The 121,896-nt window shown below is 43.3% G+C and overlaps 2 protein-coding genes across 2 annotated transcripts; both read left to right on the forward strand.

The window, feature by feature from the left end:
* The first annotated feature begins 5,908 nt into the window (after nucleotides 1–5,908).
* Nucleotides 5,909–108,002, forward strand: RASGEF1C (RasGEF domain family member 1C). The gene is made up of 14 exons (XM_067566503.1): nucleotides 5,909–6,011; nucleotides 54,400–54,582; nucleotides 57,167–57,289; nucleotides 60,008–60,145; nucleotides 72,000–72,212; nucleotides 76,253–76,327; nucleotides 81,327–81,422; nucleotides 84,128–84,230; nucleotides 84,337–84,416; nucleotides 85,539–85,634; nucleotides 93,679–93,774; nucleotides 96,364–96,487; nucleotides 98,166–98,238; nucleotides 98,710–108,002. The coding sequence occupies exons 2-14, from the start codon at nucleotides 54,406–54,408 to the stop codon at nucleotides 98,732–98,734; spliced, it is 1,419 nt and encodes a 472-aa protein (XP_067422604.1). The 5' UTR covers nucleotides 5,909–6,011; nucleotides 54,400–54,405; the 3' UTR covers nucleotides 98,735–108,002.
* A 4,774-nt stretch (nucleotides 108,003–112,776) lies between these two features.
* LOC137165315 (dual specificity protein kinase CLK4-like) lies at nucleotides 112,777–121,459 on the forward strand. The gene is given in 10 exon segments (XM_067566537.1): nucleotides 112,777–113,116; nucleotides 113,878–113,994; nucleotides 114,094–114,260; nucleotides 114,365–114,424; nucleotides 114,427–114,455; nucleotides 116,589–116,718; nucleotides 117,640–117,719; nucleotides 118,785–118,867; nucleotides 120,888–120,975; nucleotides 121,064–121,459. Coding segments are annotated over 10 exon segments (1,002 nt in total). The 5' UTR covers nucleotides 112,777–113,006; the 3' UTR covers nucleotides 121,202–121,459.
* Nucleotides 121,460–121,896: the final 437 nt, after the last annotated feature.

Genomic DNA, 121,896 nt, shown 5'->3' on the forward strand with positions numbered 1-121,896 from the left:
CATTGCAAGATGGTGGGGGTAAGCTACCCAGTATTTGCCATCTCGACACAAAAAAGAGGGGGAAAATAGACAAACAAATGCCAAACAGGACAAGGGTTTATACAGAGAAACTCACTTTGAATCCGACCACCTGCCTGCGTTTTACCTGTTCAAGCCCTGATTCTGCAAGCTGTTCCATGCAGGTGAGCTATCCCCCTTACACGCACGTGGAAGTCAACAGCGGCAGCAGAACAACCCTGCTGCCGTCATGTGGAATAGCTATCAGGCAGAGAAGCCTCCATGAGATGCTAAGAAGAGGGAAGTACAGTGGGGGCAAGAGGAACTGACGGAGGCAAGGGGCATAGGACTGATGGAATCGGGTATGAAATGACTAGGGTTTTTTGAGGGGGGAATGAGTATGGAGTTGGAGATGTCTTGTGGGAAGGAAGTATTTTACCCGGGGAATATTGTTTATCTGAATATGGCTTTAAATTTGTGCTGGATTCCTTTGTTAAAATTTTGGCAGCGCATCACCAGAGCTACCTACCTAATTAGTAAAGAATAGATCACACTCATTCATCAACGTCCAATGCCCTTGCTCTGGGTGCAACTCAAGGTGTTGAGTCTGACCTATCAATTCTCTTCATGGTTTGGTTAATGACTATTTGTGCTTTGAAGTCTCTTAGACCTGGACTCTGATAGTGGCTGACTGAGGGTTCTTGGGGAAAGGCCCTTGGGTGAAATTCACTCTTCCTGTTGGTCCAACAAAGCATGAGTTTATTGACCTTCAGGGCCAGTGTAAGGCTCATCAACTTCCTCAGGTTGTTGCCGAAGGAAGAGGGTGCATTGAGGTGATGTTCTAGGAGCTTTATTGACTAGCACTTGTCAAAATGTTCTTTCTGTTATATTTAATCGCAGGGCCAGAGATTTGGTAATGGGCCCAGTTTACAAGGCAATAAAATAAACTGATGTGCACAAAGTAAATCTAATTGGATAATTGCCCGGTCACTTTAATATTAAATCAAAAGCAGCAGGTGGAGTTCTCACAGGGTGAATATTGTTAACTGCTGCAAACTTGACTTTACAATCAAGAGAAATTTGGGGGGGTTGGGGAGGGTGCAGCTATGTCAGTCTGTTGATTTCTAGGTGCTAATTAGCAGAGAGTTTGTCAGCTTGTCACAGCACATATATGAGCTCAGGCTGGTTCAGAGGCTGATGATGACAATATTCCCTTTTGCCGGCTTTCTTTCTTTCCTTCCTTAATCGAGAGAGAACCATGTCCAGTTTTCAGATAACAGCAATGGGACAAATCCATGTTCTGGTGGCAGCAGAACAGATGTGACTCTGCTGAGCAAGGGGGGAAGGGCTGGATATGGGGACAGTCAAAAGGACAGGCAGTTTGTTCTGGTAGAATCCCTCCATGGTAGCTCATGGGGGGGGGCTGGAGGGAGGATGGAGAAGAGACAGGGCAATATGCTTTATTGCTGCATGTATTCTCCCATCTTCTTTTCATGGGGATGAGGGATGCTAGAACCACTGTCTGTCACAAAGCTGTGTGAAGCCTGCAGATTACCCTTTTCAATGCTAATATTGACAAGTGCTGCTTTTAAAAGGCAGAACTAAAAAGGGACTAAAATATTGGCTCTAGGATATTTCTCACTTCTGAAAATACTTCTTTTAGTCTTTTATGTTTTTGGCCAGTTAATATATGTATATGGTGTAGCTTTGCTGAACATCTCAATTTTACCACTTCGTTTCATAATTATTCTGCGGTTCATAATTGTTTTTCTTCTGTCTCACGGGTGTGTCTTGTTAAAAATGAGTAAAACTAGATGTTTTTGCTACTCCTTAGATTTATAATTATGTTGCATCAGATTACTCTGCCATACTTACTAGACAACAATCGTGTAATTGATACACATCTCTGATCTCTGTCACACGGACAATGGGCAGTGCAAGCGTTTTAACAAAAGATTCGGTTCCTGATTGAGAAGAAGAAATCAATGTTTAAACAACAAAATTATAAACAAGCCCACAACTTCCTACTAGCTGTTGACTGGCATTCTTTTTCCTGCTTCCTCAACATAGTTTTGTGCAAGACACTCTATTAGGAAGGACATAAAATGAATTTCCAGATGACTGAATAGGACAGCGTAAGAGTAATGGTCATTCCACATAGGTATAACTGTACAATACCAAAACTCACCCAGTGGGAGATATGCTGTCAAATTCCTAAGGGAAAAGTATGCTATTAAGACTCTCAGCTTCACAGTTTGATGTCTGCATTGCAGTTTAGAACACACAGTGTGTCACAAGGCTGAGGAACACAGATATGAGAGCTCTGTGCCCTTCCCAAGAACTGCAGCATGTGCCCACTTTATTCCCTCTCCTCCCAACTCTTGGTAGCAGTTCAACAACTGAGGGCTAAATCCTATCCCCAGCAGACAGCTAAAGTAACCAGGCTGTGTGCTCGGAAGGTATAGGGGAAAACTAAATCCAGGCCTACAATATCACCTGCAGTCATTGCACTTCCACTTTGCAAGGAAGAATGGATAGTGGATATCTTATCTCACCCCCAAATTCCCCCTTTGGCAGGGTATAAGGAGCACCCACAGAGCAGTGTTTTATAGTGCACAGCAGTTACAGACTCTGTAGGTTCCACCAATGCTGCCTTCTTGCTTCATCACCACCCCGGGAGCAGAACTGCATAGCTGCTGCTGCTTCATCCTGGACTCTTTGACTTTGAGTGGGAGGATTTCTCCTGGGCGGGGGAAGAGAAGAGAGGAGGGAGTGGGAAGGAAAGAGAAGATGAGGATGGAGGGAGAAAGGGAATCTGATGGCAAGAGAACTTTCTAACACTCCCAACAGATGGGGGGAAAAATAGAGGAATTTTTGTTAAAAATGTAACCATTCCCTTTTTTACAGCAATGCACTGTGTTTCTCATGGATGAATGTGTCATCTGAAAAGAATGTGCTCTATTTTACTTCTGAGATTCTATACAATTTGTGCTGTCATTGCACTGTGGTAGACTTAGCATTTCCAACTAGGAATTACTTTCCTGCATATGTCAATTTAAGGCAGGCTCTCCACTTTACCATACTGTAATTTTTGTATGTCAGATTAAGTTTAGTTATAATACTACTGGTAACAAACAGAAATAAAAGAGCAGATACAAATTAATATAAAAACAGAGGAGTCACATAAAATACTTAGAAGTAACGATGACATGTAACATGTTTCTTGTACGTATAAACTGTGGGTGCATAAGATCTCTCAATCACACAGTCACTGTCTGGAAGCATGCTAGATGTATTATGTGAGTTTTAACAGTGTTTTCTTTAGCAGTTCATAAAATACAATAGCTGTTATGAAGTGATCAGAATTCAGGACTGTGTGACCATTTTTTGGATGACTGGAGTAGTCAAAATCACCATTTGTCTTCTAGCAAGAAGGAATTAAAGTTCAAGCAGCTGAGGGTCTTTCAGCCTGGCGTGATGCTTGGTGCAACTAAGCAATGATTGTAAAACTTTTCTAACTTATGCAGTGAAAAACTTTTTGTTGTTTTTAATGATAGTAGAGGATCAATGGGGTGTGCTCGTTTGTGTTTTAAGACAGCAACATTTTAGCACAATGGAAATAGACCAATATAACTGCTACTGTGTCTGCCAGCATGGGAAGTTCTCCTGCCTGTCACTTCCAAGAGAAACCATTGTGATAGCACCTATTAAGGGGCAGCTAGAACATGGCTGAGTGTGGTATAAAGTTTAGCTAAGGTAGAATAGAAACCAGAGAAAAGTATTAATGGAAACTAGAGGTCCCTTGTCTCTGCCCTGCCTAATACTACGAACTTCTCTCTCTCTAATTGATATTAAAAAATAAAGGACAGGATCCTCTTATGGAAAAAAACAGGCTGGGGCTATGGTGGAAAGAAAGCGAGCTTGTGTGGGACCATCCATTATGATGGGATGTAGAGAGAATGGGCTGGAAATGCTAGAGGATCTTGGGGATCCCCCTCTGGGTGGAGTCACGAGTCATCTCCTTACTCAGCTGAGTGCTGCCTTTCCTCCCCTGCTCCCAAGCCAACAGTAGCAGCCATGGACAGTAGCCAGAAGGAAGGATACTTTCTGCCAGAAATCCAGGTGCAGAGGAAGGGAGCAGACTGTCGCTTGTACAGCTCTCCTCCCTCCCTTCAGCAGCTGCAGAGCACAGGCTGAATGTCACAGCCCTGGAGGGGCATGTGTACAGCCCAGCAGTAGCACTTCCCCTCCCTCCTGCAGCGAGATCCCTAAGCAGAGGGTTGCACATTAGTGTAGATCACCTAGAGATTCCCCAGGCCAGTTATATTTTCTGTCCCTCTACTACATGTATGGAATAATGATCCGAATGCCCATCTTCTCATTACATCCAGTGAGCACCTTGGGGCAGAGACTTACTGAGGGTCTGACTATGACGATATTCAGCCCCATTCTGTCTTCAATGCACGGTGCTCCAACAAAAAGTCTGAGTTCTGGGCTTCTCCAGGAGACACAGCTGAGTAGCCAGGAGCTGTTCTGCTTAAGGCAGCCTCACCTCTCAAGCCTACCTGGTGACAGCTCTGCAACCTCAACTGACCCCGAATCTCAGCAGTCATGTGCAGGATGAGAACTCCTCTCTCATGCACACCCTTGATGCTGGCGTTTGCAAAGGGGCCCTCAGTAGCCCTGGTCAAGACTTGTGGTGGGGAATTCTCCTTTGGTGGGCTAATGCCTTTTTTTGTTTTTAACAGTCTCATTCCAGCACGGCCTCAAAGGGTCAGAAAATGAGAAACAGGAGCCTACCCTCCCCCCTCTTGTTCCCAGGTGAAAGAAATCTGGTCCAGATCAGTACTGCCCAGGCATCATTACCCTCCCTTGGCTGCTTGGCCTATGTGAAATTAACTAGGGGGCTTGGCCCATTGCCTGATGTTTACCCCACTACCAATGGCCCATTCTTGTTGGCCTCTCTAAAGAGAGACCAGGGGCTGAATGGAAATGAGATGGAACTTACCCACCCAGCCCTGGAGCTCGACCCTCCTGCTCACTTGATGGAGCAGCATGGGGACCCCTGGCACGGGTGCCTCTGGTCCCTAGCTCCGGGTCAGGCTGCAGGGCTGACCCTCCGTCCCCAGCACTAAACTACCTCGCACCGTTCTTTACCAGGTTATTGCACGTGCTTAGGGAAGTTCAGGCCGCGCCTCTTCTCCCTGCATCTAGACTGTCAACTCTTTAAAATCCGCCTGCTCCTGGTTCTACCCCCTCGTGTGCCCAGTGTCAGGCAGGGGGGGCTTTTCAGCCCTCTTAGACCCCCCCGCCAGGCAAGGCTGGCAGAGAGAGGAAAGCTTCAGTGTCGTGTCCTGCCTCCCGCCCCCTTCCTGTGTGTCCGGCGCCTCCCCTCTGCGCAGAGAGTGGGAGTTTGAAGGTGGCCCCGGAGCGGCCAAAGCCCCGCTGCGATGAGCTCAGCGCCCAGCCCCAGCTCCCAGCAGACAGGGTCTCGTGGGGAACAGCTGGACTCCCTGGAGCCCCTCCAGGGCTGCCCCCTGCCCCCTTTAACCCTCCCGCGGGGCTGCCCGAGGAAAGCAGCAGCTGTTTCCTGCCCTAGCCCCCGCCCGGCCTGTAGCACAAGGGGCTGCCCCTGCTCCGCTCTGCCCGCTGGGGAGGCTGGGGCGGAGTGGCCCGCAGCTGGCCAAGGCGCACCTGTCCCCTGCCCCGGGGCCTGCTGCTTGGGAGCCACACGGCGCGGGCGAGGCGGGGAGGGAGCTCCGCCCCCCGGCCCCGATCCCCCGCGCGGCGGCCAGGCGGCGCTCTCTGCCCTGGCTGCTGCGCCCCGGGCTCCGAGGCTGGGCTGGGCAGGAGGCGCCGCCGCGCGGACCAGCAGCAGCAGCCGCAGCTGCTCGGAGCCGGCCGCCGCTCTCCAGTCTAGCGGCAGCGGGCGGAGGCGCGCGCGGGGCCGCCTCGTGGGGCGGTGGAGGAGCCGGGGCGCTACGCCCGGCGCGGCTGGAGCAGGAGCAGCTCCGGTAAGTAGCAGCCCGGGCCGGGCGCGCCAGCCGCTGGCTGGATGGTGCCGCTGCCCGGCGATGCGGTGACCCCCTGCCTCGGGCTGCGGCTTTAGCCAGCGCCGGCACCGTCCGCGCCCTGCCTCGGGCAGGTCCCCTTGGAGCCGGTCATTTATTATTTTAACCCCCCCCCCCCCCCAATAGAAAAGCGTCTGCAGACCTGGCCCACGTGCCCCCGCCCCCGGCCGGAGCAGCACGTTTGCCCGGCTGCAAAAATGGCTTGTCTGCTTTAAAAAAAAAATTGCAACCCCCCCCCCCCCCCGCCGCGCCTGTGGGAACGTGACCGAAATGTGCGGCGATGCACCTTGCCGGGTTCTGCCGGCCCGGAATGGCTCGTGGCGGACCGAGCGATGCACCGTGCGGGGGGGGCTGAGAACCGGCGGGCGGGCTGCACCGCCACCCCGTGCAGGGAGCTGCCCGGCGTGCCTCGGGTGGGGAAGGTAAACTTCGGGTCGAATAAAGGCTCCTCCATCCAGCGAGCGAGGACGGGAGCCCGGCGCGGGTTAGCAACGTGCTGCGTTGAATTGTGGTGTGTTGCTGGAGGACAGCTTGACGGGAGACTGGAGATGAATGAAGCCGGGGTGGTGAGAACCCCTTCGGGACCCTTTGTGAGTGGAGGATCTCCGGGGCTTAGTGCCCGACGATGGGACGTAGTTAAATCAGAGTGGGGGGCCGATCACTGAAGTTGTTGATGTAGGCTGGAGTGCGAGTGTGTGTACGTGATTTCTGCTTTCTGTGGGTCCCTAACACTTGATTCAAAGTGATCTATGGATCCCGTTTGTTGGATGCTTATATTGTCTTCTAACAAGGAAGCAGCTGGCATTTCACCAAAGTTTTTGTTTATTTCTGCTGCATGAACTCCAATGCAAAGAAGTTGACAATGAAATAGTATTTTGTTTATAGACAGTTACCTTTTTGCTCCTGTGCATACAAGTCCTTTAGTGAGGATTTGGGAGAGCAGTCAGTAGTCTTGATTTGGTGCGTCTCTTTACTTCCATTAGAAATCCTGGGCTAGCAGGAATGTATAATTCAGCAATAAACGTTTGTTTCAGGCTCAACCTTGACAGATAAAATCTCAAACTGAGCATAATTTTCTTTCAACCAAAATTTGATTTAAATTGACACCGCTGTGGTAGAGAAATGCTGGGAAAATGTCATTTCAGGGACTGTTTTCTCTGTTTCAGGTTTAAAGACATCTCTGTTCATATATTGAATAATGTTTTTCAGGAGATTAATTTATAATGTGGTTGGCTTGGTCCTATTATTTAAAACAAATCCTCAAAGTGGACAAATTGTTAGATTCTGAAAATCACCTTCTGGGCACATGCTTGTTTATAACAGCTGTAATCTGCACATTCTGATTAACAGTGAAATGGTTTCAGTTTCTGGATGTACGTTTATGCTGTATATCTCTGTGGCTCTGAAGAAATTGTCATGCTCTGTCATGTCAAGATTCATTTACACTATGAACATGTCCCTAGTACTAATTAACACTCCACAGGAGCAGCTGCAGTGGACCCTGCCAGTAATCAGTTTAATACTATGAGCTGAAGATGGACATGATATATCCAGTGATGTTATGATGCAGGGTGTGACAGATCTCTGTGCAGTCCTGCTTCAAAGAGATAGTGGCATAGTGTGAAGTTCAAGGCATGAGAGAGGAAAGAGAGATGCACAGGAACAATTTGTTCCTGGACTGTATTTCCTGAACTCTTTGTTGGTTTAAGCCACTCAACTTTAATATGGGTTTTGTGGTATAGCTATCTGTACTCGAGGAAAGATAATACCTACACGTGCATTTTCTCTGCAGCGTGCAGGTTTTTGTTTCTGTTTTGTAATTGAATCCTAGAATAGGAAAATCTACATCAGAGTGAAGAAAACTCTTGCTCAGGAGTTTTGTATATTTAAAATTTTCTTCACTGCAATCGCTTCATGGGATATGTGTTTTGGGACAATTTTACAATGATGGAAATCCAGAGTGACTCCACAGTTGTTGATTTAAGTGGATTCACTCTGGATTTACACTGGTGTAACTGAGAGAAAAATGTGATCTATTATTTGTTATGTTAAATCATATAATCTTACTTCTTCCGATCCCAGCACAACACAAAAGGCTCAATCCTGCAATTGTTACTCAAACGAAACTCCCACTAAGACAGACCTGCAATACCAGGTCCTAACAATGGGACAGTTCATGCTACCTAGATCGACGCACAGAGAAAACCCACTGCAGCTGCTTTTCCCTCTCCTGCACAGGAGGATGTATCATAAGCCCGCATGGTACTGTTCTCCCTCCTCTTTCTCCCCACTTTCCAAGACCTGTTGGAGGGAGCTTGTTTTGGGCGGGATCTGACTGTGGAAGCGGGTGAGGATTGGATTTGCTTTATGTTGGACAGGGGCAGGACCAAGGTTGGGTTGAGTGTGTGCAGATACACACATTTGTTTGCCCTGTGAATTCACAGAGGTTACACAGAAGGAATAATACAGCAAAGGGTGGGAACTGAGTAGAAGCTGGGGGCAGCCAGGGGTGGGGTGGGGGGTGCCTGGTAGTGCAGTTCCATTCAAGCCATACTGCTAGGGAGATGTGCTGCATGGTGTCATTGTGGAGGCATGGGGACTCTGCACAGATGGCCTTGGCCTTCTGCTGGCTCGTTGGGATGTGCCAAGATGCCTGGGGATCAGCCAGGTTTGGAAATGAGCCTTAACGTTTAATCCCATGGAGTCAAACCGCCTTTCCCTGTGGCATAATTGGGAGGAACACTGTGACTGTCTCCTCTTGGAGACTTCTTCTCTGAGCCCCCTCCTCAGGAAATCGCTGTTGGCGGCAGTGATCCAACTCAAAATAATGAGCACTCTAAAATTGCACTGTAGTGTTGTTAGTTTTACACTGGAAAAATTCTCTGGCCTGGGAGCGACACATTTCTTGCAAAGAAGATGGGAAAATTTAACATTCCACTTTGCTGCTGCATTAACCCGCCTTGAACATTTCGCAGTGCTTTTAAATGATCTAATTCCACCCCTCCTGCTTGACAGTTTAGAACAGTTGGAGATCTTAACCCTTCTCCCTTGGAGCCTGCCATCTTCCTTAAGCACAGAGTTTTAAATAGTCTTAAGATGATCAACAAAGAGGAGGGCCATATCCCTGTTGAACTCTATATCATCACTCCCCCAATTTAGCAAAGGAGAGCAGTGTGTAGTATTAAAATATAGCACACTTTACCAAAGAGCCATTAGTCAATGGGAAACAAAAAACATTTTTATTGCACTCTCAAGCCAGCTTTCTCTAATGATGTTCATTTGAAAGGATTTAGAGTGGTATTTAATCAAATTTTAGGGACAGTAATATTAAAAGTCCTTAGAAATAATTAGCAGGCTTATTTAGATTCTTGGGTAATTTAGCTGGGTAAGAATGTGATTCATGCTTTTCACATCACTGGCTGAGGGTGGTATCACTGTGTGTAATCTGGGTAATGTTTACACATCTCTTTCAGCAACCAGGCTCTGTGTAGTGGTCCTTGAATTGCTTAAGGCTTTGCTTTGCTTTGCTTTGCTTTATATATTGTTTAGCAGAGAATTTTCAAAATTATATCTGGAAGCCAGCTATTTGTTTATACTTAAGGACGCAGGACACTAATCAGCCAAGCAGAAGGCTGGTTTGATGCAACAGAAACACTGCTTCACACAATTAGCCCATGGACAATATTGCCACCATATATGATCAAAGCCAAGCGTTTAGCAGGATTCAAAAGGGACTAGACATTTATATGGCTCACAAGAACATCCAGAGTTAGCATAGCAAATATGAAAATAAAGAAGAGGTTTGAAAGGGATATAAACCTCTTGCTTTGGGGTTTAAGCCAGTCTCTAACTACTGGGAACTTCCCCAGGGAGCAGGTTATTATTTAGTTGTATTATTGTAGTGCCCAGGAGCTGCATCCAGACACTCTCTACTTTACTGCACGGGCTGTGCTGTACAAAGAGAGAACATAAAGATGGTCCCCGCCTGAAAGAGCTTACGGTTTAAGTGTAAGACAAGAGATAACAGATGGGTACAGACAGATCAATGGGGAGAGATTACAAGGAAACAAGAAGACGGCATTCGTCGCCATGATAGGCTGTGGCTTCAGCCCACCAGCAGCGTAGCCACTGGCAAGGTTTTCATAGACTTCACAGCAAAGGGGAGTTTTCAGGCGGTTGATGTATCAGTTTTGTGGGTGTTGAGTGGGAGCTCCTTCCAAGTGAACTATCCCATAACTATCTACAGCACCTCCTCTGAAGCATCTGGAATGTCCCCTGTTGGTGTCAAAATCATGGAGTAGGTGACCTGTGTTCATCTGATCCAGTGTGGCAATTCCCGTATTCCAAGAGGGTCTTTTAAATCTATCCCAGCACCACGGTATCTAAGGCCCAAACCAGGGACAGAACTCAGGAGTGCTTAGCTCCCAAACCTGTGCTACGAGCGTTCCTCCGTGACTGCTCTGAAATCAAGGGTGACGTTTAGTTAAACAGCAAAGTCCTTGCTATTACTGAAAGGGTCTCAAAGGGCCTGACCCATCAGCCACTGGAATCAATAGAAAGGCTCCCATTGACTTCAGGGTCCATTGGATCAGGCCCAAAACCAAAATACTCTCTGCCTGCAACGGCAGTCAACAAGCATGTTCAAATGAATACTATCAAACAATAAACTTCTATCAGCACTGGTCCCGAATCTTGCTCAGATGTCGTAATCAAGGAGTGATTGCAATCTCTGATTCAGGGCTCCCAGGTCCTGGTGCACATTAGAGAGGGAAGGGCTTTTCTTTTGTTTTCTGCCGCAGGTGTAAGGTTCCTAAGGTCAGCAGAAGATCAGGCATAGCAGAGCTCAACTTAGCCAAGCCCCTGATATGTTGCCTTTTCCCCCTTTACACAGGGGTGGGGGAGATATCTGGCACTAGTATAGATTTCTTCTGTACAAGGGAAATTCTCAGCTGGAATTTCTGGCTGGTTTAAGGCCACTTTATACTGCTTACAAAGAGGCCTTAGCAGACTGGAGAATCTGGGCCAGTGTGTATATACATATAAATAGGTGTGTGTGTGTTTGTGTTTTAAAGGTTGGTAAGCAAACCATAGTTGTTTCCAGTTCTGACATTTAACTAAAGTCATTTGTGGCTGTGAGTTGCCTCTCTGCATGGTTTTGTTTTGTTTTATTTCAGCACATTCCAGGAATACATGAAAAGAGAGTGGCTGAACTTTAAACACAAAAGAATTTGCTTTGAATTGCTCACACTTTAATGCTCATAGAGAGAGCATGGCAGGGTTGGGGGTCTGCCTCTGTCACCGAAGGGCTTTACCCACTCTTTGTCAATGAGGTTCACAGTCCTTAGATACTTCAGGATCCTCAGCTGCTGGAATGTGAAGATTTTGTCTAGAGCTGGTCGAAAATTTTCAGACAGAACAAAATATTGATTTGATTAAAATCAAAATATTTTTTGGCAACGTATTGATTTCATTGACATTTTAATGGGAAGTTATCGAAACATTTCATTTTGACTTTATCATTGTTACTTTTATGTTACCTTTATATTTACAGCCCTACCAAATTCACAGGTGTGAAAAATGCGTCATGGACCATGAAATCTGGTCTCCCCTGTGGAATCTGGCTATTGTAGGGAAGACCAGATTTCACAGAGGTGGGCAGCAAGAGGGCAGTGGTTGCTGGCTGGGAGCCCAGCTCTGAAGGCACTGCCGCCGCCAGCAGCAGCGCAGACGTGAAAGTGGTACGGTATGGTATTGCCACCCTTATTACTGCGCTGCTGTTGGCAGAAGCACTGCCTTTACAGCTGGGCACCCGGCCAGCAACTGCTCTCTGGCCGCCCAGCTCTGAAGGCAGCAGCGCAGAAGTAAGAGTGGCAATACCACGACCCTTCTGCAAAAGCTCGCAGTCCCCCGCCCCAGCACCTTTTGGGTCGGGACCCCCGTGGTTACAACACCGTGAAATTTCAGTTTTCAATATCTGAAACTGTGAAATTTACAGATTTTAAAATCCTATGACCAAAATGGACCGTGAATTTGATAGGGCCCTAATTATATCATACAAAAGAGATATTTTATAATGTTGTAAATTATAGAAGTATATATTTATTTATTTATATACAATATATACATTTATTTATAATGTTGTAAATTATATAACATACAAGTTGAAACGAAGGCAAAATAAAACACTTAGACCTTATTTAAAACAGAATACTTAGGAATATCGAGTTTCATGAAAAATTCTGAAATTTCTACAGTTTGGTACAAAACCAAATTTTGAAATCTCTCAGAATTTTCCGCAGGATGGAAAGTCTGTTCTTCACCCAACTCTAATTATGCCCATACTATAGTTATCAACTTTCATCAATGCACTCTAATGTTCACTGGAATTCTATACTGTAGACACATCTTCGTCTCTTTAGAGCATTTTCCCATCCAAATTAACCCTCTAGTTATGTGAATGACCCAACGGGCTTTCATTGGTGCCTGTTAGATCATAAACTCCATCAGTTAATAGTACTTCTAGTTGTTATACTCATTACTGCGACTCTGCACCTGGCATTTATGAACAGACACATTAGTAATTAATACTCTTATTTTTCACTTGTTGCTTCAAAAAAAGTCTTTTCATCTTTTACCTCATGTTCTTAGAAGCACGTGCCAGGTTATTTGGCTGAAGAGAGACTTCCCTTTGACCTCTGCCTCCTTCTTACAAGCTTCACCTCAATTTCCCCAGCTGATTTTGTCCTTTCCCATTTGGCAAACATTGATCGTGTTTCTCCTCACTGGATGCACATGAAATGTAACTGTTCTTTCTGTTTATATTCTTGGTTATGCCCCAGCAACTCAAAGATGGCAGCCGTGAGAACAGCATTTATCAGCTAATTGGTGTTGTGCAGTACATTTCAGGAGGAGCTCTAAGCTGATTTGAGGGTCTTATCATGGTTCTGAAAGGTCCAGGAAAGGATCTCTGTCCAGGGATGAATTTCACGTCCGACTGAATTCGACAGAACTTAAGAGTATGAGTGAAGTTAGGCACTGTGAGGGTTTGTTGGTCTCAAAGCTGGGCCCACTGGTCCCAGGCAGTGCTCAGACCACAACCACCACCCAACAGCTCAGAGGAGCAGCTGGAGAAGGGAGCCAGTGATTTGCTAGCTCACAAATGGCTCTGCCCCCAAAGCTCCTGATTGGGGGAAAACATCCAACACCCTTGATTGGCTGGGGAACTCAATTTAAACCAGGAGGCGGCACAGGAAGTTGTCTGAGCCAGGAGAGGAATCTCTGCCTGCCAGCCACGATGGACCTTTCCTGATTCCTGAGCCCTGCATTCCTGCTTGCTCCTGGTTCCTGTCCTCCTTATCCCAGACCCCCTCTGTTCCTGCTTTCCTGCCTCACTCCAGCTCCCTCCTATGCCTTGCCCCAGGTTGCTGTGGGTTGGCATCAGAATCTAAGCATCAGGCTTGACCGCTCACGCCCCATCACTACAGGCACATGCTTAAACACTTTACTGAATTGGGGCCCAAAATAATAGCAGCTGCTGCTGCCGATAATTAGTCTGTGGATTCTCTCTCTCTTTTTAAATCAAACTCAGATATCCAGCGATCTGTTTTAGCTCTAAAATTCATGCATTGAAATGTCTATTAACAGCAGTGACCGCAATCCCCACTGCTCGATTGCAGTATGCCTTCCATTTACCTCCAAAGTATAATTATTTCTAGCAGGTCAAGTTTGAGGCCGTGGCTACTTTGCAATCCCTTCCTTCCGGTTAGCTTCACATCTGCATAACCATAAGAAGACTCACTGCATATTTCCACTGGGGCAGTGCAAGACACAAGCTTTGGAGTGAGCTGTGCATTTTGTTATTAGTCAATTATAAAATCATGAAATGATTCTAAAATGTGTCAGTAGTTCATATCCATTCAGATCAAATTCCCCAGCTCCTGGCACTGATGTAGTATGCACAAGCATGTGATTATGATGTGTGATTACTGTATTTTTGATGTATTTAAAAGTCTTTGACTGAAATTCCAAAGATTCTAATTTAAACTTTAATATCAATTATTAACATGTTGTAGCTGTGTCGGTCCCAGGATCTTAGAGATACAGGGTAGGAGAAATAATATTGTCTCGCTCGCCAACAGAAGTTGGTCCAATAAAATATATTACCTCACCCACCTTGTCTCTCTATTAACCTGTTTTCATTAAGACACTTCATGGCTCATTTCCTGATTACAATAATTTAAATGGGAACATATACTCTCTCCATTTTAATGCATATGCAATCATATAAACATCATATGGCATGTGTGGTATGGACAGCATGTTCCATGGTAAACATTCATAGCAATTTATCTCATATGAATCAAATCAGGTTCAAGAGAAATCCAGACAAACAGGAAGATGCTTAGTTCTGCAGCGTTATAAAATAAAGGTCTGATGTTTCTTTGTGTCGAGATATCCCCATACAGGTTATAGAAACGATGAGTATGCACATAAAGAGTTTCCCTCTAATTCTTCTCTTGGGTGGCACATCCACCATAGACAAAGTGTACCTGCTCAGTGGACTACTGAAGGCTCCCTTCCCTTCTTTGTTCCCTGCGATCACTGGACAGCATGCTTCGTAAAGGAGTCATGCTGCCAGGGCTCCGCTATCCCATAGCTGCCTCTGGAATCTCTCTTGTTAAGGGGAAAATAAGTATAAGTTATTGATTTGAAAGGAGTGGGGAAGAATCTGCAGGCACCTCCTGACCCCAACTCTACCCCTCCCAACCTATAGAGTTGGAACTTGGCAGAACCTCGTTATGCATGTGTACAGAAGAGAGTGTGGGGGCTGAAGTTAGTTATATGGATCATTTATAGTTGGAATATTAGATTAATATTGCAAAAACAACGAGAGTACTGGGGCACTTTAAAGATTAACAAATTTAATTTTTGTAGCCATAAGCTTTCGTGAGACTCAGCTCACTTCGTCAGATGCAGAGGTACCTGAGTCTGAGTCGCACGAAAGCTTATGCCTGCAAAAATTAAATTTGTTAGTCTTTAAAGTGCCCCAGTACTCTCGTTGTTTTGCTGTGTACAGACTAACACGGCCACCCCTCTGGAACTAGATTAATATTGTATTAAATAATGTATCAAAGCTACACAGACAGCTGCAAATACCGAATCCCATGGCAAATCCACAGGTTACTAAAGATCAGGCCTGTGTGAAGATTGAAATGCATCTGTTCTGTGACCGGGTGGCTGAGTGATTCCGCAAAGCACTCAAGCACCTGCTTAACTTTAAGCATTTGTTCAGGTCCACTCCTGTTCAGCAAAGTTAAGCACATGCATAAATCACATTAACTTTAATATCCTAAATACATTCTTTGTAATATCAGATATGATGTAGGTTCCTTAGTTTTCGCATCTAGAATTAGTAACTGGCTATTAGATATGATTAGATAATACATGTATACAATTAGGAAGTCATTGTCTTCTTTTAATATTGTTATTTATCAATACTACATAAGAAATGACTAATGTATGTAATCATCTACACTATGTTTAGTTAGTACACTGCAGTATGACCATGTGTATTACTAAATACCTGGTTTTTTTTGAACGGTAAAGCTCCATTTAATGATATTAAGTACCTGTCAGCAATGGACTGATCACATGAAAAGCACACATCCATGAGTGATCTTTGCTAATGAAAATAACTTGGATTCTTTTCACATGGAAGATATTGTGTGATGCTGTTGCTATTGTTATTAGTTGTTGCTAGGTAATTTAAAGGTCATAGATTGCAAATCGATATGCTGTGGAGAGTTTAGCACACTGTCATGTAAACCAACGTGAATATTCAGGAATATAGGCTCTATTGTGTTTAAAAAACAAAAACATAAAACGTTTCAAAGAGGCGGTTGTGATAAAATGTCACTGATGGATTGTGTCAGTCAGATAGAAGTCTCTCTTGGGAGCTAACAGCTTTGTGTATTATAGCAAGGTATGTTCTGTAAATGGAACTGCATATGACAACTGTAATAAGACAAAGTATAGTCATAAAATTCAACTCTAAACATAAAATACAAATCTAGCAGCCTTTAGGGGAGTGTGCACATCTAATAAACAGTCTAGCCCACTCTATTATTATAAAATAGAAATAAAGCCTAAATGATGTGAGGTGTACCATAGCTCTGACTTTCTTCTCCCATCAGTTTTGCACTGTGGGAGCTCCACTGACTTCAGGAGAGTTACTCCTGATTTACGCCTGTGTGATCAAGAGGAGAATCAAGCCTTGTGTGTTAATTCTGAATTCTAAAACGTGAACATATTGGAAACTTTCTGTTGTAGATCTGGAGATTTTGTATTACGAAAAGTACGGATGGTAGGGGAGACAGCTCAGATTTTTTAATTTTCATGGCTAGATTGGAAGATCTACTCCTGAGCACCTACAGCTTCATCCAACTCACATGTTATAAATGGGAGTCTTTCCACTGCCATTAGTGAGATCAGGCCATTAAAAGAGAACTTTAGCAGAGATACTGAGGCAAGCACTAAGTGCCTGATTGAAACCTTGAGAGTCAATAAGTCAGTAATTATCAATAAAACAGGTCTAGCAGGGGCTGGAGTAGGAGTTCAAATGCCATATTGTGGCAGAGCATGTCATCAGGAGTATTTCTCTTGCGAAGCCTCTCAACTGAGTTAAGTTGATGCAAATCCAGAGTCGGTCCAGCAATTTATTTATTCATTGGCACTATTCCAGATTTATACTGGTGTAAGTGAGACTAGAATCTGGTCTTCTGTTCATTTGGTAAATGAAAGTAGGCATGTTTCCCCCACAAAGCATAAATACCCCTTCAGATAGTCGTGTTTTAAAAGAGAAAGTTATACTGCCTCTGCTGACCAAGTGATGTTTCTAAGATACTTTTAAAACTGTAACTACTTTCTAATAGTTCTTGTTAATAAGATACCTGGGCTTCATTTTTATAGACTTAATTGTGCATACGGGTTGCTCTACAATTCTGTTCATTGCACTTTGCATATGTCACATCTTTCACGCAAGCCTCAGCTTACAGGTACACCCATGGTTATTAATGGTATGTTGAAGGAAGAGTGACCTATCCTATACAGCCACATTCATAGGCGTTTAAAGAGCTAAAATGAGAAATCTGAGTTCTGTCACTAGAAAAGCTTTGGTTTTTGATGTTTTGATAGGGTTAATTTAAAAAAAAAAATATCCCTGTGGCAAGTGACTTATGAGCACATGGTGCGAGGAATGTGTAAAGGGTTTTACATGGTTGGGGTTGAGGAAATGCGTGACAACTGCACCCTGTAAAATGGTTTGCATTCTAAGGAGCAAATGTTATGCTTAAGATGACACATGTATCGGTGCGGGTACAGCTGCGGTATGCTAACTATTTTTGATAGTGAAACTCCCATTGAGCATCTTGATGTCAAGGTTCTGAAATGTTCGTGGTAGCAGAAATACATTTGTGCTCTCCAGCCAGTAAGGGATGAAGTTAAGTGAAGGAAAATGTAGGTGGCATAGTAGGAGAAACTGTCTAAAGGTGAGACCTGTTTCGCCTCCCAAGGGAAAGGTGGTTGGCTGGCAGCCCCATGATAAGGGTCACTCAGAGTGCCCTGGAGGAAGCCCCCAAGACTCTCCTGCACCGGCTGAGGGGGGTGGACGAGGACTATCCCCTTCCTGAGTCCTCCGAAAAGTGCAGGAGCTGTGAAAATTGATACTGCACTGAACTGCCTGAGTTGGGGGGGCCAGGAAGGAAGCACTTTGTCAGAGCACGGGTGCAAACTGAGGGCCAGTGGAGTTCCCCGGCGGTTTGAACAATTGGCTTTTACACATCACAAAACCACAGATTGTTTCTTCCCGTTCCACGAGGTTGAAGGGAACTGTACCAGGCCAGGGTCTGAGGCGTCCTGAGGTTTGTGGTTTAATGCCCCCTGTGTGACCCTGGCTACGGGGGCGACGCGCTATTTTTCGAAACAACAAGTTCGTAAAACAGCAAACAAGCGGCTTCATTGTCCTGCCAGAGAGGGGAATGTAAATCCATACGGAGAGATTGGTGCCTGGGTTTGTTGCCTGTTTATTACTCCTCTTTGGCTGCTGAACCTCCCGTTTCTGCACGTCAGCAGGTCAGGCACTTGTCCCTTCGTTAGCTGGTCATGTGGTCTGGTGGCATCAGATCTGGGAGCAATTACACGATCTGCACTGGGGAGAGGGATGAAGGTTTGATACCAATGCTGCTGCAGGATTTAGGACTGCTGAACTAGGCCAAGGAGCTCTTCCCGTTCTCTGAGGGGCTGTCTTCACCACAGAGTTAACCCGGGCTCTTATTTGGGTGTTGTCCCTCACCCAGCTATTGTCCATACGCAAAAGCCTCTGACCCATGCTTTAAACCAGGGCTGGCTGGCCTGGCGAGAGGTATAGGCTGGAACCCCAGCTCCACTATCACTCCGGCTGGTAATCTGACCACTTTGCAGTGTGGATGCAGGCGAATTAACTCAGGTGCTGATAGCCCTTCCGTGCCTTTCCCAAATTTCACCAGGCCACCAGTATATGTACACCAGCATTTAAACCCCCACGTTTGCCTGCTACATTTCTGCTGCACTTCCCCAGCACTTAAACAGGGATGGGAAAATCATCCTCCCAGGGTGCTGCCAGCTGGCCAAATACTGATGACAAGGTTCTGGCGGACCTCTGTTGTGAGGGGAGATATTAGCCGAAATCTGCAGTTCTATGAGGACGTCCCCAATAAGCTGGCAGACATGACCTCGGTGCAGGGAGAAAAATCAAAGCCCTCGAGAAAACGTACCAGATGATGGAAGGTCTCAACTCCCAGCCTTGGACAATACACTGCAAATCAGTTCCTAGAATGGTGCAGCTTGGTTCCGCGCTAAGAACCATGGGGTATGCCCCGGAAGTCCTAGCACCCCATGAGGCTGAGTGCAGCACCAGTGTGAACACAGTTACTTGGTATGGCTCAGGTGTGGATTTGCAGTGTAGATACTCACATCTGGACTAGGCTAGCCCAGGTGCTCAGCCCCAGGTTAACTTTGCAGTGAAGACATTGTGCTGTTTTGGTTTAGACTGTTCACAGGAAGGGAGATTGACACAGGACAGGGTCAACTAAACAGGCTTTCATTAAAATACACACTGTCCTCCAAAGCACAGCTCAGCACATATACATTCACAGAGAACTCGTGTATCAGTGTCACTTCCTGTGCCTCTCTTATAGTGACTGCACACTAGCTATCTAAGTGGGCATGAATACAATACAGACACGTTGTCACCCATGCAGCCGAAGTATTTTATTGAACCCACCACTAACTTAATCACAGAAAAATCAGTGCAACACTTCTACAAGTGACATTTAGTTATTTCACCTGCTGTAGGCAAACAATTCTCTGTTTCATACTAGACTTGGAGCAGCTATAAGTGGGTTCATAGGGTGCTATACTGAAGATAAAAAAAAGCATGTTAATAATCTAGTGGAAAAGCCTTACATTAAATATTAGCAACGAAGGATAGAACACTTTGGAACACTTTATTTACATCCTTAGCACGAGAACAAGCTGTTCCACAATAACAATGAGAGGTTCAGTCTAGTGAATATTTCCCATCTTCTTTCTCCTTTGTTAGACTATTTTATATTTGTCTGTGTATATTGGGGGGAGGGGGATGTTTAATTTTTTCAAAGATATTAGCTAGCACAGAATGATTTAGAAACACATACAGTACCTTAACCCAAACCATTATACAGAAAAGTAAAGCATGAGTGATTGTCAGTAGAGACCATTTAAGGAAAAGGGTAAAAAAAAGGCTGAGTTGTGCGTTTCACCTTGACTCAGCAAGCTGAGGATGTTCCTATTGATAATGGACCAGCATAAAAAGGGCCAAGGAATATTGAAAATATTGAGGTTCCAATATTTTATTATCTGCTGGGGCTAGAAACACTGAAATACTTCATTGGAATTGATAGGAATCCAGCGTTGGCGTATTGGTTTCTTGCCTTTCGAGCTCATGAGATTTTGTGCTTTTAGCATCCTATTCTACTGATTGTAGTTTTGCTCATTCCCACTTGAATTTGAACATGAATGTTGGCCATCTTGAACTAATCAGCTAGAAATTAACACTATGTACCATTAGTCTCTAATTGTAGTGGTTCATAACGAAACTTATGCAGAAAAAATAACAAAATAATCATCAGAAAGGTGTGACTCTAAGGTCTGAAATCTCACTACCTTAGAGAGCTAGAAGGTCTTTGCCATCTAAATATAAATGTTTTCAGGGCTGTTAATCTTTTTCAAACATTAGGTCTGCGCCAGTAAGCAGAAAAATTGCTTTTCAATTTAGAAGTGCCCAACTTAGAAATAAAAAAGTATTGCAAGAAATTAGCTTTCCAGTCCTCAGAACTACAGAAAAGTTGCATTTCAAGCAGGGTTGATAAAAAATATTTTTTTTTTTTTTAAATTAAAAAATGGATTTTTTAATTTAAATCAGATTTTTTTTAAAAAATCAATAAAATACTAAATTTCTCTCTCGTTTAAAAAATAACAGTTCCAATTAAATCTTATCACAAACATGCTAAACCTACACTTACAGTCTCATAAAAATGAATTAATGGCTCTAGTCTGTCCAGCTTAACTACCAGCTCTTGCTTCTTCAAAGTTCTGGGCGTTTAGTTTCTGTTTCAGTTTGTTTCTCAGCAGACTAAAGTCACATGTGCAAAGAAAGACACAGGCTGGATAGGATTGTTGTTGTTCTGTGCTTATGTGGTTGTGGAGCTGGGCCAAGCAAGGCAGAGGAGTTAGTTAAGACGCTGTCTTAAAGACAGAGACAAAGGAGGGAGGCAGAGTAGAAAGGAACAGTGGAGTGGACTGGAAAAAAAAGGGAAGACATTATTCAGCACACACACAGCTTCCTATATTCCCCCACACTTTTGCCACAGAAAAACTGGCATGGCTTCTGGGCATAAGAGAGACCCCCTCTGGGAATATTTTGAAGAACTTCCTTCCCTGGGTAAAAAAGGAAAACGTGTCAAGTGTAAGCAGTGGAAGAAGGAGATGCAGGGCCTAGTTGCAAGAATGAAACATCATAATGAAAACTGCTTATTGGGAGAAAATGATGTGGATGAAGAGGTGGATATATCTGAAGAACAATATGGATCAACTGATCAGTAACTTAAATAATTAACTTTGCCATGCATCATTCTTCAAGACTCTCTTTGCCTTTTAGTATAAGTTTGATTTAACAAGTAAATTCCCAAGCTGTTTGCTCTGTTGGATGTTGCTAGAAAAAATGTTTAGCTTAGCTAATCCTACGGCTTGTTTAATTAGTTAACTAGGTTTAGAATCTGTCACCCAAGTATATGGTACAGAAAACTGCAGTAAGAGAAAACTAGAGTTGCCAGTTGCCACTGGGTGTCATTTTCTTATTTTATATTACATAATATATGCCCCTTATTTTGGAACATCATGGCCACAGACCATAATGGTGATGCCGTAAGTCTATTCCCTATTTTACTTTATTTGATGGTGGAAATCATTAGCCAGGCACCTTGAACAGAGTTCCTTCGGTTGCTAAGCCAACTTTTCACAGCAGTAGCTTTCTCTGTAGGCACACAGAGAATATTTTCATCATTTGGTATTAGTCACTCAAAGCTAAGAAATCGACTGGGAGTTGAAAAAACAGGAAAACGCGTATTTCTGTGTCAGTCTATGAATAAAAAGGACAGTGGGAGTGGGGAAGATGAGAGCTAGTTGTAGAAGTTTTAAGGACAGCATACGTTTAGATGTCTGTTAGAGTTAATAAAATTTGAAAATTAAAAAAGTGTTTAAGGACAGCCGTCAACTCAGGAGACTGCTGCAATTGCAAATGTGAAACATTTATGTAACATTTAAGATTTAGTTTAATAAAATATAAGTGCTATTGTGTTTGTGTGTGAGATTTACCATTCCTAATGTACTGCTGTTTGACACAGGTAATGAGTGTTGTGTACTATTTCCTAAATTAATAAAAATCAAGTTATCTAAAAAATTACACAAAGTATACCCTCCTAGATGTTGTAAAATGCTGTACTGAGTTGTAAATTAACATGTTTTAGTGATCAGATTTGCACCATTGATTAAGAAATATGTGAAGAAGTATCAGTGGGAAACTTGATTTAAATCAATGATTTTCTCTTGGTGATTTAAATCAATCCACCCTGATTTCAAGGCTCAGAATATCTCTCTAATCAATGTGTATGTGATATGTACCATTTGGAAAATGAAATTTTATGTCAAATAACTGGTTTAGAAACATCAGTTTAAAAGGGGAATAGACAGAAATTCATTAAGAAAGAAACAAATCTTATCTCACCATTCTTCCTTGAAAACATCAGATAAGTCTGCTCACAGGTTAAGTTTGCCAATTCTCCGACCACTAATCGCTATTTCTTTTCTGAAAAGCAAAAGGAGACTGACCGTGTAAGTCATTCCAGTGTGAAGTTTACTGTTTATAAAAACAAAATTATGAAAAGCTGTAAATGTTCCCCATACCTCAGTATTGCATATAGCTGTGGTGAAATATGCTAACATTTGTCATGCAGACTGCCCCATGTTTTATGACACCACTTGAAAAATGTGGCCATTTCATAAGAATTATATAAAAACTGCAACAATGCCACATGTGATCAGGCAAACACTAGAGACAAATAAATATTCTCAAGTGTTTGCTGGCGCTGAAGTAGAAGCTTTAGGTCCACGTTTTGGTTAGGGGGCATTTACTTTTCAGTGCTTACTATACCTGTATTAGGACTGACTGCTTAGATTGACCCTGTGGATAGCTATGTAGATATACCAGCTGTTCCCCTCCCCCATGAAACTGGCAGCAGATTCTTGTGCTAATGCATTCTCAGGGCTTTGCCCCTGGGGAAAGGATTCCTTTCTCCAACCTCCCTTCTCCCATGGATGATTTGACTGCTCAGGTTGTTTCAGTAGTACCAGGATTTGATTCTGAGAGCAGAAAGGTGAGCTAAGCCTTCAGAAACAGGAGATCACAAGAGAGATCCTCCTGGGACCCAGTAGAGACTCAAGAGGGCTCAAGCCCTCCACTACACACTGCCTGCCTGAAGTTCGTGGGAGTGGATGTAAGGCAGTTTCGGTAGCTGGGGAAGGGAGAAAATAGTGTTCATACCATCCTGTCCCCCAAATGTGCCATTCTCTCCTGGTTCAAAATAAAAAGGGGCATATGTGACATTAAAGAGAAGTAAACAGCATCTACCCATCTGCTTCCCCTTTTATATTTTCAGCCAGTCCCAAACCCTTCACTGTATTTTCTCCTTAAATCTGTGTCCAGCGATTTTGTTGTAGCAAAATCAACCGCGTTAGCCTCAGCAGCTGGCAAAAGAAGAGCACTGTGCAGGGTTCCACCAGAGAATTGCCCAGGAGGATTTTGAGTAAGTCTAATTTTTACAATACATTTTCACCGGTCTGAAACCTGCTCATCCAAATGCTGTCCTTTCACTTCGCTCCTTTTTGAAGAGGACGCTCCAGGGAGTGAGTATGTGGAAGGACTGCATTCTGCAAATTTAGGAGACGAAACCCTATTTTTCTGACAATGACCTGCAAACCCCAAATTTAGACTTTCATTTCCTAAAAGCTGTTACAGTTTCCCAGCTTTGAAACCAGGGTATGCAAAGACCCTCCTCTTCAGGGCTAGTCCTGAAGTGTTCCCGGGCATCTCCCAATGCGGTGCTCTATGCAGCAGAGCAGTCACTGCTGCTGGTAGCAGTGTGAGGGGAATGGCTGGTTGTTAATAGATATTGAACTCCTCCTGTCTGTTGGCAAGTTATATCCTGCTCTGCAAATGAGCATCTTTGTGACTGGTGAAGCTGCAGATGACAGGACAGCTTGCTAATGCATTAATTCACATTCACATGCAGTGTTCTCTGAACTGCTCTCTGCTTGTCATTCAACAGATGGCGTCACTCACTGTGATTACTTTTTTCCCCCCAAACGTCTTCTGCTGAGTTCTGATTTTAAAAATAAAAAAATCTTAGTCTTTTATCACTGTTGGCAGCTTTGCTCCGACTGCACACATTGTATTTCTTACATGACAGCATTCTGCTATGCAACGAATTGATGTAATGAATTAATGCATGATACGGTCTTCAGATTCAACCTTATTTATTGCATGGATTCCAAAGGCTGTGCACTTCTTAGATGTGTCCTGACTGCTGTATGAAATGGTAATTCTAATGCAGAGAAGATCAGCCTCTGATTTATTTATATTGATGTAGATTTAAATGTTTTAGCCAGGGTATAAAATAAATATGCCCCATCTCATTGGGGGTATATTTGGGAATGGTAACTGTGAATTTTACATTTCCTGTCTTCCACAAACCATTATAAAATGTGTGTGTGTCTTTAAAGAGTCGGTTCACTATGACATTTAGATAGAAAGGATTCACTATACTCAGTTGGAAAAATGTGGGTTTTTTTAAATGGTGTATTGTGAAACATGAATGTTTCATACTATTTTAACAATATTCAGGGAAAAAGTCTTAATTTCTGGACAGATAGTAGAAACAGTCATTTCTCCTACTGCATAAAACAAAGACAGATTTTTCAGAAGAATGCCTTTCCAAACCTCTCCATCGGGTGGAGGAGAGACAGTAGGAGATTTCCATTTTAAAAACTACTGAGATCAAAAAACGTTAGCTTTCACAAAAAGTACCTGGGTAGGGGGATAAGAAATATTGAAGAAGACCGCTTTGGTTCTTGTCATCTTTCCTGTACCGATTGTAGATGGTGACACATTTATTTCCAAGCTACTGTGGGAGTCCAAAGAGCTTCCTACAATCATCATCATCATGGCAGATCCCAAAGGGACATTGCCCCCTTGCAGATTGTAGTGGTCCTTCAGGCTCAGAGGGAGGCCACTCTGTGTCCGGTAACAAACAGTCAATCAACAGTCTAGGGCTCCGGCGTTCTGGGCGGGGCAGAGCAGGGAGCAGTCTATAGACTCTGACCTGGGAGCAAGGCAGCTCCAGTTAGCAGTTCAGGGGCCCTGGTCTTGTAGCAGAGCAGAGCCAGTTATCAGGCCTCCTGGCCTAGCGTGAGATATCTGCCACCCCAGGGGTGATGTCGGCAGCAAGAGATAGGGTAGGGGGACCCGGGCCCACCCTACTGCAGCAGGTCCCAGCTCAGGGCCCTAACAGTAGCAGAGTGTTCTGCCACTGGGTCTGTGGGGATCAAGCCAAAACATTCTGATTCGTGCTCCCACAACCAAACTGGGTTACACTGGCTTCCAGCAAGGGAGCGAGGCCAGCCTGGGGGAGTGTTGTGGTCCCTCAGGCTCAGGCCACTCTGCCGCACTACACAGCGCCACCTGGATTGATGTCTGGCAAGGTCCTTACGGTGGTCTGGCCAAATATTCAATTTATGTCCATTACTGGCAGTCTCATCGAGCCACCAGAGCTTTTGGCGCACACATGGACGCTGGCCAGGTAGTGGCATTCCTTGATACACACACTTTGGAATTCATCGCTCTTCCATGCTAATAATGTATCTGTAATAAGAAAGCTGCCGAAACTGAGCCAGTGCTGATGGAGGTGGTTGCTAGATTTGGCTTCGAACATCCTTATTTCTGATTTCGTCCCGCCACTTGAAATGAAGCAGAAGATGGAGACAATGAGAAATGAAAACATCAATCTGACTTTCTTCCGCCTTCCTCAGTGCCTGCATTTCACTTCCATGCATATAGAGTTGGTTTAATTGTGGTTCTGTAGCTTTGCAGCAACCTTGATGTCACGATGAAGGGCCTGAAACATGGACGCAGCGGCTGTTATACGAGCATACACATCTTTCAATACTGCCTATGATGCTACCCAAATATTTGACAGTTGCTCCCTGTTTGATGTCCTGTCCAGACAGGTTAATACTGAGCTGGCTGTAACCTGGAGCTGGAGGCTGCTTGATGACAATGGCCAGGAGTTTAATTTTATCCAGATTTATAATCAGACCAATGCAGGCTGCTTCTTACCTGACCAAACTGGCCATCAGTTGTAGCAATTCATCACTAATGGAGCCAACAAGACAGTGGTGGTGGTGTAGTTGAGATCTCAGCAGAATAGTGTTCAGCTCAACGGCACCGACACTGCCTCCTCAAGCTTATCCATCAGCCAGTCAGTACCGATGGGTCCAACAACACCTCCCTGAACGTTCTTGCACATACCCCCAGGGAGGCATGCCCCACGGTTTGGGACCGTTTGCAGTAGAGACTCATGCAGTATGACCCAGAGGTTCTCAGGTTTGATTTACTTATTTAGTATGCGCCGAGCAGATTCCCGGGCAGCTGAAGAGGTGGTATCTGCTACTTAGCTTCTGGGTCCCTTGGACTCTCTAGGGAGATGACTGTTGAACCCGGGCAGCTGAGTAGCAGATACCACCTCCTCAGTTGCCCAGGAACCTGCATGGCGCATAATAAATAAGCTCGGCTCAAGGGAGGAGCAGAGAGCACGAGCAGCATGGGCCTCCAGGGAAGGGGGGTGTGGAGGAGAGGGCGATATATCTCTCTCTTCCTTTTCGCCCGGCCCTTCTAAATCGCTGGGCCCCTGGGCAATTGCCCCCCATCCTCTCCCCTCTGGTTGACGGCCTGAGTCTACATTCTCTAGCTCCACCCAGAATGCAAGCTGTGACAGTCTGGAAACATTTATTCAGGAGTGAACAAGTACTGCTTTAAACTGGCCTGTGCACAATGCAGCCTGCAACCTTCCTCCCATGGGTGCCAAGGGGACCAACGCAGCCTTGTATTCACACATGAGGGTCTTAAACCCACGTGAGGCAGTTCTGAATGCTGGCTTCAGAGCTGGCTCCGTATAACCCAACAGCCCCATCTCCTTCTGGATTTTTCTTTTGGGTACTTTAAAGTTTTTCTTTTACCGTGTGAATTCCAATACTAAGTACTGGTATATCCAAGGGTTTTTGTATCTAGGCTTCTGAACAGGAAGTGCAGTCATTTACCGTGCCTCATTAATTAACAGTTACTATTCCCTATAAAACAACTTCCAGCAATGAGACCTAGCACTGTGGACTTAGAATTGCTCTTTGATGTGACTGCTGACATTGCGTACTCCTATGAAGAGCTCTTTACCTTTGCGTTGACTTTCTGTTTCTTCCCAGTATAAAATAATGGCATGCAGCCCTAAGAATTGCAGTTTGAGCTGAGAAGAGTTACGTGCAGCAGATCTATGCGTTCTGCTGGGAAGCCTCTGCTGCACTCCGGACTCTGCATTTCTGTCGTTCGATGTAATATCCTACGTGATGAAAAACTCAAGTAGCTGGTTTTGCTGTGTTGCCCCCACCACTACTGGAGAGACGTGAGATTAATTTTCCAGCTGCCAATCTACAAAGCTGCTGCCCAAACCAAAGAGACTCCTAGCAAAGGCTGCGCTGCATGGAGTATATCAGACAAAACCAATCATCCGTCCTCAGTGAGCATTACCAATATAACTCTGCAAATCTTCATCTTATGCAGCCCCGTCTTCGCTCCTTGCCTTGTTTCAGTTTGTCATTTCCAGGTCACTTCCCTTCTCTTTGTCAGTGTGTTTAGCATTTTTCACATTGGCAATAACTATAACGGCCAGCCTCAGGAACACCCTTGTGCATACCAAAGACAGCTCTAGGACTGCGTTACATAGTGGCCCATTCGAAAGCGGAATCTGATCATCGTGCTGAATAGGCGAAACCGAGAGCTTACCAATCTTCCTAAAGTCGGTTTGCTAAACCTGTTATTTCTACTCACGTCAAGGTGCTTACAAGTTTTTGTACAGGCAGATGCATCTGCTTTGCCATTGCTGCCTGCTTCGGAGCTGTCTTTGCTGGGGTGGAGACTGGCAGTATTAGTAATACCATTCTGGTTGTGCCCACAAGGTCATAGGCCCTGTCCAACTTACTCACGGGAAGGGAGAGACCTGAAGAGAGATTCTGGATGACTTGGCTGCACTGATTCACGTTAGCTTGCAGAGGCCTCCTGCCCCTGGTGTTCTATGATAGATGTTACTGCATGGAGCATAACAGCTCAGGGGCACTGTAAATGTTGAGGCTTTCCCAACCTCTGTTCGCTGGAAATACCAGCACGGAGATGATTGTCCTTCCCGGTAAGAGTGTCACTAGCGTAGACGTGTTTCAAACATTTGTATAGCGTTTTCCATTACCTCCCTAAGGGCCAGATCCTCTGTCCAGTGTAGTCAGTGGGAGATCTGATTTACACAAACCAGTGTGTCCGTTCCCAGGGGATGGTAGTGGGTGACTGCCTCCTGAATTGCTTGGAGGTTTGGATTGTACTGAGTCTGCACCCCTAGCATTCATCTTGCCCCAGAATCCCATTCCACTACTGGTCTCGGTGAACTTTGTGCACAGCCCCAGTCACAGTAAGCTAAGCCCTTCCTGAACCTAGATTCCCTAAATAGATGGATTCAAATCCTGTCCAGTTTGGTTGTCCTTCCTTCTGTGTAAGGTAAATATATTAAGAATATCTTTCAGTAACTTTCAGATTTGAGGCTTTGGCCTGGGTTCTCAAATCCCTCATTTGGGAGCCCAAATACCCATTCATAAGCCAGTATTTGCCAGTAGCTGCCACACACTGTATCTGAGACCACAGTTTTTACCTATCATTTAAAATAAGAGAAAGTGCTGTAACTGTGTGAGATCTATTGGCAAATGTTAACTCCCTAATATGGTGACCACTGTACATGTCTACGGCCTCTGTTCAGCTAGGCCCTTAAGCGTGTGGGTAATCCCATCGTATTCAGCAGAGCACTTAATGGATTTTAAATTTGATGACATAAGTAGCCCCGTTGATTGTTGCATGCTGAAGCAAGTGCTTAAATGATTTGCTGAATTGGGGCCCAGGAGCAGCTAGATTAAAGAGGAGAGCTAGATTAGAGGAGTTGGGCAGCCAATTTAGACTTCAGAGTTGAGTTTTTTCAAAGCAGTCTCAGGATTTAAACAAACATCCTCCTATTAAAAAATTGACAACGATGAGGCCACCGGCTTGCTAATATCACTGCCAATCATGGTGACTCATATTGTCTCATTGTTTCCTGGCTGTCTGTATCCATCTGTGGTCTCTTGTCTTATGCTTAGATTGTAAGCTTTGTGGGACAGGGATCATCTTTTTGTTCTGTGTTTGTATAGTGCCTTGCACAAAAGGGTCTGTGACTAGGGTTCCTAGATGCTGTGGTGATAAAATAATAAATAAAAGTAGTAAGATTGATGGAAGGTATGTGTCTGAATTCCCCTAGATGTCTTTGAATACATCAATCGATCCGTATAGCGTGAAGTCTTAAATATTTGCATTTAAAAAAAAAATTTCCTGTCTACATGTTCAGCTTTCTTGTTCTCTGACACGTCTCCTCTTGATCCTGACTGACCATCGGCACCACAACAGGCTCGTTTAACAGTGTTGCCAACTCTCACAATTTTAGCACACACTTCATAATATTTGGTGTTTTTATCCTGAAGTCCTAACACCTGGAGTTGTATTATGATGTGAGAATCTCAGCTTGCTGGGGTTTTTTTAAGTACATTTCTAGCCCTCGTAGTTGTGGTGAAAAGCTTGGACACATGAACCCTGAAGGCTCAAAAACCCCAACGTGCAAATACAGAAAGCCCCAAATGTATTATTTTGGGGTTTTTAAAGCTCATGTTTTTTTAAGCCAATTTCGTGATTGGGTGGGGGGGGGGGTGAACACTTGGGGTTGGCAATACTAAGCATACACCCTAGAACATTATCTTTTGCGCATGCCTAGACTAAATGCACATATCAGACAACTGGATCGAGCATGCTGTATTTTACTAGGCACTGCAGTTAAACTGCATTCTTCTTCTTCTTCTTTTTTTTTAAAATTATTTCTGGAAAGTACTTACAATTCTTCTCCCAGCTTCTCACATCCCTTAATGCTGTAGCCTGTTTTTAATGGAGCCCCAGAGACCCCACAGATACATAGCACATAAAAATTATATTTACTGTCTGTAGAATGGCTCTGGTTTTGGAGGCAAAACCATGCTTTCCTTCAGCTCTGTTGTGTGTGCTCTGGTTTTAGCGCTGGAGGCAGAGCATTTCATTAAAGATTTATGTAAAGCAGAGGCGGCTGCTCTCTGAGGCAAGAAGAAAAAGTTGTGGCTTCAGAATGCTAATGCAAAGTGGAGCTAAAGGGTTTTGTTCAGCTTGCATAATGCAGCGCAGGTTTGCACAACCCAAGGTCTCATCTAGGAGAATGAAGCTTACGCCGCCCTTTTCCTTGGAACATCACCTCTAAATTCATTCACATGTAATCTTACAAGACCTGAGAAAATGTTGATAACAAAGTACTATTCTCACAAATATGAGGACTCCATGCTGGCCCAGTTGTACTAAAGAGGAACTCTGTATTGTACAATAATGCATGCAGTGTTGGCTTTGGGTCCTGGGATTATAGTCACCTGTCTAGAGCAGAGTGTGATAATATCAGGAGCTGGTGCTCAAAAGGGGGGAAAACACACAAGGGGTGCTTTTGTTCCCCTAACTATCTTTTCAGCTCTTATTCCTTTTTCAACTGCCATCAGTGAGACATGAACATCAAGTCCAACCTCCTATGTCTCCTTCTTTGAGACTCCTCCACCCTTTAAACCATTACAATAAACAATATTAGGGAACATTATCTTTTTCTATCTGTGATTTCTCTCTAGTACTTTTTATAAAAGGTTTGTGGTTTGGGAACCCATATAGCGACCTGTCAACTGTGGAAACACACACGAATCCATGAACATCAGTTGAGCGCATGGAACTTCATGTAATTTCATGTACATCATTTGAGGCTTTGGTACAAAGCGGAAGTTGGTGGGAAGAACTGACCTGTAAACATGCACTCACATCCAATATACAAGCAGGTAAAAATCATACTCTATCTCTTTCAAAATAGGTTGTGCAATGCCTGAGGAATCTCCACTGACTGGGTGATAAATAGAAATGAAATGACATATGGGGCTTCCCCTGAGTTTATTAATTGCTCATATTAATACTAACTTACTGCTTGAGAGTGTTTGCTGTTCATGCTCTTGGAAGATGTTGACAGAAAGAAAGATTGAAGCCCTCTGACAACACAACTGGTAAACCACATGCAATATCAAGGGAAGCTTCCACTACATGAGGGTGACATTGTGTTTCTATTGTGACCTGAAGGGACCATGTTGCATTCTCTTATTTGCAAGTGATGTTTCTCATCATTAGGGTTAGCATTCCAAGCTTCTGCACACAGTTATTTTGCACTGCCGTCATTCATACATACTGTTTAATTTATCACTGAACTACTTGTTTGAATATGGAGATGTCATAGGTGACATGGAACTCTTTTTGTATTAATGTAAATATATAAATCAGATGTTGTTTAAACTAGTTAGTAAAACTAATTTGGTACAATGCTTGAATCTGTAACAGGACAAGATTTGAATGTTGATTAACTGAGATAATGGTGGGTGTTGTTTACTTCCGGTTGTATACCAGTGCTTCCTACTAGATAGAGTCAAAACTGTTGATCTTTGTGTCATAGCCCATATAGTTCTAACAGCTAATGGAGATTCTCCTTCAGACCCATTTGTATGGGCCTGTGCTTTTGGAGTAGGAGGTTCTGCATTCTGTCACTGCTGTTGCATGAAGTTCCTGCAATCATGGTGTAAAGCAGTGGGACAACCATGAAGTCCTAGTTGGCAATGCATTTATTGCCATTTTAATTTATCTATTCAGTGCCTGGTATTCTAGTTGGATTCTATCTGGCTCCATTGGAACCATACATGAATAACCAAAATAACATGAAAACCTAGTTGGGATAACTACTTCTGCCCAGCTGCAGCACTCCACCCGGGCCTATAGGGTGAAGTGCTACCTTATACATGTATAATAAGGAAACCTTGTTCATGAAACACTCTGTGTGCACACCATGGCTGTAGGGAACCAATTGAATTACAGAGGAGTTAGCGTGATAGAGGTCAAGTGATAAAGTGAGTAGCAAGCCAAAGGGTCATAACCTCAAGTAGTCCCTAACAGAGTCTGAAATGTCATGTTTTATGGGAGTAAAGGAAAATAGTTAACACTATATCTGTATCAGTTTGAATCTGCCTGGGAAAAAAAACCTGATCGTATGGTTTGCACTGGAAGCTTGGAATCTTATGATTGTATTTATCTTGCTCTCTTCACCCGCAACAGTGAATTAACAGAGAAGACTGTGACTATCATAATATAGGATTTGTAAATACTTCTTAGGAGATTACACATTGGCAAAGTCAAAACCTTTATCCCTTTAACTTGAGTCAGTGCCCTGAAAATGTCAGTCAGTTTTTAAAAGGCATCTAAATGGAGGAATAGGGGACTTAGAATCATAAAATATTAGGGTTGGAAGGGTCCTCAAGAGGTCATCTAGCCCAACCCTCTGCTCAAAGCAGGACCAATTAAATCATTCCAGCCAGGGCTTTGTCAAGCTGGTCCTTAAAACCTCTAAGGATTCCTTAGTGGACTTCTTGCTCTGTGCTTTCCGGAGGCACTGTCAAAGCCAGGACTTTGTTCAGGAGATGGTGGTGAACAACTTCTGACGTAGGCTCAGGTACAAAGCAGGGGAAGGCCATTTCGATACGATGATCAAAGCTACAGAAAAGAGATCTTGATAAGAATAGAATCCTAAGGGGAAAATCTCTCTTTAGTCACACACTGGTTTTTTTGTTTGTTTGTTTGTTTTTTAAACCATGGGCTAGGATACAGAAAAATCTAAATCTGTCTTTACATATGGGTAAAGAAAAACCTTCCTCAAGCCAATTGCCTTTCATAGAAAATGTGGTGTAGGAAGACTAAGAACCGGTAGGTCTGTCTTTACCTCTTCAGTGATGAATGCAGGCAACAGTCAGCTTCCAGCAATTCATAGTGACTATGCAACAGACAATGAAAACCACTGATAGATGCTACAAACAACCCAGAGTCCAAAACTAACACTTTGGCAGTGATAAGTTGGTGCTTTCCGGCAGCTTCAGTGGACAGAGGATACTAGAAATAAATCTCTCAGGTATGGCTCCAAATTGGCCTGAGCCAGTAAGCCACGCTTTATCAAGCTTATTTATGCTGCTACATTGAGGCAATGAGACAGAGAATTGCTGAGTACTTTCAACGCAAGTCAGCACAATTTAATGCCCTACTTGCTTTGTAGGTCTTTTGGGGTTAATGCCAGAGGGATTATTATTAGAATAAAGTAAAAAAACATTATGGGTAACAGACGTTTTCCTCTAGACAATTAAAATTAAATGGGAGGTAAAATAAAATTCATACTCTTTTATTTCAGTCCCATAGGTCACAGCAGATTTTACATTTCCAGATATTTTTACACCAGATACAATGCTAACACAGACTTTTTAACCATTCGTAGACCCGTGGCCAAATCCAGAGGTGAGTTTTAGGGAGGCTAAGCCGAATCTGAAAACATCAGGGAAATGTATAAGAAAAAGCTAGAATGTATAGCACTGGTATAAGGAAGTACCTCTAGCCTTTCATCCTGTATTGTGCTCTGGGGCCTGATCCACAGCCCATGGCAGTGGACTCTTTCAAATGACTGCAATGGACTGTGCCTCAGGCCCTTACAGAAGATCTGTGCCTATGGATTGAGGAGGAAGGCCTTAAGAAAAACGAAGCTAACTGTAGCGTTACCATGTCAGTGTGAGCTGGCCCTTTAAGACATAAGGAGGCTCAGCTGCACTTGTAACACACCTAACTTGCCTCCCCAGGTGGAGGTAATGAATGACGGCATTTGACAAAAGGTCAGGTGACTTGGAGCAGGGAATGCTGGGAGAGAAAGGAACAGACCTGGGAGAGAGCGGGAGGCTAGCCAGGAAGGCTGGGAACATAGTAAGAAGTCCTGGGGAAAAGAGTGAGGTTTTGGCCATGGGAGCAGACAGCCCAACTCCTCAGGGGCCTCAGGGCCAGTCACACACACACGAGGATGGTTTGAGTTCTCCTATGCTGCCAGTTAGTGAGATGAAGTCAGTTTCTCACGCCTCCCCTTAGTATCAGGGAGCTCCTTGAGGGGCTAGAGGAGAGCCTAGGGGAAGAGTGGAAGTGTGTCAGAGTCACATAGACCCTTGGGAAGGAAGGCCGCTGCCCGGTGAGACTGGGGTGGAGTCTGTTTGTATGTACTTCCAGGCGCCGGCGCCCTGGAAGGGGTTGGACTTCTATGACTTATCCATAGAGCCAAGCTGCCTCAGCAACGTGACACGGAAGAGCTGAAAGTGTGTGAGGAAAACGGAGGCAGTGTTCTGATGAAAGGCCTCCCACGTCATTGTGATGGTTTTAAGCATAAAGCAAGTTAGTAACCATGGTAACGGTCTATAATACAGGCACCACAATAAATACAGGTCTGTGGATTCCAAATACTGTTAGAAATCAGAACTTTGATGGCTAACTCTGGTCTTGATTAGGGGTGCAAGGCAGTTCAAGCAGTTGTTAATGGACTTCAGAAACTTTCAGTTCAAGGCTGAGGTGTCAAATCCAGCTTAAGTTTCCAAAAACCAAAGGCGGTAACTTGTGACAACCGTTCAGTCACCTATGTGAAGTTAGTTTGTGGTCTCTCTCTGGTTCCTAGTGAAAAGGCATCTGCCTCACAAAAGTGACTACCACCATGACTAGCTTCCTCGTGCATCCGTGTCTGGAATCCTATGTCCTCAAGAAGTGGTGCTTCCAGGCCAGCTTTGAGGCACACCGACCAATGCTCCATATTACGTCCTAGAGTGAGAAGGAAGCCACAACGGCCATGTTGCACCTGTTGTGTGCTTAAGCACAGGGTTTTGGTATCTTAGGCTGTGAACTGGGCACCTTTCATGAATATGCATTCACTTTTTAATAATAGTTTTAAAAAAATAAAAGGCAGGGGTGCAATGGAAGCGATGAACATAAATAATGGACAAACTAATTCCTGGTGTACCCAATATACTCGGTAGAGATTGACTAAGGATGCGTGTGACTTAATGAAGGAACAAGCTTTCAGGGACTTGATGCCACTGCCCCGCACCTTGCTCCGTCATTTACAGCTGCATATTCCAAGCCCTTAGGAGGGACACCCTCTTTGCTGCTTCTGAGTTGCACATAATGGATGGATGATACAAAGCAGGCAGGGGAAAAGATAGTTTAATCCTAAATAGTGCTTATTGCTCAACATTCCTCCTAGGAAAGCATCCTGTATATAATGTAAGTTGTAGGTAGATTGTAATGAGCTAACAAGAGAATGAGTATCCAGTATCTTAATTGTTAAAGTAATGGAATAAATAATATTTCTAATTAGGATTTTTAGATATTCTCCTAGCAAGCTGTGTAATTCCTGTTAACGTTAATGGACTTAAGCATGCACATCTAGAGGAGAATGTATACCTCATGTGATTTACTCTTCACACACAGTTGCTATACTGTTGTGGCAGCTCTCTAGAATAGCTGAATGGCACCATGTCAGTTAACCAGGTATTAGAATTGCTATAGCCACGTTTACGGAAGAGATCTGATCCCGGTTAAGGTCTGGCATGGAAACGCTACGCTTTGCAAAGAGTCTCTACATAGGCATTTGCACAATAGGCTGGAATGGTTCACCTGGAACGTTACAAACATAACATTATTATTAGGGCAAATACTAATGTAATTTCACACCCACACCGTAAATAGCAAGGTGTTATGATACACAGCTTCACAATAAAGGGGTGCTATGGTATGATTGTGTATGGGATCTTAAGGTACAGCTACCCTGCAATTAAAAAACCCATGGCACTGAGTCTCAGAGCCCGGCTCAATTGACTTGAGCTTGCTGGCTGGAACTGCGGGGCTAAAAATAGCTGTGCAGCCCAGGCTTTGAGCCCCTCCCCCCACTCTAGCCAAAGGCCAAATGCCTACACTACAGTTTTATAGCCACACAGCCTGAGCCCTGCAAGCCTGAGTCAGCTGACCCAGGTCAGTCGTGGTCATGCTGCAGCTCTTTTATTGCAGTGTAGACATATCTTTAGAGAACTCTTTCAGGAAGTGCTTGATGAGAGAGCACGGAATAGGTGGAGGAAGGAATGACGCCTGATCTGTGCACCGTCTTTTTGTTCTCTTTATCTGTGTGCTCGGACACGGCACACAAAGGCTCTATGGAATCTGCACTCCATGGTGTCAACAATCTGCATACGGCAGAGGCACAGTGTTCGGATTGACAGGGACAGCGTGTGCTGAAAACATTGCCTTTATGCATGAGCTGGAAGACAGTGGAAATATTCACAATGACTTTAGTGGGTTTTGGATCAGGCCCTATAAGGGAGATTCCTTAGCACTAGAGTACAATCAGGACAAAAACAAAACATTCAAACTATTTTTCTCTAGGGTTAAGACACATCAGCAGCCTTAAAATTAGAAAGCTGCTGTCTTCTTGCTTGGGCCCTTGCTTGGGATCTTTAATGACCACAAATTGGGTAAAAACCTGGCTCTGTTGAAATCAATGGGAGTTTTGCAATTGACTTTGGTGGGACCAGGATTTTCCCTTTGGTTTCGATCTCAGTCAGATAGGCAGAACCTCCAGGAGCACAGCGCTCATTACTTCCAGGAAGGAAATGGGATAAGAACTGACTCCAAAGGAGAAGTGTCACCGTGAAACACCAACATGACTTCCTGAGTTTTCCTGGAAGGTTTCCCATCCAAGTAGTGACTGGGACAGGCTGACCCTGTGCAGCTTGTGAGATCCGATGAGATCACCCTTTAAGGTGATATGGCTGAGCCTACAGGCCTATCCAAGGCCATGGATGAGTTTTTGATGTCTAAACACAAATTCCAGTCAACCTTCTGATTCCCATAACCATGGCAACATTTCTCCCAAGCAGCTTCCATTTCTTTCTGTTAAACCTTTAAAATCTTTCCGACCCAACCACGCTGCATGAAAATATAAGTATTTAAAATTCTCTGATATTTAGAGTGGGGATTCCTATCTGGGTTCTCCCTTAGAACAAGTCGTTTCCCTGAGTCTCAGGAGAGTATCCAGAAAACAGAAAGGAACAGCTATAGGAAGTGATTTCACTGCACAAGCTGCCCAAAATAAACATATTGGTGTTATTTAGGATTTGACTGGGAAGTTGAGTGTTCGGAAGATTGTTTTCACATGTGAACAAATTATCAGCTTTACAGATAACCACATTTTCATAGGCTCATTTTGCTGTCAGACCGCCTACTGAATTCTCTTGATATGCAAACAAGTTCTAATAGATATACTATGGTTATGCCCTATAAGGTTATATCCCTGGAGAGCTGTTGATTATCCTGTCATCAGCTTTCATTTTTTTTTCTTTCCCTTCCCAATGGAGATAGCAAGTATTCTTTTCTCCATGCGTTTCTGGCTGGTCCCTTGATATTTCTGAGTGTCATCAAAGAAATATCATCACTGTTTAAAAATATAGCCGACGCTTTGAAAAGGAGCCTTGGAATTTAAAAGAATGAATGAGAAGCATCCCAGATCTTCAAGTGCCATCCCAAAGAATAAAACGAACTAGAACCAAACCCAAAATAGAATGACACTGCTCTTCAGTGTAGGAAAATTCATTGCTGATGGAGCAATGCCAGTTTACACGAGCTGAGGCTCTGGTCTTTTGGCTGGCATGCTTCCGACTGATGAAGGTTGAAATTTTCAAAAATGCCTAAGTCCCATTTTCAAAAGTGACTTGGGCACTTAAAAGTATAAGTCCCATTTCAATAGGACTTAGGCTCAGAAATTCCGAAGGATTTGTCTACATGGTGCTTTAGTTGGTGCCAGAGGGGTGTAAATTTTAGTCCGCAGCAGCATGTCATACATTAATTGGTCTGTGTGGACTCTGCTGGTGCAGATTGAAAGTTCTGTAGTGTGCGTTAACAGTAATAGTTAATAGTAGTGTCCTGTTTGAAACAGGACTACATTAATGCACACTAGAGAACTTTTAATGTGCACCAGCAGGTTCCATGTGGGCCAGTTTGTGTGCAACACACCAGCCCACACTAAAATTTACACCTCATCTGGTGCAGATTAAAGGACCATGTAGACAAACCCTAAGTCACTTTAAAAATGGGAGTTAGGCACTTTTGAAAATTTTACCCAAAGATTTTCATGAGTTTTCCAAACAATTAATATCACTTTATTATATTTGATTCAGAAAGCTAATATTTAGCCCTTATTACATCAGTAGTTTCAGGAACTCTTTTCTTCATAGTGATGTAGTATTTTTTCTTAATCAGATTCTAATGCTGCGTCAAGGGGATCAATTTATGAATTTGCCAGGGTGCCAGTTAAATTTTAAAGCTGAAATCTACTAAATTAGGTTCATTCATAAAATGACCCCCTTTCATGCTTGCAAGCCATTACTACAGTATCAGAGGACTTTCCAAATAAGTACAAAGCAATGTGATCTGCATTTGTCCAGTGGGGTTCCTTCTCCAATACTTTAGAAGGGGGAAAATTTGTGTGTGTGTGCGTGTGCGTGCCCGTGTGACTCACATATCTAATTACCTGATTTGCATGCGCAGATGCACAAATCCAAGATTTTGCAAGTACAAACTATTTGAAAACTCACATGTTTGAAAAGTTGTAGGTACCAGCGTTTTGTGGACAGGCTTAGATTCCTGATTCTGCAAATACTACAGATATTTACCAACGTGCATCATCTTCAGGTGTGCAAGCATTTCTATTGAAGTGAACCACTCACATGGTTAAAATGAAGCACAGGGCTGGAGCATTAACAGGCTGAGAGTTATACTCTACAGTTTTTAGTAAAGTTGTTTTATCTATGAGGTAATAACTTTGCTGTTCATTTGAGTTTCATATCAAGCTTTTTTAGTCCCAGTCAAAATTTCCTACTAAGGTAATATCAAGGAGTAATGTTTGTTGGTTATTTGTTTGATTTTTTAATATAGATTGTCCAAGAAATAACTAAAATGAACAATGCAGTATTTCATTTAGGTCCAAAGCTTTGCATGAGCACTATATTTTCGGATGTGTTGGAGTGGCTGAGATTGGAGGATTAATAATTTATGATTAATTTAAATGATTAATTTATGGGAATTGATCAAGCTATTTCTTCTACAGAATGGGAAGGAAGAAAGAGAAAGTGAGAGATTATTTGTATTTTTAAGTAATTGACATTTACTCAGATGTTACTGGGTCTGGGTATAAATCAATTGCTGAAATGGTCAGTTAAAAAACCACTATGGTGTTTTCTGGATCACATTTCCTAGTATGATCTTTAGCATTTGGGGGCCGTAAATGACTTGACAGAGTCTTTTAAAGAGCACATCAGAAGAGAGTGAATTAATGCAGATTGTGTGGGAAAAATCTTTGCCGTATGTTCACACTGCCTGATCCTCTGCAGTATCTCATGGTTAGCTGGACACTTCCTTTACGGAAATGGGGTTTGTAAACCACAATCTAGACTACTGAAGAATTATAAGGTCAGCAATTGCAGTTCAAGATTTAGGTCATCTGGTGCATATCATGGACCAAATTCATCCCTGATTTTAATGCCAGTGAAGTCAGTGGAATTATGCCAAGGAGGGATTTGTCCCCTTATTTTTAAACCCAGCTATTCCTGTCGCTCCCCTTTCACTAGGCTCGCTGGATTACATCTGGAAGGGCTAGAGCTGGTCAAGTTACAAAGATTTTAATTTCTATATGGCTATTAAGAATATCCAGAATTATCTATCATAGTTGATGATGATAACAAATTGGAAAGGGATATTAAAGTTCATGTTTCAGGGCATAAGCAAGTCTCAAACTATTAGAGACCTAGGTGGGAGGCAGATTATACCACATCTGCCTACTGTGGTGTTCTTACACCTTTGAAGCATCTGGAACAGGCCACTGTCAGAGACGAAATACTGGCCTGGATTAAACCATAGTTCGGATCCAGTCTGGCCAGGCCTATGTCCCTAAGAGACCCAAGTTGCCAATACCAAATCCATAATTTCATGTAGATTGTGTGCTAATAATAAGCAAAGAACAGATGTTGACTATCCCTTTTGATGACAGACCTCTACTGAGGATCACAGAAAAGTGGCTTGTCTAGTTTGTTTCCACTGAAGATCAATTAGTGGACCCTTTTAAAAAGTGAACTCCATGAGGACCATAAACATCTACCACAAGTTAGCAGTGTAACCTGTGTTGGCGCTGGTGCAAAAACTCTGGAAGCCATAGCAGAGTTCCTGCCTGCACCCAATGGGGAAAATCTGCCCTGGATGCAGATGGGAACATCCCCAAAGCTGAAACAACTGAGGCTTGTGTTGCTTTGACGTTGGCCCCATTTCCAGTGTGACATACGTCCTTAGCTATGGAGCGGCAGCAGAGAAAGAAGTCGTGGCTTGGGGCTACAGTTGAGATTTCCGGGAATGAGAGGAGGTTTGCTATTCAGCTCTAAACTTGCAGCGTTATTTTAAACGCCAGCCGAGTCTCTTTGTATACTTAATCCAGCCTGTGAAAATAGGTCGATAGAAGACTGCTTGGCTGGCCGAAAATACACTGAAGTTGTGTGGGCTGAGCATATTACAGAGTTAATACATTTGAACTCCGGGCTGGCTACTGACTAGATTGCTGCTTTATCACCTTTAGCTAGCTGTTCCTTAGACTAGCACTGGGCTAGCTGGCTCGTTAAGAGTCTGCATTCCTACCCTCTTGTATGGAAGCGTGCCATAATAATAGGTGACTGCGCTGGGAACAGGTGCAGATGGTGCGCTAGAAAGCTATGTAAGACCAGAAGCTCGGGAGCTCGTTTTTGTTACAGACGATGCACGTGTCGTGCATATCGTAGAGGAACCGTCTCTCTGATTTGGAATGCTCCAAATGAGAGGAGAAAATAAGTTCTTATCCTCCTTAACAGAAATCTATATTTAGGGCCAAATTCTGCTCTTGGTTACACTGGCACAGCCCCTTTGCACTGTCACTCTTGCATTGGTGTAGGTCAGAATTTGGTCCTTAGGGTACGTCTACTGTGCAATAAAAGACCCCTGGCACTGCCGCAGCTGGCCCGGGGCAGCTGACTCAGGCTCACGGGGTTCAGGCTGCAGATCAATAAAATTGCAGTGTAGACGTTTGGGTTGGAACCGGAGCCTGGGCTCTGGTACCCTCCCCCATCACGGGGTCTCAGAGCCCCAGGATCCAGCCCGAACATCTTCATGGCAGTTCTATAGCCCCACAGACTGAGCCCCACAAGTTCGAGTCAGCTGCCCCGGGCCAGCTGCAGGTCTTTTATTGCAGTGCAGAGATACCCATTGTGTTCCTGGAGCTAGGGTTTTGGTTCTGGAGTCAGCACATTTGGGTTCTGTTCCCAGATATGCCACTGATTTGCTCATGTGAACCTGAGCGGGTCTCTTAGCCTCTCAGTTTTTCCATCTCTAAAATACTTTGTAAAGCTCTTGGAGAGCCACAGATGAAAATCAGTAATATGAGTGCTAAGTGAGATTGTGTATAGTATTCCATCTGCCTTCGAGAATCGGCATCTGCCCGTGCAAGTGCAGTGGGGGCATCTTATTTTCCATGGGCCATAAATCTAAGGGCTGCGTTGAGCCCAGGGGTTCTTAAAAAAATCACAATCTATGGGATTTCTGTGCGAATCAGGTAACGGCTCAGATTATTAATTGCAATATGGTATAATTAACAATAGTGAAAAATTGACATATTGTACCAGGCACTGCTCAGTGACTTTAGATGTATGCGGGCTGTAGGGTTTGGCTCGCTTCCGTGGGTAATTAGTTATAAATAATCTTTCCAGTCAGTATGTATTGTGTGTGTGTGTGTATCTATATCTGTGGGTGTGTATATCTGTAATATGATTTATTGTTTTTTAAACCTCTCTGACAGACTCCCGGAGACCAATTTACAAATGCATGTTAAGATTTTCGACTAGGAGACAGGTAACAGTAGGTGCTAATAAATGAAAGAACTGTGATTGAAATGTTGTGACATGCAGCTTTCTGAGCAACCTGCTGAGCTGTGACAGAATCATCAAACCTAGCCGAAAGTAATCAGCAGGGACTGATAAAGCCGTGCTTGTAATTATTTGTTTGATATGCAGCTTTCTTCTCCCCCCTCTGCATAAATAGTGGAATTGCTTTGATTACTGCGGGAGGCTTTTATGCTTGTCGGGGCCTGTTTATCTGAGCTGACACGAGAGTGGACCCAGCTCTGTATTTTTGTTCAATTTAGGGGTTTTCAGTCGTAATTCTTTAAACAGCAGGTTGAGCTGGCCTTCCTTCTGATGGAAAGAAGCATCAGCACAAATACAAAGCTGACAGTGTTGTAGCATCAGTGGGGCTCGATTGTGATTTCAGCCACAATACTGTTTTATATCAATGTGGCTTTCCGTTGATTGCAGTAAAGTCACCTCTGATTTACATTAGTGTAACTGAGACAAGGCGCCTGAGGGTATGGCAAAAGCTGTGCACAACTAGCCAATTTTTGAATTCAGCTAGCACAGTGCAGCACAGGCCTCAGCACAGAACAGCTGGCCAAGTATATACCCAGGATCCATGCTGGACATGTACCACCCATGTGGAAGCCTGCGTTGCACTGTCTGAACTGCTGCTGTTTCCCGCGCTTGCTGGGTTCAAGCCAGCTCGAATAGACTAGCCCGTACACAGTTATTGTTGTGTAGACTTATCCTGACTCTGCATGGCTTGGTGTTACAATGTTCACGTTGTGCGAAGTGGATGCAAATTGCTGATTTGGTGGCCACTCTGGTTTGGTGGCATTTTGCATCCCAGGCATGATGGAAGGCAATGTAAAGCCAGGTGTCAAAAGCAAACACCAAGGTGCAAAAATCAACCTAAACAAGAATTGAAGAAACGTATTACCAGCGGTCGAGACCAGGGTTTGAATGGAAAGAAGAATTGGGGGGCCAGGAGGAACAACTCCCAGTATCAAAGTAATATCCATTTCCAAGAGAAGATGGGTTGTTAAATGATCAGTGAAAAACATTTCTGTCCTTGTAAATGGACGGATTGTTGAAAGCGTCTAGCTTGCTTAAGTAGTACAGGGACTAAAATTTCTAGACATCAGGGCTTAGATTCTGATCTCACACCAGTGATCCCAAGTAACTTCATTGCAATCAGTGGAAATGCTCCAGACTCACCCAAGTTTAATGAGAGCAGAATTTCTTTCCAGATTAAGAAAGAAGTTTTGCATCTGTAGATTCATGCTGTGTTCAGTGTTGCACTTCATGCCTCTAGTTTGTTCTGGTTCCAAGCAATGATGCCATTTTAAGGTAAATAATGTGTTCCCTGCTCTGCTTGTTACTGAAGGGCTTTTATTACTGCTGATGTTACATGGAAAAGGAAGTTATTTAAAAAATGTGATGTTAACAAATGGAAGCCCTTGGGGAACTGTTACCTGGATGGGATTTTGATTGGAGTTCAATTTAATAGGCCATAAATCTTCCCTTTTCTGATTTACATTCTATTTCAGACTGGCTTCCAAATTCATGCTAATCAGTGTTTCGTTTTTCCCCATCAAACAAAATTTACAGACATGAGCGTAAACAGGAACGTTCCCCCCCAGCAAGGTGACCTTGCTCTTGCAAGCAGTGTACTGGCAATTGATTTAGTGCTTCTCCGGCATCTATAATTTGGGCCTCTTTCAGTAGCACGCTTCTCAGCAGATTTTTAGATAATTGGTGGGAGTCGTTGGTTTTTCAATATAATACTTTGATTGCAAAATATTTCTCATAATCCTGTAATACTGCAACAGCTATGGTCACTGTCGTTTTACAGCAGTGATGGAACATATACTGCTGAAAGATATGTAAGCATGCATCTCACATTGGCTGACTTCAAATGCAGTTATGTGCATATATCAGGGAGCAAAATGTGATATGTTCTTAACCCCTTCGTATTTGACGTTAACACTATCCAGAAGGCCTGATCCAACCCAGTGAAGTCAGTAGAAAGACTCCCACAGACTTCAGTGGACCTTGGATCAAACCCTGACTCCCTCAATATTGAAGCTGGGCTAGGAAGACCAATATGTAGCTGCTCTCCTTTATGGTGTATGTTTATGATTTAGGGGTCACAGTGATGGAGAAACAGACAGGAATGTCAGTTTTGCCTCTGCGGTTTGTTGCACACTCATCCCTTGTGATTCCTGTGCATTTGTAAATTGTGTAGTTTCAGTCTATTGCTCACTTAATCAATCCCAGCATTATTGGGATTGACAGGTTGAGTTTTGTGCCATTTTACTACTTCATGGTCTGTAAATTGAGTGTTTTATAGCTTGTTGAGAAGGTGAAAAGGAAGCAACATCTGCCACCAGCTTCCTAATTACATCAGCATCAAATACATAATAAAGTTCTTAACACAGCCCACCCTTTATAACCACAGCCCTGACAAGCAGAGAGTCCCACGGTTAGTACAATACGACTCTTTTTCCTTCACTTTTCTGAAACACTGCTGATCTTTCTCCCCTTCTCTTTGGTTCCCCATCCTGGCAAAAAAGAAAAGGAATCATGATGATCTTTCTAAACTGTTTTTTTCTGCTAAAATGAATAGATTAAAAGTGCATGAAACTAGTGTGGAGAATGTATTTACAAGAAAACTGTCTTGCATATTAAGGGTCCCATTGGATCTGCTGTTTTATTCATTACTGGTGCTGTGACAGCAACTGGCGACCTCAGTTGAGATCAGGCCCCATTGTGCTAGCTGATGTTGAAACCCTGGGCGAGAAACAGTCCCTGTCCTGAAGAGTTTACAAGAGTCAGACAAAGTAGGAGAAAGGCGCTGTTGTTTTCCTCACGTTACAGATGGGAAGCTGAAGCATGGGGAGTGTAAGTGACTTGCTCATGGTCGCAAAGGAAGTCTGTGGCAGATCTGGGAAATGGAGCCCAAATCTTTGAATCACAGCCCAGTGTGTCAACCACAAGGCCATTATTCTTCCTGCCTTCCTCTCAATCTGTCCCTTTATTTCACATTCAGTAGCTTGCCAGATGATGAATTTCTCCAGAACACACTTTCATTATATGGATCTGTGTTAACATGGAGACCTGATCCTGCTAGAAACTGCCCCGGTAGAGTCTATTGTGCCCAACTCTGATACTAAGTCTATGTCTGCACTGCAATGGCACAGCTACAGGGGGCACTGCTGTAGCGCCATAGCGTAAATGCTTCCTACAGCAATGGAAGGGGTTTTCTATCCAGGTAGTTAATCCACCTCGCCATCGAGTTAGCTGCATCCACAATGCGGGTTCAGTTGACCTAATTGCGTTGCACAGGGCGTGGAATTTTTTACAGCCCTGAGTGATGTAGCTAGGTCAATCTAATTTTTGGGTATAGACCAGGCCGAAGTCTTGTCTGGCAGACATGCTATATTGAAATGATGACAGGTGCATTGCAAGTGGCATGATGAAGCACGCATTGAGGAGCAAACACGATCATAGCGTGCCACCAGTGCAAAGCTCTGGCTTCTGGAAAAGTAGGCTTGGAGAAAATCGAAATTTACCACCACGTTTTAAAAACATTGCTTTTGTTAAAAACACAAATCTTTGGCTCCCAGAGCTCACGTTCGACATTATGACACTGAGACGTGCTACATTTTAGCTTTGCTGAGACAATGCACAAGTATACCCTGACTCAATACCCTGACCAACCTGATTGCTTTCTATGATGAGGTGACTGGCTCTGTGGATGTAGGGAAGGCGGTGGATGTGATATACCTTGACTTTAGCAAAGCTTTTGATACTGTCTCACACAGTATTCTTATCAGCAAGTTAAAGAAGTATGGGTTGGATGAATGGACTATAAAATGGATAGAGAACTGGCTAGAGCATAGGGCTCAACGAGTAGTGATCAATGGCTCCATGTCTAGCTGGCAACCGGTCACAAGCGGAGTGCCCCAGGGGTCGGTCCTGGGGCCGGTTTTGTTCAACATCTTTATTAATGATCTGGAGGATGGGGTAGATTGCACCCTCAGCAAGTTTGCGGACGACACTAAGCTGGGGGAGTGGTAGATACCCTGGAGGGTAGGGATAGGATACAGAGTGACCTAAACAAACTGGAGGATTGGGCCAAAAGAAATCTAATGAGGTTCAACAAGGACAAGTGCAGAGTCCTCCACTTAGGAAGGAAGAATCCCATGCACAGCTATAGACGGGGGACCGACGAGCTGGGCAGCAGCTCTGCAGAAAAGGACCTGGGGGTAACGGTGGATAAAAAGCTGGATATGAGTCAGCAGTGTGCCCTGGTTGTCAAGAAGGCTAATGGCATATTGGGCTGCATTAGGAGGGGCATTGCCAGCAGGTCACGGGAAGTGATTATTCCCCTCTATTCGGCATTGGTGAGGCCGCATTTAGAATATTGTGTCCAGTTTTGGGCCCCCCACTACAAAAAGGATGTGGACAAGTTGGAGAGAGTCCAGCGGAGGGCAACCAAAATGATTAGGGGGCTGGAGCACAGGACTTATGAGGAGAGGCTGAGGGAACTGGGCTTGTTTAGTCTGCAAAAGAGAAGAGTGAGGGGGGATTTGATAGCGGCCTTTAACTACCTGAAAGGGGGTTCCAGGGAGGATGGGGCTAGGCTGTTCTCGGTGGTGGCAGATGACAGAACAAGGAGCAACGGTCTCAAGTTGCAGGGCGGGAGGTCTAAGTTGGACATTAGGAAAAAGTTTTTTACTAGGAGGGTGGTGAAGCACTGGAATGGGTTACCTAGGGAGGTGGTGGAATCTCCATCCTTAGAGGTTTTTAAGGTGAGGCTTGACAAAGCCCTGGTTGGGATGATATAGCAGAGGTTAGTCCTGCTTTGAGCAGGGGGTTGGACTAGATACCTCCTGAGGTCCCTTCCAACTCTATGATTCTATGACTCAATGAGAGGTAAATAAATGCGTGTTAGTGAAAAAGGTATCAGCTAGCATGTGGTTTTCACACCATGCCTTTTGTGTTCCAAAAGTACTTTACAAATTGGTGGTGACATGGCGACAGGCCGGTGACCACACAAGTAAACAGCAGCTGTTTTGCACTCCACAATAACTCACATAGGGCTTTGGGCAAGAGCATGTTTTATTGAGAGAAGCAGTGGTAACCAGAAATGTACTGCTGGAGAAGAGTATGTTAACTTTTTATGGAAGGAGGGCAGCAAGGAAAAAAGTGGCAAGAAGGAAATAAAAGTTCACAGGAAGGTACGGAAGGGTGAACGCTGTCAAGATGAGATAAAGTTTTAACGAGTTTTGGCTTGGTTATCACTAGGAAAAGCAAAAGCAGCTTTATTCCAACCCTCCTGTGCAAGCAAACACCAACCTCATGGACTCCACTGCTGCTTCTCAGTGCAACAGGGAAAAATAGATTAGTAGTGTAGCAAATTTTTCTAATGTTTGTGATAGGCCCTCACAATAAACACCAATCTAATCCCAAACAGTCATGAGGCATTGGAGAGAGAGTGACTATAAATCCAAGATGAAAATACCAATGTATTCACCTGATACCTACAGGCCCCCAACGCGGCTTTTCAGAAATAGGCACATTTATCTGATCAAAACCAGCTTGTGCTCCTTTTTAAAGATGTTTCTTCTTCAACCAGAGGTGAGGAGGAATCTTCATGCCAAGTAATGCATTTATCAACAGTGTAAAAATCCTGGCACAGGTTTTTGCTTTGAAACTGTTCTATAGAGTTAAAAGTAAGGGAAATTTTTGACGACACATGCCTAGGTGACTTGCTGTGTTCTGCATCGAAATTGTTTCCATCTCATTCAAACGTTGAATGCTAAACCAAAACTCGTGTAGACAAAAGCAATGATGAAGACAGTCTTTTCAAGCCACTCATGCACTGATCTCTGATGTAACTTGGTCCCTAGAGAGACCGTGTGGTCTGAACTGACTGTCAGAAGACTTGGGGTCCCTTTCTATCTGTGGCACTGATTTTGGACCAGTCACTTCATGCCCTTTTCCTGTCCCACTCTTTGTCTGTTTAGAAAGTGAGCTTTTTGGGGCAGGTGTTGTCCCTTACTGTGTATCTGTACATCACCTAGCACAATGGAGGCCCAATCTAGGTATTACCGTAGTACAAATAATAAAATAGATGGGAAAAGATTTATGGTGAGCCTGCCCCAGGGGTCTTTGCAGTGCACAGAGACCTCCGTCGCAGGTCTATGCACTTCATGAATCCACTGGATTAACCCCCATGTGCAGAGAAGCAGCAGCCTCTGCTTGCTGCTTTACTCAGGCTCCAAAATTATTCACAGCCCAACAGCACAGCCGGCCTGGCCAGCTGGAGTGAAGATTCCATCTCTCAGCCCCTGACGTTCTTACAGCAGAGCAAACCCTTTAACTCAGTTCTTCTCAAAGTGCATCCCAGGAGCACTTGCTGCTGGTTGGTAAGAGACGCTGCTCATGTGATGCTGGCTCTCCTCCTAGTTTTCCTCTGAGAGAGAAGGAGGGAGAGGACAGCTGAGAGGGGAAGATAAAACGAAGATCAAAAGTAAATGGTGCTGATTAACTTTTGATGAAAGGATAAAACACTTATCATGTCAAAGTTAGCTGAAAGTACATGAAATGTGCTTCCTTAATGTTACTTTCCCATATAAGCAATAGCTGTCGTAGGCAGGGGGGCACTTGTAACAGCAATTATTGGAGTCAGTGGGCATTGGCAGAGTATTTATTTGGCATTGGAATGTGGGTTTAAGTCGTGTAACTGGTGCCAGAAAAAAAAGTGGCAGTTTCTAGCCAGCACTGTGGTGTGTCTTACCCTTATAACAACGCTCTGGGACTGTGTGTAAAGTCCTTTGAAAATCGGGCCCTTTGCGACCACGCAATATAAAATGCTCTTAACCATTAGGTCCTCTGTTAACAAGGTTACTTTAAGTTCCTCTCACTCTCATGCGCTAACAGAAAGCCTTTAATGAAGATCTTGGCAAGATTAGTCTGCATTCCATATGCACATTGATTACGTGATTAGTAGGAGGCCACTAATTTTATGTGAAGGCGCTGAGTGTGTCAGTATTTTCAATGTTTTAGTGTTCCACCTGTAAAATGGGGCTCATTATGCTTCCTAACCCTAATGTTTTGGGATGGTGCAATGATGGAGACCAAAAAGCTACCTAGACTGATAGGACAAAATACAGGCAAAGACAAAGGCAGATCCAGCCCAATGTCTTTCTTTTGTTTCCGAGGTCACAAGTTGAATGACAGGACAAGGAGTAAAAGTTCTGTTCTCCACTGTTGGTGCCACCAAAGACTTACCCTAGACAACCTGTTTGGTCTCCCTGATAAATAGGGGCCAATATTCCAGTCTGCTGTGGCTCTGCACACAAAATGCCCATAGACGAGCAGGAATAGTCTGTGCAAAGGACGTTGCTGGCCTGAAACTGCTGCTGCTCTCGCTGCATGGCTTTGGCTCGGACTGTTGGGGAAGTTGGGACAAAGGTGGAAAATTCCTGTTCCCATTCCTGCCATAGGCGGAATTTGTAGCAGACTTCTTTGTACAGTTGGAATTTGGTTCTACTCTGTGAGTTCAATGGTTCAGATCCTTAAGGATTTTCTTGGCTTATGCTCAATCCTTAATCCGGCACAACTCAGTGCACGTTTTTATGGAAAATTGCAGAATTTTTATCTACCACTTTATTTCATCAGTTGCCACTTTTAAAGGATCACAAGATAAAACTCCCTGAATGGGAACATGGCGTTGTCCTGACTGAGATGGGGTGGTGGGAAGGAAAGATAAAAATCAATGTATTGACATTCTCTTAATTCTGTTCAGGTAGCTTAATTGTTTACATGTATGTAGTACAGTGAAATGAACTTACAGAAGAATTATAATGTAATATTCAGTAAGAGCTTAAAGAAGAATGAAAGGAAAGTCAAAAGAGAGACCAGAAAAAGAGAGGAAGAATAGAAATGTGATTTTAAAATCCATATTTTATCTGTTGTTATAAGACAGAAATGATCCCACCTTTCTTCCACTATGGAAATACAGGATTCAGTGTTATGTTATATGCAGTGTAATTCTTTTCTTCTGGCAAGATCCATTTTAATCTCTGATATCAGTGTATTTGAACAGGATATTGCCTGAGCTGTTGTATTTCATTGTTGGAGAATCCTCGAATACTGCAATGAATTAGGGTGACCCGAGGTCCCGATTTTATAGGGACAGTCCTGATATTTCGGGCTTTTTCTTATATGGGCACCTATTACGTCCTACCCCCGTCCTGATTTTTCACACTTGCTATCTGGTCACCCTACTGTGAATACATCATTCGTATCCCGAATGTTTTAGAAAGCTAAAGAAGAATGGCATGACACGACACAGTTTATGCTATTGTTTCTCAGTTATTGGGGGGGTCTCTGATTGCAAAGTGTATAAATAGAGCCCTCAGATGTCCCCATCCACAGATGCGGATAACTGCAGACTATTTTTTTGCGGATTGCAAATCAGATGGTCACGGAGATCTTGGATTGATTTTCCGGGATCTCTATGACTTCTGGAGCAGGGCTGGAGCAACTGCCAGCCCCGGATGGACGTCACACCGGAACAGCTGATTAGCTGTTGGGTGGGGTGGGAGGGATGGGACTGAACAGTTGATCAACTTTTAGGCGGGGTGGAGCTGATCAGCTGTTAGGTGGGAGCATGGTTTAACAGTTGTCAGGTGCAGGCGGGGCTGAACAGCTGATGGGAGACTGGCAGCAAACAAATGATTGGCGATGCAGCTACATGTAAAAGAGGGAGTGCAGCTTGTGGGTCATCTAGAAGTTTATTCTTGCAGATGCAGATCGGCTGTGGATCCACAGGGCTCTCTATATAAAAATAAACAAGGAGAGGGCTGACTGTCTAGGGCTATCTTGATTAACGCAGGTGATGCTGGGCCAGGTTATCCATCGCTGTGCCTTTGTGTGGTCATTTATAGTTCTGCAAAGTGCTCCTGTTCTGACTTACAGTCCCTTTGCAGTGGTGTGCTTATTGTGTCCCACATTATATAATGTCACCTAACCCTTATACATTGCTTTTCATGAAATCGCTTCCCAATCTTGAATGGAGTTAGCCTCCTGATACCTATGGGAGGCAGGACAATGCTATTATCCCCATTTTACAGGTAGGGCATTGAGAGGCTAAGTGACTTGCCCAAGGTCTCTCAGGAAGTCTGTGACAGCAGGGGATTGAACCCAGCTTTCCCAAGTCTTAGCTAGTGCCCTAATCACTGGACCATCCTTCCTCTCTAGCCTTGTTTTTCTCTAACCAAGGAGCTAAGTCATTGGACCATATTCTTCACAGAGGGTTTCTGTATGATCAATAGGAAGGTAGAGAGAGCCCCAACATCACATTTTGCCTCCCTCCCACCCCAGGGTTACCGTTTGAATAGGTCAGAAAAGTGCACATAGTTCAGTGTATCTTCCCATAGCTCTTTCTTATACCGCACATAAGTGGTTTGAAAGCTGGTATTTGTGCTGCAATTTTGTATTGGATTAATTCTCTTTCTTTGGGGTATGGACTTCTCCCACTTACTCAAGGCTCACCTACCCAGGATACTCTCTCCAGAGCCCAGCAGCCAAGGTGATCCCTCAAGAGACGTAAGGGGTATTTTACGCTCATCACTCCCACCAGAGGCTAAGTATGCTGTTAGTGTAACACCTCCAGCCTGAGAAGCTTTGGACCTGGTTTCAGACCCAATGTATGGCAACACGTTTTCCACCAGCAGGGCACCAGTCTTTCAGTAAGTCTCCTTGTAGACAGTTCCAGGTCTGAAGAGCTCCTCCGAATTGAAAGGAAAGGCCAAGCACTGGTTGCCATAGTTGAGCCGCAATTCACTAAAGCACTTAGGCATGTGCTAAAGTCCCGTTGACTTAGCGTTAAGTACGTGCTTAAGTGTCTTGTGGACACTTCCCTGGAACTGGGCCCTGGTGCCGCCATTGCCAAAGGCAGGCATGTGTATCCAAACTCCATACGAGAAGGTGTGTGGACTAATGTGCACTTTCGCGCAAAGAAGTTGTTGGTTGGGTTGTTGTTATACTAGCAGTTGCTTCAGTTAAAAAGGAAGCATTTATCTGATCACGCTGATATCCACTCACCACACTTTCACATTCCAGGAACGGGACAATATGGCAACACCTTGAGACAAGACACATATCCCTTTATAGAAATCTTTGCAGGTAGAATGAGATAAATGTCTTTTTTTTGTTTTTACTGCAGACAACGTTTTCCTCTTTGTTTTCTTCATTAGGATGATTGACAGCAGAGGTCACCCAGAGCATCTCCCATAAACTAGAGAGAATGCACAAATACGTGCCTGAGATTTATTTTAAAGGATGTTCTCATTTTTCCATAGTGCTAACAAAGTGATACTTTAGGCGCACATTAAAAAAAGGAAGGGAAGAGCAGTATAGTTCTGTAAGACATTGAAACCAAGTAAATCAGTGCCCTAACCTTCTGCCTGCTTAACACAGTTGACTTGACATTGAACTTCTCAAGCGTGAATGATGAAGTTTTGTAAGAGAACTTTGCTTGTCACTAGGTTTTTTTAGTCTTTTGTACAGTCATCCTTCACCACATGCATTACGGCGATTGTAACAACATCTCCCGTGAGTCATCCGCAGGATTTGAACTGAGGAGCTTCAGCGCTGCAACACAGACCTCTGCCACTTGAGCTAAAAACAACTGCCTTAGGTGGTAGCAGTAGGTAGGCTGTTACCTTCCAGTGGTCCAGCTCCTAAAGGGGGATGCCAATGTGTTTCAGACTCAGACACAAAATTAATTGGCGCACCAAAACAGGACAGGAAGTAGAGGTTAATTCTTTACCAAAACTTAAGAAGGAAGCAAATGAGCGTACATGCCATTTTTAGTTAGCTTTAGAACAAAACATTTTTTTTAAAGTGGCATACTGTGTATTTTGCCAAGGTTTTTCTTATAATGAGATGCAAAGGTTCAGGCAATATCCTGTTCAAATACAAATAAAAATGGCCCTGACAGTGAGGAACTGCTTTGCATTAATTATAACTCTGAATTCTGCATTTTGCATTGATGCAAGAATGTGTCATGTAAATGTATAGCGTTTTAACTTTTTTTTTTTTTAATTCCTGGCCCAGACAGCCCATATCCATGAGATTTATTTCTTGGTCTATACGCACGTGTAATCTTTCTTGGGACTATTGCCATAGAAACAAGATGTAACATGGGGAGTGTTAGAAATAACAGATGGGATTTGGCAGTCTTTTCCCATTTAATACACAGTGTCTGAAGAGTGTACAAAAAGCAGCAATTATTTGCTCTGGGAGTGCTATTGCTATTGCAGATTTATTAACAAGGACATCTGCACTCTCTTTAAAATTAGATGCTCCCACTTCCATTCTGGCTACAGCGACGTATATTCAATTACATTAACAGAGATTTGGTTCTTAAAAATAAAACAACAAAAACCACACCCCCAGAAAAAACAATAACCCTCAGTCTAGTTTGGTTTTCGGTCACAGCAGGATTTTTTAAAGTTGCTGCTAATCCAAGGGGGAGCCAACAGCAAGAGCCTCAGCAGAGCTCTTTGCAAGGAAATGTTAGAGTGACATTGTACCCAAGTTGTGGGCCTTCTAAGCCATGATCATTTTTGAAGGAGAAAGTAATGAGAACTTTGATGACGAAGCCGGATCTGCCAGGGTGTTCAAGTGTAGCTCATAGCTCTTTAACATCTGCATACCAGCCTGTGTACAATAATCTTGCTCTTCTTTGATTGGTGGCCTGAAATAGCTTATCTGAACTGTCGGGTCTGAGGCACGGCCTACACTTGGGGGAACGTGCGGGTTGTGATGGGGTGAATGGCTCTCACTAAATCCATCTCCTGCTCTGCTTGTTAGCCATAGCTCTATGGGGCATGGAAATTCCAGCCCACAGCCTTCCCTTTTGGAGGGGCTGGGTTTCAAACCCAAGTGTCGCCTCTCCTACATGAGACTCTCCAGGGCTGGTAGCAGGAGGGGGGACAGGATCTTCTTGAAGCGCAGAGGTTGTGCCAGATTCCTGCAGACTTCTTCCACTACTGTCTGCTGGGGTGAGTTTGAGGTAATGTGGGAGCTGTCTTCAGTCGTGGGCCCTGAGCAGGTGCGGTACTCCTCTATTCCTAAAACTGGATCTAAATGTTCTGTTCTCAAGCAGTAAATTTCCCTAAAGCAGAGATAGTCGGGAACCAATGCTGCCTATAAATGAGGACATCACACAGCAGTGAAATCACGTTGGTTTTGTAGGCAGAAACCCTCCTTAGTCTCGTTAACTGCTGGTGGTGGTTTAATCTGAAACAGAAGATATTTGAGTTTATGGCTGCAGGTCTGATAACTCTTGTCTCCTGATGTGAATCTCGCTCTGTTTCAGGGAGGCATGCCCCAAACGCTGAACTCTACCAGTATGTTTACCCCCTGTGGCTTCAGTCCTCATCTACACTCAGCAAAAGAAGATGAGCAAGGGGGACTGATCTTCCAGGATGGAAACCTTGCCTCAGCATCTCTGGATGCATTAATCCAACATCTTATCCCTACAACTGATTACTACCCAGAAGTAAGCAATTCATCATATAGTAAACAGTTCAATTTTGATGACTCGGGGCGGCGCTTTATGCAAAAATGTAAATACGTGGGTTTTGAAGTGAGAGCTCATTTAAAGCTGCCTACAATCAAAGCTTGGTAAATTGATGCGTTGCTTTAAATGCTGTTGGACTGCTCTGTGATTAAGTTTCCAGGAGAGCGCTTCAGCTTGGGGATCTGTTGCCTTTAAATAAGACAACAGGAAGTAAAGCTCTGCTGTTGATGAGTTAGTGAGCTGGCAAGAAGGGGCACTTCAAAAATAGCAGAGCATCTCAAGAGAGGTTTAGCGCTAGACTGAAGCAAAACAGTTCTAAGCCTGAACAAGCAGTAAATTAGCGTAACTCCAGCAGCTGCTCAAATTGCCCAGGCTTCTGTGCATATGAGACATTCCCCTATTGAAAATAGACAGGTTCACGACAGGTCATAATCCTCACCTAGGATATATTGTGCACAACCGTCTTACAACCTCTGGGCCCAAGGGCCCGTATGACTATCCTGATTTTGGTTCCACCAGTGTAAATCCAGAGTAACTCCATTGATGCATTGAGAATCTAATCCAAGAAGCTAAATTCTCCTCTTTTGCACTCACGCAACCGATTGACTTCAGTAGATACGCACAGTCCTAGAGGAATTGAGGGCAGAATTTGACTGGAAGAATTTTCCGTGCTAATGTGTCCCAGAGGGATGACTTGTATTATAAAGGATCATAGAGTGAGACTGACTTCTGCGCAGTTATAAAGTTATCAGTGTAGTACAGGCAGTGTTTTACAATAGCAATTGCTCCGTTTCTGATCAGCTGAAAATAAACAGATTAATTGAAAAATGAGAGAAGCAATTAAAATAGGTAATTGGCACATTCAGCGGTCAGGTTTTTAGTAGTCCCAATATGATGTGAAATATTTCATGAGCTGTTCAGGCGCATTGTTGGTTCTGCAGGATAGTAATCCAGACAGTCTGGGGGCTATGGACCCAAAACAACTTTGCACAATATTTTCAGGATTCTGTCTTGAGGTTCATGCATATACTTGAAATTCACTGTAAAATATGTATTTGTGAGTTATTGAACCATTTATTTCGCAGACCTGCCCCTCCACAGCTGCAGAGCCTTGTAGGGCTGCTGATGACATTCCTACAGTTGGGCCTCTAAAACCAATTCTGGAAAATGGCTAAAGTAAATTTTACCAAATGCCGGCAGGACAAGCCCTGCGGCCTAGTGGCGGATCATTGCCATGAGTCTGATTGCCTGGGCTGGCAAGTGCTGGAAGTGGGTGTTATGGAGGTAGCGCATGCTGCTGTTGGGAGAAGGGTTTAAATCACAGGGAGTGAAGACTGGAATGAGAGAGGAAGGATGGTCCAGTGGTTAGGGCACTAGTGTGAGATGTGGGAGAGCGGAGTTTCGTTCCCTGTTCTGCTTACAGGCTTCCTGTCTGACCCTGGGTGAGTCATTTAGATTGTCTGTGCCTCAGTTTCCCATCTGTAAAATGGGGATAATAGTCCTGCCCTATCTCACAGGTGTGATGTGAGAATAAAGGCACTCAAGATTGTGAGGTGCTTGGATACTATGATCACGGATAGATTTAGGGGCAAGGGACCCAGGCGACTGGCTTGAGGGGCTCCAGGTTCCGGCTGCTGTTTTTGTTGTTAGCGACATAAGAGAAAATAGAATGCTTGAAGTAAATGTTTCAGGTATTCGTATACAGATTCATTTTTCACTAACCTAGAATGTTCTGGACCTTCGTAGAATCTCATGGAACCTTCCAGACTTTCTGAGAACTACATTTTCCTCGAACCTCCTAGAAAGTTTCTATAAGCTTAGAGGAAACAAATTGTTTTTTATTTGCTTATGTGTAGCATGAATAAATACAGATTTACAGATCCTAGCATGCAAATTTATCGTCTTATATGACAGGGATAAATCATGCACGTAAATCGTACATCAAAGTAGTGAAATGGGCTACAAATGCAATAAAACATAAGGTATTCAAAGGTTTAACAAATGGGGGGGGCGTCACTTGCTGTGCCATTTGGTCTAGGGCCGGCCCTGACTGTGATCATGGGGGCTATGACATATATGTCATATGAGATATAATAAGTTCTGTTGTCAAGGTCGGAAATCCTTGTATCTTTTAGCTATATGCTCTTCTCATTTGCAACAGTGCAATTCCACTGGTGTCAGTGTAATGGAAGAGAATTTTGCACTCATGGGTACAACTGTTTAGAAAGAAAGATGTGTGTCCAGCTGTTTAATAAGTACAGTTTAAACTTCTGCCTTTTAACCAATGGGGACACTGCACATGTCTCCTGGGCAATCGTACAAAGACCCTGTGTGTGTGTGTGTGTGTGTGTGTGTATGTGTGTGTGTGTGTGTGTATGCAAATACATGTAAACTCAAAGCAGAGAGTGGACTCTTGTGACTGCATACTTGTAGTCTGGGGAATCAGCAACATCTCTGTCTTGTGACAAGGGCAAAATCCAAATATGGATTTCAAGATATTTCCTGGTAAATGTTACACACTGTAGAACTGTCTTAAAATAGGACTGACTGTTTATTTCCCCAGAAGGCCTATATCTTTACGTTCCTGCTGAGTTCAAGACTCTTCATTGAACCTCATGAACTTTTGTCCCGAGTTTGTCACAAGTGCATTGAGCAGCAGCGACTGGACGACCCAGTGCTGGATAAGGTTAGTTCAGTTCTACCACAGGAAGGTTTGTGGCATTTGCAAAGAGCAGAGAGCTCTAGGGCTGATGGAGAAGGCTGCCAATTTTTTGTCCTTAATGCATCTGTCCTTCTGCCTCCTCCCTGGCTGGAATGTTACCGTTCACATGTGGGTTCTTGTTCCTGAGAACCTGACATCCTACTAATACCATCAATAACCAAGAACAGAGCTGCAGATGCTAGTCCCTCTGAACCCTCTTCTAACTTCCCTTTCCCCATCTTAGACTTCCCAGGTGATTTCCCTTCTCACTCCTTTAAGGCTCTGATCAAGCCTACAGGATGTAAGGAGGTAGGATTTAAACTGCACGCTATCAATTGCACATGTCAGCACACCACTGTCTTTCCTATTTTTACTTAATATGTCTGCCCTTTTGCTTTCTTGCTTCTGGTACAGTATGTAGCAATTCCTTTCGGGCTTACCTGTCACTGTGAACTGCACATAATGGCGTGCAAGTATCCATTAACCTTCTGGTGTCTGTTCTGACAGATTGTTCACAGAGCAGGGCTGGAGAGCAGTGTTATATCTAGCACACCAGGAACCATGTTTAAGTAATGGTGAGGTTGTGACAAGCTAACAGAATGAGCAAATCCAAGCTGCTCTTGAATCTTAGCTCATCTTGTGCTGGAGAACGACAGCAGATTCTGATACAGGATGTAACCATACACGCTTGTCCTCTGGCAATGCCTGGGGTGCAGCAGTTGAGGAGGTTGGAACTGAGAAGATTAATTCATCCACTGCCAGATTCCACCACAACTTTCATGTGGCAAAGTCTGAAACAATGGCTCCAAGGTGTGAAATGCTGTATTCATTTACATGGGTGTTAACCCGGGTGCCAGTTATGGTCATTTAAATATGAGCATTGTTAAGTATTCCGCAGCTCATCACAGCTTGTAAGAAAAGAGAGGAAGTATCATATTATGAAGATCTACCGGGAGAGGGAGCTCATTTGGCCTGGTGTGGGAAAATGGGGGCACAATTGATTTAATTTCCCTAAGGTGGGGCAAAATTTTCAAATTTTGGAAAGCCCCGCTCACGAACATCCTTCCCACCCAGCCTCACTAGCAAACACTCTCTTGAGTCACGTTCGGTGACCAGCACAAACTTCTCTCCTTCAGTCCATAAGCTTATTAAGCATCAGTTTACCCAGTTGAACAAAATATACCCCCAAATCCTTGCAATTTCCAACAGAGCCTTCCCCATGGTAGCCACTTGCTGGTCTCCAGCATGTCTTCTAATGCTTGCTGGCAGTGACTATTTTTAGAGCTGTGGTACATTGAAACCTGTTGTTGGCGGGCAGCTGAAATATGCATTTTAACCAACGTCTTTGGAAAACAGAAGGCTGTGGAGCATAACTGTATAATTTTTCCTGATTACAGGGTGCCCATTCGCTTCCCCACTTCATTCTCCATACTTGAGCTGTTTGTTTTGGTCCGTGTTTTCTGAAAATAAAAATGCAGTTGTTGTTTAGAGCAGTGGTTCTCAAGCATTCCAGACTACTGTACGCCTTTCAGGAGTCTGAGTTGTCTTGCGTACCCCAAGTTTCACCTCACTTAAAAACGACTTGCTTACAAAATCAGACATAAAAATACCAAAGTGTCACAGCACACGGTTACTGAAACATTGCTCACTTTCTCATTTTTACCATATCATTATAAAATAAATAGAGTGGAATATAAATATTGTATTTACATTTCAATGTATAGTATTGAGAGCAGTGTAAACAAGTCACTGTCTGTATGAAATTTCAGTTTGTACTGACTTTGCTAGTGCTTTTTATGTAGCCTGTTGTAAAACTAGGCAAATATCTAGATGATTTGATATACCTACCCCTGGCCGAGAATCACCAACTTAGAGCAATTTAGTCTGCCTGTTAGCTTGGATTATGGAAAAATAAAACTTTGGAAGCAATATGCATTAAAAATATATTGAGATAATGCTGTTGCACTGATGTTCTCCCCCACCTACATCCACAAACTTGTCTGACAGTCGCATAGTCAGGTACATTTAGACCTGCTCAAAATTGGCTGCAGGTCCATATTATGTTCTTTTTGTCTTGCCGAACCCCAATTCCTGATGGCTTATTCCATGAAAAGTAGGCAGCATTATCAGTAGTCAGAGATGCAGTAAAGCTACTAAATTGGCTGTGCTGTACATCTCTTCTTCCTCTGAGCTACATCTACCAAACAGCATCCACTCGGAGATATATCTCACCTGCCAGAAAGCAAAGAAGCAAAAGAATCATCTCTTTGTTGTCTCAAGAAACATTTTGCAACCATTTTTTTCCCAGCAAAATGATTGCAGTATGAAAGGGGGAGGAAGGGGAGGAATGTCTGTATCAGATTAAAAAAAAAAAAAAAGCCAGATCTTTAAAAATAAGGTATCACAGCTGCACCAACAAAATGTGTCTGTCAAAACACAAACAGGCAATTGCATGTGCAAAATACATAAATCTGCATGTAGAACAGACAGTGGTGCATGCGGAGAGGCACTTGTGTATTTTGCATGCAGAAATGTGTCATTTTGTGCACCAGATTACTTGTTTTGCATGTGAGCAGATTTTGCTGGTGCAGCCGTAAGTGCCTTCCTTGAAAATCTGACCCCAAACTCAGTTTGGCTGGCATTTGTCAGAAGTTTGTTGAATGTGTTTGCAATCCGTATCTATCACTCTTCTCTCCGTTCCAGGCGCGGATCAGAAAATTTGGCCCTAAGCTCCTCCAGTTGTTGACAGAATGGACAGAAACGTTCCCCTATGATTTTCAGGAAGAGCGGATGATTGGTCATTTGAAAGACATGATTGACAGGATAGCCCCATGTGATGAGGTGAGGATGAGAACTCTCAGGAACTTCTATCCCCAGGGGCCACTAAATTCATCTGTCTGCTCAATTTCCCCTTTCTGTTTTTTGTCACTGTTTTACACATTCTAATCCATTCCTATTGCTGAAGACTTTTATGAGGGAACCCAGATTCTGCTCTGTTTTGCTGGTAAAAATCCATAGTAGCTCTATTGAAATCAGTGTCTGACTGTCTGGGTATTCATACGGCCATGGCATGTGAGCACCTCACAGTTGTTAATGGCTTTATCTGGCCACACCACTTTGAAGTAGGGAAGCATTATCCCCATTTTACAGATTGGGAACTGAGGCTCAGAGTAGACTTTGAGATTTGCCCATGCTCACACAGGAAGCCTGTGACTGAACTAGGAATGGAACCCGGGCCTCTTGAGTCTGCCACTAATGGAGAAGTCCATTGCCCTAACCACTAGACCATCCTTCCTACCCGAGCAGTGACTAATGGAACATGCAAATGTGTTTCATGCAACAGATGTGGGATGGATCGTCTCAAATGACTTTATGTGGCTAAATAAAATCCTTGATTGATTGAAGACATTGAAGTAACGCTCATTATCCCAGAGAAGATGAGCTTTCATAGCCTCCTGGGGGCATTTACAATCCTAGTCTGCCTCCTGATTTTTTTTTCTCTCTCTCCCTCTTCCCCCTCCTTCCCTTTTTTGCTTGTTCCTTTTCAGTCTTATTTCCTTGTATCCTCTCCCACGCATATGCCTCATTTTCCATCTCTCTTCTATATCCCGAAGCGTCTGCCCCCGGAGGCTGCGAACCTTGCCTTTCTGTCACCTCCTTTCACTAGAAAACCCAAAGGGGTTTTGGTTCCCCCGACCCATGCTGCGCGAGACACTCTACAGATTTCATCACTTGTCAGAAACAGAGCATCAGATTCAGATCCAGGCGGGCTGGAACAATTTGCATAGTGGCGGTGCTGAGAGCCATTGGACCAAACGGTAAACCTGGATGTGATGGAAAACCACTTCAAGCCAGAGGGTGCTGCTGCACCCCCAGTTCCATCACTGACGTTCAGGTCATGGCCTGACTAATGTCACTGGCATTCACATTAAAAACCACAAGGTCAATGGGCCAGAACATTAGCTCCTTGTCTCTTGTTACCTTTAGGCTGTAACAATTAAGGCTCAGTATAAAGCCATCCCGGATTTGACAGTGTTTTCGGGATCCCTCTGATTGGCCAGATTCAATGGCTTTGGAGAGATTTTAAACACTGAACAATGACTGAAAGGGGCTCCTCTGAAAGTGAGAACATTTGAATGATGCCTAGCACTTAGCAGGCCAGATTCACACCTGAGTTATGCTGGCAGAAGCTGGTGTGAACACGGGTACAAAGCCTGCAGTGCCCTTTTCTAGGAGCGAGCTGGTGAGGGACCAGTGCCACCTGAAATCTGAGTCCTGCTGGCCAGGGAGAGGGCATGGCCTGGTGACAAATTTATGAGGGCAATTGTATGCTGGGATTGCTTTTGATGGTAGGGGGCAGGGCTCAAGAGCCCTGCAGCCTATTTCTGGTTTGTCGTACCTTCCTGCAGCTCATAGCTCAGGATTTCAGCTGGCCACGGGCAGGGATCAAGGAGTAATTTTTTCTCCCCAGTGTATTCTCTGGGGGTTTTGTGCATTTTTTTTTTAATTCCTTCCTCTGAAGCATCAGGATGACCATGGCTGGAGATGGGACGATGGGCAGGGAAGGCCAGGGCTCTGAGGTGGTGCTGGCTGGTTCTTGCTCCCGTGCTCAGGGTCTAACTGATCGCCGCATGAGGGGTCGGGACAGAATTTTCCCTCAGGTCAGATTGGCGGTGACCTTGGTGGGGGGGGGGGAGCGAAGTCGCCTTCCTCTGCAGTGAGAGGGTGGGGGTCACTTGGCAGGATTATCAGGGTGTATCTCACTGAATCATTTCCCTGCCACTGGGGGGAGACCTCGGGCACTGGTGCACCTTGTTCCCTCCTATTCTCTGCCTGTGGCACATAATAGTCTAGTCTCCTGTGGGCTGCAATTCTTCAGTCTAGGTTTGGTTGCTGGGTCTAGTGTGTGGGTGCTGGGTGGGGTGATATACAGGAGGGCAGCCTAGAGGATCGGGTGGTCCCTTCTTGCCTCAAACTCCATGACTTTGTTTGTCAATAAGTGAAAGAGCCGAGCTGTCTGGAGCTAGGGCTGTAAGAGACTCATCTCCTTTGCAAACTGGCCCAGAGGGGGAGCCTGTAACACAGACTCACCAATGGGTGACATGAGCACAGCCTCTGGGGGCCTTTGGTGGAGGTGGAAGCAGCCCCAAGGGAAGGTACCGGTGGAAACAGCTAGATGCCCAGAGGAAAGGTCCTTGCTTGCACCTTGACTAGCAAATCAGCACCTCTGCCCTAGCCTGAATTAAAGTAGCCCAGGCAGCTCTCCGCATCTTCATGCCATGGTGCAGGGATTGACTGAGGAATCCTTCCAGCACCTCTGGCAGGTGAGTCATTTTACAGCCACAGTGAGGTGAAGGGACAATGTGGCCGTGTCTAACGGAAGCCAGAACTGGCTCTCCACCCTGTGCTCAGTCCACTAGTCCAGGCTGTCTCTCAGAATCAGAAACAGATTTTTCTTTTTAACATATGACTGCCTCTGATTCAGCACAGGCTGTGGAAGCTCCCATCTAAAGATCCCCTTGCATAGGGGACTGAAAATCCAAATGTGGTTTGAAAAAATAAAGTTGCACCTTCACACTTTGCACACAACATGTCTGTGCTGGTATGGGAAACACTCCAGCCCTGCCAGGGCTGTCCTTAACACTATGTAGCTTTGTCACCCCAGCGACTGACGAATAACCCTGGGATTACGGCAATTGAAATGCCATGTACACTTCATTTAATTCTTCAGGAGAGAAGCCACTTGGGATAATCAGCACGGACCTTCTTCTTCCCATGGCCACATTCAAAAAATGTCTGGCTAAGGGCATTTCTTCTGATTGGGGGCCTGTTCTGTAGACTCTACTCTCATTAAATTCCCCACTGGGCATTTTGCAGGAGAACTGCAGGAGCAGGTCTTTAGTTTGCCTCCAAACGTTTATTCCTTATCCTCATTAATGCCAGTACTTGAATGTAACTTCTAACAGTGTGTGCTCACTTCTTCGGAGTGTCACCATGGCCATTGCACCATATACACTGGCATGACAAGATGCTGATTCCAAGGCCAGAAATATGCAGCGCGATGCCCTCGATGTAGCCATTGTTATTCATGGGAGTCCTGCTCCTAGACCCACTTGTGCTTGGCTGTACATGGGGATCACGTGGCTAAATCGGCATTGCACTGAATATTAATCCGAGATGTGAAACACGGAGGTTTTTGTTGAGTAAAATGCTCACTGCAAAGAGAGGCACCATTAACCTCCGGATGTCATCTGCTACCAGGAATTCATTGCAATAAACAGGTAACCAGCTGGTTTTAAGTCCTTTGCAATGGCATACGCTTCTGGGGTAAAAATTAAAGCCTAAAAGCGAACAGCATCTTTTACGAGTGTTGTATTACATGATCTAGAATAAAAAAGCCTGTCTGTGACAGGTAATACAACCTGAAGTGTCTCCCAGATTCTTTACAACTCTTTAGAGAAACACAGCCCCTGATGAGGCAGAAAGCAGCCTTCCTGATGCGAACACAGCTATTTGTGGTGTGTGATGCTGGAAAGCAGACTAGATAATCACAGTGATTTCTTCTGGCCTTAAAACCCATTAACTCTCTCGGGAGCAGTGCAGGGGAGGGATGGGATGTCTGTGGGACTTGCATTCAGATTCGGTGGCCTGCCATTGAAATAAATTCAGAAGCTGAGTGATATTAAAAATAGCGCACAGCCCGTGCAAATGATAAGGAAAAGGGCTAATAGTGCATTGCGAGTCTTTAATTACTGCTAGGTTAACCATGGGAAGTGGAGAAGCTCAATTTCCATTGGCTACATCCAGGCTCACTCTGGGCTTTAGGCCGCAGATGTGGACAAGCCAGTAAAAAAAAAAAAAAAAATGTTTTTTTGCATGATTGAAACAAGAAAGGAAATGAAACGGGCCCCTCCCGTCCACATGAAACAGGAGAGAAATGGAAGCAGCTGCTTCTGGGCTGGGCTGGCACAGCTACTGGCAATGCGCTGGGCTGGCTGTCCGCTGGCATTGCTATCCAGGCTAGGCTGGCCGGGAGGCCACCATAAATAAAATGCAAGGAGACTAGAGTGGGGGTGGGGGAGTGCATGATGGGTAGATGAAGCTGTGCTGCAAGGGAACAAAAGGGGAGTGCCAGGGACACATTGCTCCCATAAAGGTCTCCCTAATGCATGGCCGTAACTCACCTCGCCCTATGGAGGAGACACGCCAGGCTGCACTGGGGATCTGAGCTGGTTCCGTGACCTGAGCTGCTGGAACCTCATCCAGCCCAGTGGCACAGTTTGGAAGGGGAGTCTGACCAAGATTTCCTCCTCCTTTGTCTCTGCTCCCACAAATAAATCTCGTCAGATTGACATTTTTTTTTTTTTTTTACTGTTACTTGTAAATCATAATGTACATATTAACAGCCCCAAGCTGACCGTGTGTCTCATAAATTATACAGCTCTATTGAAATGAAGCCATCTCTGGGGTGGAGAGCGTACCCCAGCCTGTGTACAGTGTGCTGCACATAGCGTGCAGGGAAATTTTGGCCAAGGACACTAGAGGAAACCCCCTGACTCTTACAAAAAAATTGCTTTGGATCTTTAATACTCACGCAGGTTGGAGAGGACAAAGATCCACACAGAATAAATTGCATGGTCTTCAGTTTACCTGCATCAGAAGGTGCTCCACAGACAGTACACTGGAGACCAACTCTCCCCCAGCAGATAAACTGCTATTCTTACCAGACGAATACGTTGAACTTTCCTTCCCCTTACCCCAAGCCCTCATGGCTGTTCACAGACAAATTTTTGGAGCTTGGGATGGCTTCCTTACCAGGCAAAGTGCCACTCCCAACAGACAAGCCGCTATTTTCCACAATCCTAAGGCTAGAGACACTCTCTTCCTTGTCACAGTACACCTGGCTAAACACAGACAACTTGGAGTCATTTCACAAATTTTCCTGTTGATTACAGGTAACCTAGAAGATTTACCTTTATACTCTTTCTTGGATTGAGTGACATTAACCTGGTTACATATATTTACCATATCAATATCAAACATATCAAAGTTGCTATAAACTGGAAAGATTCTCTCCCAATCGCTGTTAAGAGAAGCTGGGCTTCCAGGTGAGGTCAGACCTTTTTTCTTTTCCAGAATCTGGAGTTGGATTCTGGTTTTTTCTATCTGCCTTTGATAGGCCCTCTCTTTGGCAGCCTTCAGCTCTGTCTGTCTTTGATGAGCCCTCTCCTCCAGTTCATCCATCCTTTGCTTTTCCTGAAATCGCAGATCTGCCATTTCTCTCTCATGCTGAAGCTGCTGGCTATCTCTCAAGGCTTTCAGCTCAATTGCTTTATCTGTTCGTGAATCACCCATTCTGACTAACTTTAACTTTTAGCACTCTCAGTATCAAATTTTAAAATTTGGAATAGCGTGAGGTTCTGATCCAAAACCCAAATGTTCTGGTTCTGTGGATCCTGCTGCGACTACGCCACTGTGACCCGTCCGTGCCTAGGGCGACCACCTGAGAATGCCAGGGTCAGTTCAGGCTGTAAAAGGAGAGCAGATTCTCCCAGCGCTGGTGGGTGACACTGAAGTCAGACTTCCCAACCAGCCACAAACAGTGCTTCTGATTCCCCACACTGGTTATCAAGAAGCCAAAATAAAAATATACACAGCTCCCTTTACTGCATTTCAGTCTCTGGCTCCCAATCAGCCACTAGGTCCAGTAAAGAGATCAGTTATTTAAAACTCTATGCTCTTTACCAAAAAGGTTTCTCCTGACCCCAAAGGGTCAGCCACGGTACCAAATCAATGTAAGTTTAGATTTTACCCAAAATACCACGCTGCCAGCCAATCCTTTAGTAAATAAAACTAAAGGTTTATTATAAAAAGAAAGAAAGAAACTATAAGAGAAATGTTAAAGGATTAAATCAATCAGATACATACAAATGATTTGAAAGCCCATATATATCAGGTTTCTAGTAGAATTGTGGAGTTTGCAGGCTTGTACAGTCCCTCTGGTATACATCCAGTACCTGGATGGGTCTCAGTCCTTTGTTTCACAGCTTCAGTTCAGTTCAGTTGTATATGAGTTGATCCAGAGGTAGGCTGGAGACTAAAGACAAAATGGATGTCGTGTAGCTGCCTTTTATGTCCTTTGGCTTTTGCCATGCTGCTTGTGGAATTTTACAGGAATAAAATGGAGTCCAGAGTCACATGAGTAAGTCCTGGTGACTCATCAGGTATATCCCTGGCTTCTCCCCCTGGGCCCCTTGTACCTGTGAATTTCTTAATGGGCCATCAAGCAGGCTAGTGCTGCAGCCATCCTGTCTGGGCGTCGTCCAGACACAGCACAATTTGAAATACAGATATATCAGACGTATCCATAACTTCCATTACACATATAACACATGAACGTAAACATCATCATCTTACTTAGCCCATTATAGCCTTTCTAACAGTACCTGACATGGCATATCTCACATGACCTATTATGATTTTGACATACTGATGTCAAATAATATGATAAATGCCCTCCCCTCCCCCAATTCAGCCAGCGTGACAGCCCTGATCTTTTGTAGTCAAAGAAACAAGCTGCCAAAAATATGTCAACTAAGCCTGGTCTACACTGCTGCCGGCAGTCCACGGGAGATACGCAAGCCCATCTCCTATCGATTGAGCGGGTCTACACGACCCACTCGATTGATCCCACTGCATCGATTGCTGCAGAGCATGCAGTTTAGACAAGCCCTTGGAGTAGACTGGAAAGTAAGGCGCAGGAGGCAGGCTAGGAGCAGGCAAGACACTAGAGAGATTAGCCTTCTGCGTATCAACTGTTTTCCTTCTTTGCCACATGCAAAGGAAGGGCCCAGCCCTGAACAGTTGCTGCTCGCCTGTAAGTTCTGAGCCCCTGCAGCCCCCTTTGCTTTTGCTGGGAGTTGGGAGGTGTCTTGGGGGAGCTCAGTGCATCTCCGAATCAGGTCCAAATAATTGTTTTTTTCAAATATTAATGTGAGCCGTAATTACAACAGATTACACCTGAACAAACTCAGTAATTAGTTTAAGGAAGAGCTCATATCCTGTAGATGCAAATTCCCTTTTGGAGAAACAGCATGAAAGAGGCATCGTGCTGTGTTAGTTGTGCTTGTTCGAAACAAAGCTGCGGCACTGTATAGAAATCAGAGATGGAAAGGAGCCATTAGGACATCTAGCCCATTCCTTTAGGCTACTGTAGGTTTTCCCCCTACAATATACTCTCCTGGCCTTTGTTCAGTCTGGTTTCCAAAGGCTTTGTGCAGTGCTCATAAAAGTACACATGCTGAGAACCACTGCTTGCCAAGTGTTGTGATTTGCATTTAGAGATAGAAGTTTTAATTAAAATTAGAGCTCCTAAGCCACCTGCGGGGGTCTGTCATCTTCTGAGGGACTTTCCTGGGTAAGAGTTAAACATTTTGTTTAAATATTAAACAGTACCAGTCTTAATTGTTAAGCGAGCAGCAGAGCAGACGAGGATGGCACGCTCTCTAGCACTTAGCTCCCATATCATCAAGTGTCACTTTGCAGGAAGATGTTTACCAGCAGGAGTGTTCCAATATAGAGTGTTGAATCTAATTTAAAATGTTATTTTCATTTGCTGATTATAATTTAAACAAGGAAGGAATCCTTTTATAATGGCAAAAGCCAATAAAGCTGTTAACAAATACACTGAAATGCTTCTTGGAGAAGACTGTGCTGAGTGTAACTCTTTTCCAGTGAGTTTCTTGGAGAGAATTTATTTAGAAATATTCCTACTTATGTATGTTCAGTGTCTCTCTTCTTTCTCTCTGTATTATCTGGGACGTTTGTCTGAATCTTTGTTTTCTGTGGCCCATTTCTAGATCTGTGTGAAATGTTCACCACAAAAGCCAAGGAAAAGAGCAATGTAGACCAGGGTTTGTGAAAAGGTTTGCGAATATTCCTGAATCTTTCAAGCAATGCTCAGTTGATTTATTGCTTTGCATAAAAACAGTCAGGAATTTGTTATTCTACAGGTAGGATAGGTAAAAAAATTTGTGCCAAAACATTTTATTAATGGAAAATTGGGTTTTCTACTGTGAAACTTTTTTCCAAAAATTGTCTGCTTTCTGCAGAAAATTTAGATTTTCATTTTTTGGCTGAAAAGCAGATGCCCGAAAACCAGAATACTTCAGCTGAAAAATGGAAATATTTTGGTTTCCAGACGGAATGTTTTTGGTATTTGAAATTTCTACTGAAAAATCAACATTTTCTGCAGGGCGAGAAAAACCCATTTTTCAACTAGCCCTCGTCACTGAGATTCAGAACCGGCGTTGAAGTGTGCAAGCCCACATGGGTATAAAGCACAGAAAGTGTTCAGACACTTTTCACTGGTTCAGTGCCAGCCCAGTCGGTGGTAACCAAAAGCCGTGCCTTCTGCGTAGTTGGCGACCTATGAGAGAGAAGTTTGGTGAGCTCTCTTGCATCAGAGGCAGTAAGCAGCAGGTAGAATCTTCGTCGTTATCTGAAGAACCAAAGGTTCTTTTTCCATAGAAGTAGCCTTAGTAACAAAAAAAGAATGAAGAGAGAAGCAGAAAATCAATGATACCTAAGCAGAGTTGTATCTAAATAAAATGCATGTCCTGAGATTTCCAAGAGATACCTCCCCACCTGTCTAGCTATTCACAGTATACTGGGCTCATCAGCTACTGATTAAGGAATAGTTAAGTCAAATCTTGTTTACCTGACTTGCCGTAGTCCATTGAAGTGATGCGGGCTACTCACATGAGTAGAATGAGCAAACTCAATATCTCATTCCTTCTGTTAGAAAAGCTGTTAATTGCAAGAGGAATAATGCAAGCCTTACGGCAGGTGCCGAAGCACTCTAGATAAACTAAGGTTTTGCAGCCTCTCACCCCGACTGTCTTGAAAGCAGGGTGTAGGTAAGCACCTTATTTTATTCCTTGAAGTAATGAGAGATGTCTGGTTGCAATACATGGATACATGCACTTCATAGCTGAGGAGAGAGTTGAGCTCGGCCCCTGATGTACTGCCCATTTAAACGGTGAGCGCCGGCAATACAAAACATTGATTGTGTCTCTCCCAAGGGGAAACAGCTATGCCAGGTGTTCTTAGAACGCGTTTGGGAGGTTTGCCTGTGGTTATAGTGTACGGCTGTAAGGAAGCTGTGCGTGAACTGCAAAGCAGTGTTTAAGATCCCAGATCATGCATATGTAGCGACGGCCTTGGATGAATCATCTGCAGGATTGAACCCAGGGCCACTCAATCCAGAAACTCATGGTTTTACTGCTTAAACTAAAGGATCAAAGCTCAGAGGCAATAGCAGACTCAAACTTCTATACCTCATTTAACCATAGAGGGGGACAAAGAGAGCTACACTGTGTTAGCCCAGGTTATCTAATTCTCTCCATTTGGATGAAGAGTAGGGGGTTCTCCTCCTTACAAGCACCAGATAAGTATCCCTCTGTAGCACACTAGAATGTTCTGTGAGGTCCAGTGGCCAATGAGCCAGCCTGCAAACCAAGTCCCCAAGTGACCATGGTGTGTGGAACCGAGTAGGGACCTGCCTACCCAGCTGCTGCCATCAACAAGCTGTGAATGCACACACAGTTTATGCTTAAACAGTATTGCCCTGCTCTGCCCTACTTCAGGATGTAGGAGAGGGGACAGCTGATAGCCACCTTTGTGTACCCATGCCCAGCTATCCTGAATGGCTCTCAGCTGCAGTGGAGGCTTTCGCCCAGGGACTTAACACACAGAGCTATGAAACGTTCCCATTGATTCTGGGCAGGCCCCATTCAATGAACATCTCCATGTAGAGAACCCATCGTCCCATTTCTCAGGTATTCCCATTTTACGGCATTTGCATCTGTCAGTCATGGATGGGCTCCAAGAACATTCCAGCCCCTCTTTTGTGACCCACAGCTCCTCTAGGTTTCTGGGTGATGTGCCGCTGCATGTCTGAAATTAGTGTCGGCTACCCAGGAATCATAGGGCTGGAAGAGACCTCGAGAGGTCATCTAGTCCAGTCCCCTGCACTCATGGCAGGACTAAGTAATATCTAGACCACCCCTGACAGGTGTTTGTCTAACCTGGTCTTAAAAATCTCCAGTGATGGAGATTCCACAACCTCCTCAGGCAATTTATTCCAGTGATTAACCACCCTGACAGTTAGGTTGGACGTTAGGAAAAACTTCCTAAACCTCCCTTGTTGAAGTTGAAGCCTATTGATTCTTGTCCTGTCCTCAGAGGTTAAGAAGAACAATTTTTCTCCCTCCTCCTTGTAACAACCCTTTATGTATTTGAAAGCTGTTATCATGTCCCTCTCAGTCTTCTCTTCTCCAGGCTAAACAAACCCAGTTCTTTCAGTCTTGCCTCATAGGTCATGTTTTCTAGACCTTTAATCATGTTTGTTGCTCTTCTCTGGACTTTCTCCAATTTGTCCACATCTTTCCTGAAATGTGGTGCCCAGAACTGGACACAATACTCTAGCTGAGGCCTAATCAGCACGGAGTAAAGCAGAAGAATTACTACTCATGTGTTACTTACAACACTCCTGCTAATACATCCTAGAATCATGTTCCCTTTTTTTTGCAACAGCGTTACATTGTTCACTCATATTTAGCTTGTGGTCCACAATGACCCCCAGATCCCTTTCCGCAGTACTCCTTCCTAGGCAGTCATTTCCCATTTTGTATATGTGCAACTGATTGTTCCTTCCTAAGTGGATACTTTGCATTTGTCCTTATTGAATTTCATCCTATTTACCTCAGATCAATTCTCCAGTTTGTCCAGATCATTTTGAATTATAATCCTCTCCTCCAGAGCACTTGCAACCCCTCCCAACTTGGTATCATCCACAAACTTAATAAGTGTACTCTCCATGCCATTATCTAAATCACTGATGAAAATATTGAACAGAACCGAACCCAGAACTGATCCCTGTGGAACCCCCCTTTGTTATGCCCTTCCAGTATGACTGTGAACCATTGATAACTACTCGCTGGGAACAGTTTTCCAACCAGTTTTGCACCCACCTTCTATGACCATACCTCCTGAGTGTGTTGCTGGCATAGGAATACAGTAATATAAGCTTCGCTTAATAGAAATGAACCATTTGTGTATAAGCTGTTCACAGCGGTGCCGTGCTCTGTTCTCTCTGACGTGGCCACCTGTTGCAAGCAGTGAGCCCCACTGTGCTGGGATGATGTGCAAATCAGAGGGATGGAGAGAGCTACAAACAGCATTAGCCATGTTGATTATGACAAGCCATCGCTAAGAAGTATAGTCTGTGGCAACTACTCAATCGAAATTAAGGGCCAGCTTCTGCCGTCTGTTACAACTGGTCGAAATTGGAGTGGCTCAGTCTCTCACTGGAGAGGCTCTGCCTCTATTTCCTGATTCTTTCATTGTCTGGAGGCGTTGGTCAATGGGTTGGGCTGGCACTAAGGAGCACAGCTTGCTTCTACACCTGACTGGAGGCTGATTCTGCGGTGCGGAGCTGGCAGGCAGAACTGTAATTAAGTCGACTGGCCATTCTGAAATAGTCTTGTTGAAAATAAGATGGTAAGCCAGTACTAGTTTAAGGATATTTTGGGGTAGGAACATTGAATTTAAAATACAATATAGTCAAGGCCTGTGGCTTTCGGATGTTTATCTCCTTTGTTTTTCGTGTTTGTTTGTTTTTTTTTCTCTCCAGGCCTACTGGAAAAGCATGAATCAGCTTTTGCAAACTCTGAATCAGAAGCTTGCAACCCTTAGCCATGGGCAGGAAGGAATAGTCAAGATCAGTGCTGCTGTCTCTGACAAGTTGGTTGCCTTTAAGAGTAAACCCCCGTCCATTCAGCGAGAAATCCTGACGGTCTGTAGTGACCCCTACACACTGGCTCAGCAGCTAACACACGTGGAATTGGTAAGTGCAGCAGATGTGGAACGCCAAACTTTGCATTCAAAGGTGGTGTTTTAAAGCCCAGCAACAGCTATGTAGTTGCAACCCAATTGAAATGCATATGCGGCTGCAGCATAGCTAGCTAGCACTGTATCAATACTGCAGGATGAAGCATGGTTTAATGGATTAAAACAGAGGACTGAGAAGCAGGGTACTGCCACTGCTTTGTTCTGTGACTGTGCATAGGTCGCTTAGTCTCTTCCTCTGTCTCAGTTTGCTCATCTGTGAAATAAGGATAGTATTCCCCTGCTTCACCACCAGTTTAGTTCAGTTACATTTGCAAAGTGCTTTGAGCCCCTTGAACGGAAGGTGCTGTGGAGCGGCTGACTACTAGCATCACAATTTTGTTCGATATTGAAGCTTTTACGTTGCTGCAACCCAATGCTCTGTGACCTAAGCATTTTACTTTGTTGGTGTTTTTTCCTTTCTCAGTTTCATAGACCTGAACTTCTGAGTTTCAAGTACCTGTGTGCGCACAGTCCCTCCCCCTGTGCTATCTGCTCCTCAGCAGGCTTTTGATGATAGTTCCTCCCTCTTCAAGGTTGGGGTGACACAAAGCCTTCTCTCCCATCCCGTGTCAGGTCCACCACATGGATGTCCTGCCTCCCCATGGCAAAGGTTAGGTGCTGGTGCACCATAACCTCACTGCTGCTCCACATCGCTGCATCTGTCCTCAAACCTCTTGATACTCTTAATCTTCCCCATTGTCGGTGCCTGAGAGGGCACCGTTCATTTCTGAAGCCCCAGGCCTTGTTTTCTCTGTTCATCTGAATGGAAAATAACTTTTAAAAAAAAAATTAAAACCATGTGAGGATGAAGGATTGGTGGGAATATTATGAAACTAGAAAGCTTTATAATCCCACAGTTGGACATATTCTACTCATCAAAGAGGAATCCCTGGGAAACCCATGAACTATACTATCACCTCTTACCAAGAGGGTGGTTTTCAGAATATGTGACTTTGGTCTTCTTACTTTTCTTTAGCTCTAACTAAACAGCAGCATGAGAGACTGCAAAATCTTTTTGTGGCTGGCTTCCCTCCCCCTTAGAACAGCTTGACTGTAAGATGGGATCCCATGTAATTGAACTGCAATGCACAAATTATGAGGCATTGAAACAATCTGCAGCTTTCGTTCCACTTCACTATAAACAGAGTTCCACTCTATCTGTTCCTACCTCCTTGTACCAGGTGTAATAATTACTCTGCAGTTAATTAAGCTGATGATTATTCTTCAGCAGTCTGAGCTACACTGTTATCTAAATTTCCTTATGAGGAACAAAGAGAAATATCATGGAACCTGCGTATAGGACCAGTCCTGAAGTCTTTACTTGGGCAAAATGCCCATTGACTTTGCAATTGCCTGAGTGTGGGTCTCAAGATTGAGTCTAGTGAGTTCCAGAAGACATCTACCACTTCATGAGGTACCGTTGATTTTTTACTCACCAATAATTTGTTAGAAATATCAGGTGGGATTTTTCAAAAAAGCCTGAGGGAGTCAGGAGCTGAACTCCCATTGAATGGCAGTGGTTCTTTGCTGTCTAATTAATGCCCCCTTGAAATTTGAAAATTATACGCATAAATATAATAACCTGATGGAATAATAATAATAGCTTTTTATGACAGGGTCTAGTAGACCTTCTCTGTCCCCTGTTGGAGGTGTTGGCACCCTGATACATCCCTGCTTAAGGAAAACCTGCTCAGGCCAGACTACCAACAAGATTTAGTCTTCTGGAGGCCCAGAAGGGCCAGGAGAGATACCGACCAATCAGGAGCCAGCAGGCCGTGTTAAGAAGGCTTGCTTGTTTTCTCTGAAGGGCAGTGCTGGCTGAGGCTGGGACAGGAGTGAAGTGTCTCTATACTAGTCTAGAACCTCGGGGCCAGGTCAGAGCCTTTGCATAACACACCGTGACTAAGCAATTACCTTTTATGTTTGTTCAATAATTAAAGGCACCCACAGCCAGATTGTTTAACCATTTAAAGACTGATGCTGAGCTCATGGCAAAGGCCATTCTGTTCCAGCTTGGCTGCCACACTCTTTTATAAAACTTTTTATCAGGAGATCTCAAAGTGCTTTACAACGGAGGTCAGTCTCATTAGCTCTATTTTACAGATGAAGAGCAAAGCGAGGAAGTGACTTGCCCAAGGTCACCCAGCAGAGGAGCTGGGAATAGAACCCAGGTTTCTTGAGACCCAGTTTGATGCTCTATCCACTAGGCCCCATTGGCATGATAATATCCCTGTCTCCTTCCCCCTACTAACAACAAGAGATAGCTGTTGAAGTTTACATCAAATGTAACTCATGTTCTAGCCTACTTCAATATATTGGATAAAATGTGACCTTGGTCCCATGTGCAAGTCAAAGGGAGTTACACAAATGAAACTGAGATCAGAATTTGGCCCTTAGGGCTCAGTTAGTTAAGAAACAAACTCAGTAGCAGCCAGCCTTGGTATAATCAATCATGATGTCGATGTCAACCCCTGTAAAATATCACATCTCACGTCATATTTTCTAAATCCATTTGAAATGTACTGATAGACATCAAATCCCGGAGACAAAGCTATGGGGCAGTAGAAAGTAGCTCTCTAACATAGAAGGAGAAACTTTGTTAGCTGTAGGACAGGAGAACTCATCAATTGCCACAATCATTCCTTTCCAAAATACTGTGAAATGTCTCATTTCAACCAAACACGTAGTGCTAATCATAGAATCATAGAAGATGAGGATTGGAAGGGACCTCAGGAGGTGTCTAGTCCAACCCCCTGCTCAAAGCGGGACCAACCCCAACTAAATCATCCCAGCCAGGACTTTATCAAGCCAGGCCTTAAAAACCTCTAAGGAAGGAGATTCCACCACCTCCCTAGGTAACCCATTCCAGTGCTTCAGCACCCTCTTAGTGAAAAAGTTTTTCCTAATATCCAACCCAGACCCCCCCACCCACTGCAACTTGAGACCATTGCTCCTATTTCTGTCATCTACTACCACTGAGAACAGCCTAGCTCCATCCTCCCTGGAACCCCCCATCAGGTAGTTGAAGGCTGCTACCAAATCTAATGCCAAGCAAACCTTTCAGGAAATGTTACTTCATTCTCCCTTTGAGCTTGGGTCAGGAGGCCTGATTCTTTGGGGAGCTTAACTGATATCCTGCGTAGGCAGAGTCGCAAACACTAGCTTCTTTTTAACCTGTAATTCCTCTTGCCATTCTAGTGGCACTTGCTCATGATGGGAATAAAAACAGCAGCTGTCCCTCCGAGGCAATGAGAGTTGAGATTTATGAGGATGTGCCAGAGCACAGGTTTGTGGCAGTTGGACATCAATGACCATTAAAAGACTAGGGAACTAGATACATTATTGACTTTTATTTTTGACACTGGTGTGGTGCTCTCCCGGTGTCTAGGTGCATGCATCTTCATTGCCATCTTTCCTCCATTTGCATACAGTCAGTACGCTTGGGCACCAGGCTACCTTTGGTCTCTTTCAGCAAGAGGAGGAGTAGTAGGCAGGGCAAGCAATATGTACTGTAACAGTACTTAGCTTTTATTTATCACTGGAGATCACAGAGCATCATTATCCCCCTTTTATGGGCAGGGAAATGGAGATACTGACAGCGGCAGTCACTCGCCCAAAGTTACACCGCAGGTTCGTGGCAGAGCCAGGAACAGAACCCAGGACTGCTGACGTCCAGCCCAGTGCCTTCTCCACTAGATCATGAGCCCTCCAGTTTATGAACAATAGAGACAGGTCGTCAGTGTGGTTTATCACCACCACAAGCTATTTATATTGCATTGGCTGGAGGTAGTGAGTTGATTTTATTCTCCTCTGTTGATCACTCCCCTGTTTCTGTTGCAGTAACATTGATAGTTTCTATGAAAGTTAATGTGGGAAACTTGCTGGCTGCATAGCACTTCATTAAAGCTGCATTTCAACCAGATGCCAAAACTTGTTCAAGTCTTGCAAAGCCATTAATTAGAGATTCTAGGGATTACTCTCTCTGTCTCCCAAAAGGAACGGCTGAGTCACATCGGGCCTGAGGAATTCGTGCAGGCGTTTGTACATAAAGACTCTTTGGACAGCACCAAGGTAGGATGTGTCGCCATGGAGAGTGTTTCCTGCAATTATTTTGTTTGTTCTAGATTATCTGGTTTGAATGAGAGATGTAAAACTAACTGTGATTGGGGCATGTGTGGATTAGGCACATACACACACACGTTACAGGCAGTACACGCACACAATCTATTGATGCAGTGAGGATAGAGCTTGTGGGAGTTCATAGTAAAGATTCTCATTGGTGGGTCATCGCCTTTGAAATCCCCTCCTGCTGGAAATATGTCTGAGCCTCAGACTGGCCACCTTTAGAAACCATTAGATATGCAGCTCCGTGGTGTTTAGGCTGTATCTTCTCGTATCTGTAACATACACGTAACACTTGTAGCGTGCATCCGGATACCATGTTAATGAATCAGTCTGTTATGAGTGAGTGTAATCATCCTCGTCATCATCTCCTCTTCACATAATATCTTGGAGCCCAAAGGATCCCAAAGGAGAGTAGGGATGGAAATGGCGTGCAGGATTGGGACCTTAGGGCCTGATCCAAAACCCATTCAAGTCAATGGGGGGTCTTCCGTCTAATTCCTGAGGGGTTTGGATCAGAGTGATTGCACTGATAGAGCTGCTGCTGCTTCCTCAGTAAGGGAAGTGACTTCACTGCCACAGAGCAATAGTTTGGAAGCTTCTCCGTACTACTACTACTACTGAAAAAAGAAGAAGACGAGATAAGGCCAAATCCTGCTTTCGGAGTCACGTGGGGACTCCTGTTGAGTTCCCTGGGGGCCCCCCACACACACAGTGGCAGAATTTCAACCTTAGATGCTGGAAATAATGGGGTTGTGTTGGCAAAGCTATGGCAATATAACTTTGTCGATAGAGTCTCCGTGGTGTAGAGATACCCCAACTCCCTTTGGCATAATTGAAAATGCCAGTCCAAGTTCAGAATCCCACTCCCCCCCAAAAGCATTGTGACTAGCATTTCTGTGGTATTCAGTATGGAGGATAGCCAAAAAACAAAGAAACTAATCATGGTAAAATTTCAACTACCTGATAAGAACTTGACCTAGAGGGACATGACTGAAAATGGACATGCTCTGTGGCAAGTAATCATTCAGGTTGCTAAGTAAACTTAAAAAGAGAAAGGGATGAAATGAGGACACTGAATTTCAGCAGCGTGAATTTTGGAAAAATTGGGGGTGCGGGGTGGCAATGAGTGAAATGGAATTGGATAAAGCAAATAGAGGGAAAGAAGAAATGTTCAGCGATAAATTAATGTATGCCCAAAGGCTTTGTGTGTCATCTAGCATTAAAATATAGCTGGAGTTTGAAACAAAAAGTCAATGTGGAGGAACAATGAAATGCAAAGAGTAATTAAGGATAAGAAACAAATGCAAAGAAACATCAGGTATAGAGGACAGGAAAGATTACAGAATGAAGGCTAGATAGTGTGAAAAAATGCAGATAATGGCCAGGTGGAGAATCAAAATGAATTGTCTCAATAGGCCAAGATAATTTTCAAGATATTTTTCAAGATAAACATGAAGGGAATAAACAACGATTGGTTATACAGATTCTCTAAACTTTAATCCACCCATTAAGATGTTGTTATATAACAGCCCCAGTCTTTGCTATAGTGCTTAATAACAGAGTGAGAAAAGAACTAAGACAGCCTTGGGTTGCACTGAAGTATTGACGGAGTTGAAGGAAATGTCTTCACCCACTGGATAAGGGTCTAGTGAATAAGACCGACAACTGCCTGAACATTGTCATGCATAATGTGAAACTGCCAAATCATGAGCTCAGTCCTCAGCAGTGGGGTGGAAAAGGGGGCTCTAAACCATTTTGGTCTCTCCTGATCCCAGGTTGAGCTGAGGTCTCAGGTGAAATTTAGTAGAGCCTAAAGGCTGCTCTAAGTTGCCTAGGTTGTTGCAGTTGCATAGGATCTGGCAGTGTTGCATGCACCATGTCCTGCGCAGATCACCCCTTCCTGTCTCCTACATGGAGTGAGAGCAAGGCAGGTTATAGAGCCCTGATTGGAGTCCCTCTGTTGGCTTAAGGGAGCTTTGGTTTGAGCCCTAAAACCTTTCTCTGCCTCTGTTTCCTTATCTGCTAATTGGGGATAATATTTAATATACCTTGCTCCCAGTGGCTTTGTGGGGCTTGCTTAATGAATGTTTATTAAGTGCTTTGACATCGGCAGATAGAGGATGTTCTAGAAGTGCTAAACATTGTTATTATTTATAATGCTTAGATAAAGAAAAGCTTCTACTAAAATCTTTGTGTCTGGTAAATTTCTAATCAGTTGTATCCACTGGTTCTTATGCACTAGCACAAGGCTGTCTTGTGCTGCAAACTCTGAAGGGGAATGCCTTCATCCAAACCAAAAACTGTTTTTCTTTACTTCTTTTTTAATTAATTAAAATGTTTTTTTAATGTTAAAGTTTTGCAAAAAGTGGGTTTTAAACAAAAATTTCAATTTTGATTCCTGAACTACCTGATATCATATTTGTGTCCCAAAAGAGAGCGTGCTCATAGGATTTCTTAACAAAAGGCCTGATTTTCCAGAAGGACCCAAAGAGATTTGTTAATATATGGAATAAAAATTGCCACAAGGAATAACAAAAGCAACTGTCGTAAACAATTTTGTAAAAGCATGTGCCTCTTACTGCTGTTTACTCTTGGGGCACCTTGAAAAGATTGTTTGTTTCATTTATTTTATTCATTGGTGTTTATATTCTAGTTTTAAAACAAATACAAATTTCATCCTTGCAAAGAATTGCCGTGAAGTACAGTAAAGTGCTTTCTATTTCTAAAATATTTAACATCCAAAATCTTAGATCCAGATTTTCTGTTTTTTAATCACCTTGGGCATTGTATTAGGCTCTCTTCCTGTGAGGATTCATTGCCCAACGTAGACACTTGCTTAACTTTACATTCTGTGAGTAGTCGCATTGCCTTCAACCGATCCGTCTGCATGCATCATGATTTGCTTCCTGTAGATAAGCACTGTCTGTTGCCTTTCTTACTGATATTTGCTTAAGACTGCATTGGGATGGGAAATGGTCCTCTTTAATAAAGTAAAAAATCAGTATCCACCGATACCCTCTAGTGGCTGTTAATAGATGTACAAATAAATCAGAGAGAGATGGAGAGTAATGAGTCCTAGAAGGGAAATTCCCAACATTTATTAAGGCTGGATTTACTAAGATGACTTGAATTTTCAAAATCCTAGGGACAGATCCTCATCTGCTGTAAACTGTCGTAGCTCCACTGAAGACAACAGATCCATTGAAGTCAGTGGAGCCAGGACAGCTTATGCTAGCTGAAGATCTGCCCCCCAGCCTAAGGAAATTGTACTCTGAAAAGTAGGGAACATACCTTGCTGATTAAGTGTCCCTTGGATCCAAGTGACCTGTTTCAAAGCAACCTATAAACCAGAACCAGGTCAGCTGAGAAAACATTCTAAACATGCAAGAGAATAAGAGAGAGAAATAAACAGGAGGGGAGTATTTCCAAAAAGAGGTGAACATAACCGTCTTTTCTTTTGCTCACCCTTCTTTCCCTTAACCAAATTAGAGAGTCTTCTTATACAGGAAAACTCTGTGGGCAATTGCATTTGCTGAGCTGTGGAAAGTCATGGAGTCAAAGGGACAAACTGAATGGTGTGCTTGTCTTATTTATATTGATGTTGCTCTTTAAATGCTGCAGTACCATGGCTGTTAATATTTCAGTGGACAAGGATCAACATAAATTACATTGGGGAACAGTCGTTGTAGGCAAAATGGAACTGTTCTCCATACATTGATTTGATTTGTATAAAGCAACATTCTCTGCTAAACCTCACCCATCTGCCCCTACCCGTCCACCCACTGACTTTGTGAACTCTATCCTTAATGCATAGTGTTCATTGGGACCTGTCCGTGCTTAGGGTAGCCCTGTTGAAAATGCCAAGGTCAGGGGAGGCTGCAAAAGAAGATTAGATTCTCCCAGAACTGGTGGGTAGCACTGAAGTTAGATTCCCCGACCAGTCACAGACAGTGCTCGTGATTTCCTCCACTGGTTATCAAGAAGCTAGAACAAGAAATACACAGCCCTCTTTATTGCATTTCAGTCTCTGGCTCCCAATCAGCAACTGGGTCCTGTAAAGAGATAAGTTATTTACACTCTGTTCCCTTTACCAAAACGTTCTCCTGATCCCCAAAAGGTCAGCCACATTGCCAGATCAATATAAGTTTGGTTCTTACCCAAAATACCACACTGCCAGCCAATCCTTTTGTAACTAAAACTAAAGGTTTATTACCAAAGGAAAGAAACGAACGCGAAGAGGGATGTTAAATGGTGAAAGCAATCAGATACATAAAAATGACTTTAATGTTCATATATATCAGATTCTCAGCAGAATTGTGGCGTTTGCAGGCTTGTACAGTTCCTCTGGTGTACATCCAGTGCCTAGATGGGTCTCATTCATTTGTTTCACAAATTCAGGTGTAGATGAGTTGATCCAGAGGTATGAAACAGGAATGAAGACAAGATGGAGATGATGCAGTTGCCTTTTATGTCCCGTTGCCATGTGGCTTGTCCCAAACACAGCCACACAGCACATGGCATGGAAAGAAAAGTCTCAGAATCCCCTGTCCAAAGGCATGTTCTTACATGATCTGGTGACTCATAAGGTGTAGCCCCGGATTCATTGTACATTTGAGTTCCCTAAGTATTTAGAATTTATAATACAAAACTGATCCATACATATAAATGTACTTATCAATCTTAGCGAATCATGACTTTTCCATCAGTACCTTGCATGGCATATCCTATATGATATTTATTGTAATTCTGTAATATTAATATCAGTAATATTATAAATGATCACGTATATTCCAGACAGAGTCACATGCATGTGTGTGTGTGACAGAGATTTGTGGCAAAATAGTAGCAGAAATAATTCCCTTTGTGTAGCACATATCTTAACAAACAAGAAATCTAAGTAAAATATAGTTATGTCATTCAGTGCTTTTCTTTCCCCCCCCCCCAGTCTTGTTTCAGTGAGCAGAAAAAGACTAGTAACCTTGAAGCCTATGTGAAATGGTTCAATAGACTCTGCTATCTTGTGGCAACAGAAATTTGCATGGTAAGTGAAAAGTGTGTGGCAGTGTTTTACCGCATGCCTGATGTGTCAGTTTAAGATGGCATATTAATCAGCAAACCCAGGGATTTATTTTTCATGACCTAGCTAATTCGTTCACATATGTTTTAATAACATTATGCCCACAAAAGCACCCAGGTAAATTACAAACATACAGCAAAACAGACCTGGGGGCGGAGGAGAAGGAGGCAGGAAAGGAGAGAATCTGTTAATGCAGGGAGTAAAAAAAGCCCATTCTGTTGAAACAGTGAGTGAGCACTGAATGTGGAGTTGCAAAATAATGAACTCTGCAGGGGAAATAGACTCTCATAAGATCATTCAGGTTTTTTGTTGGTTTTTTTTTTTTTACTCCCTTGAAAAGATTCCAGTGGAGAAGGAAAGGTAGAAAAATCTTGGTCTTCTGTCTTCCTAATGCTTTTAATCTGTTCATGTCTAAATCCCAACTGAGCCTGCTCCAATCTTCCGTTCCTTGTAAACTAAAGAATATGAAAGTGGGTGGATCAAGAAGAGACAAGAACTGCCATGACCTTCTTTCTCCATTCCCCGCTTCTCTTGTCTTCTCCCCCTCTAACTTCCTTTCCTCCTCCTCTCTGTCACTCATCTGATCTCCACCTGACCTCTCTTGCCTCACCCCTTCACCTTAAGCCCTCTGTCTCTTCTGTTTTATTCCCTGCACAATCGAAGCATGTCCTGGTGTCCCCCCAGGCTCAAAAAAGGCGCCTTTGACGCTCCTGTCACTCAACCTACTACCCCTTTTCCTTTTACCCTTTCATCTCTAAACTCATTGAACATTCTGTCTACATCTGTTGCCTTGAGTCCTCTCCTCTGGCTGTATCCTGGATCTCTGCCAGTCTGGCTTCTGCCCTCTCCACTCTATAGAATCTGCTCTCACCATGGCCTCCAATGTCCTGTTCCTGGCCAGATCTCTTATGTCTTTCACTCCATCTGCATCGTCTTTGACCTCTTTTCTGCCATTGAATCTGTAAATCAGACTCCCTTTCTTGCAATCTTGTCCTGCCTCAGCGTTTGTGAATCTGTCTTGGTTTCCCCCATACCTCTCTGGCTGTTCCTGTTGCATGTCTTTTGGTGCGTAGCTCACCACTGTCATGCTCCATGAAGATCTCAGCGGAATCTCTCCTAAGACCTTTCCTCTTCCCCCTCTGTGCCCTGTCTCTGGACAGCCTCATCTCAATGCAAAACTGATGAGGAGCTCAATGACCATGAGAATCGGCACCACAGCTCACAGTTGTCGTTGTTTGTGCCTGTCACTTGTGGGTGCACTGCCTGTGACTGCATATTTAACTCTCATTTAAATCGTTTTATGATTAATATTATTGAATTTGGATTCTGTAAATGACACAAATGTTTTACCTGTTTTTAAAAATGTGGAGAAAGTGTCGTGGAGGGAAGGGGAAGGGAGTAGGGAACCAGATTGTCCTGCCGGCCAGATTGCTGGTGACGCAAAATGGTTACCATCTGCTGATGGTTTGGTGACCTAGTTGAAAAGAGCATGGTGGTCTCAGTCTAGTTACCATGTGCCTCTAAAACCACAACCACCACCCAAATTAACTCGGTTTGGCATGCTCATGAAAAGTCTCAATAGAAGGGCCAAGCTGAATGACAGGTGGACTCTTGTTTCATCCTTGGATGTGGTCCTTCCAAGTCAGGGCTGAGGCAGGTGCTCAGATACTGTGGTGATGGGGGTGATATAAAACCTAGACAGAGGAGAGGAGAAACAGAAAGAGAGAAATTAGAAGACAAATTGTGGGGAAGCTTGCACTGCTCTCACTGCACTTCAGTGTTATACCTCATCTGTGGATTAAGAACTTCACGCCCCAGTTCTGTTACTTCAGAAACTTTCATCAGCAGTAAATTTACCTTCAGGACAGGAGAAAGGGTTTTAAATACATTTGAGAAAAAGCCTCCATAGAATGAAGGTGCGGTTGTTATTTAAAGGCTGAAAGCCTGGCCTCACCGAAGTCAATGGCAAAACTCTTATAGACTTCAGTGGGGCTAGGGCAGGGGTGCCAAACTCATTTGCTATGGCGGGCCAGATTTGAATTAAATGCACTTCAAGTGGGCCATACATACCATAAATGGAAATACTAGGCACTTTTGGAGCGCTGTGTCTCGTGCACACAGCGCTCCACGCACTGCCGCCAGAATATACAGATCCCGTGGCAGCGTGCGACACCATGAGATCTCATGGCGTCGTACTCTCCGGCGGCAGCGCACGATGCCACGAGATCTCGCTGCCAGGGGCCTGACCAAAAACGTTGGTGGACCGTATCCGGCCCGCGGGCCGGACGTTTGACATCCCTGGGCTAGGGGTTCCCCCAAAGTGTCTAATAATTTTTTTACCTGGTAACTTTAGAGCTATTTGGACAGCCTATCCCTGCAGTCCGTTGTCTCTAGAGGCCGGCTTTCTGCTTCAGTGCCCGGTCAACGGTTGAGTGAGCCTTTAAAGGTTTTCGCCACCATCTGCAATGAAAGCTTCGATTCAGGAGACTGCCAGCCACAAATGTCAATCAAACTGCGTGTACAACATTGGGCAGTAGTTGGGCTTTTTTAAAAACAACTTGCTGACTGAGCTGTAAAGTAAGGTTTTTCCCTGTACAGGGCACCAAAGCCTGGTGTTCCCTATGATTCTGCATATGCTTGTCACGACTATTTATTTATTTAATTTGCAGCCTGCGAAAAAGAAACAGCGCGCACAAGTCATAGAGTTCTTCATTGATGTTGCCCGAGAGTGCTTTAACATAGGGAATTTTAATTCGCTGATGGCAATCATATGTAAGTATGGGAGATGCTTCAAAACAGAATTTTTCTGTCTTGTATAATGGCTATAAAAAGAACACCTGACTCCTTACTATTTCCCCCGCCTCTTCTTTCCTCATAGCTGGAATGAACATGAGCCCTGTCTCCAGGTTAAAGAAGACCTGGTCAAAAGTGAAAACCGCCAAATTTTTTATTCTCGAGGTAAAAGAAGAAGCTTGGTTATTTGTATTAATCAAATGTTTTCACGTGCGCAATACTAAGTAGAGGATCTTTGTAGGCGAGGGTTCAAATTCTGCTGGAGAGACACACGTGAGCAGAAATGTACCAACAGAAGGTGTAAAGCAACTGTCATGCAGAGAACCACGGGAGAACCTGAATTCTGTCTTGATTCACAAGGGGGCAGAATAGGGTGGCTTGGATGGAATGTGCCAAAAAGTGGGTGTGATCAGCATGAAATCCACTATAAAGAATCATTCATGAGACAGATCCTGCTCTCAGTGATAAAATTCCACTTCAGGATCATGCCATAGTGCTCTGTGTATGGCACCGAAGCGAACTATTCCATCTCAGAGGTGGCGTAAGCAAGGCACATAGGGACACATAGCTTTTGTGGGGAGCTGTTACATATTGATGTGGCGACATGCCTACACATTACTGCTGGTGATTCACCCTGATGCCAGCCAGAATTCAGACTGATATAAACAGTGCTTACACTGCATAATTTTGCGCCATCTATTCAGTCGTTCATCATTATTTTCCATTGGGGAGCAAGGATTTAGTGGGATACCTATATAATATGTACAACGATGCCACCTTGTTCAAATAAAATAAGTATTAATTTTAATATAAAAGTCAGAGATATAAACAACCACAATCTATACATGTAGATTTCTAGCTGTTTCCATGGCTAGCACTTCCAGGGAATTAGGTGTAATTATGTAATCCTGAGGATATGGGTGTGACCCCTACCCAGGACTCTGGAACAACCAAAGGATAGATTGTCCTTAGAAAATCCATCTCGGTTTTTATGCTGAGCCCATACCAAGCAGACTGACAGGATTTGGGGAGTTCATTCAGTGCTAGATGAGCTCTCCCACCCGGCCACCTTCTGATAACCTCTGTTAATCTAAAATCAAATCCAGATGCCTTGATAAATAAGCATCAAGCCAGATAAATATGAAAAGAAAATGATGATGAGTTATCCATCCCGAGACCGTACATACTCAGATCTCTGTTAATGCAACTTGGTTTTAAACCGTGACAAGAAAAGAATCCAAATCCTTTGTGATCAAATACATGGAAATTGTCTCGTTTTGCACCTAGCATCAGATGGACCCCACCGGTAATTTTTATAACTACAGAACTGCGTTGAGAGGGGCTGCCCACCGATCCCTCACTGCACACAGCAACAGGGAGAAGGTAGGTCTGTCCCTGTCTTGTGGTCTTGTTTATTTCTGAATGGATGGGTGATAATTAAAACTGGTGGTTAATGACTGAAATTCTCTGTGTGCACTGAGGGTGAACCCCACCTCCGGCACAAGCCTTAGGCATCACTTAAATCTCACTTAAAACCTCAAGATAGTGCTTAAGTTAGTTTGCAGTGGTTCATAGGGCTTTTGCTGCCCCTCCTGCCCAGAAGTGTATTTCATCCAGAGAGACTTAATCATTACATGTATCTCTGCATCACTTAGGCCTTGTCTGCAGAGGGATTTTGACCAGCTTCAAAGCAGAGTAACTATTCCGGAATAAAGTCACTTTAATTCCAGAATGAAGGGTCCACACGGGGGAGATATGCCAGTGCAGCTACAGTACAGTAGCTATTCTAGCTATGCCAGTCTGTGTATACAAGCCCATCTTGCGGAGTGGCTGACTTGAGGTAGTGAGCAAAAGGTGCTACTCCTCAGAGGTGAGCGAATGGCACGTAGTTAACAGTAGGTGATGGTGACTCGCTCAAAGCACCGTAGGCAAGTTTGAACTAAATTTCTTAAAGCAAACGTGAGGCCTAATTCTACCCTCAGATACCCAGTTGCAACTCTGATTTAACTCAGTGGCTCCCACTTCACTAAGAGAGGAACTGCCCCCTTGTATTTAAGAGCAGTTCTCCTATGCTGTCACTGTGATCTCACAACAAAAAGAAAGAAAAGGATGGAAGGTTTCCCTAATTTTAAATCAAACTGAATCAAAGAGAATCCCGCTGAGATTTTAATGTGTGATGTGCATTTGCCAGAGGAAGATACGTTTGAATAACACATTCCTTGTTTGTGTGTGAAGGTAATGAAATATCATGAGAGTGTTGTGCTTTCTAAATTATTTTCTTCTATCGCTCTTTTCAGATATGATTATAGAGTCCTATTGTGTTGTGCGCTTCATTGTATTTCTTGTGGTTTTCTTTGTTTTTTCCCCGTTCACTCTAATTTTTATTTTGTTAAAACAGTTTTTTTAAAATGTTGTGATAGCACATTGTTATAAATAGAGAGAAACTCTCTGGGTGCAGCGAAGCAGATGCTTGCATTGACAAGCATAATGTGAAATTGAATATTCATTGCTAGAGGAACTGGACTAGATTCTAATTTCACATCTGTGCAAATCTGATGTAACTGCACTGAAGCCAACGGAGTCACACAAGGTTTACACTGAAATGAGGTCAGAATCTAGTCCACAGGCTGTCATTGTTGTAAGGGAAATATGCAGAGTTGTTCTGAAAAGCATTACGCTGCTGTGGGATGAGATGATGAATTGGATATTAATGAAGAGCAAAGAAATTCCTTGAACAAACTCACACATGCTTCATTTAGAACCTGACATTTTGAGATGCTTATGCAATCTATTCCGCTTGTGATAATCATATATCTTCAAGCCTGCTGCTTTATTACTTTATCTCATTTCCTGTGGAAGTTCTCTGCCACATCCCTGTCTATATCTACTTAAGACTCACAGCCAGGAGGTTAGTAGCGTGAAGGAAATCTATTTTACTTGAGAAAAAACCCACCTTCTATTTTCTTTGTGTACATAACATATTAGCTTAAGAAAGTGTTCGTGCATAGGGCTCAGTGGCTTATCACTGCTGGATACATTAAAATCCCAGACACGACACAGCACATAATTCAGACCCCAGATCTTCATGATTTCATTGTTTGTTATAAGCCAGCTACCTGGGCAGTTGTTTTGTTGTATTGTCATTGGGTAAAATCCCACCGAATGTGATCGCTGCCCGTGGAAAGTCTTGTAGTATTTTCTGGCAGTCTTTTAGCAAAGTTCACCTCTTGAAACCACAGAAGCCCATTTATTTTCAAATTGGACCATATTTATAATGGTTTTTCCCAATCACTTGCTGAAGAAAGAGGAAGGGGGTTACATTTACGTTGTTTACTGTGGTAGCCTGTGCGTAGAACCTCTGTTCGGGAAAGGTGGGCAAAAAATTATACATTCTGCCGGGTTCTGGATAAAACAACTTCAGTGACCGAAGTGTTCCTAGATACATAAACCCAGGCATCATGGTGGAGGAAGGTTCTGAAGAGGATTTAAAAAGGAAAGGAATTTTGTTGGGCAGTTTGTCCAACGGATGGCATGGAAGAAAGCGCAGAAGAGCCTGACAGAGAAGGGGACAAAAAAGTGGCATCCGCTGGGAGAGTGAAGTAGGGAATTGACAGCTTGATATGTTAGTAGGTCTGATAGACAATGGGGGGCTAACTGGTGAAGGATCTTACAGGCAATGGAGTTAGATGCATTGGAGGAGAAGCCAGTTGAGGGATGCAAAGAGAAGGGCAGTGTCGGCTCTGACCATATCACTTGGGCTTGGACTGGATGAGCTGAATCCATATACGAGCCAGTCATCAATAATCTTCTTCTCCCCTTTATTTTCACTGATTCCAACTTTATCCACTGCATCCTATTTGCCTTTTTTATACAAACGGTTTCATTGCCGGGTCCAAGATGTGGCCCTACCTAGACACCTTTGTGCTGGATTAGTTGTCTAGAAATTATTAATTGTGGGAGTGATTTAACAAATAATGAAAAATCCCTAAAATCTGGACTTTGAGTTACGTGATGTGTCGAGTTTGGAATTTAGTCTGTAGCCTTATTCTTTGCTGAATGTCAAGTGTCAAATGGAAGGTTGACACTAAATCAGGGAGTAGATTTTCAGAGCCGAGCATTTGAGATTAATAATTTAGAACCTTAATTGAATGCCTGATTTGACTTGCAGATTCTCAGCATGTCTGAGCAGGCACACGGGCTGCTCACAGTAGAATGCACACTCGATGTGCTGTGCATTCCAAAACAGCGCTGGCAGGAAGCAGAAATGGGGCACAGAGGACATGACTTGGGGCAGCAGCTGCTATTGACGGCCACTCTTTTTTTTTTTTTTTTTTCCTCTTTCGGCTTTGAAAATGTGTGGCAGAATCCTCTCCTCGCTAACCTGCCCTGTGGAAAGAGCAGGGCACAGCAACAGCCGCTGAGCGGGAGGTCCAGGAGACATTCAGACCATACCCTTTGAGGCTGTGGAGCACCGCTAAGCATGTTAGCCAGCCCTCCGGCTGGCTTGCAAGAGGACAGTAGATAGAAACGCTGCCCAGCTACAGTATGAGAAGGGCTGCCTGCCATCGTAACACACAGGCACAAGCTTGTCCACGTCTTTCCTGAAATGTGGGACACAGTATTCCGTTTGAGGCCTTATCAGCGCAGTGTAGAACAGAAGAATTACCTCTCGTGTCTTGCTTACAACACTTCTGCTAATACATCCCAGAATGATGTTTCCTTTTTTTTTTTTTTTTGCAACAGTGTTAAACTATTGATTGATATTTAGCTTGTGATCCTCTATGACCCCCAGATCCTTTTTCTGTAATATTCTTTCCTAGGGAGTCATTTTCCATTTTGTAGATTTGCAACTGATTGTTCTTCACTTGGGTGCGCTTTGTATTTGTCCTTATTGAATTTCATCCTATTTACTTCAGACCATTTCTGCAGTTTGTCCACATCATTTTGAATTTTAATCCTCTCCTCCAAAGCACTTGCAACCCCTCCCACCTTGGTATCATCCGCAAACTTTATCAATACTCTCTATGCCATTATCTAAATCATTGATGAAGATATTGAACAGAACCGAACCCAGAACTGATCCCTGTGGAACCCCACTTGTTATGCCTTTCCAGTATGACTGTGAACCATTGATAACTACTCTCTGGGAACTATAAGTTTTGCACAGAACTGGTCCCTGAGGGACCCCACTCAATATGCCCTACCATCTTGACTGTGAACTACTGATAGCTAAACTCTGGGAACAGTTTTCCAACCTGTTATTCACCCACCCTGTAGTAGTTCCAACTAGGTTGTTTTTCTAGTTTGTTTATGAGAAGGTCATGCGAGACAGTATCAAAAGCCTTACTAAATTCAAGATATACCACATCTGCCGCTTCCCCCCTGTCGGCAAGGCTTGTTAACATGTCAAAGAAAGCTATCAGGTTGGTTTGACACAATTTGTTCTGGACAAATCCATGCTGAATGATACTTATCACCTTATTATCTTTTAGGTGTTTGCAAATTGATTATTTAATTATTTGCTCCATTATCTTTCCGGGTACTGAAATGAAGCTGACTGGTCTGTAATTCCCCCTATTGTCCTTATTTCCTTTTTTACAGATTAGCATGAGATTTGCCCTTTTCCAGTCCTCTGGAATCTCTCCCGTCTTTCGTGACTTTTCAAAGATAATCGCTAATGGCTCAGATATCTCCTCAGTCAGCTTTTTTAGTATTCTAGGATGTATTTCATCAGGCCCTGGTGACTTGAAGATATCTAACTTGTCTAAAGTAATTTTTAACTTGTTCTTTCCCTATTTTAGCCTCATACCCTATCTCATTTTCACTGGCATATTATTTGAGCATCTCACAGCCTTTAATGTAGTTCTCCTGACAACACCCCTGTGAGGCGGGGAAGTGCTGTTATCCTCATTTATAGCTGAGAAATGGAGGCACAGAAGGACTAAGTGACTTTCCCCAAGGTCACAATGGAAACTTGTGGCCAGGCGGAGAAGTGAATCCGGAGCTCCCAAAACTCGGTCGGTTCTGTCCTTTTTCTTTTTAAGCGTGTTTTTCTTCTCTTGTCTCCTCCACGCGTGAGGGAAAGGTGCCTCCTGCACCCTGTTGCCTCCATCCTTTCAGCGCACCCCTGGAGACTCCACCTGAAATTAGCCCAGAGTCTTGTTACATTGACCCAGCTATCTTCTCTGTGCACCAACAATTTATTTAGCATATTTTTTTATTTACTTCGGAATGAGTAGGCTGTAAATAAATGTATGCTAATGTGGCCCTTAAAGCTGTGACCTGATACAAGTGGCTAATTTCAGAGTTAATAGAAATAAGCCCACCACAGTGCAGAGTGACAAGTTGCATGACAATGAAGGGTTTGTATTCCATGCAGAGTTCAAAGGGGCATGTTTGTCAGAAATTAACTCTGCTTTCATGGATGCAGTCAGCTGACCTATGTCATCCCCAGAATTAAGTCATTCCACAGGGAAACACGATTTTGCGTTAATGATGTTTGTCTAAATTGCTTTGAAATGTTGGACTATGTACAGTATAATTCTGTGTATGTTTTTGCTCTCTGATATCACAGGGAAGTACTTGTCTGATTTCATCAACTTTGTTCCTTCTGAAGAAAGTGATTGTCTCTCTCTCACTCTGGGTGTGTGGGTGGATTGGATGGTTTGGGGGGAATCAAAAGGGAATGAAATGTGAATTTCAGACTCTAGCCCAAGTTCTATGCTAGGTAGGTGGCTGGATATTAGCCTGCCTTACAAATATGACTCTCTAGTTTATTTGCTTTCGCTTCAGAGATTCTGAAACTAAAACACACCAAGTGATATTCTCTTATTAGAGACATTAATGGTTGCTCAAAAACAAAAAGAAACAAAACCAAAAAACATCACAGTAAAAATCCTATGTGAAGAGAACTAGTGATCTCGGTCACTTCCAGGTGGTGATCTAAGTGACTCACTCCCGTTCCTGGTGGACACGTTTCCATGTCCTGGAAAGCCCGTCACAACTTGCACTAAGTGGTAGCCTCAGCAAATGTGCCACAGATTGAATAAGGCTCGTTCCCTCAGGGCTGCTCTCTGTAGGGGAGGCTTCAGGTACATTGACCAGGCATGGGACCAATCCTAAAAGCACCTTCAACTTGCAAGTGTTTGGAGATTACTCCTATTGACTCCTGCCTCACAACAGGCATTTGGCACTTGTAGGATCAGGCCCAATGTGTGGGAGTTTACGGTGCTCCCTTTCCCATACTGCATCCGTTCTGTGAATTGAGATAGTACCAGAGTCTCCAGGGATGTCAGTCTGGCGTCCCTTCTTGAGCACTACATTTACATCCAAGAAATCCTCCATAACCTTCACAGAAAGAAACTCACAGGATGAAAGGCAGCCCTTAGCAGCTCACTAGGTGCAGTACCTCAATTGGACCGGAAAGTGGCGTCTGTTTTTGTAACAAGAGCAGCATGCTGGCTTTGTGAGTCTCTGCTTACATTATCTTTTTAGTATCTCTGAAGTGCTGGCCCCCCCTACTGGTGCACCGTGAAAGCTGTTGACCGGAAAATCACAGGTGACATTCTACCTTAGCTCCACTTCAGATACCACTTCAGCTGCTGTTCAGCATGAGACTGAACAATCTTAGGACATTTACTGCTTAAATAAATGATTGCTTCATTGTCATCAATTCCCACAGCCTTGCATTTCCTCAAGGCTTATTGTACTTTCACTTAAGATACAGTGCAGCTCATTTACTCATCGGTCAGTAGATCCACTTGGCTACTGAACCCCCATGGCATGTTCATGGTGATCAAGCCCGTTCTCAGCTACATAAAATGCAGACGTGGCAACTGCAAAGAGATGGACTCACAAAGTTAGTACTGACTCACTGGCACAAGCCCTTTCCCTAGTATGGGTCCCCCGCACAACAAGAGTGAAGATACAAACTGAACCTCTGGTCCTGGTGTCCTTGCTGGAAGATGCTCTGTCCCTGGCTGGTCTGCCCCATCGCTCTCAGTATTTGGGTTGGGCCCTTGTGTCATAAGACTCCTTATCCCAGCCTGAGATATGCCCACTGCAGTCCATAACCATACCAGGATGCTCAAGGCTTCGCACCAGGACCCTATTCCTAGATCCAACTTTAGAATTTGTAGGGCCAGATTCTTCTCCAACATAACTCCTTTGAGTTCAGAAGGTTTACACTAAAGCGGAATTAGGCTCCTACTACACAACATAAAACTAGATGATAGTACATCACATTGGTTAGGGAGAAGGCTTTGGATCTCAGTGCTTGTACTGAGTGCTCTGAAGGCCTCTCTGATTAGGTGTCTATGTCTTGGTGCACCAAGCCTTTCTTTTCAATATTCCCTAGGGTAATCCTTACTTAGCCTTTGCAGGAGTGTGTCTGACTGTTCATCTTCATTCCCACCAAACCAGGAATAAAATGAAATGCCCTTCTTTATCCAGATCTCTTCACTGTCTCCTTTTCCCACATGGCCTTGATAAAATTGGTGCCAGACAGACCCTTTTGTCTTTTAGTCATAGCTTTTCATAGCAGCATGTTGGGATGATTTAGTGTTATACCCATGACGTTTTGTCACGCTGACAGATTATGGACTAAACAGTACTTTTTTCAGGAGAAGTAAAGTGGAAGCCATAATTTTTGCTGATTGTGGGCCACATCCTCAGCCAGTGTAAATCCACATTACTCCATTGGAAGTCAGGGAGCGATACTCATCTGCCCCGTCTGAAGACCTGGCCTGTGTCACTAGTGGCAAAGCCTTTTACCAAAGGTTCAGCGTAAATCACCCTGTTTTGTCTGAGTCATTAGAACTTCTGCTTTCAGATTAGAGACTTGGCATCATTTGGCCTTGTCCACACAGGAACGGGACCCTCTTACTCTGAAATGAGAGTCTCCACATGTGGAGTCCATGTAGAGACACGCCCTTAGTCACAGGGCTGTATTATTCCATGTTTGTTGGTTTTGGTGTGATTGTTAGTGTTCACGTACCTGTGTCTGTAGCAAGGGTTCTCCATCCTCATTGTATTCTTTGGCTCCTGGCTATCTTTAAATTGTTGGCAGTGAATCCATTTGCTTATAAAACAACTCTGTTGATAGAAGAGTCTTATCTTTGCTCAGGAAAGTGATGTCACTGAAATATTAAAAGGTAATCAGCAGGGACTGGAGGGTAGTTTGAATGGTTGCTTCATTCTTTGCCCATTGTGTCCACAGAATATTCATTTCAGAGGTACAGCCATCCCCTAGATTGCTGAAAATACCTTTGTCCCCTCCTTCCCTTATGCTTGTCTAGCATTGTATTGCTTTATAAGAGAATAGTACACTGGGAAGTTAATCTTTGATTTTTTTTTCTGACTGAGCTTTTCTTTCGAGCAAAGAAAATACCGAGCCACAAAGATAATGGTTGTGTCGTTCTCTTCGCAGATTGTGATCCCTTTCTTCAGCCTATTGATCAAAGACATCTACTTTTTGAATGAGGGATGTGCTAATCGCCTTCCGAATGGGCACGTCAACTTTGAAGTAAGATCTGCAAATGTCTTTATCTACCCCATCCTGATAGCACTATCTGAGACCATATTTCAGTGCAGTCCAACAAAAGGGATGACCTTGTGTGACTCTCCTTGAAGGTCCAAACCAATCCCAGGATTCCCTTAAAAAGAAATCAGATAGAGAGAGAGAAACATTCCATTCAGAGATCAAAAAAACCAAGGAGTTTCTAATGCCAAATGAGTGGTAGATCCTAACGTGTGTCCTGTGGGTTAGTTGGCATAAATACAGTGTCAGCATCAATGCTTATACAAACAGCCTGGAGGGGAAAGGGAATTTTTCAAAGGAAAAGCATATTTGCCATATATCCATAGATAAGCAAGGTGTACAGTGCCTGGTGCTTTTGTTTACAAGTGCTGTAGTGTTTTCTCATTTTATAGGTTAAGGAAATAACCAAGGCTTGCCAAAGCAGGCTCGTAACAGGGTGGCTTGTTCCTTTAAGGACTAGAGGCCTGGGGCCGGACAATCCTAGTTATGAAGTAGGCGCACCTGGGCAGGTATCAGGTGATTCCCCTATAAGAGCAGGGGGAAGCTGGGGGGGAGGAGTGAACTGGGGGAAGGGGGAAGTGTTTTAAGGAAAGACAACCAGAGGAAGCTGGGGTCAAGATTGCACGAGAGTTGCAGTGAGCAAGAATCTCCTGCAGGACACCCTGGACCCTGGATTTGAACTTGGAAGCCAGAGCCAGAGGGCTGAAGAAGGCTGAGGGCAGCCGGGAGAACAGACTCCACAAGTGTAAGAAGGAAAAGATTCCAGTCAGGTAGGGCCTGGGAGTGGCCTACCAAAGCCGGAGAGGCCCCAGGCCTGGGAGGAGGAAGAGAAACTTTCGTGTATGTGTGTGGACTTTTGTTGGACTTTAATTTGGGACTTGGAGTTTTATTTTGAGTTTATTTTATGTTAATAAACCCAGACCCAAGGAGGGGCGGTTTTTGCCACAAAAAGAGGGGGAAACTGAGGCAGGAGGCTTGCAACACAACCTCAGGCCAGGTCACAAGGGGATGCTTGGGAGGCAACATACTTTACTACAATGCTATAAACCAATTGCAAACTTTATATAAATATAAGAATACAGCTTGAACTGTATAAGGCCTCATCTATAAAGTTACCATGTTCATCAGGTAAATCTCAGACATTTGGCCTGGGAATTTAAACTCCTCATGATTTCTGCTTGGAAGTCTTCACTGATTACACTAAAGGAGAATTTGCATAACCACCATTATACACCGGAGCAAGACATGTGTCCTCTCTTTAGGCCAGTCACTAGCCAATAGCTGAGTAATTCTGAGTCCATACAGTAGAGGGTGGTGTTGCACTAATGTGACAGGATGCTGACGTGCCGGCATTCCGCTTTTTAACATTGCATGATGCATCACCCCTGCTGCATTCTTGTACTTCTGTGAAAATGCACAGATGAAGCAGCATCAGTAGAATTTTCCTTGTATGAACGAGAAGAAAATTTGCTCCCTCAACTCTCGAGTGCATTCTGAATCACATCGGAAAACATCTTTTCTCTTTTGCTCGTTACTCTGTGTCTGCCTCCCTCCCTTAGAGGTATAATGACAGACGGCTTTCACCGTACAGTGAGCCAAGTGTATTGCTTGTGGTGTCGAGTAAAGCCTAAGGTGTTATAAGTTAGATGCCCCCTTACACTCAGGCTCTGTCTTCTCTACAAACTAGTGGTGTGATCCCCTGCTTGCATACACATACTCACAGTAGTTGAGAGCTAGCGGAAGTATAAATAGGGTAGCTGTGGTAGCATGGGTGGCAGCAGTGAGAGCACGGCTGGTCCGTGCTGAGTTACATACCCACTGTTTTCAGAAGCGTTTCTACACAGCACAGCTATGCCTTGCAGGTCCTACTGCGGCTCTCACCGTTGCAGAAACATTGTTCTTTGTACTCACACTAGCTCTTGTCGAACGTCTGCGAGGATGTGCATGTGAGCAGGGAGATCACACCCCTCGCTCGCAGTGTAGACATGGGCTAACACAGAAGACCTTGGACATCCTTGTGCATTGGTGGAATGGGCGTAAGCCAGTCTAAGGTTTGAGAAAGGGGCCCAGGTGAGTCTGAGGGGGTCTAATTTACACCACCTCACACGCCACGTTTGGGACGGTACCTTTGTCAGTTCTATTATATATTGCCTGCTGCCTTATATGATGTATTCCTGTAAAACCTTCGGTACAAAGCTGTAATCTAAACTCTGAGATGTAATAAACATTGGACACGTCCCAGAATGGCACTGAGTTTTATGCCATCCATTCTGAACCAAACCCTATGTATGGAAACTGTAAATTGTTTATGGATATATTTCTACTTGAGAGTAAAGCAGGACTTCACGTCAAGACAGAATGTAGGATAACCCAGCCCTGCTTCTTCCCCTTCAGCACAGTATGGAGACCAAGGGAAAGCCTTTGTGAGAAAATGCTCCCTTCTGAATTACCCGGGGTTTCTTTGCAAATGCATATCCTTGCCATTTGCGTTAGGGATCCCGCAGCCTCTGCCTGGATGTGATCATTTCGCTGATACAATGTTCTTGTATTAACTGGAGTTTCTAATATTTGCAGAAATTCCTGGAACTGGCTAAACAAGTTGGAGAGTTTATAACGTGGAAGCAAGTGGAATGCCCATTTGAGCAAGACCATAATATCATCCATTACTTGCATACAGCTCCCATCTTTACGGAGGATGGTAAGAAATCCCTATATGTTTTTTAATAAGTCAACAATTTCACCTCTCCAATCAGAAGTTCTCCAGAGCCCCAGGCTGCGGGAGTCCAGCTCACATTCTTCACTCCAATGAGGAAATGCTTTCTTTAAAAGACCCAAAAAAGTACTTTTAAGAAAAATCTTCTATAGTAATTATTTCAAAATGTGAGCTGTCAAATTCTTGTTCTGAAATTAGTCCCTGTCCCATTTCTCTTCCCTATCTCCTCTCTTACCCCCTGCAATTTGGGATCTAGCATGTCACACTGCTACATTTCTTATGGGATTATTTCGATCGCATCCTGTGACATCATGTCAGACATATCAAGTGACAGCAGCTACATTCCCATCAACCAAGTTGGATTGGGGTTTCTTTTTCCTTTTGATTCTAGGGGCAGTTTTCTACAACCATCCAAGTTAATCAGACCAGACAGTTGTTACTTCATAGGCCACATCAGAAGTCAAAATACAGCAAGGAAAATTAAGCTCAAATCCCATGAGGAGTGACTGCCATAAAGGAATAATTAAAATGATTAAAGCAGTATGTATGGAAAGAAGAGGGGATGGGGGCATTCAAGTGAGGCTTAGGGCACTGAGTGTAGGGAAGTGGGGGTTGTAGATCTCTCAGAAGGGCTGTTTTCAGGCTGCAGGGTGACCTCAGCTTTCCTAATTGCTTGCAGACCCTCTCCCTCACATAAAGGGTCATATTCATGCTGCCTTCTTGAGATGCCCTCAGTAGAAGCCAGGAGTACAGCTGGCCTCCCCTACTGCCAAAGGTAAAGTGCAGTGCAGAAAGACCCGCCATGAGTAAAAGAGAGACAGTGCTGACCGGTCAAATAAAACAAATATCCTCTGCTTGCCAAAATACAGAGTAATAAATAGTGAGCTAACTCTTGAATATGAAAACGTTATTGAATTATATCACGGAATAAAATACAAAGGTGACGGTGGCATTACAGAATTACAGATGGTGGCATAACTAAACAATGTAATGCAAAAATGTCCATGAATAAAAATCATGACCTATTTATAAAAGTCCATAAAGCACGCTAGATGATAATGCACTAACAATTCACACAGATGGAATTTTTAATGCGTCCCCTTATTTTTGCACTATAAAATGCATCCTGCATTTCAGGGGTCTTCACAAAAGGTCTATTAACTTAGACCTGTTTATATGACTATATCTGTCATGAGGGTGTCATTTCTGTGTTGCGTTTTCTCATTCTGGCTGCTGTAAACTCATTCTTACCTAGTGTGATATTTGTTTAACATGCCTTGTCTCTTAAGGAATGTAAAGAGGTTGCAAATGAAAATGGAGGCGATTACATTCAGTGTTAAATGATGTGAACTTGATTTATTGTAGAAGACTGGGGACTTCTCTTCAGCTGTCAATCCTTGATTTTTTTTCCTTTTGATAAAGCGTTGGGGGTGGATTTTCAAAGGCACAAAATGGGATTTTGGAATTCAGGGCTTTCGGTGAGACATAGGCAGTTAACTGCCCTTGGATTTTCAAAACATTCTGCTTCTTGTGTGGTACATTTGTGACAACAGATGAGGAAGATAACAATTACCAGCAAAACGCATAGGGAACAACTGTAGTTTGAGATAGCTAAGGGATTTGGTGTTCCTGATGATATTTGAATAACAATTTTTTTTATTAGGTTTGTACCTGGCTTCCTATGAAAGTGAAAGCCCAGAGAACCAAACTGAAAAAGAGAGATGGAAATCCTTGAGGTAGGAGTTCATTTTATAAAACCATAATTACAACACATGCACTGCACATTGATAATCAAAAATTAAACTTAACTGGGCCTGAAGTTTGAAAATTTCTTAATAAAACATCCAAAATGTGTCTTGTCGATTGCGCTGAAGGTATTCTCAGTTTAAGGTTCTAGTCTGCAACGCTGTAACTAGACTGATAAAATCATAATCTTAATATAAATTATACACTGTAAATATAAAGGTTCCAATTCTCATTTACACTGCTCTGGCTGTGTAAAGGTGCTTTGAAGTGGATGTAAAATACTGCCAAAGTGTTACTTATATCCACTTTAAGGTTCCTTTATACTGCTGGACCAGTGTAAACAGGCTTTAGTGTAAATGAAAATAAAGCCTCAAATAATTCTGAATGAGCCAAAACAAAAAGCACAGATTACGCACACTTCTTTGTTTCATCTTCATCGTTATAATGTTTCAATTTTGCAGGTCTACTATTTTAGGAAAGACTTGAAGACTTAGATTATTGCCGTATGACAAGAAAAAAATCAGCAAAAATATTTTGCACTACTGATTCCAAAGATGCCTATTTGGGATTTAGTTTATTTCTTTTTCTTCCTTTTTATTTTTATTTTTTTGGACTGCCTAATGTGATGAACTGGATTCATCCATTGAAAAGAACAGAATTGACTTACTGTATGCACAGTTATGCTTTTCTAATTACTCAAGAGAGGAAGGACAACAGATTATTTGTGGCCATGCCAAAACTTTGTCAGTATCACTGTAATCTTCTCACAGAAAGAAAGAAACAAAACAAGAGCAAAGAGAGTCACAGTGTTGCACAAGAGAATGGTCTTTGCTGAATAACTGAAGACATCGCATGCGCGTTTTAGAAACAGGTGCTTCAAACAGCAGCCGCTAAATCCTTTCTGAGTATTGTAAAATCAAATCATTCAAATGCAAGAGCAATCTGGTTAATTGCTAAGGAAGAAAAGGAGGATTTTATTTTACGTCTGCAGTCTCCAGCCTTGTTGGACAATGCACTGACTTCAACAGAGATAAGCTGCTGGTGGATAAAAACTCACGTAAATTACATCGGCATGAAAAAATCATGCAAACCCCATGAATTTTTACGGAGAATGATTTGAACTGTGAACATCGGTTATTTCTTCTTTCTCCAGTGGTCCTTGCCTTTTTTACTGTGAATCTTGGCAGACTTTTCTGAGGCATGAAATGAAGATTAGACAAAACACAGACGTCCTGCTTACACTGAAAGAGCTCCGAGAAGCAAATGGCTCTGAGTTCACCTTATCTCTATTTAAAGCATGGAATCTATTCCCTAACTCTGTTGATGCTGAGAGAGGTGTCTTTAAAGCGCCCGACCTTATTGATAAGGGATAGAAGGTGATTGTGTGAGAGAATTCATTGGATTGAAATGGATTTTGTTTTGTCCACTCACTTTAGCTTTGGTTCCAGTGCAACGTGATATCGGGATGTGGGGAGAAGAAGCGCTTTAGATTTGTGAATTCCATGGTGCATTTGAGAGATGAAGAGTTTTCACTCTATGAACCAATGCACTAGAGTAATGACTTAGTAACACCCCATTAACAAATGGACGTCCATTTTTAGTCTTGCTTTTTATGTGCTGAATCATGCTCAGCACTTTCCTTCCAGGGAGATCATATGCTGTTCGGAGTGAGGACCACATCTACTGCTGTCTTTGCAGAAATCAGGGTGCTACTGCAATATAAATATTAAATGACTGAAAATGAAGTGGGCTTATACGAGGTGCAAAACAGAGGAGCCTACCTATTTTACTCACATGAGCAGACCCAAGATACTGTTTGTGGGCATGAGGACTGTTCCTGTCTGTAAATATATGCAGGCTCAGGCTTGAAAATAGAGACCTACAAAAGCATAACAGAAATTTAAAAAATGCGACATGATACTGAACTCATTTCATTACAGGCTCAGTGCTGGCATTTTAGCTGTCGCAGTCTTTTTTCTGATCAGCATCAAGGGCTCAGTTCTATATTGAAGTCAATGGTAACTTTCCCTAAGTAAAGAGTGAAGAATCATGTGCATAGCTTATCAGAACTGCTGTTGGGTTTGGAAAAAAAAACGAGGCTCATTAGAAACGTGGCTGTGTCCGTGTACGGCTTTAGGCAGAAAGCTATAGCCATTGCTCCCCACTACAGTCCTCATCATAGTTATCTGTGCCTGAGTGTCTTGTTGAAAAGTGCTCCCTCATTGGGCTACCCTAGAAGACCACTCAGAAGCCTCATCTATAGGGTGCAACTGCCGGTTTGAATCATAATCCATAGGGTATATCCTGCACTTATTCCCATAATGCTGCACTGGCTTCTGGGATGCAATTCAGGGCACTGATTTTGATCTATTGAAGGCTGTAAAGTATTGGTCATGGCCACCTGAGACACCACCACTCTCCCTGTTTGCTGTCACGATGTTTGACATCGGCTGGGCTGCTTTTTCTAATAGTTCCTAGATTTGAGTATCTAGGGGGCTGGAGGCAAGGCATTCTCCGTGGAGGAACCATGGTTCTCCCTTCCCTTTTGGTCTGTCAGAGATTGAGTTTGCTGACCTATGGCTAAAGTGTAAAGTTGCTCTGTTTACGCAAGCTTTTGCTCAAAGCAGCTAATTGCAGGAAGGATGCAGAATCATTTCAGCATAGGAATCAGCATTGTTTTGATGCTGTTATTAGGCTTTTTGTACATGAGTGTAGAAATAGTCAGATAAGTGCATTTTACAGACCAAAATTTAGAAATGACAGTTACTCAAATGGAACCATTTCCAAAATGATGATAGAAATTCTGACCAAATACAGGGCAATAACTGTAGACATATTCATAACAATTCCAAGGCTTATGTGTACTCTCTGAATCATCATTTTCCTTACTGCATATATCTTTTCAACAGGCCTATTATGACTTCATTGTACAAATGGTCTTCTTTTATTGTCTAGAAATGCAGCATCATTGGATCTGCTTTTTAAAGTGGAAGTTGTTATTCATTCTTTAATGGTCAGAAGGAGGCTAGGGTGGCTGAGATTCTATCACTCCAAAGATATAAATGAAAAATATTATTTCTCTAATAATAGTAATAATAATAATAATAATTAATAATAAAACTTTGGCACTTCTCTGACGCATTCCAAGAACTCAAAGAACTTTACAAACACCAGTTGAATTAAGTATCGTGAGACCACTGGGGGACCAATAGTTGGGTCAAAACTTTCAAAAGTGGTGCTTAAAGTTAGGCACCTAAGGGCCAGATTTACAAAGGTATTTAGGCACCTACAGATGCAGATAGATGTCTAGTGACATTTTCAGAAGAACCTAGCTGCCTACATTCCATTTAAATTAATGGGAGTTAGGTGCCTAGGTGTTTCTGAAAATCCCGTTAGGTGCCTATTTGTATTTTTAGGTTACTAAATATCTTTACAAATCTGGCTTCTAAATCCATATGTTTAAGTGGCCTGTTTTGCAGAGATGCTGAGCATCCAACGCTCCCACTGACTTCAGTGAAGATTGAGGACAAGCATTGCTTCACGTGTGGCACGGAGCACTTTGCAAAAGTTGACCCTCAAGATCTGAGCCTGAGAAATGCTGATTGCTTCCCGCAAGGTCACTTCAGTGGGAGATAGTACTTTAAAGATCCTGCCCTGCCCTCATCAACATGAACGGCAAAACTCCCATTGGATTCAACAGGCACAGGGGCAGGCCCTAAATTTGTCAATTACTCCATGATTTACACATGGCCCAATGAAGGAATAAATTCCCAGAATAGATGAGAACATTACAGCCTTGCTTCATTCACAGATTTAATAAGTAAGGGACAATAACAACAAAAGATTCCCTTAACAATTTGGGAGATAAATGTCTCCCTAAAGTGTTCTAATAATTTTATATCAACGATAAAATAATAAACGCTAATATCCAATAGTTTCCCATTACTGACAGGTGAAGAACTCTTCAGAACTAAAAGAAAGTGAGCTATTAGCACCAAGCACTGAGTTGTTATAAAGCATGCAGAGATTTCTAGACAGCTCACTTATAGTAACTGTCATGGCTTTCTAATTCCATTATTTTCAATGGATTTGCATTTGGGACCACTGCTTGTGCTGATTCTACATTGAAGAACAAAGCAAGACTAGATCCGTATTTCAGTAGCGTTACTTGTAGAGTAAATAAACACCCAGCCTAGTCAAATGTGAATTTATTAAACATTAGTATGACTTCTCTACTGTGACTGCAGTACTCTAGAAAAGTAAACAGACAAAAATAATTCATCTGGGGGTCTCTCTAGAGCAATTACAGTGGTAGCAGAAGTCATATTTTTACTTCTTAAGGTCTCAGGCCTGCAACTTTGCCCAGGAAAAACAAAGGGGCATACGACTGAGTGCCTTCTGCTTGTGTCAGTCAGTGGGATAAGAATGCTTAGCACCTTCAAAAGATGCTTTAGCGTGTCACAAGATCATGTCCTAAATTCCAAACCAGCATCAATCACGTTACCTAGCTAAACATGGAGAGTTGGTTCAGTGTAGCACTAAAGATGCACTTCAAATTGAGAAGCAATTTAAAATGCTGAAATTTTGTTTCTCAAATTGAAAATATCTGCTGATAAGATAATCACACACTGAAAATCAATCCAATCCCTTACTGACTGCTTGGTACCGTTATCATGTTATTATTGTAAATATATTGCATACCTTTTTTAAAACATGGGCACTGATTTGCTCATGATTGTAAACCATTTGGAATGGAACTCAGATTATTGAATATCCAAGTTCCTTGTCAGCAGTGATTGTGATATTATTGCTATTCATATCATCGTAAAAGGAGTACAGAGTTCATACAATCTAGCCTTAGAATTACTTTGATTTAAATTCATGTAGGGCCTGATCCAGAGCACTATGCCATGCCAATGGAAAAACTCCCTTTCATTTCAACAGACTTTGGATCAGACCTACAATTACTGACATCTTGCTGCTGAAAAATCATCGATAGAGATGAAATTATAATGGTGACTGGTTGTAGTTATTGGCATTTATCTTGGGGCCAGATGCTGCCCTCAGATACGCAGGTGTACTTGCCAGAGGTCAAAATTCAGCCTTCTCATGAGCTTTCATGACTTCATTGGACTTATAGCACCTTAGACTAGGGCTGAAATTGGCCTGAGTTCATTTATACATCTGAGATCAGAATTTGGCCTTTGTGCTTTCAGAACTTTTTTCTCTATTCAAACAGGCAGAAGCTATCAGTGCTGTCTAAGGAGTAACTTTAATTGGAAGACAAAATCCCTTTGATTTTTGAACTCATATTGTTTTCTCATGACAGGTTTAGGAAATAAGAAAGAAAACCATAAAAGACAATTGGTCAGCGTTCATAGGTTTAAATGTGGACCCAAAGCCCTTCCTGTCTTTGTGCTTTTTTACAGCCCGAACTCTGCCTTTGGTTGTGGACATGCAGCTTCTGTTGACATCAGATGGAATCTCTCACATGCATCCAATGGCAGAATTTGGTCCTCAATGTTTTGGGGTGTAAAAACAAAATGCTTCAGTGATCTGGTTCCTAAAACAAAAAGGCAATTAAAGCCCAACACTCATGAGCGACCCTACAATCAAAACTCTGCACACTGATCTTCAGTCATTTAGAGTCTAGCCATCCTGTCCTCCTCCTATGAGCAATGGACCCCAGATCACCTGGATTCTTGGAAGGAGGCTGAGGAAAGGGTGCATGCTTGCTCCCCTGCAACAGTGCCTGTTCAAGCCTTTCCATGTGTGTACAAGGACTGGGCTTCCCAGGTCAGGGAGGGATGGGCAGGAAGTAACTCAGTGTGCGGGAACAACTCCTGTCAGTGGCATTAACCTTCAGTAATCATCTGAGGATTCTCTGCTGAGTGAAATTCCCTGCTCTCTTAATAGTGAAGACAATGGTGGGCAAGGAAGCATGACATCAGGACTAGGAAGCAGTGCAGACACAGTTGGTCCCTGTGTAGCTGAACCTGGTTTCCCTAGGTTTCCGGAGATCCATTTGGATCTTGAGACATTACCCCAGGTTAGGGGATGACCCTCCTGACAGTCTTGCATGGAGGCAGATCACATTTCCTCCCCCAGTAGAGTAATTCCAAGGAAACTCTGTGAACTGGAAAGTTGTAGAGGGGATTTTAGCCTAGGGAGGAGAATTTTGTGCTTGGTTAAGAGACAGATTTTTAGTTCCAAGTTTCTGTGACTTCTTCTAAACAGCAAGTAAAACCAACAACTTTAAAAATGGAGAAATACCTTGATGGTGTTGTGTTGCTAACTTTCATATTTCATTGTGTTGCTGCACAACAGAAATGTCCGCACCTCGCTACAGAGTTGTATACATCTGAGCATACACAGCTCCCATTAATGTCAGTGGCAGCTAGGCACATGCAGAGAGAAGCATATGCAACAAAATGTGAAAGCTGCACCAAGCCTTTTGTGTCAGCCTTGTGTAAGTTGTGATGAAAATATGCCACCTTATGTTGTATCCCAGTATTTCTAGTTCTTTCCCATACTTGTGTTAACATCATTGCACAGAGCCAATCCATGAGCTGAGCAAAAGGAGCAGCAATCAAGTTATCCTTTTATATGGAAATGTTCTTGCGGGCTGATAGTCAGTTGTGCATTTATTTCTTTCGCTGTTCTGTGAAAAACAAAGCACTCATCCAGCTACTAATTCTTTTTTTTTTTTTTAAATGTGTCTTCCTCCAGCATCTTCATGGGCATTTGAAAATGTCAGAGAAGTACTGAATACACTAAGCATGCGAGTCTGCGCTGCATTGCACCTTGTGTTGTCATTTACACTTGTGCAGCAGGGATGTGAGGGGCCATCACATCAGATGGAGAGTGATTTGCATGGACTGTGCAGAGGCGAAAATGACTACCCAAGGTGCAAGGCATTGGAGAGTCAAGCTCTGGGCCTACAGATACTGAAAAGGGCTGATAAATTATTTGCTCCTGCTTTGTTGTTTCTTTTTAGTTTATTTAATTGCAGAACTAATATTTAAGAATAGCTACCACCAAGAAGGTGGATTTTGCAGTAGAAGAGAGTCTGCTGAGTGGCTCTTGCTCTTGTTCTCAGCAGTTACTTTCTTGTAAGTTTCCAACAGACAATGGGTGAAATACTCCCTAGTATCCTGGGCACTAGTGCTTAAGCTGGACTTAAATGGTGCATAACCCTTGGGCTGGTCCTCTGCACCGGGATGGATTTCATCCAATATGCGGATGAAAAAAAAACACACCAAAAGCCATCGTACAACCAGGTTATAGAACCACTGGAGCTGGGCAAACCAGAGAGCAGGGCATTAGGCCTTGTAATCTAGGAATCGATGTTTCACTGTTTTCTAGGCAGCTTAAGTTGGACAAATGTAGCAGAGCTTTCAAGTGTATCACCTCCCCAGGAGGAGAGAGAACTGCTGTTCACGTATGAGACACATACTTGAGTGTTACTCACTGCAAATGCTGATCTCTAGCAAAGATCCCTCAACAACTTTACTGACTACTATCTCAGGAGTATTAGCCTCAGATATCTTGGGTAGGGGACTTTTAGATTTAATGTGATGCAATAGACCAGACTAATTAAAAGCTACTGGTACTTTTCTTGCTGCCTGACTGTCCCTCCAAGCCATGAATTCTGTTTGAATATGACTGACTCCCATCTGTGCTCCCCTTCTGCCGTTGTGGACAGGCTCAGATTGTAGCACTGCAAATAGAAGAAATCTGGCGTAGAAAAGCTGCTGACTTCCTCCTGGATGCTTTTGCCTCTGTTGAGGAAGGCTTCTGCCTAACAAGCAGCTCTTCCAAAACTTCAGTAGAAGTTTCTTGTCCTCCCCTGGCATATCCAGGTTCTGTAATCATACCCTAGTGCCCTCAGCCCAAAAGACAAGGGATAGATCTCCCTTCAGAGCAGCACCTGCTATTGTCAAACAGCCAGAACAGGCTACTGTAGCAGCAGCAGAAAATCTTCCTACTTCTGTGAAGCTCCCAGGCCTTGTTGAAGGGGGAAGACTCTGGAGTTCACAAGCTCACATATCCTGTAAGTCAGATATTTGAACTAATCAACCTCCCTTCAAGGCACTTGGGCTGCCATCTAAATCCACTTCACCACAGAAAGTACTGGAGCTCTGGTACTTTCCAGGCAGCTGTAACCTTGTCAACTAACTGCAACTGGCCAATACTATGTCACTCCTATAATGAGCACCTTTTAATGTTCCAGTTTTCCTGCAATGACTAACCATGTAATGGCTGTCTGGTGTTTGACGTACCCTAGGTAAGTCAGAGTTTGGGGATGTAGCCTGGGTAGCTGAGGAATATATGGGGTCATATGTATTTTCATAGCAGACCAAGCCTGGTTAAAGTTTACAGTATGCTTTTCTTTCCAATTTGTATGGCCTGAATCTGGCAACAGGTCCTTGCCTTGTACTGGGATTAATTGTTACACTACAGTATTTCTTTGCTAATTCCATTAACTCCTAAAACTCAGTGAAAGGGACAAGCTGACAGCTATTAAATTAAAGTAAGCTTTTAACTATACGATTCTTACAAACGTGCAATTACTAACTTCCTCTGGAAGGTAGTCTGTAAAAAGGAGTGAAACTGCTGGTGTAACAATAATGGAAAATAAATCAGCTTCCAGGGTTCACAACCCTGGGGTGTATGCCAGGAATCTTAAAAAGTATGAGCATTCAACTTGCATAGGACAGAAATCTGATTTAAGAGTTGCACTTTTAGCAAGTTTCATGAAATGTGACAGCATCTGCTACAGCTGGCTTCTAAATGGACTCAAAAGCATAACTCTACATTCCAAATGTCTACCAAATTTTACAGTTGGTGTTACCAAAACTCTGTTTTTACCCCTTTGCTATACAATCCCTGTGCAACTATACTTAGAAAACTGGGAAATATGTTGTGATAGATATTTTTTATAAAACAAGAACAGAACTGGGCATTGAAAGAAATATGGTATTAAAGATGCAAGTGTCTCCTGATCACCTGAGCACTGGTACTGAATAGCTATGTTTTTTCCTGTAATTTGTTTCTTTGTTTCTTTGTTGTTTTATTTTAAACCCAAGTTGCTTCATATTCAGGTCAAATAGGTATTCCAGTAACACACACCCTAAGTTAAATAGGAGCTCTCAAATTAATATTGACACCTTATTAATTGCACAGGCAGGCAACAGAAAGGTTACTTGAAAATGGCTATTATGATTTTGTGACTGTACATAGATCTTACAAAAATGTTGATGGTAATATACATACTATACCCCACATAAACACTGCAAGAATAGCATGGTCATCAGTACGCTTTATAGTTGTTTGTGGAAAATGTCTTAACCTGCATTCATGATTATTGTATCCACCCACCCCACTCCAATGCCTTTTTATACAGCTGTGGTGAGATTGTTATGAATCCCTTTTGTCAGTCATGTTCAAGCTAATTTACCTATGTATAGAATTTATATATTACAAACCTAATTTATACTGTGTTTTAACAGTTTGCCTGAACTGTCTCTGGTTTCTAAATTTTGTAATGTGAGTGTCAGATAAAAAAAAATGTCAATGAAATGTTGTTGGTCCAGCTGTTCTGTTTTTTTGTGCACGTGTAATTTTAGTTTTGGAGGAGGCTTAGACAACTGTGGATCACCAGAACAGACAGCAAATTCTTGCTGTTTCTAAACTCCCTCTAAAAATACAGACAAGCCTAATTGCATAGGCAGTTTTAAAATAAACAGGTAAATTGAGAAACACCTTAGAATTTCTGCTGTTTTTCTGGAGTTTCCATTTCACTGGGGTTATTTCCTGTGTAGGTATGAGATTGCACTGAACTGTACATCACACTAAAAGCAAAACACTGATTTTTTTGATTACTAGTTATCAGACCTTAAGAAAATGATGCTACAAACATGAGCCCCAGACCCACAGCGTCTTCAGACTCATAGGTGGTATGAAGGTTTAAGATTCTTCAGTAATTTTCATATATAAGTCCCTCGTACAACCATGTTTCATTTTATTATGATGGTTATTTGCATTGTAATACCAACTCAAATGCCCTGGGGCCCATTGTGGTAAGCATTCATAGTAAGAGTCAGCCATGGAGAAGCAAAGTGACATGCCCAGTCGCACAGGAGGTCAGTGGCATAGAAGTCATCCCGTCTCTGTCCTCTGAATCACACTGCCTCGCTAATTGTGCTACTTTTCCTTAAAATGATCCTGCAGTGCTTTTACTCACGTGAGTAGGCCTTACCCATTTGAGTCATATCACTGACTTCAAATCCCGCAAAATCTCATTCACACAAGTGATCCTCACTCATGTAAACAATGCCATTTTTTTTCTATTCAGTAGTTCTGGCTTGTGTGAAAAGTCCCACTGCCTTCAGCTGGATAATTACTCTAGAGAATAAGGTTTTGCGGGCTGTCGGACACAGACAGTAGCAGAAGAACTGGGGAGTGCAGAGGGCTCTGAGAGAACAAACAACACATGACAGTTGTGTAGTCATGTTGCTATTGGAAGATAGTATGCTGATGAGCTGTATATAGAATAGAAAAGCGGTTGCTGTCCCACTGCCCCCTCTCCTCCAACCTGCCCGTTTTGGAGATGCTGGGTAACACTGCCACTATCTCTCTTCCCCTTCCACAATCTGTCCCATAGCATTTCAGCTGGAAATTCTGTAAACAATTTTACCTCTTCAGAAATGCGATCAATATAATTCATGAAAGTATTACCCTCAATTATATCCTCCTTAACCCTTTGCTGAACTGTTCTGTGTTCTCTCTTTATCATTGCTATTATCTCCCTGAACTTACACATGCCATGGCAACCTAGGACATCTCCCCCCCTCAGTAGGGCGGGGAGTGAATGTTGGTTTTCTCTACTCATCTTAGAAATGCTCCCTGTGTTTTTCCAAAACAATCCACCCCAGCCCTCTTCTTAAATGTGACGTGTGTTGCTATCATAACCATGGCCTAGCACACCCAGACAAAGCTCACTTAAAGTACTGGTGAAGCCCCGTGGATCTATGACACTACTGCCATTAGCACCTAAACCGAACTACAGTACAACCACTGGAAATCTGTTACACAGACAACTAATGCAAGACATAATTGTTAATCAACCAACCTCTAGCACGGACCAGAGAGTGGAAAAATTAAACCAACAAATCCTTAATTGAGAGGTCAACTGGCTTGAGCACAGTACAGGAAGCCAGGAATTGAAAGTCTGTGGCTTTGGACAAGGCACTTAACCTCAGCTTTAATTTTCCCATCTGTAAAATGGGGAAACTAAATCATATGTAGCTTTATCACACAGCTGCCACGAAGATGGATCACTTAATGTTATAAAACATTCTGCAGATGAAAAGTGCTATATGAAGGCTATGTATTGTTCACCCCAAACATTAAATAAAAGAAATAAATTCAGAAAATTATACAGTGAAGCAAATACTGCCAACACAGTCTCACTCACATACATACACAGACACATATCATGGCTGGGATATAATAAAGAAATGAATCAGGCTGGATGGTAACAGCACTTCTAGCATAAGAGGCAGCTCAAACTGTGGTTTGTATTTTTTGTTTTCCTTGCCACAGTTTATACACTTGATGCTAGACAGTCTAAACACTGATATGTGTACAAACACACACCACACTGATGGATGATAAAAACTTTAAATACATTTAATTATTTTCAAGCAGTTTTGTATCAAAAACATCTTCTCAAACTGCTGTCAGCATCAGTAACTCCACAGCACATGAAACCACGCACCCTGCCCCAACTTGCCAAGATTAGAACACCTCTGCTTTTGTTTCCTCGCAGTTAGCGAACAACCCCCTCAAAAAAGGCCATTTCCAGGTGGGCTATTTCTGCCTTCGATACATAATTCTGCTTGCAAAATCCTGTCACGTCTGGTGAAAATACTCTCGCAGACTCTATCCTCTACAAGGACACTCCTAGAATAGGAGCATCCTGATTCCCACTACTCCTGTGCCACCAACGCCACCTGCTGAACAGAAAGGAAAAGGAAATAGTAATGATCAAAACAAATGTAATTTTGTTCCCCTTACTTTAATATTACTTTCCTGTTTTAGCTGATGTACCAGTAGCCCGTGCCAGTATCTTATTCTGCATGCCATACACACAGGAGCGATGTCTCTACCTGATGACCAAGCTGGTCAGAGAAGCAAATACACTTTCCTTTATCTAGGGCAGACCTGTTTATCAACTTCCCTTGACTTACCTGGTTTAAACACGTTTTCGTCATAATTCCAGCATATGTCCATAATGCTCATGGGGCTTATATAATCTTTATCTTAGCTTCTGGGTGCCTCCCTTCGCTTACCATCAACACCTCAGCCAGCTTGCTCTCATCTATGCTCATATGTTGAGAATGAAACTAAACTACACTCTCTGTTCAGACAAAATGGATAGAGCTGAGTATCATCAATATATAGAAAATATGAGATTCCATCCCATGTCTCCTCCCTAATTCCTCCCCTTGCAATGGCCCTAAACAGGAGAGATGATACGGTGGGGCCCTGTCTGGCACCCTCACGAGAGAAAAAATATTTTCTGGGTTCTCTTATATGGATAGAATGAAACCACCACCAGGCAGCCAGGTCTGCTCCCCATCAGGTCCCCAAGTGAGCGGGCAGCAGTCCATGATTAACGGTGTGCTAGACCGAATATCAGCATGGACATCTGCTCCTTAACCATTGCCAGAAGATCATTGACCAGTGCTGTCTCAGGTGCTGTAACCTGTTCTGAAGCCAGCTTGACAAGGATTGAGAAGCTCAGAGGCATCTATGTAACCTGCTCCACAGTCCTAGCCAGAACTAAAAGATCAGGATGATTTTTCCCTAAAGGAGGTCATGACATTCTCCACCAGAAAAGGACCCAGTGCCTCCCAACAAGCCTTCATCAGTCAGGTAGGGCATGAGTCCAAAGCACAAGTTGTGGAATGAAGTTCTTCCAGCACATCAAGAACTTCACTGAGCAGCACCAGCACAGGTTCTAGCATTGATCTAGCAGCTATCCACTCAGGGTCCTGCTCTACCGTCAGAGATGCAGCTCGGTACAGAGCCTGAACAAAATTCTCTGCAAAATAGCCAAAGTTGTTTCCTCCCCGTGGCAGATGCAAAAATGAGCCCCAAGAAGAAGGCAGCCTAAACAGAGCGAGCTGCGTGCTTTGCAGGTGGATCTGCTGAGAGCGATGGTGGCGATGCTCAACATCTCCTTCATCTCCCACACAACTGCAGGCAGGGAAACTCAGGAAATCCTGGGTCAGGAGCAGTAATGATGTTACTGCATTATTCACTGGTGTAGTTAACAGCAGCCACGCCAGGTGCAGCTATCAGGGTATTCTCTCCCTTCCTTCCTGAGGGGGGGTCATTTTTCCACCAGAAATCGGACTCCCCCATGGGCAGGGCCCCCATATGGGGGGGCACAAAAGGGTACGCTTTACTGGGTCTCGGGGGCCCGGCCCAACCTGCAAACCCCATTACCATGAGGAAAAAAGTTTTCATGGCTCATGAGATTGTATGTATGGGATGAGGGTTTGTGTGTGGGAGGAACGCGGGGGGAGGGGTGTTATACGTTTGTACTGGGCCTGAAAAAAATGATGCTTGGGCCCTGCCCATGGGTCCCGGCCAGCTGCCAAGGGGCAAGGGCGGGGATTGGCGGTGTGGGTCTGTGAGTAACTGAGTGGGTGCAGCAGGCCCACAGGGCCAGAGCCTCATCGTTATTTGGGTGCCTAAATCCCATTGATTGCAATGGGAGTTAGGTGCCTAAAAGATCTTTGAGGTTCCGGCCCATCAAGCGCAGGAGCCTATGGGCAGCTCCCATTGCACAGCCTCCCAGCAAGGGCGGAACGCTTGTGCCTCCTTTACAGAGGCCCCCACAATAGGGGCCATTAAGTCTCAGCGCCTTCCTCTGCTCCCCCCACCGCCGCAGGGGCCGTAGTCTCAGTGCCTCCCTCTGCCGCCCAGCCAGGGGGCGGGGTCTCCGAGGCTCGACGCTACCTTGTCGCCGCTCCTGCTAAGGGGCGGAGTCCTGGTGTTTCTCATCCCGCGCCCCACCCCCTAGCGGAAGGCGTGTGACGTCATCCCGCACCGGGGGGGCGGGGGAGCCGAGCCTGCCGCAGGTCGAGGGCTCGGGGCGGGGCCGGCGCCATTTTGTTTGTGAGCGGAGGCGGGTGTCGTTCAGCTCCTCAGCTGCCGTAAGTGACGAAGGCGGGCCCCCTCCTTCTCCCCATACCGCTCTCTTGTCAGGGGCCGGGAGGAGGCCGGCGTCGTAGCAGGCTCGAGCCGGCCGAGCCCGGTCACATCGCCAGGGCGCTGAAGCGCGGGGCTTCGAGAGGGGTAGGGAGGGAGCCTGAGGGGATTTTGGGAGGGTGGGAAAGAGTCGGGGGCGGAGGGATAATTTGGGGGGTGAAGGACCTGGGGGGAGGGTTATGGGGGATGAGCAGGGAGGGCTCTGGGGGGGACAGGATGCGCACAGGATGTCCCGGCCACCTGCCCCGCTCGCAGATAACTCTCCTGTGAGACTCCTGGTAAAACTGCCCCTCCCCCCATGAAATGCCTGAGGGACTTGCCCCTTGTACCTGGACTGGAGCTCGGGGCCAGCGAAGGAAGCCGCTGCCAGTAGAGGAGCTGGGCCCTCAGCCCCCCCTGCTCTCATCTAGGGGCCCTTCGCGGGAAGCGGGGCCATCCCAGTGCTCCTTGGCGATCGTGGTAGCACGTCGTGATGGCCTGTGCTGGAGCCCAGGACGCAGGCGGCGTAGGGATGTATCGATCAGTGTCAATAGCTGCCCTTGCCCTAGGAAGCCAGAGGTGGCCTTGGAGAAGTGGTGCCAGGTGTGTAACCCTCCTGTGAGCGTCATCCAGCGGGATGGGAGGGGATGAGTTTGGAGGGTGGAGGTCACAGGACTTTATCCTGGAGTGCCTGGTGGTGGAGAACAGGTGAACTGTGCTCTCTTGTGAGGCAGGGCCTGGCTGAGATCTCGCAGAGCGAGGGTGGAGTGACAGTGGGCTCAGCTGCTTTTCCAGTTGGTGATTTGGGAAGAGGCGCTCGGGGGTCCATGCTCCGCAGCAGAAAACACTTCCACATGGATGGTTGCGAGTTCAGCAAACAAAGCAGCAAGGAACTTCAGCTTCATCCTAATCATCTCTTCTGGGTGTAGCAATAGCTTGGGCTGCCCTGCCCCGGTGGTGATGATGTGGGACTCTTAGAATTAGTAGGGAGTTGGGTCTTCCCTTTCCTTGCACGATTGTTAGTACTGGTTAGTACTGATCTTCTTGCATTTAATTAGGGCTTGTGTCACATTTTTGTCACCTTGAGACTAGATTACTGTAACCTGTGGTACTTGAGGCGAGATCTCAAGACCCTCTGGAAACTGAGGCTAGTGTAAAACCTAGCTTCCTGTTGACTAATCAGAGCTCCTGTTAAAAAACATATAATGCTTGTCCTCCCTCGAACAAGTGCTTAAATTAAATGTCCAAAAATGAAGTCTGCAATTATCTGGTGCCCACTATCTTCCGGTATCCCTGGTGGTAAGGGTGCATTAGAATTTTAGCTATCTGTTTGAGAACTAATAGAGCTTATCTTTATTTCAAAGGAGAGGAATGCATGTAGCAGTTAAAATTGTGAAAAATGTTAGTAGATACCGTGAAGCAGCCCATTCAGAAATACAGGTATTGGAGTATTTAAACAGCATGGATCCCAGCAGCACGTTGTAAGTATAAACATGGAATAAGAGTTAAGGATTTGCAAAATGAGCCAATATAAGTTGTGTGAGAGCACATGTGAGCTGCTTTCTTCTTTTTTTTTAAAGCCGCTGTGTCCAGATGCTGGAATCGTTTGAACATCATGGTCATGTTTGCATTGTGTTTGAGCTTCTGGGACTTAGTACCTATGACTTTATTAAAGAAAACAGCTTTTTGCCATTTCGTCTTAATGACATTAGACAGATGGCATATCAGATTTGCCAGTCTATAAATTGTAAGTAAACTTAATGTTTTCATTAATGTCTTGATGCATATCTAAAAATGTTTAGGAAATATGGTGTATTATATATTGATTTCCATTTTCTCCTTCTCTCATAGTTTTACATCATAATAAATTGACTCATACAGATCTTAAGCCTGAAAATATTTTGTTTGTGGAGTCTATGTAGTAAAGTACAACTTTAAAATGGTAAGTTTACATATTTTATTCCAGTTCCTATTGGACTATCCTTACCACCTTCTTTAATTTTGATCTTTTAAAAATTAACTTGCCATATGTACAAGTTATAATGATAAATAGGGTTGTCTTTCCTAGCTTCCTTATGTTCACTGAGATGTGCTGTCTTTCTTTTTAACTGATAGGATTGGTCTAATTTGAATCAAACTGTCTCTAAAGTGGCAAGCAATATCATCTGATGGTGCACACATGGCCATTGTTGTTTACTGAGGTTCTGGTGGTTCATAGGGAACTTTGAGCTAAGAACTGTGAGTTTGAACTCATGTTTTTCCTGGCTGCAAAAGTCCAACATGGAGACATGGTGTCACTTTTTAAGAAGCACTTGTTAGGAGGACCTTGTTTGAGAAACTCAGTGTTGAGAATTATGCCAGTTTTGCCCTGCATCTAATCTCCCATTTTCAGGGAATTTTGTTGAGAAGGCTGTAGAGATGCTAGTGATGATGCTTCAGACTTCCTTGACCTCTGTAAATTTGGTTATGGTATGGAGAACCGTTTGATGCTGTTGGTCAGTGATGATCAGTCCATGCTGTTTTTTCTGTATTAGTAACCTTTGATAGCACTGATCACCAGGTGGCGTTATGCTTGTGGACCCGGACTAGGGTTGCTTTTCATTCTTTTCTGAGATAGAGCCAGAACGTAGTGTTAGGGTAACTGTTTGTCTGCCCCGTATCTTTGGCACCTAGGGTATTGCAATGTTCTGTTGTGTTGCTCTCCTTTTCTTAATGTGCACAAGCTGCTTACGGAAATAGTGAGGTCATGTGGGCTTTGCTGCCCTCAGTTTTGAGACCCAGTTCTGTGTTAGTTTCTTAGATCTAAAGTGGTGTAAATAATTGTTTTTATCAGCATGTACCAAATATTTAGGGCATGGATAAGGATCATCCTGAATGAGAGGTGTAATGTTAAGGATAATAAACAGACGAAAGGGCAGAAGTAATATGTGCCTTTTCTGTTGAGTTTGCATTTTGTCAGTAAAGTTTGCAACATTGGATCCTCTGTTTTTGAATGTTCAGAGAACATGATGAGTAAGAGGACATTTTTAACTTGCATTTTAGCAAAAAGGTTTTGTCATTTTATTTTGGATGTGGATTTTGCCACAGCTATCCATGCCTGTGTCATATCCAGATTGACTTGCCATTATGCATGATACTTGGAGCTGCTGCTAAAGACCACTTAGTACAGAATGTGGTTGCCCACTTATTCAGCAGAGCCTCTCTCAGAAAGCATATTGTCTGTGCTCCAAAGACTGTGCTAGCTTCCAGTTGTTAAAAGTTCATCTATAGATGTTGTTCTATAAAGCCCTCTATGGTTTGGGTTGTGTACTTTAGAACTTTGGGTTGTGTACTTTATGCCTCATGTCTTAGATTGGTAGCTGAGTGTAATTGAGACATTCTTTTGTAAAATATTAGGATATGTTCAGCTGAGGCAAAGAATTTTCAGCCGAAGATGCTTGATTTTGGATTTTCCATTTGAGCATATGTACACATGCCTGAGCTTCAGCGCAACAAAGCCCTTATTTGCTGACTTTCAGGGCAAGTTGCAGTGCTTTTTTCCTTTTGTGTATTGTGAGATTTTTTTTTTTTTTTTTTTTTAAGATTTCGGCTGAATGGGAGTAAAAGTAGGGAGGGAGTGCTGTTTTATTGGGCTGGGCTGGAAGTTTCTCATGTCATTGTCAGTGGTTCCCAAACTTTTGGGGTCACCCCCCCCCTTACCTGGTCCATGCCCCCCCCAGGAGCCATAATCGGGGGCTAGGAGTGGGGCCAAAGCCGCTGTTGGGAGCTGGGGCTTGAGCGGCAGCTGAGGCTGGGGGGGCAGGGCTGGAGATGGGGACAAAGTGGGGCTGGGTGGTGCTTCCTCTCCACCCCTATAGGGGCTGGCCCAGGCCCTGCTGCGCCCCCCTGAAGGTTCCTCCGCACCCCGCTAGGGGGTATGTCCACAATTTGGGGATCTCTGCATTAGATCAAGTCTCGGCATTAGGTAAGTACAGGAACCTGCAGGTATTTTAAAATTATGTGTATGAAGCTAGAACTTTAGATAAGCATGTCTATTGAGAAAATATGACAAATGAGCATTTTGATTTTGTTACAGAAGCGGGATGAACGCACACTAAAAAATACAGACATCAAAGTTGTAGATTTTGGAAGCGCAACTTTTGATGATGAACATCACAGCACCTTAGTGTCTACAAGACATTACAGAGCTCCTGAGGTTATTTTAGGTCGGTAGAGACTTTCAGACCTTCTCATGTGGGACATTGTGTCTTAACTACTGTTCACTTCAGTGCTCCATACTGTTCCATAAACTGTTCTAACTAGTTGCTGATACTCCTAATAATTTAATATATAGTCCTTTCTGCTATTACTATCTAGTAGGTAATGATGGGTTATCCTATCAATAGCTCAACAAAAAGGCTCTCATTCTTAACTATTCATTTCCCTCCTATGACCAGAGAGGTGTTAATGGGCCATTTCACCTTGAATGGCCCCTGGAAGTATGTCTTAGCTACTTATACCAAACAATCTGTGCTGCGACACTCTAGGTGTGTCTACACTGCAATTAAATGTCCATATCCGCTAACTTGGGCTCCAGCTACAATGCTGTAAAATTGCAGTGTCCATGTTCAGGCTTAGGCTAGAGCCTGACCTCTGATCCCCTGTGGTGGGGGATGATCCCAGAGCTTGGGCTCCAGCCTAAACCTGTACGTCCAAACTGCAGTTTTACAGCCCCACAGCCTGAGCCCTGAAAGCCTGAGTCACCTAATGTAGGCCAGCCACAGGTATTTAGCTGCAGTGTAGGCATACCCGCTGTGTACATTTCCGAGGCCTTAAGAAGAGCTCTTTCATCAACAGAATTTGGTTCAATAAAAGATATTACCTCACCCACCTTGTCTCTCTAATATCGCAGCATGGCTACAACAACACTGAACATAAAAAAGACCCCTGACATTTCTCATTTTTTAAGACAATTTCTTGGGGGTTTCTGTTTTCTATACCGTAAAAATGATTCCAGGGAGAGAGAAATTGTAAGGCAAGTGAGTTAGGAATTAGGCAAACAATAGGTGGAGGTTGATTGGTGATTTATGCAGTTTCAGCCTAAGCTAAAATTAAACATGATTTGGATTTTTTTTTTTCTTTTGTAGCACTGGGGTGGTCACAGCCCTGTGATGTTTGGAGTATAGGCTGCATTCTAATTGAATATTACCTTGGTTTTACAGTATTTCAGATCTGTATGTTAAGCAATGGTATACCATTTTGCTATGAGCTCTTAACTTGATTTTCTAATGACATCTACTTGAAAGAATGTAAATATAAGAGGCATAAAATGTTTGCAAATTTTGTTTTATAAAAGACAGAGTAAATGTGAAACATTTGTATAAAGATTACATGTTACATAAAATATGTCTTACAAAATATCAAGTTCTCTTAGCTTTTATAATTTTCTCAAGCAAAATACCAAAAGTTACATAATATATTTGTATATATGGTGGTTTACAGGGAGGGATGAAGTACAACTAGGTTCCAGTAGTCTTTTGTCTGATGTTAGTTTCAAAAAATTAATTCAGATGAACAGGTATGCCATTACTCCATAATATTTGTGGTGTTCTTATACTGTATATGATCAGGAGAGCATAGGGGCAATCATATAGATGAGTAGGAGAAGATATGGTATGAAAAGGCTTCCTATGCTTTCAAGAACCTTTGATGTGGTGGTTACATGTCTTCATGGGTTAGAGCATGGATGGAGTCAATACCTCGAGGTTCTAATCAAAACTCTGCCACTAACTTACTGAGTGATCTCAGGTACATCACACATTCTCTCCATGCCTCAGACTAAGAACGGGTGTTTAGGCTTAATGTTCATAAAGGAACTTGACCACCTCAGATGGAAGTCACTCTAAATTCAAATTCTTATACTACAGATTTACTCAAAACATTCTGCTGATGTCTACATTATCTTAAACAAAATCTTGCTGCTAAAATGAGTACATATTATTAATTTCCTAAACGCTGTCTAGAATATAAAGAAGCTGATAAGACAGGAATCATTAGATGTGTATATATGATCTCACTTAGATTATAAATTTTTTGTGCAGGGAACACTTGACCTGTCTGGAAAGCATAGTGTATACTTATGGCACTACATAACTGATTTTTAGTAATGTGTAATGGTAATATGTAACAATGATTCTGTGATAAAGCAGTGGCTGACATTTGATGTGTAGATTAAGTATGCCTAAGTGGAAGGGAAGAAACAGTGTCTAAATTGTAATGACTTTTCTTTCTACAGACACATGATAGTAAAGAACACTTAGCAATGATGGAGAGAATGTTAGGGCCTCTACCAACTCACATGATTAAGAAATCAAGGTAAATATGGTACTGGGGGAACTGGTAGCAACACCTATATTTAGGTTGTGTAACACTTTTGATTCTTGTGACCTTTTTAGAGAAACCTCTAACATTTCTATTGTTTAGTTCCAGAGGGGTAGCCGTGTTAGTCTGTCTACAGCAAAAACAACGAGAGTTCTGTGGCATTTTAAAGACTAACAAATTTAATATTTGCAGACGTAAGCTTTCGAGAGATTTCAGCTCTCTTCTTCAGATGCAGTAATACAGAAAAAGGTAACACAGAGGCATCTTATCTATAAGCTATTATCTATCTGTATTACTGTATCTGAAGAAGAGAGCTGAAATCTCTCGAAAGCTTACGTCTGCAAATATTAAATTTGTTAGTCTTTAAAATGCCACAGAACTCTCGTTATTTCTATTGTTTGCTGCAGTACTTGAAAATTCATCCGGGAGAAAGTCCTAAAGTTAGAGAAGTGCTGTAAATTGCTATAAATTATAAATTGTGCTTAGCAGGGAGATGTTTTGTCCAAAACGCTATAATTTGTGCTGAGGAATTCTGGAGCATCAAAAAGCAGCCCCTGAAAATCTAAATTGTGCAAGTGATTATCCATAAGACCAATTCTTCACAAGTCCTTCACTAACTCACTAGTCAGAAGATTTACTGTACTTCCAACAATGTTTAAAGTGCATGCAAAATTTGGGTAGCAGGAATGGGAGGGAGATAGCTGTAACATCCCAAAAATTTCCAAAATAGCAGTGTTGAGAGCACAGATAAAGATGAATGGATGCATGCAGAGGAAGAGACTTCACAGTTAACATTCTTTGAGATGAAAGAAGTCTGTTCATACCTATATTGGGGCAAGTCCTCTGTGTCTGAGGACATTCTTGTAGCTGGTGAGGAGCTGGTCTGGTGTGGAACTGGTGTGGGTCTGCTGTGTAGTGGGTCCAGGATGTGGGGAGACTGTGCATGGGGTGCATTTCAGTGCCTAGTTCTTTATAAAATCCCTGAATCCCTGTGCACAGTGGGGATTTGGGGTGGAGCTAGAGAGAAGGTGGATTTGCCACTATGCCAATCCATTCCCAGCACATTAGGAGTGAGGGGTGGAGTGAGAGGCAAGTAGCACAAATGCTACTCCATTTGTGAGACTAAAGAAGCAGACGTGGAGTAACTCTAGTACTGTGGAGAGATCTGGTCTGGGAGGAATGATTTCTTACCCACAACACTGTAGGCACCTCCAGAAAACAGGCTTGGATGGTTGGGCTATGAATTGTGCCAACATTTAAGCTTTAGACCGCTCACTCTTTTTTTCTTTAAGGCTGTCTCTCTGCAGATCCAGGAAGATACTATAATAATTACATTAATTTCTTGCTTGGTTGGTTACTTTTACAAATAAGTTTCAAAAGTCATATTTTGAATGAATGCTTACATTCTGTAGAAATGGGATAAGTCTCACTGGGAAAAAAAATCACCAGTAAAAACTTCCTGTTGACAAGTAAATTTGTCAAGCATTTATTTGGATCAGTGGCTTTTTAGGTGTTCAGAAAATGCAGTCTCTGAAGACTGAAAATATCCCATTATACTAAGAATTTAACTTCAACAACTTTTTTTCAGAAACTAGACATATTAATTGTAAGAAACCAAAATTATGATACAAGACTAATAAAAGTTAGAAAAATCAATAAGGCTGACACCCACCCTCTCCTTTACCTGTACCAGTCTAAACTGAGGACAAGTTATTCTTTTCTTTGAAGCTTCTGGCTCTCTAACTTGTCAGTAGTGTAAATATAGTTTAAATGTTTGCTTTTAATGGTTTAAATGCCAAAGAAAACAAAGTAACTAACCTGCTTTGTCGATATCCTGATATAGCAATAGACAACAGGTTTTCTCATGTATGTATGTTAGCTGGAATATAAAGTTTTGGAATCCACGTGGGGATATGAAGTGTATAGCATTTATATTCAAAATTACTTAAAAAGATGCAGTTGTTTCCAAGATCAAACTTAGAAAATATTGTTTAATAAAACTCTTTCTATGCAGAAAATGCTATTTTCGGCATGACCAGTTGGACTGGGATGAACATAGTTCTGCAGGTCGATACGTTAGGAGACGCTGTAAACCATTAAAGGTAAAAAAAAAAAAAGAACATCAATTTCTTTCTTAGCTGGATTAATATTCGTGAAGGATATATGTAAAAGAGTTTTTCTTTCTTTCAGGAATTAATGCATTGTCATGATTCAGATCATCAGAATCTGTTTGACCTTGTTCGCAGAATGTTGGAGTATGATCCAGCCAAAAGAATTACTCTTGATGAAGCCTTGCAGCATCCTTTCTTTGACTTATTAAAAAAATAAATAATTCAGAGATCTTGTATATTTCTCCAAGGAGACTACATAGACTGTGTCAGTCAGAGCTAGCGTAAGATTTTTGAAAACTTTAAATTATTTTGTACAGTTACATTTAAATATTTCCATATGTTTTGTATCACTGCCATGTTTATCTTGTTGATTATGGTCTTAATCATGGATACCAACATGTAAAAATTAAAAGTAATTTTCATTTTTTTGAAACCGGTTGCAGTTTTTTAAATTTGTTATCATACTAATACTCTTTCACAGATAGGTCTAACAAATACCACCATTTTCTTAATTTGATACAAGAGTCCATATGTTTAATAATTAGATAAACAATGCTTGAAAATGTTTTACATATATGCCTAACATTAGGTATGTACCCATACAGTCTCGTATGAAGACATGTAACATTGTAAACTAGTAGCCTTTAAATATTGCAAATATTTTATATGCAGTTTTAAATTTAAAAGCCCTTAATTGTTTGTTTTTCAAATTCAGCAGGTACTTACTGTAACCTTGCTATTTAATGCCTACTCAGCAGTAATCTTCGGAATTATGATCAATCACACAAGTTCAAATCCAAAGGGGAGAGTGTACATTTGTGTGGGTCATTTTTTTACCAAATGTTCAGCATGATGCACATGTGCATAAATATAATCTTGACTAGTCAAAATTCCTGGAAATTTCTGTTGTCC

Source organism: Emydura macquarii, unplaced genomic scaffold, assembly GCF_026122565.2.
Source record: "Emydura macquarii macquarii isolate MOO-44397 ecotype Brisbane River unplaced genomic scaffold, CSIRO-AGI_Emac_v2 contig_2768, whole genome shotgun sequence".
Lineage (NCBI taxonomy): Eukaryota > Metazoa > Chordata > Testudines > Chelidae > Emydura > Emydura macquarii.

Bases quoted from the DNA above. Each gene is read 5' to 3' on its own strand.
- RASGEF1C (XM_067566503.1), top strand. From the start codon at position 54,406: ATGCCCCAAACGCTGAACTCTACCAGTATGTTTACCCCCTGTGGCTTC. The intron at 84,231-84,336 runs GTAAGTATGGGA...CTTTCCTCATAG, and splicing joins TTCGCTGATGGCAATCATAT to CTGGAATGAACATGAGCCCT. The intron at 93,775-96,363 runs GTAAGATCTGCA...TAATATTTGCAG, and splicing joins ATGGGCACGTCAACTTTGAA to AAATTCCTGGAACTGGCTAA.